Source organism: Lepisma saccharinum, chromosome 24 (genome assembly GCF_977018435.1).
Source record: "Lepisma saccharinum chromosome 24, izLepSacc3.1, whole genome shotgun sequence".
In the NCBI taxonomy this organism is placed as follows: Eukaryota; Metazoa; Arthropoda; class Insecta; order Zygentoma; family Lepismatidae; genus Lepisma; species Lepisma saccharinum.
The window spans coordinates 57,322,302-57,466,480 of record NC_139252.1 but is presented as its reverse complement, the minus strand read 5'-3'; the positions used below and the strand labels follow the sequence as shown (position 1 = coordinate 57,466,480).

At 36.5% G+C, this 144,179-nt stretch overlaps 4 protein-coding genes across 4 annotated transcripts in view; 2 read left to right on the top strand and 2 right to left on the bottom strand.

Annotated features, from left to right (window-relative positions):
* Positions 1 to 68,237: 68,237 nt before the first annotated feature.
* On the bottom strand, positions 68,238 to 89,625 carry drk (growth factor receptor-bound protein 2 drk). Its single transcript, XM_083111101.1, has 5 exons — positions 89,003 to 89,625; positions 79,978 to 80,075; positions 78,092 to 78,211; positions 73,791 to 73,956; positions 68,238 to 70,101 (listed from the first exon to the last, which is right to left on the bottom strand). Exons 1-5 carry the CDS (start codon positions 89,078 to 89,080, stop codon positions 69,928 to 69,930), a joined length of 636 nt encoding a protein of 211 aa, XP_082967227.1. The 5' UTR covers positions 89,081 to 89,625; the 3' UTR covers positions 68,238 to 69,927.
* A 9-nt stretch (positions 89,626 to 89,634) lies between these two features.
* On the top strand, positions 89,635 to 114,715 carry Ucp4A (Uncoupling protein 4A). Its single transcript, XM_083111100.1, has 8 exons — positions 89,635 to 89,747; positions 95,020 to 95,192; positions 101,094 to 101,176; positions 105,950 to 106,137; positions 108,203 to 108,325; positions 109,419 to 109,616; positions 111,934 to 112,026; positions 112,821 to 114,715. Exons 2-8 carry the CDS (start codon positions 95,087 to 95,089, stop codon positions 112,993 to 112,995), a joined length of 966 nt encoding a protein of 321 aa, XP_082967226.1. The 5' UTR covers positions 89,635 to 89,747; positions 95,020 to 95,086; the 3' UTR covers positions 112,996 to 114,715.
* A 13,983-nt stretch (positions 114,716 to 128,698) lies between these two features.
* LOC145978191 (protein GVQW3-like) lies at positions 128,699 to 129,160 on the bottom strand. Its single transcript, XM_083110632.1, has one exon. It carries the CDS (start codon positions 129,158 to 129,160, stop codon positions 128,699 to 128,701), a length of 462 nt encoding a protein of 153 aa, XP_082966758.1.
* A 3,463-nt stretch (positions 129,161 to 132,623) lies between these two features.
* The window catches only part of LOC145978190 (mitochondrial uncoupling protein 4-like), a 13,533-nt gene continuing 1,977 nt past the window's right edge, over positions 132,624 to 144,179 (top strand). The window contains exons 1-4 of the mRNA XM_083110630.1: positions 132,624 to 132,655; positions 133,651 to 133,853; positions 135,186 to 135,262; positions 140,926 to 141,113. Coding sequence (XP_082966756.1) covers positions 132,624 to 132,655; positions 133,651 to 133,853; positions 135,186 to 135,262; positions 140,926 to 141,113 — 500 coding nt within the window. The remainder of the gene's footprint in view (positions 132,656 to 133,650; positions 133,854 to 135,185; positions 135,263 to 140,925; positions 141,114 to 144,179) is intronic.

The window sequence follows — 144,179 nt, the reverse complement described above, 5'->3', positions numbered from 1 at the left end:
GGTGACAGAATTAACTTTTGCTAAACTGATAAAGTATCAGGGGGTGGGAAATGGTGACAGAATTAACTTTTGCTAGCCAAGTTAGGATGAAATTTCATTTCACATAGACGATGGTTCACCAAGTAAAATTTTAAGCAAAAAATACAGGCACGACCAGGACTCTATCAGAGCTACCGAAAGAAAGGTTCACCATGTATGTCAACCTCATCTATGATAAATGTCAGCACCTTAATTGTAAAGTACATTTCCTTCCTTTTGATGCACACAACAATCACCACCAGAGATCTTTCAGAAAAGCCATTCACAAATGTCTCGCTTCTCATGCCAGCAGCACAAAGACATCCAAGCAGATTTTCATCCGCACCCATAGGATGTCAGCCAAAGGGTTGCAGGAAGCTTTGAAATATATTTTGCTTGTGAATTATTGTATGTTTGAAAAGAAATTGAGAACACTTTCAAGCACAAATAGAAACATTTCGTATAATTGAAAGGAACAGTCTACATAATTTGTCCTTTCAAGTTCCAACAAATGAATAAAGGTAGCTTTGTTACAGAAACCATTGTCACCAGAAAATAAGAAGAAATGTACTTTTAAACCATTGTACCACTTCGAGAGTTAATGTTTTCCTTTTTAATCAACCAATTTTGATGCTTTACGAAATATATAATTGATTATTGCATGCAGAAAACACAAATAACAGATATTTGAACCCAAATTATGGCCAGCACAAGTAGAAACCTGCCATCTCCGAATACTTTTGCTGCTTTTTATTAGTAAAAAATGCTTGTATGCACACTAAAATAATGAAAAACATGGAACTTTCTATAAGCTCCAAACCTAAGGCCCACAACATAGTCGTGGAATGTCTTATTGGGTGCTATATTCACTGCCGGGAAGTCTTTGGGCTGTGCTCCTTCACAGTAAAGTAACACGTTAAGGTATCAAATGTACTTTACTTCACAAAAACATGTTTCCGAGAGCTAAAAACAACTGAAAATGTTCACAGCAAAACATTTCACAGGTACAGAGGGTTAAGGGTACCAAACATACTTCAAATGAAGGATGAAAATACCCAAACAAAATTTCTAGTTTAGCAAACACTTTTATTGTACGTAATAAACTTAGTAGAAAAGAATTTTTTTTGAAAAATTTACTGTTTTAGTTATGCACGTTTCTGCACTTTAGTTTATTTTTGTGGGTAGACAGGTATCAATTGTATTTATTTTATTTTGTTTCAATGAATGTGATGGTCACATAAAAAACCTTATGTATCAATAGCACTGTTGAAAATTTGATTGAATGGTTGCAGCAACAAACTTAATTTTAAAACCAGTTTTCATTTTTAAAACATCATCAGCTAAAGTGAACATGTTAACAGCTCAAGAACATTCTTGTGATAAACAAAGCAACTGAATAAATTCACATCATTCCACTTGAAATCCCAGAACAAAAGTGGAGCACATGCTGCATTAAGTAGATGCTCTAATTTTCTACATTACCGAAAACTATGTAAACTCACATTTATAACAGCCAGTCTCAGTGGCGGAGTGGTTAGCACAGCAAGCTACAATGCTAGGGTTGTCGGATTTGAATCCCAGTCAAGGCATTGGTGCTCTTTTTTGAAAATCCCTTCATCAATTTAATCTCATTACCATTCATCCTCACCTTTGCAATTAGCCAAAATTGACAGAAAAGCGAAGTAATATAAACCAAACCAATCAATCACATATATAACGAAAACGAGCACTATACTTATTAATGGTAGTGTCACAGCACCCTTGCTGACAAGACAATATCTATGCATGTTTGATTTGGAATGCCTGGTCTTTTAGTACAGTACACATTTCAACATCCCCCAGAATCCTACATATGAACATTTTCTTCTCCGTAAATTTGTCTTTGTACCTGAAAGTAATAGGGATAATCTAGTTTCAACTTCATGAGATCATTGTCTTTAGTTCAGCAAGATGATTTCACAGAGCAAATCTCATTCACAGTAAAGTTTCTCAAACTATGGGCACTTTATTCCATATACTCCCTTCCCACAGCATCAGCAAATACTATTAACCATTCCATCTAGTATTGCGCCCATGCAAGGACAATTTTTGTTTAGGAATAACAGACATGTAGACATTAGTAGTAAGACCTTTGACTGTGTTCATACTCTCTCATGGGTTACACCTTAGTTACAAACTTCAGGAGAAAGGAAGAACTTGGTCTCAGTAGCTTAAAAAAATAGCGAAACGGATGGTGAAACTACCAGTTGTTTGATACAGTGTTCATCCCTGATTTGTACTGAAATCACTTTGAACTTCCTGCTTGACCACAAAATATAACTACATTTATTTTCCAAGTTTGAGCACAAATACAGGTAGTTTGAGTGCAACCTGGCATATTAAAGCACTTTTGATCACTAAATTTTGGCCAGGTGCCTAACTTGAATAACGTAATTTTGAAGAAATACATCTCACTAGTCTTTTGTAGGTTTCGGAATGTTTACAAGAGACTGATATTTCATCGGTGATTTCGGTATCACTTGTCATGTTCAGCCTTCTTTTCTTCTGCACGGAAGCAACGAAGTCCATGATACTTATTGGAATGGTTAGTAGTGTTTACATATGAGGAAGCAGCCATGCATTGTCTTTTTCAATGCATGATAAATTATCCCTTTATTGTACACCAGGTTCAAGCATGAAGATGATTGCAGCAAGATGAGACCTCTCCAATACCAGCCATACACAAACACAAGCCATATGTTACTTCCCCATCCTCTTTCAATTGGAGTTCTGGGAATGCTTAATCTGAAACGCTGAAAGAAAAATGAAACGAATTAGAATGAAAAATATATACATAACTATCTGAAGTAATACACTAGACAACATGGTAATGATTCAGATTGTGTAATGAAATTTGCAAGTTGTACAGAAAGATAAGAAATACATTTAGAATACTGAAAGTAAATTTAGAGAAACTGGTAACAGTTTAGTATATCGGAGACACATTTCTTCAATTTTACAGAAGAAACTACTTACAATGTTTACAATGTTCGTCAAGGTATTTTCTTTCATCGTGGAATATATTTGGGCAAGAAATCATGTATTTTTTAAGAGAAATATCTCACCAACGCACAATTGCCATTGCTTTCATTTGCTTGCCCTACGACAACCGGATGCTGCGTACGTTTGATAATGTAAGCCCCTGTCAGTGTTTCCAATCCCTTTTTTTTAAATATGCTTGCCTAACCTAACCAAACCTAACCTTATAGGAAATGGTTCGTGGGGCTATCCGTCAGCTACCCGTGCATAATGTACAATTTGCACAAGTGACAAACATGACAGTTGGCTGCGGTGGCTCAGTCGGTAACGCGTCTGACTACCATGCTAAAGGTCCCGGGTTCGATCCCCGGCCGGTTCAAATCCGGGAACTTTTCTAACGATGGAAGCGGCCCCGGCGCCCACCCAGCGTCGAATAACATGGGTACCTGGGGGAAACCCTGGGGGTTAAAGGCAGTCAGGGGCGTGATGCTGATCACATCACCTCCACTCACGACCGGATCAAGAAAGTGTGGGGCGTTACCCCCACACCCCCTATACGCTTTCATGGCGTGGTGCTATGCACAAGGGAGCACTTTACCTTTTTTTGACAAACATGACAGTAGGTATTTTTGGTGAAGAAGGTTGGAAACACTGTATACCCACTACGGTAGTCAACCTCAGCCCGCCATATTGTGTGTTACGAAAGCGAAGAAATGAATCAAAAGAAGTACTCTGTATGTGAATTTTTTTTTTCTTTTCGTGTAAAAAGCATAATGGCACCTTGAACTATGTTCTGCAATACACAATTGGTAAGTACGAACCATTCGAAACAAAATATTCCATTTAAATGTGTCTCCAATATACTAAACTCTTACGGAGAAACTAATTTGTACATTTTAAATATGAAGAATGCATTAATTCATGAGGAATTGTTGTGAAAAGTAGCTTGTGCAGGCTATTCTGCCACAAATCACTGATGTATGAAAAATGTTCTATATTTGTGTAGCACATCAAGGAACATGTGGAAATGTTAAAGTATCCAAACCCACTTAAAATGTAAAATTAGTAATACTGTATGTGTATGCACATAGGAGTATAATTATAACGCTAAGGGCACCAACCCTAACCTACTGATGTAAGCCTACAGAAACATGTTGAAAAATCGATCTGCACATAAAAACGAGTTAAATAATAATGAAACATGTTCAACATGTGCTTATAGTGATGTACGGAATTCGATTCAAGTAGAAAATAATGTGTATCATTATAACAATGGAATTGGAAAATTGGAAAAACACAGTAACAATAATGAAAATCATTCTTAAATACAGGTGGAGATTCAAAGTACGTAATACAAGCTTTCACAGTAGAATAACAAAATTAGGCTAAAAATAAAGAAAAGTGGCTTAAAATAGAAAAGAAGCAAAATACAGACACACATAAGCACAAGTTGTATTTTTTTGTGGTTACTTTCTGCTTGGAGTATTTTTGTGTCGAGCAATAATAGAAATGAGGTCTGTGAGTAACACAACATCCAGACCTGAATAACTTTTGTGTACCAAACTAAACTTTTTCACCACTAGGCACCGTTTTATTAGATTGTGCGTCTTCGCACAATTTCGCATGTACGCAACAATTTAAATTAGATTAGATCGAAGACATCCTTGCTTATGAATGGTGCATACGGTTTTAATAAACTCATAACTGTATTTCCATTCAACAAATACAATAATTATTTTTATATTAAAAATAGAATGGATACTTGCCTTTACGCAGCAACAGAACTTCACTTATTCTTCATATCTTTGTCAACCGTGGAAGAGTTTTACTGCTATTTCCAGATGGCACAGCACGGTCATTAATTGTATGCAATGTCACCCACATTTTACACTTAACACATCCGTGCATTAAGATCATATGTGAAAAAGAGTATCGATACATCTCATTCTGTATTTCATTGCAGACGAAACAAAATTGTCCGCGATCAGCTGTGCATGACCGAGATGGAAAAAGTCGCAACGCCATTGGCTGATGGTACAGTAGCCTCTCTTGCCAGCCAACATTTCACTCGCATGCAACTCGAGACCCCGAATCCGTTAGCTGCTCAACTCGTTTAGTTTCAATAATTCGCTTTTCGGCTGGCGACCGACTTGGCTACCGAACGAGAAAACTCACTCGTGAGCTAGGTGTTGACTTTCAATAATAAGCTCCCAGATCCGGGACCACTTGCACTCCCCCACAGAGGTCAGCCGACAACAAACATGTTAGGTAGGCGCTAACCATTCGGATACGTGGGTATCGGTAAAGCAAACTGCATTTTTCCTGAGTAGTAATTTTCAATTGAATTTTTGAAATACCGTCTTCATATATATGATTAACTTTTTTTTTTTTTTTTCAAAAATTTTGCATTGCTTGATTTCCCTAATTTCCCCATCTCACGATCTCGTTACTGAAGGATCCTGGCTCGAGCCCTGCCCTTTGCATGAGTGTTTCTTTGCAACCGAGTGTTTCTTTGCAACCAATCTTCACCAGTTTAATTTAATCAACGTTCATTGTCATGGCAGAAATTAGGTAAAGCGATGGAAGAGAGAAGAAAATACAAATAATTTCCTCCCAGTGCATCTGCAGGGCACTGTGAAATCAGGAGCCTAGAATTATCTGTTTATGATTGTCCCTTACGACTTTCCAATCTCTTAGCTACTTATTCCGATTAAATCTATACAGCTAGAAAAAGTGATGGGTAACAAAACACACCTTTAAACAAACCTTTTTTCTACTTTCTTCAATGATATTCATTTGGCTTTTTGAGTTCTGGGATACATTTTTCATTTCTAATTTTTTCATTATTCACTGCAGGCAGAGTACAACACATAAGAACAAGAATGCACGCTTGTCACGAATTCCGGCCTGAATTGTTCTTTGTGAGGTCCGTTCATCACTTTAATCATATCATCACTCACCCTCATTTTCGCGATAACCACATGTGGCAGAAAAGCGAAGTAAAATAAACTAAACCAACAACAAGAATTAGAATGCACGTTCACTTGCCCAAATAAGTACATCCGTATTTATGATTGTTTAGCTTATCCATTTTTTTATTGGAGACCAATAGATTAGTATATTTAAGTAAAACACTACTTAAACGACAGCAAGAGAGAGCGTGAGCAAATATTTGTTAATTAATCATTATATATTCCATATTTAAAAAAAGCATAGCCTAACATTTTTGTCTGCACATAAGACGTTCCAAATGCATAAATAATAAAAGTACATTCCATATTATACATACATATTGTACAACGTGTAAAAAGTAGTGTAAATACAGAGAACAGAAGTACTGCAGAAAAATTTCCCCTTAGTTCTTTAGAGGATTTACAAAGAAATCGAAGGGAAACCAATCCCCTATCTGTCCTATAGGAGATAGACTGGAGGACCTGAAAGCACGGGCTTTCAACCATTGGAGCGGGGGCAACGGAGCAAGGGAGGTAGAGGCAGAAATCTTCCCTTTCCCTTCTAAAACCCGTTTCTACCTGGAACTGTGAGGCGGAGAAAGAGCGAGCTAGGCCGCTGAACGCACCGAGGGACGAGAAGCGCGTGGAAAAAAAGTGTTGCATATGAACTGTGGCTTCAACAAAACAATAAATATTTTGATTTGAAAATAATTAGGGATTTGAGATTGATTGATCTATCTCTGCTAGACTAGCTACTCCTCAGTGCACGTCACTGGGCCTATGTAATAGATGTAATATATGTAATAGAAGAAAAACACTAATGAAGGCACGCAAGTAAATAAAAGAAAATGGAAATCCAACAACTTCAAATTTTCTGCTTTTTTAAATTTTTCATAAAATTCCCTCTTTACCTACAATTGGACCTAGGTTTCCCTGTACCAAGATAAATTTCCCTTCACATAACAACACTGCCTCTGCCAAGCATCCTGAAGGCCTCATGTTTTTAAATAACCACTCTCCTACTTTCTTTTCGTCTCCCTTACCTACAATCTGGGAGGAAACCTGGTCATCAGAAGGGTGTGATGGAGACCAGTTTTTAAGTTTTTTTTTAAATAATTTACTTAAATTCTGGTTTAGAAGCTTGTTTTCGTAGCTTGCAGAATATATAATGAACAATAAACCATACTTTAAATGAAATACAATATGAAAAAAGTTGGTTTACTAGCTGTAAACGTGGTAATTGGAGAATGTGCCACTGTAATTTACATACACAGATATGGACATCCGAAAGGAGCCAAGGAAAATGACTGTCCACCTAAAAACTACATATTTCACACATAATTTCATTTCAGTCACGGTAATTCATGTTATTTATTACAAATTCATTGAAGAAACATGATAATTTCAGACTGAAATAGTGTTTTTTGAGGGGTAAAAATATTCCTGCCCACCCCCCTCGAAAAGATCCTGGAGATGTCCATGTACACAGAAGTAAGACAACTTTTAGTAAACTTTATTTATATAAAAAGGCTAGGCAATACCAAATTCAAAAAGTTACATATATTTTCAACCAGATATGGTGCATCATATACATAGCTTAAGCAGTTTTTAAATATCAGTAAAGTGCTCCCCTGTGCTATGCACCATGCCATGATGGCGTATAGGGGGTGTGAGGTTAGGTCCCCACAATTTCTTGATCACAGCCGATGGCGGGGGTGATGTGATCAGCACCATGCCCCTGGCTGCCTTTACCCCCCCCCCCACGACTTTTCTCTAGGTACCCACTTTATACGATGCTGGGTGGGCACCGGAGCTGCTTGAACAGCTGGAAAAATTCCTGGTTCTCCCCCGGCGGTGATCGAACCTGGGTCTCTCACATGGTAGTCAGACACCTTAATGACTGAGCTACCGCAACTACTCTTAAATATCAGTAAAGAAATTATATGGGTCATTCCTTGTCAGACCAATTTCAGAAAGTCTTGGATTTGGATGATGGTCCAGTTATGTATGGAAAGGTTCTATACAAATATTAGGTTTCTCTGAGAAATAGTTCTAAAGCTATAGCCTGTGGAAGAAGGTGGTGCACAACAAAAATTGTGACCCATATTTGACCAATAAGTATTGTAGCTAACTGCAAGGTTCAATAACTTTGGAACTATTGATCGATCACAGCTTGTTTAGCAAATGCAAAATCAAAATATGTGTTAAAAGGTCTTATATGCCATAACAGGCATATTTTGTGTGCATAAAGTTACAACTGTAATCCACCCAGGAACATGGTATTAATAGTAGCACTGATGTTGGCTGAATAGACACACATTAGATTATTTCAATATCTATCACATGTGGCTGAATCTACTAGAAATGGAAGAATCACTGGAAAATGTAGCACAAAAAGGGTGATATCCAAGCCAAGTTAGACACACTATCTAATCAGACTTCTCCTTAATGAGTGACATAATACTAACTTGTTATTGCAAGGCATTAGTGTACAGTAAAGGTTTATAAACATGTATTGGGATAGGTGATGTAAACAAAGTTTTAAAAATGTTGATTCGAAATCTCCTTCCTTGCCATGTGCCATGATCTCATAGGAAAATCATTTGTAAATGATGAAGCGTCGAAGGTGAACAAGAAAATGGATGCTCTGAACAACAGTGGTTCTCTAAATTTGTGAGCCCACAGCCCAGTAAATTCGTATTTTCAAAGTTGATGCTCCGATCCCAACAATTTTTCTCGCAAATATCATCCTATTTTTTTCAACTTTGTACATTAATTAATATGTACCCTTGAAATTTAACATTAATACATGAATTATGGAATATTCAAAGAGAGTATCAGGCCGTTTCCAAAAGATGCAAGACCATACTTCAAGCAAGTATACTTTGAGAATGATCTTGCAGTGTGGTCTTGAAGGTGTTGACTGGAAGTGTAAATCTTTCAAACTGCACTTCGACTGCAGTGCCAAATACGATCAGTAGATATAACCGAGAACACGTTGCTTTTCCACATTTTAAACACTTGTGTTTCACCACAGAAATCACATAGCAAATGTTCTTATACATACATTTCCACACATTTGAAGAACTGCAACAAACAACTTGCTGGCTTTCTACCTCTGCAATTTCAAAGAAATGAACAACAACTCCACTTGTCATGTGACCAAGCCTGTAACTTGGCGTGCTCTTTAAAATCTCTGTGTACGCCACTTGCGGCTCCACCTTGAATGACACACAATAGGTTATAAATGATGGTATTTTCCCTCAGGTTTTTTTATCACCCTGTCTCTGAACCGCCCATCCCAATTCTTCCATCAGGCATTAGTACACACTCCGAGCTACCCACATATAAAATTGGTGGGAAATTGAAGGGGGGGGGGGTATTGCACGAAATTTGCTATTGAAGTAAGTAATTTATTCTTCTAAAAATTACATGGAACTATACATAAAAATACATGGTTATTAATACATTCATCTGAAACCTTATTTGAATGAAAGCTTATACCATTTTTAACAAAAGAAAAGAATCTTGAAGTTTCTACGGCAAACCTGAGGAAAGATACTATCATTTATAACCTAATGCGTGTCATTCAAAGTGGATCCGCAAGTGGCGTACACGGAGTTTTTAGAAAGTGCGTTAACTTCTGAACCCCTTGACCAGTCTAAAAAATATTGTCGTTTTTTTAATCAGCATTAAAAATTGTATAAGTATACCGAATTTAGTCAAAATCGGGGATGGTGGGTGACATGACCTGGATGAATTGACATCCAATGACCCCGAAGCAAGTGTCACTTGTTACTTGGCCTGTACTAATTTCTCAGGGAACTTTCAGACCGAAGCAACAAGTGACATGTGTCAGTCACTTGGAAGCAGACTCTCAGTAAACCATTCAACCTTTTAAAACAAAGTGTGACAACGACCTAAACATGTCACTTGCATGTTGCTCGGACTACACTGTTTTCTCAATGGCATGCACGGTGAATGTTTTGCTTTATACTGAATGAGACTGTGTCGCTCGTCATCTGTGACTTCAGTCTGAAAGCTCCTTCAATGGCGCACATCATTTCACCTCGGTCTTGCTTGTGCATGCATGGTGGATGCTTGTTTACAGACTGAAGGGGCCCATGTCAGTTGTCATGGCCCCCCACTGTCATGTGTTGCTTTGGTCTGAATATTCTCTAAACTTAACAAGATTGTTAGCTACTTCATCAGACATTAAGATTTAATTTAGCCTGTAAATCACAGAGAACAAATTGCTAGTACTATTGTTGTAAAAAGGCCGGCTTTTTGATAGAAGTTTCCTTTTATAATCACAAATGGAGTGGAATAAATTATTGGTTGTTGCCTTGTAACAAGAAGGTTGAACCTCAGTGGTCAGAGTGCATCGGATCTCATTTCAATCTGTAGGTCCAGTCCAGAGTTCTAAAATAGGATTTTTTTGCTTGACATTTGCGACCAGTCTTATTTGCTTCTGCTTCAGTTTTAATGCCAGTGTTTTTCAACTGCTGGGCCGCAAAATTCCATTGCACCCAGGGATTGACAACAAATTTAAATCTAATTTTATATTTGACAGCAAGTCTATACATAATTGAACCATGATTATGCCAGAGTTGATATATAAATATTAATTAAGGGTGCATATTAATTTCCATATAAACTTTAAAGATCAGAAATGTATTTATCAGTGAAATTGTTGGGATCAGGGCATCGACTTGTAAGAAATAAATTTACTGGGCTGAGGTCTCACACATGTTTAGAATTTTGCAACAAGCAGCGAAAATACACCACTAGTTTCTCTGTGACCAGGGTTAGCAGCCATTTATCCAAATTATACATGATGTACTGGAAAGCCAGAATACAAATATACATATTTTACTGAACACAAAATTTAATGTAAAGAGATTTGATACTAGACTTTCTAAAGGTAGAGCAGTATTTTCTTTTTTGCTTCATGTACGTGTTCGTATAACAAATTCAAACATCGTAAATAGTATCTTACTGATCATACTATTAGGTTATATTAAAAAAAAACATACAAAACCACTCTAATTACATGAATATGTTTATACTACATAGATTTATTTAATAAGCCAACCAAAATATGAAGATAACACTCGGTAGGAACCGTTTCAACAATGTTTATGTCTAGCTACGAATTTCATATTGTAAATTGTATTTTATATTATGAAATGAGGGAGCTAAACGAAAACAATGAAACAGGAAAAATACTGCCAACTCCTGTATTTTCATTGATTTGACACAATTTTTTGTGAAAAAAAAAAAGCCGCAGAAAAAACCTCAGGTTTCTTTTTTCAAGAAAGCAATTTTTTCCCGACCATTTCCAATTCTAATTCTGCATGGATTTTTCTTTGTGCACGTGAAAATAGCAACTTTTGTGAATCAAAATTCCATTGAATTTATACATGTCTATAAATTCACTGAGGCACGTTTTTCACCGTTCAGCTTTATTTTTATCAAAGAAGGAAAAGAAAGCTGCGTGGAAAATAGAACAGAATTCTCTCAATCCGTTTACTTTGTTAATATCCTTTGCAGAACAATCTATCTGACAGATGGAAGATTATTGTAAGATAAAATATCTCGAAGTTGATGTTAAATTGAGTTTGAAATTTTTATACAATTAACAATTTTTCATAGATTAGTATATGCCGTAACATTTGTGATTTATGTTTGTAGATGCATTTCGAGTCTTAGTATGTTAAATGGCAAATGTAAACTCTGCACCATAAATTAAATATTTTTTGAAGTATGTAAACCATTTAATTGAATTAGAATTTTTGGATCCATTGTAATGACTAAGACCCTTTATATTGTTACTATATCTGTGTGTGGGTGGAGAGAGACGGTACTAATATGTAGGATTGAAATAGAGAGAACATCTATCTGCATGTACCCTTGAATTTTTGGAAAATTCGCCTTTAAAACTGGGAATTATACTTGAATATTACCATGGTCCTAAAGTTGCCATCCTGCAAGATCACTTAAACAAAAAAATCAAATGTATTTTTGTTTAGTATCACTTTTCTGTCACTTTTGTCTATTCATGATGATGAGAATGAGTGATAATATGGTGAAGAGTCAGTCATAAAGAACACCCATGTCCAGACTGGGATTCGAAACCTGGGACACCCGCTGCCACAGAGGCCAACTAAACAAATAATGAATACTATTTAGGAACAACACAGCAATATAATTATCCAAAGGCACCCAGAAAATTCAATAATGGTTCTTTGCAAACAATTTTTGTCGGACAACAAAGAACAAGGAAAAACATGTTATGGTGAATGATGCAATGGCTAAATGTAATGAAGACAACAGTATTGAGCCATGAGAGATAACACAGGTCAATACAAAAGAAGTAAAATAGAGGTTTGTGATAAGGGATGGAGTTCAATCCAAACTTAACAATTGTAATGTGGTACAAAGGTGCCCGCAGGATTTTTTCTCAGGGAGACTCAAAGTAAGATTTCATATCTTGACCCTCAGTTACAGAAGTTGTTACCTTTTCTTATTATTATTTTACAAATTATAAAATTGAAATTGAGTGAAAATACCTTGGTGCTGTTGACAAATTCTGACTTTAGTCCACTATTTAAATAGAATTTGGATTCGCCTTGTTTCCTTTCCATAAATATCTATCACTTTGATGATGAACAATTCTTTATCATTTTGAAATTTTTCATGATGCATTGATATCAAGCAGATAGCACTTAATCTGCTCTCCATCGTGGCACCAATGATCAATGTTTTTATGCATCAAAGGTTACTGTATAAAAGAAAAGTAATTCAAAATGACAGCATGTGAATTGCCAACTTGGGGAAATGATTTTCGACTTTTCGAGATCCCGAGAAATCAAGAAATGCCAAAGTATTGTGTTGGGAAATGGTTATTTCTTGGTATTTTTTCTGCTAAAAGTGTCTAAATTTTTTGAAATTAATGGTTTTTTATTCCAGAAGTGCAAAAACAATCACTTAAGAGGGAGGGGGATAGTGTGTAGAATTCAAGATTTTCACCGTGAGATCTCTTCGTGAAGATGGGGGAGGATTTTCTCTTTATCGTTAATCAAATAGACATGTGTGCCAATTGTTGCGAAAATAGTCGCATACTCACAGCCAATGACTCCAGCTCCTACAGTTCACAAATTTTGTAAGTTTCCCAAAACATGATTGGGGAGGGAAATCCTATCATACGGAACAGATAAAATTTGCCATTTCTGGACCAGTTTCGGGATGGGAAACTTGCAAAATTTGTGAACATGGTGAAAATCTTGAATTTTACACATGTTCTCATCACAAATTTTTATCCTTGGACACCCCTAGTTATGGCAGTCAAATGTTCTTTCCTTACTTTGTTCGACATGGCAGTAATTGCTATAACTTACAGTTTGCAAGTCACAAAAAAATATTACTCCCTCTGTCCCATAATTATTGTCCGGTACAACTTTGTTTGTTGTCTCATAATAATTGCCTGATATTCAAACTGTGACATTGATGTAGGCAGAAGAACATGAAACAAGGGAATGAGTCATACAACTTTACTACTCAAGGATCAGTACAAATTGTGCTTTCCATCTGCCTCTTCGTCTGTCATTTCTGTACTACCATTTTGGCATACCGGACTATAATTATGGGACAGAGGGAGTAGTATTTATCATAAAATGTCACCACTTCAATTACATGGTATTTTCTCATATCTTAGCTTTTAACAAGTCAGATTATTTTAATAGTTTAGTAAAACAACATTGCAATTATGCTATTTTAGTTATGGTAAGGGCTGGACCCCGTATAACGTGACAGGTGCAAAATAGCCTAGGTGCTGACGCACCCAAAATTTTAAGTTCAAATTCAAATAAATGTATCTCCAGAGTTTTTTACTCCTTAAACCACTCTATTCTTGTGAAAAAATTGTTGCGATTGCTATACAGAAATCTGAACAATTTGATTGAGTTGGTGTTTTAAGTCCACTTTATGCATATTAAGGCTAATTGGGACTGGACCTGCAGTTTAAAGTGGGATCCGAACCACTATGTGCCTCCACCTGGTATCTAACCTGGGACCCCTTGATTACAAGGTGACAATGCCATCGGGGAGGCCAGAAATCTGAACAAGAATTCATAAAAACAGTAGGATGGAGCCATGTTGGTATCGATAAGTATCTCTTGAATTTTCTCCACTGTTGCCAATGATCTTGAGTGACTAGACGAGCAGCCAAGAGAAACAACTCTTTAGTCAAGATATGTCATTTTCAAAGGTTCATTCACCTTTGGGTCAATCCATATGAACTCATACAACTTGGTTGCTTGACCATTTTTAAAAATGTTTATTTTTTTGTGTGGTGTGAGCCTCATATGTTGACAGTTCAGAACCACTGTTATTTTATTTTTACTATCACCGATTTGAAGATGGCGGGCTTTTTTTTATCATGGCGCCCGTCATTTTGTCCATTCGTAAGCATCAGCGGCAACTTTTTTATCTCAGCTCTGGTAAGTCCTACGACAATGAGACAAAATCTGTGATGTTAAGCACATTATAGGCTACAATTATATTTTCTAAATACTATTCCTTCATAATAAATTTTAAGGTCAAAATTGTGTATCTTAATCGCTCAAAATGACATTTTTGGACATTTTTTTTTAGGGGGAAGGCAGTTTGTTTGACACTTAAATTTTTTTGTGCCAGTACCTGTGTACCAATAGTGTGTGCCAAAATTATTTGAAGCTTGAGACTTTAATCCTTTTTTTTCTACAGGGTCATAAACATGTACTTTTTGCTAAAAAAAAATCCAAGTTCAGGGTTAAATATCTCTGGTGGGCAGTTGTTTAGAAATCTGAAATTTGTACACAATACAGTACTCCATGATAAGTAACTTCAGTAAAAATTTTGAGTTTGAGATTCAATTGGTTTAAAAGATACAAAACTCGTGAAAAATTCAATATTTTGCATTAAATATGGTATGCCTAATTTCATTTCTTATTAACATTTTGTGTTAAAATTCTGCAAACTGTAATTTGGAATGTCAATGAACAACATTACAATCCTGAAATGGCTCTGCAATAAAGTATATATACGAGGGTGTGCTGAAAAGTAAAGCTTCCTATGCTTTTCTCCTCTTTGTTACCTTGTAAATGCATTTTAAATTTTGAGCAACCATACATTGCACTTATAAGACTTTCCAGCTTCTCCATTGAAGGTTTCAAACTTCTATCGCCAGAGGGTGCTGAACTATTGCGAGGAAAATGGCAGCATGTAACCATGCAATGTTGGTGAAGCGCCTGAAGTAGCGTGCAGTGATCGAGTTTCTAACCGCAGAAAATGTGCTATAAATTGACATTCATCTGAGACTGAAGACATTTTATGGGGATGAATGTGTAGACATCAGTACTGAAAACCCCAACTGAAGAAATCTCAGCTATGTGAGAGAATGGAATGAAAGGCTGCGAACTGCAACTGATGGAGGTCATCGGAATCGTATTCAGCTGGTCTTTTTTAAGAGCATGATAAACTCAAGATCGCACAGTACTGATGTCTACACATTCATCCCCATAAAAGTCTTCAGTCTCAGATGAATGTCAATTTGTAGCACATTTTCACAACCTGAACTTGGATTTTTTTTAGCAAAAAGTACATGTTTATGACCCTGTAGAAAAAAAAGGATTAAAGTCTCAAGCTTCAAATAATTTTGGCACACACTATTGGTACACAGGTACTGGCACAAAAAAATTTAAGTGTCAAACAAACTGCCTTCCCCCTAAAAAAAAATGTCCAAAAATGTCATTTTGAGCGATTAAGATACACAATTTTGACCTTAAAATTTATTATGAAGGAATAGTATTTAGAAAATATAATTGTAGCCTATAATGTGCTTAACATCACAGATTTTGTCTCATTGTCGTAGGACTTACCAGAGCTGAGATAAAAAAGTTGCCGCTGATGCTTACGAATGGACAAAATGACGGGCGCCATGATAAAAAAATGCCCGCCATCTTCAAATCGGTGATAGTAAAAATAAAATAACAGTGGTTCTGAACTGTCAACATATGTGGCTCACACCACACAAAAAATAAACTTTTTTTAAAAATGGTCAAGCAACCAAGTTGTATGAATTCTAATGGATTGACCCCTTTGCGACTTGGGGGTCCAACACAGGAAGTTCCACATAGATTTTCGAGAAATGCTGTAACCTTCTGGAAAGCAGATGACAAGAACCAAGGCAGAACTGATGTGCTGCACCCAAATGTGACATCGAAGGCATGTAACTGCCTAATGGTCAATGCTATGTGGAAAAATGAAACAAATCATCCATTGCCAATTCTTGCTTGCAAGCTCTTGGGTAAGAACGTGGACATTTTCAAAACCACCATTATCATCATGCTGGGCCGATTCCAGAGTTCTTGGGAAAGGAATGAATGTCACTGTGTGGAGGGAGGGTTGTGGATTCCTACCCTTCCGTGTAAGTCTTTTGTGGGACTGCTGACTGATACCTACACTGCAACGGCTTGTTTTTGTTGCACATGACAGAAAAGAATGGGCAGCAGGGGCATAAACAGAGCTGGTCAAATTAGCATTATTATTTTTCCGTATTTGTATATATTTCTATGCCATTTTCCTCCCTCTTCAGGTTAACCCAAACAACAAGAATCTTGATTACATCAAATTGAAATAGGGACGCTCATAATAATCCACCAATTTTTCGGTGTAACTGCAACACTTTAAAAAGGCTTGCAAACTTTCAAAAACTTCTTCTTCTTTTTGCAACCTGTGGGTCTAGAAAGAAGTTCACATAAAATGTCACAAGACATTTTAAAGTGCTATAATGCTACATGAGAACAATTTAGGAGTTATTTAATGTGATGTCATGAATTGTCATAACTCAGTAACTAGACTTTCTTATTTTAAACTGCTGCAATTATATAATCACACAGCCCTCCATTTTGGGGGGAAAATTTGGATGATTTCAAATCAGTAGGCGATTCTGAAAGTATAATAGTATTTTGAGTGCAGATCACAGAAATGGCATCCATTTCTTTCCATCATGTCAGGATTTTTCAAAATTTCACAATTAAAATTCTCACATTCACCATTCCATTACAGTTATTACAGAATGCAATAAACTAAATTTAAACATGGGAAATTTCGGTTGTTTACAAACCAATAGGCGATTCTGGAAGTATTTTGAATGCTGATGAAGGATATGACAAATTTCTTCCCATCATGTCAGATTTTTCTCCATGTCATTAGGTTCAATTAAGCGCCACCGTATTATAACATTCTGTTTTCAACACCTTCCCAAACACTCAATGTGTAATGAGAAGAAAGTAACACATGCCAATAATGTTCTCTCTTTGGAACAGTTCTTCATGTTATGAATTGGGTATAATATCACATCTTTTTTATTTGGAGTTCTTCATCTTGTTTCATTTATACATATGTGTATACATATCTTTCTCTCTCTCTCTCTGTGTGTGTGTGAGAGAGAGAGAGAGAGAGAGAGAGAGAGAGATATGAAGGCATTGGGAGCATAAAAATTGAAATCTCCATTTGTTAAAGCATAGCTCTGAAGCTCATTGGTTGAATGCTCATTCACCCCAATTTCTACCGGATGCAGAGTCTAGTAATAAGAAATTTCCACTCGGCTCTGCACAGTCAGCAAGGCAATGGCCCTTACCAGCAATGATTGCACCTCCACTATAACTTTCCACCAGCATCAAGGGATACCTCAGGTGAATATCTTGAGGTGCAAAGTCCACCACATCTCAAAGGAATTCTGAAGTATAAAAATAAACCTGGAGATGGTAAATAGACACCATCGACGCTGATTGACAAGATCACATCATCACGAGGTCGCAACAAGCGTGCGGTACGATTGCAGCAGTCTGGACTACAGAGAGCCAGAAGCCAAGAAGCCAGTCCAAGTCCGGAGAAGTAGCGGTCCAGCGATAAGCCACCAAAACTCCTGCCGCCTCCTATCGCTGTCAACATCTAGGCCAGCAGTCTCCAGCATCTCCCGCCATCTCCAGTGCATCCATCTCTGCCCAACTGTTGCCAACGCCAATAGCTGAGGGCCAAATCATCACGCAAGTGGTGAGTATCATTCAACCGACTAAGGCTCCCAACATCCTTAGTCCACACCATTCAGGGTAGAGGTGGTCAAGCGTGACCCAAATTGAAATATTATGTTTATTTAATTGAGCTACGTCCCGGCGTGACTCGATCCCATAATTAACCAGATGTCACACTACAATATATATATATACATATGTGTGTGTGTGTGACACACACACTCACACTCTTCAGATTGACCCTGCAAAAAAATAGTCCAATCTCATTAAAGAACGTTACAGGAGGCAAAATATTTGTTGCTATTTTAATGTTTCAAAGGTATTATACTAAAATTCTGTGCAAAGAAGCTATTTAACAACACCTGGTACGAGTATTTTTTTGGTATACTCGATCTAAAATTTTGTGTCAAGACATTCTTCTGAGGACGACAACTACTTGGTGCGTACTGAAAGTCGTGATCAACTTTTTATTTCAGACGTAAATGTTCACGTAGAGCGATGCGCTGTATAAGACAGTTAGAACCATCTATTGTGACAACATACACTTGAAAGTGGGGTGATTGGCGCAGTACGTATGCGCATTAGCGAGTAGCGAATAATGGCTCCGTTTGACACGTCGTTTCTCCAGCGTGCAGTAATTGAATTTCTGTTGAAGGAAGGTGCATCGGCATCATATATCCACCGCCGATTGCAGGAAGTTTATGGTGATCAGTGTATGGCTGCCAGTAGCATCAGGCGATGGATAAAACATTTTAGAGGTGGAAACACAGACATCAGTAATCTCCCTCGCACAGGCCACCCGAGAACTGCCTCGAACAACAGGAACGTGGCTCGCATCCAGGAAATCATCCAGGGGAACAGGCGTGTTTCGGTTAGGGAACTTTCACACATTGTTGGAGTAGGGCACAGTGCTATCCAGGATATGATTGGTGTACTGGGTTACCGGAAAGTGTGTTGCAGATGGGTGCCAAGGGATTTGAATGCGGCACAAAAACGAAACAGAAAAGATGTTTGCACGGAACTTTTGGCACGGTACCGAGCAGAGGATGGAGGCGAGGGTTTCTTGAAGTGTTTGTTTACTGGAGACGAAACCATTTTCCACCTCTACGAGCCTGAGAGTAAACGTCAAAGCCTGGAGTGGCGACATCAAACATCACCAAGAAAGAAGAAACCGAGGACAATGTCATTAGCTGACAAAGTAATGGGAACTGTCTTCTGGGATTCGGAGGGTGTTCTTCTCGTGGACTTTCTCACTCCTGGGGAAACAATCAATGCATCTCACTATGTGCGCACTTTGAGAAAACTTCGTCGTGCTATTCGTGAAAAACGTCCTGGCAGGGATAGTGTTATCCTCCAACACGACAATGCCAAGCCGCACACAGCACAGCTAACGAGGGATGAAGTTGCCAGATTTGGGTAGGAACTCCTTCGACATCCTCCCTACAGTCTAGATCTGGCTCCTTCTGACTTTTACTTGTTTTCTTTTCTGAAAGAACACATGCGGGAAAACAGATATGACACCAACAAGGAAGTGGAACTTGCCGTTAGGAGAATACTCAGACGTGCCCGAACGGAGTTCTACAACAGAGGAATTTTCAAACTTCCAGAACGTTGGCAAAAATGTGTCGATTTAGATGGTGATTATGTTGAAGACTAATAAAGGTATGTACTTTAACAGGTATATATTAGATTATTTTTTGTACAGTTTACTTCCTTCTTGTAACATGTTGATCACGACTTTCAGTACGCACGATACCATCTTTCTTTAGATGACTCATGCACTGTTAAGTAGACTTCTGTCACAATATCTTCAACTTTCTAAACCCAATCCTTAGACTTATTTATGCACAACCATAATTCCTATTTTTCATATAAGGAAGGGGGAACACTAAAATTTTGTTGAAATTCAGTTGAAATAGCCATGCTTACGAAGGGTTTGTGGTTGCTGTGCATGAACAACATGAGTATGATGATAAAATACAGTTATGTGCCCAGTTTCTTCATTTACTGTGGCTTCAATTCTTGCTGGACAGTTTACACGTTCGATTGCTAGTTGACGAACATACCACTGTTTTATGCATCCATCCTGAAATGTTTTTTGTCCTGATCTGTTGAAATGGTTGGTTCTATTCAGTTCCTGTTTCCACTTCAAAAATTCTACAAGAATTGTACATGCTTGCAGTTGTAAGAAATGTAATCAGTGCATTAAAATCTCATGGTAATAGAAGAACCATCACATCAGATAATAAATACTTGTAGTACTGGAGTGTCAATAGAGATGGGAGACAGTGTCTATCTCAAACTTTTCATTAGTAAAAGCAAATAAAATATATATTGATTTCTTTAAATGCTGTATCTGGCAAAAGGATGAGTGTAGTGCAGTTCATAATCTGACAGTAAAAACAGAACACTAATCCAAAACAAACCTCGCCGGAGGCTGCAGCAGGAATGGGATGGATGATGTCTGGTTTCTACTTAGACAGGTTTCTATTTGCTATGCAGAAGTAAACTAGCTGATTGGAAGAATTTATTTAATTACTAGTCTCGACACCATCATTCTTGACCGATCCTCTATTGCTTGACCAGAAGTTTTGTGGAATGAACAAATGATGTGATTGATTATTCAGTTTGTGTCCTTGATTTCTTTGTTTTGAGCTTCCTCCATTGTTTGTGAATCCACTAGGTTTGGAAAACAATGTGTATCTTTTCTTGTTAGGCACAGTGCCAATCATTATTAACTTCAGTAGTAAACATGGTATCCCCAGCTAGCAAAATTTTCCCAAAGCATCCTTCAACAGTCCCATTGTCACCATGTCAAACCATAAGAGCATCTCCCACAGGGTGTTTATCACAATAACATCCAAAATTCTTGACTTTTTCATGACTTTACATTTTCTTGACCCCCCTTTTTTTTCTTAACATTTATTTAATTGTCCTCTAATTAGGTGTAGTAAAGAAAATATATATTTTTATTCAATGAAAAACCCCTACCACAAGGCCAGTTAAGATGAAAATTGAAGCTCTACTTTAAAAAGAGAATTAGACTTGCTTTAATTATTAATACATGTGGAACTTAATGCTTCAGACTTCATGCTGGATGGGGAATGGCCACATTACTTTAATAGTTTTACAAAACTTCACGCATACAAGAATGTAATTCTTGAGAAAAGAGTGAACAAATCTTTACCACAACTCAATAACAATTTATCAAATCCCAGTACAATGTATATTCACTATACTGTAAAAAAAATAGCAACAATTCTTGACCACAAGCATAATTTTGTGACTTTTTCTTGACTTTCTTGGCCTACCTGTTAAATGCTTCACTTCCTTGACATTCCTAACTGATAGACACCCTGCGAGTAATGGCTCCGTTTGACACGTCGTTTCTCCAGCGTGCAGTAATTGAATTTCTGTTGAAGGAAGGTGCATCGGCATCATATATCCACCGCCGATTGCAGGAAGTTTATGGTGATCAGTGTATGGCTGCCAGTAGCATCAGGCGATGGATAAAACATTTTAGAGGTGGAAACACAGACATCAGTAATCTCCCTCGCACAGGCCACCCGAGAACTGCCTCGAACAACAGGAACGTGGCTCGCGTCCAGGAAATCATCCAGGGGAACAGGCGTGTTTCGGTTAGGGAACTTTCACACATTGTTGGAGTAGGGCACAGTGCTATCCAGGATATGATTGGTGTACTGGGTTACCGGAAAGTGTGTTGCAGATGGGTGCCAAGGGATTTGAATGCGGCACAAAAACGAAACAGAAAAGATGTTTGCACGGAACTTTTGGCACGGTACCGAGCAGAGGATGGAGGCGAGGGTTTCTTGAAGTGTTTGTTTACTGGAGACGAAACCATTTTCCACCTCTACGAGCCTGAGAGTAAACGTCAAAGCCTGGAGTGGCGACATCAAACATCACCAAGAAAGAAGAAACCGAGGACAATGTCATTAGCTGACAAAGTAATGGGAACTGTCTTCTGGGATTCGGAGGGTGTTCTTCTCGTGGACTTTCTCACTCCTGGGGAAACAATCAATGCATCTCACTATGTGCGCACTTTGAGAAAACTTCGTCGTGCTATTCGTGAAAAACGTCCTGGCAGGGATAGTGTTATCCTCCAACACGACAATGCCAAGCCGCACACAGCACAGCTAACGAGGGATGAAGTTGCCAGATTTGGGTAGGAACTCCTTCGACATCCTCCCTACAGTCTAGATCTGGCTCCTTCTGACTTTTACTTGTTTTCTTTTCTGAAAGAACACATGCGGGAAAACAGATATGACACCAACAAGGAAGTGGAACTTGCCGTTAGGAGAATACTCAGACGTGCCCGAACGGAGTTCTACAACAGAGGAATTTTCAAACTTCCAGAACGTTGGCAAAAATGTGTCGATTTAGATGGTGATTATGTTGAAGACTAATAAAGGTATGTACTTTAACAGGTATATATTAGATTATTTTTTGTACAGTTTACTTCCTTCTTGTAACATGTTGATCACGACTTTCAGTACGCACGATACCATCTTTCTTTAGATGACTCATGCACTGTTAAGTAGACTTCTGTCACAATATCTTCAACTTTCTAAACCCAATCCTTAGACTTATTTATGCACAACCATAATTCCTATTTTTCATATAAGGAAGGGGGAACACTAAAATTTTGTTGATTCAGTTGAAATAGCCATGCTTACGAAGGGTTTGTGGTTGCTGTGCATGAACAACATGAGTATGATGATAAAATACAGTTATGTGCCCAGTTTCTTCATTTACTGTGGCTTCAATTCTTGCTGGACAGTTTACACGTTCGATTGCTAGTTGACGAACATACCACTGTTTTATGCATCCATCCTGAAATGTTTTTTGTCCTGATCTGTTGAAATGGTTGGTTCTATTCAGTTCCTGTTTCCACTTCAAAAATTCTACAAGAATTGTACATGCTTGCAGTTGTAAGAAATGTAATCAGTGCATTAAAATCTCATGGTAATAGAAGAACCATCACATCAGATAATAAATACTTGTAGTACTGGAGTGTCAATAGAGATGGGAGACAGTGTCTATCTCAAACTTTTCATTAGTAAAAGCAAATAAAATATATATTGATTTCTTTAAATGCTGTATCTGGCAAAAGGATGAGTGTAGTGCAGTTCATAATCTGACAGTAAAAACAGAACACTAATCCAAAACAAACCTCGCCGGAGGCTGCAGCAGGAATGGGATGGATGATGTCTGGTTTCTACTTAGACAGGTTTCTATTTGCTATGCAGAAGTAAACTAGCTGATTGGAAGAATTTATTTAATTACTAGTCTCGACACCATCATTCTTGACCGATCCTCTATTGCTTGACCAGAAGTTTTGTGGAATGAACAAATGATGTGATTGATTATTCAGTTTGTGTCCTTGATTTCTTTGTTTTGAGCTTCCTCCATTGTTTGTGAATCCACTAGGTTTGGAAAACAATGTGTATCTTTTCTTGTTAGGCACAGTGCCAATCATTATTAACTTCAGTAGTAAACATGGTATCCCCAGCTAGCAAAATTTTCCCAAAGCATCCTTCAACAGTCCCATTGTCACCATGTCAAACCATAAGAGCATCTCCCACAGGGTGTTTATCACAATAACATCCAAAATTCTTGACTTTTTCATGACTTTACATTTTCTTGACCCCCCTTTTTTTTCTTAACATTTATTTAATTGTCCTCTAATTAGGTGTAGTAAAGAAAATATATATTTTTATTCAATGAAAAACCCCTACCACAAGGCCAGTTAAGATGAAAATTGAAGCTCTACTTTAAAAAGAGAATTAGACTTGCTTTAATTATTAATACATGTGGAACTTAATGCTTCAGACTTCATGCTGGATGGGGAATGGCCACATTACTTTAATAGTTTTACAAAACTTCACGCATACAAGAATGTAATTCTTGAGAAAAGAGTGAACAAATCTTTACCACAACTCAATAACAATTTATCAAATCCCAGTACAATGTATATTCACTATACTGTAAAAAAAATAGCAACAATTCTTGACCACAAGCATAATTTTGTGACTTTTTCTTGACTTTCTTGGCCTACCTGTTAAATGCTTCACTTCCTTGACATTCCTAACTGATAGACACCCTGCCCCAGATAAAATTTTCAACTTCAGGTGCTAGTTTAATGCAAATATTACATCAAACTGCAAGTTACGCCTGCAGGCTTCGTTACCAACATTTTTTTCTGGCCTTCACTACATGCATATTTATCATATTGGCAGGGCCTCCCTGATGGTGTAGTGGTAACCATCTTGTAATCAAGGGGTCCCACGTTTGATACCCAGTGGAGGTACATACTGGTTCAAATTTCACATTAAACAGTAGATTCAGTCGCGATTAGCCTTACTGTGAATAAAGTGGGCTTAAACTCAAACTCTTAGTGGGTATTGTCGATGTTAGATACAAGCCTTTTGATCATATAAGCAAATATCAGGAAGTAGTTTGGCCCCAAGCAATATCATTAGCTCAGGAGCTTGACAGTCAACATGTTAAAGGATCCAACATTCAATTTGCAATGGAGATACATTACCCAGTGGTTCAGAACCAAAGAGGCCTAAAAACAAAAATTTGGAGACCTTGTATTATTCTGTAATACTGTTTACCATCAAATCGAACATGGCTTCATCACAAATATTTGTTTTAATTGTTTTTACTAATATGCATTTTAACTTAGTGGGTACATACACATGGTTTAAATTCATGTAGCAATAAAACTAATACATTGTGCGAGAGATTTGCATCCTTCAAGACTCTTATTCGTTTCTCAGACAGTGTATCCACATAAAGTTATTGTGTTAAAATTATAACATAGGTTCCCTTGAGTTTGTTCTGAAGAATAATCCACATTTTTGAGAGATCTTAGGGAGAATTCACACCATTTCGTCATTTCGAAGTGACACCAAACTGACAAGTGATGGGAGACACTTGTAACTTGATGATTTCACCAATCAAATGTGGCCTGCAACGGTGCTATGGCTTGGAAATCTCCCTCAGTCTCATCTTAATGGACTTTATCACAGTACACCCAATCTGATTAATTTATCATTGCACAACAACTATTCCCCACAGTACCAGACAGTGTTTGCTTCATCTCTACTTGTGGATATTTGCCTCCTGTTATTGAAGGCATTGTAATTTTTCAAGTGTAGGTGAATGTCTATAATCATATACAGGGGCATATCCAGAAATAGAATCTTAGGGGGGGGGGGTCCAGCCAGGGGTGCCCATTCCCAATGGCATGCCCCCCCCCCCACATCAAGTATTTAATGACGAAAGCGTATCTATTATTATTAATAATAAAATTTACTACATACGAAGTGAATAATGTTTTGCTTAAAATCATGTTTCACACACTAACAAATAGTGTTTAATAGAACGAAGAAGAAAAAACAGTTTCGCGGATAAAGTGAGTATTAGTTTCTCCGTATTTAAATAGAGTTTCTTACTGCCTGGTAGTGATGCAATATATTGTTTTTAGGAATTCACCACTGCATGTATTATTCTGACAGGAAAAAAACAACTTTACTTACTGTACCAAAACAGTTTCTCACGGTGGAGTTCGACATGGCTGAAGATAGGGCTACATTTACAGTATGACTGGCACAGTGTGCACACATTCCTTTTGGGTATTGTTGATTTATTCACGATTGAACACATCTGCCACTCACATCATAACCTTGTCCTGTGATTTTTTTCATGTCAAGACCAAGTTTGTGACATTGTTAAAAAAGAACTGATGTCAGATTTTCAGCTGACATATCACCACCCAGTGTGAAACTTGTAAACTTTTAGTGGATATTATTCTCAGAATCCACAAACCATGCACACAGAAAGAATTCTTCTATACCTGCTACATCGTGTCTCATTGGGAAGTATTATGAATCAACCATAGTATTTTCCAAATTTGGGGGGGATGGAGTTCCAGACCCCCTGGATATGTCCCTGATCACATACACACATGTATGCATGAAACAATATTAACTAATAATAAGCATGGTCATTTGAAATGTTGTGTGTTCATTTATAAGAAAGTGATTAAGGTGGAGGCACCGGGGCATGAGTTTACAATACCGGACCACTCTCCAATTTCTATAAAATTTCACCTACTTACTAATTTCGGTGTCCTGATGACGTAACTGTAGTTCATATTTGGCAGTCACTTGTTAATATTGTACATTTACGTCTAGAAATTGTAAAATAACCTTGCGATTTACCATGGTGATTGTCCCTACACAGCAATTTGGAACTATCTTTCTTTCGCATTTCATTAATGGTGTTCCTTTATGCACAACAATCTTGATGATGTAAGACGAGGAATGTCTACGAGGTTAGGTTAGGTTCCATTAGCATATATACAAAGAAAAATTAATATTTTAACTACGAGAACTATACCTTGTCTTGCCTGTTGATTTCTTCATGTTGGGAAAATGGCATCTTCCGTGGAGCTATTGTTCTTATGGTAGGGTTACGTTACTTACGTTAGGAAAACATAGTTTATTTAGTTTTTCCTCGATTTCCATACTTGACCGCCAATTATTACATGCAGATTCGTGTTTAGGAGTTCACAATTAGTGAGTAGGCGACATTTCATAGAAATTGGAGAGTGGTCCGGTATTGTAAACTCGTTCTGGCAACGGTTATGGTCACCTTAAGACATTTTTGTACTGTAGATGTAATTTTGTATCATAAAAAAATTGATATTGATTTTGGAAGATTTGAAATGTATAGTTTGAAGTTTTGTGAATCTTGTCATATGGTCATAATTCCCAAAAGATGAAAACATTTAAAATTTTTGATGACATGTTTCCCCACTTTTAGCCACTCTGTATCTAGTTATGGGCATCACTTTCTCCATCTCTAGATTCTCTAGATTTTAGAAATTTCTTTCATAGGGGAGCTACTTTATCTGTGCCTTCACTGCCCCTGTTGCAGCCTCCCGTTTAGATAGAAATCTGTGAATTTGACCTTGATGTCATAATCCACATTCCTTCCACATCTGCGTCAAAGGTCAACAGCTCACAGGTTTTGGGAAGGAAGGGCTGGAATACATGGTAGGCACTATGATTGAATATTGTGCATTCATTTTGTATGATGTATATATCTGTATCATCAAAATTATTTTAGTAGTCAAGTGTGTAGTAGAGGATGATGTCAGTAGCAGTCAATTAACACCTCAAGAAATGTTTTAGAAGATACATAGAAAAACTAGTTTTACAACACACACATTTAATACTGTTAAATTTTGTTAATTTTAAATAAATTTAAATTTTAACTGATTTTCATCTATTTTATATTTTTTTTCCTTGCTGTAGAGGATATTGCAATGATGAGATGAAATAGAATGGTCTCACTGCAGAACATGGGCTGCTTTTTTCCTCTAAATAGATGAACAAAATTTATATCCCCTGAAAGTACGTACCTTCTACATCCATTTTCCGGTGGTACTTTTCCGATTACTATTATATTATTGCGCATAAAAAAAGTTTTTCCTGCTACTAAAAGCAATGCATTTCTCCATTTGTTCGCGTCCATATTGTTTACACACAGTTGCTGTCATTTGTTTCGGGGTCTTCCTCTCTGCACAAGAGTTTTGCTACCTTGTCTTCCAATGTCAGACGAGGAATGCCTGCAAGGTTAGGTGAGGCATGTTAGGTTAGGTTCCATTAGCATAAATACAATGAAAAATTATTCTTTGGGCTAACAGAACTAACCCTAACTACCTAACAAAGTAGGCACTTTTTGCTTTCACTAGATTTGTGCAGAAATGTGTGCCACCATGTCACTTTCCTTCCAAGAGCACCCAACCTGGATACGAATTTCTACTTTCTTTCAAATAAAATTTGGTAAATGTCTGTTATATCGGAGACACATTTCTTCATTTTTACAGAAGAAACTACTTACGGAAATGAGTTTCTGTACCATTTGGAAAGTTCGTGGAGGTATTTTCTCACCGTAGAATGCTGCACAACAAGAAACAAGCACTTTTGATATAATAAACTTGCATTTTGTGCAAAGTGACAACATTATGCTGTTGTTTCCATTATGTACATGCAGATGGCGTGAGCGTCGAAAGTCACGCGGTCTCGCCAGTGTTTCCAAAGGTGCCTTTTTTTATGAGAATTTTTTTTAACTATGCTTACATAACCTAACCTTGCCGGAAATGGTCTGTGGGGCTATCGTGAATGGTTTTTGAGGCTATCCGTCAATGGTTCGTGGGGCTATCATGAATGATTTTTGGGGCTATCCGGCAATGGTTTGTGGGGCTATCCGTCAATGGTTTGGATGACATAATGAACACGAAAGTAGGCATTTTTCGGTTAAGAAGGTTGAAACACTGCATACCCACTCCAAATCGACAAAACACAAGCACGACGCGCGATGATCCACAGCTGTGCGTGGCATATTGTATGTTCCGCAACGGAAGAAAGGAACCAAAAGAATTACTCGTAATGTGAAAAATCGATGTTATTTTTGTGTGAAAAGCATAATGGCACCTTCAACTATGTTCCGCAATACATAATTGGTAAGTATGAACCATCCGAAACACAAAATATCCGATTTTAATGTGTCTCCGATATAACAGACATTTACTGAAAATTTTTATTCTGCACCTTCAAACTTACTTTACCCGATTACTAACTACAAAACATTACCAAAAAATTATGAACCGCGTTCCTCCTAAGCAGCCCATATTCTGCAGTCTTGCCCTAACAACACACACATTTAATCTCTATATTCCTTGATTTAATACTGTTAAATTTTGGAAAAAATGAACTTTCAGATCAATTCTAGCTATGGGTCTGGTATAGACTTTGAGATTTTGGTATTATTATAAAATAATGGAAACACCTATAAATCATATATTTCACATTTTTTTACATTGCTAACGTACTATTCTGCCTTGCGGAACATTTCCTAAGGTGAAATAATGAATTTCTAACGAAAATAATGTCTATTTCTTCAATTAACGAGTTCTTACTGTTGAAACTAAGATAACGGACGAAACAAAGTTGCCAAGTATCACACCCAATGAGTTTAATAGTTTCTTTATAAACAATCAAGAACATTTAAACAAAATTCCTGTGAACTATGAAGAAAATGTCAACAATGACCTTAATGGCTATCTTGGTAGGCAAAGTTTCCCACAATTTAATCATATAAATTTTAAGTGGATACAGATTAGTACGGATGAAATTTTAATTATTGTGTCAAAAATGAAAAACTCCTATAGTGAAGATTTTTTTGGTCTATCAACATTTATTATAAAGCATATAATTGACATAATAGCACTTCCAATTACATATCTTATTAATGGGACATTAAATGATGGTGTTTTTCCTGATAACCTAAAAATATCTATAACAGTCCCTATCCACAAAAAGGGTGACAGAGATAACCCTGGTAACTACCGACCTATATCCCTTGTTCCAGTGTTTTCTAAAATTATAGAGTACTGTGTAAAAAAGCAATTGACCCCTTATTTTGAACAGAATTCACTTATTAATGTAGCCCACTTTGGATTCAGATCGGGGCTATCTACTATTAATGCGATAGAGACGGTCGTAAATGAGATAATTAATGGTTTCGAGTCTGGCTCATATACATGTACTACTTTGATAGATTTAAGTAAGGCCTTTGATACAGTTGCGCATGAAATCTTGCTTAAAAAACTACAGTATTATGGAATAAAGGGTATTGAACTATCCCTTCTTAAGTCTTATCTCACTAATCGGCGACAGATAGTAAAATTTAATAATAAGAAATCTGATGAGCTAGACGTTTTGTCTGGTGTCCCCCAAGGATCAGTATTAGGTCCATTTTTGTTTTTAGTTTATATGAATGACCTACCTAATTGCCTACCGTATAAAACAGCTATCTATGCTGATGACACTACCTTTATTACAAATGATCATAGTATTCTTAACCTTAGTATCAAAAATAAAGAAATGTTAAATGCTTCCTCTTTATGGTTTAAAACAAATAGCTTGGTGTTAAATACGACAAAAACAGGAACTCACTTTTTCTACTTAAATAACCCACCATGCACCTTAAATAATCAGGATTATGTAAAATTGCTTGGCATATATTTAGATACAAAATTAAATTGGTCAATTCATACCCAGGAACTATGTAAGAAACTTGCCCGTGTCTTATATGTGAGGAAATGATGATCTCTGTGTACTACGCTCTTTTCTATTCACACTTACTGTATGGAAATTTACTATGGGGAAACTCTACAGGTGCAAAGGAAGTCTTTAAATGGCAAAAGAAGGCTATACGTTGTATTAAAGGAGTACAGGATATGGAATCATGTAGGGAATTCTTTAAGGAATACCGTATTATGACAGTGCCCTTTATAAATATTTATCATAGTTTAATGATATGATATGATATGATATGATTTATTTCATTCCTTTGACCATTGTACAGTGGTTGTTTTCCACACATGGTATGGAACATGTCAGCACATTACAGTTAATAATTATTTTCAAATAGGTACAAGTGTGAAGATATTATACATAACATTTAAAAAACATTGATTACATTATAATTGATTCTCCTTGTTCTTGCTGTTAGATGCAAGGTTTACAGTAATTTACATACATATAATAGATAAAATTCAATACATGCTTATACATGTCCTAGGAGTTCATTTAGGATGTTACAATTTGCAATTTATTGTTAGGTACTCTTTAACAGAATAAAAACAATGATCTAATAGGTATTTTTTTACATGCTTTTTATATGAGGTAGCTGATTGTATTATTTTTATGTCACTTGGAAGGTTATTGAAACAGTGAACAGCCATGTATTTAGGTCCTTTCTCAAATAATGTGGTGTTGTGTGATGGTATTGTGAGGTTGCTGCCATTCCTTGTATAATATTTATGTGAGGAGTTGTTACATTTGAAGGAATCTAAGTCAGTTTTTACATACATCAGCAGATGAAGTATATACAAGCATGGTGAGGGTAATATGCCTAAATTTTTAAACAGTCTTCTGCAGGGTGTATTTCTCTTAGCTCCTGCTATTATTCTGACAATTTTCTTTTGCAGCACAAAAATTTTATTACTATTAGTGGAATTTCCCCAGAAGATTATACCGTATGTTAATAAAGATTGAAACATGGTGTAATATAGTATTTTCAATGTTTCTAAGTTTGATATTGTTTTTAGTGTATTAATGGCAAATATAATTTTACCTAGTTTTGCGGAAAGGTGATCTATGTGTGGGTCCCATTTTAAGCTTTCATGAATCCATACTCCCAGGAATTTGACTGTTTTAACGTGATTTACTGTCATATTATCTAATGTAACATTTGGTTCATTTATCATTTTATTCCTTGTGTGATGGAAATTGACAGCCACAGTTTTGCTGCTGTTTAATACTAAATTATTGTCAGAAAACCATTTGCTGAGTTTGATTGTTACCTGTTTGATATTAGAGTTAAGGGTTTGTTCCTTACCACCGGTGATGGCTACACTTGTATCATCTGCATAAAGAGTAGTTTTTGCTGAATTTAAATTTATTGGCAAATCATTAATATATATTAAGAAGAGTAATGGTCCAATAATAGAACCTTGTGGAACTCCACTTGATATTGTGCAGGGTTTCGAGACAAAGCTAGATTGTACACCGTCATCCTTTCTGTGGATAATCTCGACTATTTGCATACGATTGCTAAGATAGGATGTGAGCCAATCGTGTGTGATGCCTCTTATGCCATAATGTTTTATTTTTTGTAATAGTTTTTCATGGGGTACTAGGTCGAAGGCTTTTGTTAAATCTAGAAAGAGTCCCGTGCATTGTCCCGTTTTGTCTAATGTTTCTCTTATATATTCCAAATATTGAAACACAGCAGATTCAGTTGATTTCCCTTTGCGGAAGCCATGCTGAGTATTTGAAATAAGTTGTTGTTTTTCTAAAAAAGATACAATTCGATTGTTCATGGTAGCTTCTAAAATTTTCGAGAATGGGGAGAGGAGAGATATTGGTCTGTAGTTGGTTAAGTTGTTTCTATCTCCTTTCTTGTATATTGGAATTACTTTTGCTTCCTTCAGCTTTTGTGGAAAAACTCCTGTGGTGAAGGACAAATTGATTATGTGACACAGTGGGATTACAATATATTCTTTGCATTGTTTGACAATATAAGTGGGGATTTCATCTACACTACACGACCAAGTAGGTCTGAGTTTCTGTACGATTTTTTCAACCTCCATAGTAGTTGCTGGATGCAAGTACATTGTTTTGGTGCACGTTCCTAGTTTCTTTAAGTTGTTTGTGTTGTGACTGGTACTAGTGTTGGGGGTGGAGTACATTTTCGCAACATTTGCATAGTATTCATTTAATAATGTTGCAACTTCGAGAGGTTCCTTTACAGTCTCAGAGTTATGTTGTAGTGCAATATTTTCTTTTCTTTTGCTGCCTCCATGTAGCTCTGTATTTACAATTTGCCACATTGTTTTAGATTTATTTTCGGAATTTATGATGGTATTCTCATTGTGCATTTGCTTAGCCTTTTTTATTATTTTCCTATAGATTGACTTGTACTTGTGGAAATATGTTTCAAATTCAGCTGTGGCATCTTCATCTTTTCTGATTCTGCTTAGATATCTCATTCTTTCACTAGATTTAATAATTCCAGGTGTTATCCAGTGGTTCTTTTGGGTTGCTGAAGTTCTAACTTGTTTCTTGGGAAAAGCTATTTCGAAATAATAAGTGAACGTTTTTAGAAATGACTTATATGCTTCATCTGTATCATTGGACTCATGAATATCACTCCACGTTTCTTTGCTTAGTAAATAAAGAAAATAATTAATATTTTGTTTGCTGAATGACCTTTTGCTTACAACTTGTGTTTCTTTTTTGGTACTGTGTTTTGGATTAGTCACTGTGGTTGGTGATAAAGAAAACATTTGAGCTTGATGGTCAGAGAAACCTGTGTCAAATACAGATGTCTCACAGTTACATAGGTGTTGGTTTATGAGTATTTGGTCAAGTGCACTTTCTGTGTATTTGGTGATTCTTGTGGGTTGCTTGACCATGTGTTCTAAATTATACATGTTAAGGAGTGTGTTTAAATTATTATTTATATTTTCTTTTAGAAAGTCTATATTTAGATCGCCAATAACTGCTACAAGTTTGTTACTCTGTTGGTAGTAATTTAGGATGATATCCAGGTGTTTTATGAATATTTTTAAGTCGCTGTCTGGGGTTCTATATACACATACAATAACCAGTTTATGTTTTGGTAATTCCATTACGCATGCTTCGAAATGTTTTTCTAAATTTAGATGCAAAAATTTTGTGCACTCATTTGCCTCTATGTCATTCTTTACATATATACATGACCCTCCCCTACTTATGGTTGACCTAGCATAACTACATATGAGATTATAACATGGGATATTTATATATTTGAGTTGTTCTTGCTTTAGCCAATGTTCTGTGAGGCATAGTGCATCCATTTTTTCTGAGAAATTTGATAGGTGGATTTCTAACATCATTTTCTTATCCATATTTAGGCCTTGAACATTTTGATGAAATATGTTCAAGGTTTCTGACTTTTTAGAGCTTACCATACCATCCAGTGAAGTAGGGTTTATTATACCAGGTACAGAATGGTCCACCTGACCTAAATCACATCTCAATTTTCTTAAGTGGTCAGGTGGAGTTATGGGTTTTCCTGTGTAGTTTTCCACTTCAACATAATAGGATTTGTTTTGGTATTAATGCATATCAAATATTCTTTAACTACCTCACATATTTTGTTTGATACCTTTTCTTTGCCTAGCTCATTTAGGTGCATACCATGTCTAGTGAAAGCATTTCTATCTAAGTTGCTTACATCTAAATTGTGAACGTTATGAAACATTTTGCATAAGAGTTTGATCTTCTTGTTTGTAACTTCTATGCTTTTATTGACACACGATTCCGGTATTAAGTCATGTCGAGTCGGTAAATTCACTACAATGACCTTACTACTTTTTAGGTTGGGTAGTGTGTTCTCAAGTGCATCTACCAGATCTTTACTTTCGTTGCAGGCCACATTATTTGCACCAGCGATTAGCACTACACAGTTGTTTTCATTGTCCTCGATTTCTACATTATTTAAAACCTCTTGAATTTTAGCACCCGGCTTGACAAGACCACTAACAGAAACTTCTCTAACATTATGTTTCACCTTTTCAGCCATCCCTCTTGCATGGCTATCACCATATATAAGTACTTGGGGTGGATTTCCTCGACTTTGCTTCGATGAAGTATTCTTAGTTGGCTTCTTTGTCTTAGGGTTCTTTGTTGTAGCACTTTTTGGGGTTGAGTCATCTGTACATAAGTCTTGTAGTATAGAGTATCTGTTTTTATTCATGAAAGATGTTAACTTGTTATTGGTACTTACGTTTTTTGTTTTCCTTATCACTTGCGTCCATGAGGTTGCATGGTCATTTTTACGTTCTTCACTTTTCTCTATGATTTCTAGCCTATTTTTCAGGATTTGGTTTTCATTTCTCAGTTCCTCTATGTCGCCTTGCAGTAAGTGCACAATATGGAGAAGGGTTGCACTTTCTTCATCATCTTCACTATTCACAATAGAATTCTGTCCATTCACGACACACTGCGGGCAGAACCACTCAGAGTTGGTATCTATCTCATCTTCATTAAACAAGTTTCCACATTTAAAATGAAGCCATTTGTCGCAAGAGTCACATAGAATACCATTTTTGACAATTTTCTTGCACTTTGAGCACTTATCATCAAGTTTCACCCGTATTTTGGTTGGAGCTATGAGAGATACGTTGTTTACGGTCGGCGCCATTTTTTTTTTTTTTTTTTTTTTTTTACATAAAGGAAAACCTCCCCAGTTTTAGGTTGCGATCTAACATACATGACTATAATACAAGGCACAATCTGAATATAAAAATGCCATACGCTAGACTATGCAAGACTCAACAAAATTTTAAACATAATGGAATGAGATTATTCAATTTGCTACCAGCTTCTATACGTAATTTAGAAAACAAGCAGTTTTCTAAACACATTAATAATATATTAGTACGATATTGTGTATATATAGTGTCACGGAATTTGAAGAACACTTCCAGCAGGGCCTGTAAAATGTAAATGTCTACTCATAATGCATCACAGAGCTGTAAAATGGGTTTTTGTACATGACTTGTATTGTAATCAAAATAGAGTACTATTTTCCAATTGCTTTCGCTGTAATAAAACATGTAGTTTAATTTGAAAACTGTATTGTTGAATGTGTAATATTTTAATATGTATTTTTAATTTTCTTTTCTTTTGTAATTTTTTATATTAGTATTTATATACTTATTATGACGAAGTCTATTGCAATCATGTTGTCTAATGACTAATAAAGTATTCTATTCTATTCTACTATGGTACGGTAAAACTGCCCTTGCCTTGGCTAGGGTTCGAAGCCCAGACTTTCGGCAACAAATCGTGAGTTTCATGAAATAACTTCCCTTCCAAAGAAACGAATTCACAAAATCTTTCTTACGTGAATAACTTCCTCCAAATTTCCAAGCACTTTATACTGGTGTCATTTCAAGCTGCAGCAATCCACTGACATGTAATATTCCCTTAATTTGTTGTACATTTATGAGCTCATTTGGCATGTGCATTCAATGGCTCTATATTTATTTGTAGGTTTTTGCACAAATTTCGCAGAGAAAAATTTCCAGAAGCAAATGCGACATCTTTGCCACAAAGTTTGTATTTGCGTTTCTTGTGCCCCTAATCCGCCCTAATCTGTGCTTGTGCCTTTCAGTCGCAATGTTGCTAACTAACAACTCTCATTTTTGTTTAAAGAAAACGGCATATTCGCATACGTCCGTAGCTTCTTTCTAAAGCTATTTATTTTTCTGGGTTGGCTACTCTGATTTTGTGAGGCCCCGGAATCTGGATTTCATTATCACTTCCGGTGCGGGTCCTAGGATATGTGGAAAGAGAAATTTCGCGGCCGGGCAATTCAAGCGCGTACTCGTGGCATTTCTTCTCGTTTTGTATACCGGATGAAATGGATCATATAAAAGCACTTGACGACGAGGAGAATAAGAGATATCAGGGCAAAGTAGAGGCTTTTGCATATCAATTGGATGAGCAACTAGGAAGTAATACGGCATTATCCCAAGATGAGATCCATTTGCTGATCGTCGTTTCATTGGCGATATTTGTAGCCTACATATTAAATAGAAAGTAATTTTTCCTACAGAGCGAGAGCGCTTAAATGCATACATTTATGTTTTAAGTGGAAAAAGTGCGAGATGTACGGACATATAAAAAACGGAAAAAGGGTATTCTTTTCTTCTTTCTTCAGTCAGGACGAGTCAGAGGGATGCGATAATGCACACTTGCTGGTTTCGTTCTCGTTTGAACGCAGAAATACAAAACGTTCATTGTTATTTTAAGTCAATTTTCTGCTATTTGTGTTAAACATGACGATGAAGATGAATAATAAACTGGAAAAATTAATGATGGGACAAACACAATGACACACCATTGCCTCACCATGGTGTTCAAACCTAGGACCTCTTCTCCATCAATGTTGATTTGATTGATTGAGTTGGTGTTTTAAGTCCACTTTGTGCACAGTAAGGCTAATCGGGACTGGACCTACAGTTTAAATTGGGATCCGAACCACTATATGCCTCCACCGGGAATCGAACCCGGAATCCCTTGATTACAAGGCGACGAGGATACCACTGCGCCATCGGGGAGGCACTCTATCTATCAATGTTGAAAAGATTTCCATTGCAAAAGACGAAAATTAATAATAGTACCCGCACGGTGGCTCAGTCGGTAACGCGTCTGACTACCATGCTCAAGGTCCCGGGTTCGATCCCCGGTGGGTTCAAATCCGGGAACTTTTCTAACGGTGAAAGCGGCCCCGGCGCCCACCCAGCGTCGAATAACATGGGTACCTGGGGGAAACCCTGTGGGGTAAAGGCGGTCAGGGGCGTGATGCTGATCACATCACCCCCACTCACGACCGGATCAAGAAAGTGTGGGGCGTTACCCCCACACCCCCTATACGCCTTCATGGCGTGGTGCTATGCACAGGGGAACACTTTACCTTTTTTACATAATTTTCTGGCTACACAAAAAAATATTTCCTCTGGTTGCACAAAAATTTATTTCCTCTGGTTACACACACAAAAAAATCTGGTTACACAAATATTTAATACAGTTCGTGTGTACTTCAAGAACTTAACGTGTAACCTATCTGTTACAAGTGTTGCAAGTGGTGCGGGACGCAAAATTTTTGGTTGGGAAGGAAACAGAACGGGGTATTTTTAAAGTCCTGACGTTCAAAACGGGAAAAATAATGTTATTTCCCGACTAAATTGGGAGATTATAGGAGCGGAAAATATTCAACATTACCCGATACTAAAAAAAAAAAATAATAATTATACACACAATTTCACCCTCGGGTGATGATTTACTTTGCATTTCTGGATTAAAAACTGCTAATTTCAATAAATTTCGGACATTTTGTACAAAAAAAAATGTAGGGAATAAACTACTTTTAAACTGCGCAGTCTACTCCTGCTAATGGTCTTCCAATTTTCACGCCTGACAGCTTGAATGCAATAATTTGGCGCCTAGATCTCGAGGAAATGGATGAAGAGAGATCCATGAAAGATTATTTAGCCCTGATCGTAGTTTACATCCTCCTTGTACACACTCGTTCGTTCCTTTCATACATGACACAATCTCAGCTCCCTTTAGCGGCATGTTGTGAGCCTACGAACCGGAAGTTGTTGTGCTACAAGTATGGCCTCCGCGCGAAGGCACTTCCTTCCGGTGGATAGCCCCTATAGGAAAACTGTCCGGTGGCAGTTTAGGGAATAAATTTCGAAAGGCAGGACTAGACATAGAATTGATCGAACAGTGTGGTAAAAATAGAGTCCGTGTGACTTTTCCAAATGCAAAAGCTGCAAATGCTTTCACACAAAACGAAATGTATCATAAGGATTTACAGGTTCGAGCTAGAATTCCTCAAGCTCTTGTACAGCGAGACGGTCTTATTTTCGGAGTTGGCATAGATATTAGTGTACAAGACATTATGGATGGAGTGCAATCGGCGATCCCAGTCATCAGTGCGAGGCGTATGCAGAAGAAAGTATGGAATAATACGGGTTCTTTCGATCTGAGAGACACAAAATTAATATGCCTAACCTTTCAGGGTAATGTCTTACCAGAAAGAATACTAGTAAACAGTGAAATTTTCGAGGTCCGGCCTAGAACGAGGTCTGTCTTACAATGTCAAAACTGTTTCCGTTATGCGCATCAAAGTAAGAACTGCCGTTCAAAAGCAATCTGCATGAACTGTGGAAAAGAAAAACATGGAGATTCCTGCACAGAAGTTCCTACTTGTGTCATATGTCGAGGTAATCATAGAGCTACATCCCAAGATTGTCCTCAACGACAAATAGAACAGCAAATACAGACGCGGATGGCGGAGGAAAACTTATCTTATTTTGAAGCTAAGGCAAAAATATTGGGGACATATAAACCACCTCTAACCAGAAGAGACATTTTAGCACCTCCATTAACTGCTAAACAATTTCCACCGCTCCCCTCTCACGCTGAGGTCATCCAATGTACAATGGCACGTCCATTAATATCTGTGACAACTAGAGAGTCCATAACTCCTAAAATAGTTACATCCTCGCAACCCTCAATGCAAAAACAGAAAAATCACACGAGTGTGAGCAAAGATGGGCTGCACTCACGTAGAAGTAATACATGGACACGAGAAATTCCAAAACCACCTAAAAAGCTATTTTATGAATCTTCATCACTTGACAGTTTATCTGAAGACGAGGAGAATACGCCCAATTGGACGAAATGCGCAACCCCAGTCTGGATCCAATCACATTGAGCAACATCCACATGAGCATAGATCATCAAATAGACAGATCATTTCAAATCCTCCGGCGGAAAATCTTCAGGCACTGTATAAATCGTTAATGCAACCTTTGCCAGAACTGTGGTCGGCACTAATAAATATATCAGAACTTAGAAGACAACAACCACTACTTAAACATATTCATGAGCTAACAGGGAATCTCTTGACTGTTTTACAAAACTTAATTTCATAAATCCAGGAATCAAAGGGGAAAAATTAATAGTATATTGTAGGGAATGGAATTTTTAATTCAGTGGAATATAAATAGTTTTTCCGCACGTAAAATCGAATTAAATAAACTAATTGAGGAATCCCATCCTTTAATTCTCTGTTTACAAGAGACTAAAGGAAAGCAATACGAGAATTACAATCTAAAATATTATAATACTATAGGTCCGCCATTTCAACACAATGAAAGAGGTGTGAGCATACACATTCATGAGAGTGTGGCCCACCAAACTCTTTTTTTATACCCAAAAAATAATATAGTAAACAGATATCATGTAGAAATCATAGCAGTGCGCATAAAAATACAAAAAATTTATTTGAGTATTATTAATTTTTACATACCTTCGAATTCGTTATCTCAAAAAATACAACTACAAGATTTTCAAGGTATTCTGGACAATATTCCAGGCCCTTATATTTGTGTAGGAGATTTTAACGGGCATCATCCAATGTGGGGCGGTTCACGATCAGATCATTTAGGCCAGATTTTAGTGGACTGGATAGAACATAATAATTTTATCATACTTAATGATGGTTCCATAACACATATTCCTCGATCCGGAAATAATCCTTCTGTGATAGATCTAACCATAGTGTCTGATGAAATTTTCCCCCAACTTACCTGGTTTGTGGATGAGGATATGCGTGGAAGTGATCACTTACCCATACATGTTCAAGGAAGTATGTGTAATGTACAGATCCCGCGAAATGCATCTCTCCTTAGACGCTGGAAAACTAACCTTATTGATTGGTCACTGTATTCCACAACAATTGACTCCTTGATATTATCAGAAAATTTACGATCTAATACTGATATCTCGTATTCACAAGTTATACAACTAATTACAAAAACTCTGGATATCGTAGGTATACGTTCAAAAGGGCAAGATACACATAGATTCCCACAATTATATTGGTGGACACCAGAATGCGAGACTGCTAAACAGAATCGTAAACGTGATGAGAAAATATTTGCTAGCAAACCCACAATTACCCACAAAATTGCCTGGAAGAGAAGTCAGGCTCTTGCTAAAAAAGCTTTCAAAAAAGCCAAAAAAATAGCCTGGGTAAATTATTGTAACTCTCTAGGAAATGCTGAACCTATAAAACTCGTCTGGAAAAAATTTAATTCCTTAAGACACCCGAAACTAAGCAGGAAACAGACAATTGATGTAACCTGGCAAAATGAATTTCTCTCCATGATTGCGCCTCCTTCAGTAAATATAGAATATCAACCTCCTCTGGTTCCACAACAAATTTTTACAAGAGAGTTTCCAGCTGTGACTGTCATAGAATTACATAATATACTACATAGAGTTAAAAATTCAGCACCAGGAATGGATGGAATTCCATACCAAGCTATAAAGAGCTTACCTAAAAGGGGATTTGATATTTTAGTCGCTATATACAATAATTGATTGATTGATTGATTGATTGATTTGGTGTTTTAAGTCCACTTTATGCACAGTAAGGCTAATCGGGACAGGACCTACAGTTTAAAGTGGGATCCGAACCACTATGTGCCTCCACCGAGTATCGAACCCGGGACCCCTTGATTACAAGGCGACGACGCTACCGCTGCGCCATCGGGAGGCCCTACTATATACAATAAAACATATACCGGGGGTAGTATACCTTCAGAATGGAAAGCACATGTAGTAATTCCTATATTAAAGTCGAATAAACCACCATCAAATGCCCGTTCCTACAGACCAATAGTTCTAATTTCAGTATTGGAAAAATTATTCGAACGCACGCTACAAAAACGTCTTATGTGGACTTTAGAAAAACAACAATTCTTTCCCCCTACGCAAATTGGTTTCAGATTACAACATAGTAGTCAAGATGCCATTGCAATTCTCAACGCTGTAATTCAAAATAACATTGTTATGAATTTCTATTGTTATAGTTTATTTATCGATGTGGAAAAAGCCTATGATGCTGTACCACTGATGCAACTTTGTCTATTACTAGAAAGAATAGATATATCTCCTATGATTCCCAGATTGATTTGGAATTTATATGCTGATCGAAAAATTTTTGTCTGGTTTCAAAATTCTATCCAGGGGCCTAGATTCACAACTACAGGAATTCCACAAGGAGCTCCACTCAGTCCTATATTATTTAATATATATACACAGTCTCTGCACAATGAACAATTGGAGGATTTTGAACTTATTCAGTATGCAGATGATTTCTGTTTTTACAGAATTACTCCACAAGCAACACAGGGATTAATAGACATGACACGTTTAATACATAAACTTCATGCATGGTTTTATGAAGTAGGTTTATCTTTCAACCTTAATAAATCTCAAGTTATGATTTTTAATTCCCGTAGCCAAAATGTATTTCCTAATAATATCAATCATATTTCTGACATCCCAGTGGTATCTACATGTAAATATTTAGGAATTCATTTCGATCGTAAAAATAATTGGAAACTGCATATAGATTATTTAATAAACAGAGGGAAATCTGTCCTAAACATTCTTCGTGGATTGGCAACTACTAAGTGGGGTAGTCAACCCACAATTATGTTACTATTTTACAGAAACTGCTTTCGCTCCTTATTTGAATATGCGTCTTTCAGTTACGGTGGTGCGTCCTCAAAACTATTACAAAAAATTGATGTACTACAACGCAAAGCATTACGAATTTGCTCTGGATTGATGAACTCTAGTCCAAACGTAAGTGTTTATATGGAAAATAGAGAAATGGCTCTATCTCATCGGCGCAAACAATTAACAAATAAATTTCTTTTTCAAACCTGGGAGAATCATAATCACCCATTTAATTTGCTATTTGAAACAAAAACAGTGGGCAATTATGAATGTTATAGATCCGATCAACCAGAAATTTTATTTTCTTCATTGTTATTGTATGGATCCTGACGCGTACCAAAATTCTTTCACATATCATTCACCTCCAGTATATAAATTAGATTTGCCTCTTTATGCTCAGGCTAACGTCCAATTTTTAGATCATGGTCAGCACGCTCTGTATAGAGAAATATGGTCAGATTTAATTTTCATTTATACTAATGGCTCCAAAAAATTTCAGGATGTAGGTTGTGCGTTTTATATTCCTGAAATGAATCAACACGAAATATTTAGGTTACCAGCAGACACTACAATTTTTACAGCAGAATGCTATGCTATTTACCGTGCATTAACTTATTCCATACAAAATAACTATAAAAAATACTCATTCTAACAGATGCGTTAAGTGTCTTACAGGCACTAACATCATCATATCCCCAACTATGTCGTCAATCTATTTTCATTATATTGATTATACAATTAACTCAACAAGCACAATCCAAAAATATTACTGTTCAGTTTACATATGTCAAGGCACATCACATTAACCAGAGTAATAATATGGCAGATATTTACGCTAAGAGAGCAAGGGATTTACCTCAAATAACTTTCATCAGACTCCCTTATACAGATCTATTACCTAGAGTTAAAATTAAAATAAAAAATCACTGGAAAATTTGGTGCAAGGAACAATTGACGATGGTAGGTCATACATATAGATGGCTGGCGGAATTTGATGCAAGTCAACCATGGTTCCACAGATGTCCTCTCCCAAGACAGGTTATAGTTTTTATTAATAGATTGCGAACTGGTCACGTACGTACACCAGCACATTTAGCGAAAATAGGTATTATACATCAACAAAATTGTACATGTGGTAAAGATAATCCAGATGCCCAACATTTATTTTTGGAATGTGATCAATTCTCTCACCAACGAAATATATTATATAAAAATCTGATAAGATTAAAAATTCCATTCCCTATATCTTTACTTTCTCTTTTATCTGATTTATCAATACCAATTATTTGGATTTTATATGGATACGCTCGAAAATGTCAAATCGAATTATAAACAGAACATAGAATGTAAAAGTGTAAAAATTGAAGATTGATTAGTGTCATCTGTTGTGTATTGTAAGGAAAAGTTGTGTAAGGGAAATCACATACCACAGACTACTGCTGTCCCATAGTACAAATACAGAAACATTGGCCAAAGTCGACAGTGTTTTGTCTGACAGGGTCAGAAGAAGAAGAAGAAGAACAACAACACGAAAGGCATGTTTACAATTGAAAAAGCTAAAATATTCTTCCATACGTGTATAGTAAACGTTGTAAAGTATGTATTTTATCAGCGCCGTTCTTCTCTACCTAAAACCATTTAATGCGATGCGATATTCCTCTCGGTTGGATAGTTATCGTATTTTAAAAGTGTGAAGTGATACGTTGTTTACATCTCGCGCGGCCGCCATTATGGGAACGAAAGACTATCGACAAGTACGGTATAAAAAGTATAGATCGACCACAAGGAAAAAAACCTTGGGATGAGAAGTCCCCGCGCAGCTTTCCCTTCTTCCCTCCACATCGGGCCATAAGAAAGCATGGTCCACTCTCCCCCTCCCCTACTCGCGGGGGTACGGTGCACAGGACTCGCGATCTGCGCAGGTTGTTTTGCTCGTGGTTCCACTATACCGTGTGAGGCGAAAACTAGCAAATGGGTAGCCAGTCCAGCGTCAACTAGAGCATTCCAACTAGAAATCTCGTTCCGTGTGATAGGGGCTTAACAAGTATTTTTTTCTGTTTTTCCTCTTTCTCGAATGCATGGAAATAAGTATTTAAATATGATTTATGTTCTTCGTGAATGAAAATGCATTAAATATATGGTAGGTTTATACAAATACAGCTGATGCACTAAAACAATAGCCTACATACTCTGTTCTACCTACACTGTGCCAGGGCCGGACTAGGACTGCCAAGAGAGCGGTGGCGCCAAATGTGCGAATATGAGAGGGAGCACCGTGATTTTGTCTGGTGTCCAGGTTGGCCAGTCCGACCTTGCACTGTGCCAACTAGTTTTTACCAGTTCTCAATTTACTAGAACATGTCCTATTCCTCCAAACCAGTCAGCCAGGCGGCCATGATTGCTACCTAGAAAGTTAGTTCAGCTCCAACTAGGGCATTCCTACTAGAAATCCAGTTCCTTGTGATAGGGGCTTTAGTTGGCACAACCATAATATACAATGTTCAACGTAAGTAAAGATTTATTTTATCAGTTTAGTTCACAAATCTTTGAGTACTCCCTATTTTCAGCGCGAATCAGCTCTATTCACATTTATGAAGTGTGTTTCATCAGGGAACGGATTTGTATACGAAAAGTGTTAGATATATAAATTTATATATTTAGTTATTTTATGGGCCTCCCCGATGGCGCAGTGGCAGCGTCGTTGCCTTGTAATCAAGGAGTCCTGGGTTCGATACCTTGTGGCGGCACATAGTGGTTCGGATCCCACTTTAAACTGTAGGTCCTGTCCTAATTAGCCTTACTGTGCATAAAGTGGAATTAAAACACTAACTCAATCACTTAGTTATTTTAATTAAAATGTGGAGTTTAATATAGACTTAATTGTGAAAATGGCAATTTTCAATAAGCAAGCGGCAAACCTGCTAAATGAAATGTATAAGGCTTATATAGCATTTATCTTAATGCAAATTCAGTTGCAAAATGTGCTTATCTTTCTTCTTTGTTGCTAAAACAATGGAATACCAAACCAGGCTTATGTGCACGGTGGCATTCATTATGTAAAGCAAAATTCAAACAAAAAATATGCTTTAGTTTTATTATCAAAACAATTCATTTACAAATCTGCTTTTATGTGCTAAAACGTTAATCTCCTCCTGTGATCCAAAGACAGATTTATTTTGAGTAAACTATGATTAATACCATATGATCTAATGTGAGCATATTTAAAATATGCAATGGATTTCACCGTGAGCTTCTTTATTGTAGACAAGAATGTTAGAATAACGGATGCAGTGTCCATTGTCAAGATTTATAATAAATATAGTACAGATGAATAAAGATTATAGGAAAACCTTTGGTATTTGGTTAATTGCGATGGTGAGGATGAGTAATGATATGATGAAATTGATGAACGGACACTCAGAAAGAACACTCATGCCCAGGGCAGGATTCGAACCCGGGACCTTTGGTGCCGTAGCCCACTGTGCCACTTCAGTGGTCCGATAAGAAGGGAACATGTAGTAATAACGTGGGTATGGGTCGGAAAATGTTTGAAAATATGGAAATTACGTGCAAAAATTAACTAAAATATGTAAGACGTAAAAATATGGAAATTTGTATTTCTGAGCTTACATACAATAATTCGCAAAAATAAAGCAAAATAATATTGATTTTCGCAATATACGAAGATATGTATTTGCATATAAAGCCGTTCCCTGGTTATTATAAAATTTTGCAACAGTTATTGAATTAAGTTCTGAAGCTTTCCTGGCAACGAACGATGAAAAGATTCTCTCGGAGTATCAACCAGGTGAGTTGTGGAAAAGATTCCAAGCTTTCGAAAGCTAACGTCACTCGGATTGAGAGAATCTTTTTGTCAGTTATTGAATTATTCACCTGCGAAAACGAGAAAACTCAAAACTGATGTAGTGTTATCCTTGGTACAATACAATACAATACATTTATTCATCGTTAGACATTGTACAATGCAATAGATGTCGTCAGTTATTGGTTACATATTTGTTATTGTATATATGTAAGTATATAATTACATATATAGAGAGGAATTACATGGAACTACAATATGTTATAGATACTAATATGAGAGTATATGCGCATATAAAGTAAGAGTACGCAGACATAAGACAATTATAATATTAGTGATGATGAAATAATATAAATATGGCAGTGGCAAAATACATAACAATAATACATAAAAGAGGAAATAAACAATACAATACATTCTAGAATATTAAATCATTTTTGGGATGGATTTCGAATTCTTCCACATTGTAGAAGACCTTATCTTTTAACCAGAGTTGAAGTACACTTTTAAATTTTTTAAGAGAGACACTGTGAGCAGCTTCTGGTAACATGTTGTATAGCTTAATTCCTAAATACTTTTAACTATTATGTGTTTTACTTAATCTGATTGATGGTGTGTCGAGCTTGTAACAGAATCTTGTATTGTGTCTGTGCACAGTGTATCTTGCGTTATAATTATGTACATTTTCTTTTGTATACACTAGACAGGTAAATATATATAAGCTTGGCACAGTCATTATTTTTATTTATTTATTTTATTTATTTATTCCTTGTTTTGGATGGCGAAGTTAAGGCACAAGCCTTTTCTTCCACTTAACCATCTCTACATTACATTTTATAAATTGATTTTTATAGCTCTTTTTAGTTCTTTAAAGAGATTTTTACAGGAAACATACTGATCAAAGACTCCTGAGATGCTTCGTAAAGCTTTTTTCTGCCAGATGAGTTTCCCCACAAGAGAATTCCATAAGTCAGAAGGCTATGAAAATATGCATAATATGATTGCAGCAGCAAATCCTTGCTAATGCATGTTCTAAGCTTTTTAAGTAGAAATATCACCCTGGCAAGTTTGGAACATAGGTGATTTGTTTGGGAAATTTGGAGTCTAAGTGTAAACCATGAAGTTTTACAGAAGTCCATTCATGGCCATTTCCTAATGTAAAAAATATTTTCTCTGTTTTATTTTCATTAATTGTAAGTTGATTTGTTTCAAACCAAAATGTGGACCTTTCCTCTATTTCCTTATCAAGCTTCTCAACTGTAAATTTGTCACTGCCCACTGTAAGGAATGTGGTATCATCTGCATATAAAACAGTCTTATGAGGAATAATATTAGGTAAGTCATTAATATAAATATTGAACAACAATGGGCCGAGGACAGAACCTTGTGGAACTCCATTTTTTATATTTAAGAATTCTGATTTTATGTTGTCCACAGTGACCATTTGTTGTCTATTTGACAAGTAGGATTTTATTAGAGCAAGTTCAGTTTCTTTGATGCCATAGAAGTGTAATTTTTTTATTAATATTTGATGGGAAACAGAGTCAAAGGCTTTACTCAGATCAATAAGTGTTGCACTTACAGAAAGTTTGGATTCAAATGCATCTAACACTGTGGAAACAATGGTTTCATTCACTTTCGCAGTGGATAGATGACCATATTGTGCACTTGTATATAAATTATATTTGTGAAATAGCTATCGAGTTGATTATATAAACAGTGTTCTATAATTTTGGAGACAATGGGAACAAGTGATATAGGACGGTAATTGTCGGGGCTCGATTTATCACCTTTTTTATACACGGGTATGACGACTGAGAGCTTGAGGCAGGAAGGAAAGTGCCCACAATACATCATCCAGTTTATGAGAATGCAAAGTGGGTACTGTAGAATATCAATGATTCTTTTTAAAACAAAGTCCGACATTCCATAAAAGTCTTCAGATTTTGAATTATTTAGTTTTTGTGCTGCTTTTAAAATATCAGCAGGTTGGGTCTCATGCCACCGGAAGTCAGTTAAAATGTTACCGATGTCTTGTGACATGAGATTATTATATTCATAATCAAATTGATTCATAGAATTGTGGTTTGTATCCAATTTGTTACCTACCCTGACAAAGAAATCATTAAATTCGCTTGGAGTAATCGGAACATTTTCTTTTCTTCTGGGTTTCCCTCTGCCTAATTCTGCCTTAATGACATTCCAAGCTGCTTTACATTTATTATTGCAGTTATTAATAAATTTATCATTTGCTGTGCATTTAGCTTTTCTAATTTCCGATCTGTAAATATTTCTTAATTTGAGATATCTGGTCTTATCTTCGTTACCATTTTTAAATCCATTATAATACATCATAAGCAAGATTTTTAATTTACTCAAGTGTGGATTATACCATTGACCTAAGTGCCTTTGTTCGCGTATAGCTTTAATTGGTTTCTCCTTTTTTTGGACTCTAGGACAGCAGTCGTTATATATATCGGAGATGGTACTGATAAATTTCTCAAATAATGCATCGACATTTGCACTTGAGAAAATTAAATGAATCCAATCAATGTCTTTTAATTTGTTTCTTAGTATATTCAGCCTGTTATCATTAATTAGCCTAACTGATTTAATTTGATTATGTATAGTATTCAGAGGTATATTATTGTTCAATTTTAACCATAAGCCTTTGTGGTCCGTTAAATAAAATGTATTGAATATCCCTATCTCATAGCAGTATTTATCTAGGTTTGTTAAAATGTTATCTAGACAAGAGTCTAGTCTTGTTGGCCTATTGTTTGCACAGTAATAGTTGAAGGATTTTAAAATATTTAGAAGATGTATTTGCTTAGTGGTACTGTTTCGAATGTCAAAATTGATGTCTCCAAGAATAATTATTTTATATTTGTTAAAGTTTTTGTCTAGGTACGAAATAATATTTTGCACACACTCGATAAAAAATTCTACATTACTTTCAGGTGCTCTGTACACTGAGATTACAATTGTTCTTAAATTTAGCAGTGACATAGCAGCCACTTCAAAACACAACCCAGTGTTCAAAGTAGATGGTGATGGTGATGGCGCCGACTAGCGTAGATGTGTGTGTATCTGCTCCTACAAATTTACGTATAAAGTGTGATGATAGATGTGCAAAATGTAAGAGGGTAGTAAGAAACGGCATTTTGTGTGATTCGTGTGATAAATGGCTGCATTTTAGATGTGGAAATGTGCCGAAAGATGAAGGAATTGAAGAAAATACTGAATGGTTTTGTCCCCAGTGCATCAAAGATGGCGGCCATACTATCTCCCCAAAGGACAATGTAGATCATGATGGTTCAACTCTTCTAGAAATTGTTAAAATACTTGAAAGTGATATTTTCGAACTAAAAAATTAAAATCAAATGCTGAGAAACAAACTAGAAATCATCGAAAAAAGAAACAAATGTAATGACTCCACCCACACATGGACACAAGTTGTGTAGCATGGCAGAAAATCGAGCAAAAGCAAGGAAACTGTAACTTTCATAAACAAGAATAGATTCAGCATCTTGCAAGAACTCCCAGTGGAAGACATGTGTACAGTGAAAGATACAGGCAATCTTTGAAAATATGCCTCAGCAGTGAATCCAAGGAAAATTGAGAAGAGAAATAGGCAAAAACCTAGTCATCTGCAAGTGCACATTTTTGCAGACAGTCACGGCAGAGGTCTAGCAGGTGTAATCAAGAAACAATTAGGTGAAATTCCAGTCGATGGTGTTATCAAGCCTGGAGCTAAAATACAAGAGATCGTAAGTGGCATAAAACCTGAAAATTTGGAAAAAAACTGTAGTTATCATGGCTGGTGAAAACAATGTGGCCTGCAACGAAGGACAGGATGTTGCAGAAACACTCGAAGAGAAACTGAATGATCTGGCCATGTCGAAAGTGATTGTTGTTCAAAGTAGAAATTCCTGGCTGGAAGGATGCTTGGTCGAATTTAGGGATAAGAATGGGATTTGATTATTGTTGTTTTAAGTTCATTTTGTGCACAGAAAAACTAATCGGGACTGCACCTGCAGTTTATTTAAAGTGGGATCTGAACCACTGTGCCTCCACCGGGTATCGAACCCAGGACCTCCTTGATTACAAGACGACGGAGTTACCACTACTCCATCGGGGAGGCAGGATCAAAATGGAGACAATGCAGCAGGTGGGAGAATGCTTACACAAATTATACTAGTTCGAGCATTGGTACTACCGAAATGTAATGCAGTGGCACTGGATGAAAGATGTTATCGTTGATATTTTAATATTTAACATTTCCTTTACCATGATAAAAATCTGTGCTCGACTATCAGTGAATAATATTTAACTTGTTTACTATTGTTCAGAAAGACAGACGGCAATCTGCAGGATTTTTCCAAAGAGGGGCAAGAAAAGTATTTTTTTTCCAGGGGGGGGAAACTAGGCATATTCCCCCTATAATAGTATTGCTAAAAATAAGGGAATGCTTATCTGGAAAGTTTATTACGTACTCTATAAGTAAGAAACAACAAATGAAATTGGAAAAAAATGCAGGATGTTATAAATAATTTCAGGTACACTGGATGTTAAATTAAATAATGAACTTGTAAATATTACATAATCTACATGTCAACATCAACATATATAATTTGTAATCCAGAGTGCCCACTAACTTGGAACTCGGGGATTCTCACTATAGTCACAGCGCAGCTGTCACTAGTATGAGTTGTTGCCCCTATATTTTTAAGAAGTATTTAATATTTTCTTTTTTAGCCTTTCCCAAATTTTTCATTTCATATTAAGGTAAGACTCTACTTTACGTCCTTTTCCTAAGGAATACGTGTCGTGGGCTACCACAAAAGTGGTTTCAATCTTACCTTACCAATAGAAAGCAAATTGTAGAAATCGCTCACACCACAGCAAAAGGATATGTAACACATCAACACTCCACCATGAAAAGTGTAACATGTGGGGTGCCTCAGGGAAGTATTCTTGGCCCTCTTTTGTTTCTTATGTACATAAATGATTTACCAAATGTTATACCTGAGGCAAATGCAATATTATATGCTGATGATACAAATATTATAGTAACAGACACTTCCAAAGATGCTCTGCAATCTAAGGCTAATAACGTATTAAACAAATTAGATGACTGGTTTTTAAATAATAATCTACTCCTCAACAGCAAAAAAACAAATTACGTTACATTTTCTACAACCCAAACCAGAAACCAAATAAGCCTCAATCTAATATCTGGGAATACACAACTAGAGCCTAGAAAAAATTCAAAATTTCTGGGTATCATTCTGGATGAACACCTTAGCTATATAGAACACATAAACACGCTACAATCAAAATTAAGTAGTGTGTGCTATGCCCTTCGAGAAATGGTAGACATCTCAAGCACCCAAACTGTAAAGTGCCTTTATATGGCAAACTTTGATGCTTTATTAAGATACGGGATTATGGTTTGGGGTAACAAGGGCCACTCCAATGTCCTTTTTATGCTTCAAAAAAGAGCTATAAGAATCATAGCTGGAGTAAAGAAAACTTATTCATGTAGAACTCTTTTCCGTAAACTTAATGTGTTAACTCTCCCCTGCATATACATTTATGAATGCTTAATTCATGTTAAGCAAAATATTTCCAACTTTGCCACAAATGAGGAAATACATGGCCTAAACACAAGAAATAAAGATAAACTTCACATAAAACACTGCCGCCTTAACTTATGTAAGAAAGGTCCCTTAAACTCTTCCATAGATATCTACAATAAACTACCACAAGATGTGAGGAAAGAACCAAAATTGATGATATTCAAGCACAAGATAAAATCAATGCTTCTGAAGCATGTTTTTTATTCTATAACTGAATACATGGAAGCAACTTTTACATAAGACAAATGTACATAATGTAGTATAATCACATATTATTATATTAAATTAAATGTCAAATGAAAGTGGATAATTAGTATCACCTAGAAGTAGGCTGTAATGTTCTATATCTTCTCATGTTATATTTTTTTGTGATTTTGATATAGGCCTAATACCAGAGTAAGACCCAATTTTTTACAATTTTGGCTATATATTTTGTATTTGTAAAATCTATTAATGTAGTATTGTATTGTAATGTAAGTATTGACATGTCCTATATTACCATGTACTGTGATTTGTACACACTGGTAGTCCTTGGTTGCAAATAAACTAAGCTAAACTAAACTATATCGTTGGAAAGCATATTGTATAAGGAATTCAACAACGTAAATCCCAAAGCGAGGAAAAATTACCTGGAGGAGGAAATCGATAAAAACCGATGTTGTCCGGATATGCATAATTGAACGTACTGAGGAAATTTTTCGATGATGAAGCACATATTTAGGGATGAAATGAGTGCTAATGGAACCTAACCTAACAGGCCTAACCTAACCTCGTAGGCATACCTCATCCCCCTGAACGGTTCATGGGGCTATCGTGAATGGTTCGTGGGGCTACCTGTGCATGGTTTTTGGAGTTAACGTGAATGGTTTGTGGGGCTACCCATGCATGGTTTTTGGGGCTAACGTGAATGGTTTGTGGGGCTATCGTGAATGGTTCGTGGGACTATCGTGAACAGAAAGTGTAAAAAGAAAAAGGTACTTACCCGAAGAGTGCTGTCTGCAAGCACACTTTTGAACGATGCACTAAATTATTACTGGGGATAAACATATTTTACACTATCTACAAGTTTTTGAAACCTGTTCTTCTTCGTGCACCATACACACGCACTGCAAACGCAAAGAAGCAATCACCACGCAGAACCCAAACGATTTGCTCATGCATTCACAATGCGGACACAAAGACGAGCCTGCAGTGTTGTTAACTCCCATCGGTTACCACCAAAAGGCAATAAGGACGTAGAGTCTAGCCAATATGGTAAATATTAATTCTATTTTAAAGAAAATGCTAGAATAATTGAAGAATCAAAATTTAGTTGGTGAAAGAAGAAAATGGTAAAATAAGTTTTTTTCTTCACTTTGCAGCCATCAAAATGATAATGCAGTAACAATTGTTTATTATTCTGTAATGCAATTCTAGGACTAGCCGAATTTTAACAGCACTATTCATCCATGTAATGGGACACGATTACGTTATATAGGGTGGCCCAAACAAAACTGTACCCAACATGAAGATGGTAATAATGTTTGGGTATAGTTTCGTGCTCATACCATGATCATAGTAGTGGCTCAGTGCCATAACCCTAACCATAGCAATTCGAAAAACCAGAAGTCTGGGAAATTATTATTATCCACTTGTCAGAATTAAAGACTGAATACACAATTTGCTTTTCCCTAAGCTGGCTTCGTGTGTGGATATATTCATATCCAGTACAAGCTTAATTCAATTGCAAAGCATGAAAATTGAAGAATTAAAAATCAGTAAGTTTATATAGTAGGGGAAGGTGGGGGAATGGCGGTCAGCGGGCAATGGCGTTCACCCCTCTGTAGTCGTTACGGATGGTGTTATTGAAGAGTAACCTGTGCTGACATCTAGAACCCAATACTACGAGGCACCAAACAAAAGGCGGCACGGCACATGTGGAGTTGACTTTTAAGAAGCAGGGTGCGAAAAACGAATTCGTCATATTTTCTTATAAAATTGGGAAGGAAAGAGTGCAAGGTAAGTAGACGGAACGTTTAAGCTAGAGTCTTGAAAATTTTACAGATATAATAATAGTATCTCCTGTTTATTTCTTAATTATTATAAAGTAAACATTTGAGGTTTTCATGAGACGAGAAACAAATAACATAATATGGCACCTATCGGGTAATGACGCTCACGCTGTTTGTGATGGGTACATGAAGGGTGCAAACACATTTCTCATAATAAGCGTCCCATGTGTGCATTTTTGTGCAATATTGTGCTCAATTTAATTTGTATCTGCGTATTAATAAATATAAGTACTTAAAGATATAGTTTCTGTAGAGTACAAAAATGGTATTGATTTACTATTAGGATGATTACTGAGTGCCATTACCCTACCAATAGGGCAATTGCGCTCACACGCACATTGTTACTTTTTAACGTTTACAGATATAACTATTAATGACAGGGAGCAAAGTGATACGCAGAGATGTACTACAAACATTGCTTTTTCAGGCCCACATTTTCTTTTTGTTTCACTGCGTACAGTTTTTGAGATTTTTAAAATCTCCCTTAGGTGGTCGCAATTCCCCCACTTTCCCCTAGTCTGGAAATGTTGGTGTGGCAAACTGGTATCAAGTAAAATATGGTTTATTTTAATTCATTCCTTTATCTCAGAAACAATTTGCAGCATGGAAATATATTCGTTTAATATTAATTTGAAAATATTTTAGGCAATAAATCATGCCTGTTTTAAATGCAAAGAGGCTTTATACATGTCAATCTTGCTTTGGAAACTATTCTCATTCCTATTTTGATTATTTTATCTCTCTTTTTTACATCTTGGATTAATCACAAATGAGAATAAACTGATGAAATGCTCATGGTATAAGCACAATGATACATCTATGATGGACCTGGGAATTCTAGCTGGGTAGCATGTTACCTGACCACTTTACCACATAGGATAAGTACTTTTTTTAAAAATGGCATCCATTGACATTCATTGCCGGTTGAGTAAAATATGCTTTTTTTTGTAGAATTGCAGCAACAACTGCAAGCCTTCTATGAGCTTGACAATGCTGTCATCTGTCTCTCAGAACCATAAAGAAATTAAGAAAAAAACCTCTCCATGTTTATATTTGCTTCAATCATGAAAAAAATATCTTGCCCCTTGAATTAAATAAAAAAAAACATTTTTTCTGTAGTGCATGTAGCATATCTCTGTTGTTGACATTTAAGGTAATTGAAATGCTTCATTGACATTGACCTTGTTTTTTTTAAATGGAATATGACAACATACTAATCAAAAGCTGTGTAGTAAAATGCACTTTTGTGTGAATCCATTATTTCAGTGTTTTATTACTAATTTTTAAGTACATTTATTTGTATTACCTATGAGGATAATTTCTACGTCAATTCTCAATTTACACATAATCAGTGCTCGAAAAATCCTCTTCATAGCTAGGCGCCAGGACACCACCTACTAGCAATTGTGCATACTATAAGAAGTTGAGCATCACAATATTCAAAACATCGCTAAATCAGAAAAATGGGGGTTGGGGGACAAAGAGTAAGGAATAGTTACCGATTCTATGGAATGTTCAGAACGTTGATAAAAATCATTTGCAAATTTACACTGCACTGCACTGCAATTTGAACTTAGAATCTTCAAAATTTTGTACATGCAAAATTAAAAAAACGGCAATATTTCAGCAAAATATCACAGTCGCCAGGTTGAAATTTTTAGTCACCATGGCGACCTGGCGACCGGGATTTTTCGATTCATATTATTGACATAGGAAAAAGACATGTCTTCTATTTGCCAACTTGTTGGTGGCCCTAGTTAAATAAAAGCTTATGGGTCATTATTTTTTTCTTTTGCTTTTTCTTTCCCAAGTATTGCTCATTCATTAGAATAATTATAATTTATTTGTTTGTATTTTATATTATATTCATTCCTGGAAAGATGGAAATTTGACAAGTGCATCACAATAAAAAGTAATACATATTTAGGTACAAAGAAAAATATCACAAAATGTATTCATAATTAAATTTTATTGTGGCCTTTCCAGTTAATTGTGAATAGGCTATACAGAGAAATCAACGCTCACCTTTAATGTGTTACAGCAAAATTAAGCAATGCATCAGAAAATATTAAATTGAAAACTTCAATTTAAGAAAGATGTACAATATTTTTAGCACACTCAGTATTATTCCAGCTAACAAAAAATTATAAGACAGGGGTATTAAATAGAGGTTATGTTCACCGCAGTGTCTTAAAACACACACATCCAAATTTTGAACGGAGGGAATAACTCAATTACATAAATATGCTTGGAAGAAATTATTTCATGAACAAAGAACAATATGTGTGTAATGTGACTAGTTTCAAACTCCATTCTTCTTTAAGTTGCTGTTAACCCTAGAAAGCTAACGCATCGTCTGGCAGACCACACATGTAAGGCTGTTTTCTTTTTTCTAGTCTTCCCCTCCCTATCCCGTATACCTTCAGAGAGACTGACAGGGAAGTATTGGTGCCCTTTGACAAACGTTCCTTCACTAAGTTTTTAACGGTTTTTAATTTTGCATCATCTGCCAGACGAAACATTCATGTCTACATGCACCAAAATTTCCATAACAGCTTCGTAAGATTTTGCTATCATCCTGAATGTGGAAATGCAAAAAACTAATGCAGATGCTCCACAACAGCAAGGAAGCTGACCCTCAAGCAAAAGGAAGATGAGCAGATTTTTCTGCCGTTGGTCCAAAGCTGTGTGTGGTGAACACCAGTCAAAGTGTTGTTTTGAGGGGGCACAAGACTTAATAAAAATGTATTTTGCATTCCTGCCATGCTATTCATGTATTTTGGAAGTAAAATAGAATATTTTTTGCAAAATTTAGGCTGCATTTTAATTCTCCAGCAGACGAATGGTTAGCTTTAACATTTGGCACAGAACACGTTAGCTTTCTAGGATTAAGATCCTTTTTGTGTGAGAATTTCCAGTGTAGTTCAGATTTGTTGGTGCTTTGTTGAATGCAAAGTAATGGACTCCCAATATAAAATATTCAGACAGCTGTCTTACATTATCACCCAAGATTGAACCCTGCAAATCTGGTACAATACAGAGTTTATTAATCTCTTTTTCACATTTCAGTAGCTAGGCGGAAGAAATGTAAAGAAGTTACACAAATAGTTGTGACAGTTTCAGCAATATATTTAGCTGTTCACTGTGTAGCTATACCAGATGTTGACGGTTACAGAAACTATTAGGGAGCCTTTCAAACCCAAGTTCAAAGCGACAATTCTTGCTCGAAAATGTACCTTCAGGAATAAGTTCAACCTTTCATACTGGAGTGCCAAGACAAGCTGCACATGCCGCTTGTGTCATTCAGACAGCAATTTTCAGTTCAGCGAACATTTCACCGGCCCAAAAGAAAAGTTAACACGTTAGTTGTTACTGATTTCTGCATTATAGTTGAAATATTACACTTGGGAAAATTTTCTAGTGTTACCAAGTACAAAATTTAATCTTCTGTGTCTGAAGATTAAGCATCCTTATCACTGGTTTAATTATTCTGAAGAATGTGACGATTGTGCAATGAGAGATTATAAACCAATTTTTGGACTGAAAAAACAGGGTGCGACAATTATACGGTGAAATACGATATGTACAATGTTTCAAAATTGAAATACGAGGAGCATTTCAAAAAACTGATTACATGCTTGGAGGACAAGGTCACTGTATTTCTTCATAATAATCTCCAGCCAAGACTTCTGGCAATTTTCTCATGCCGTCAGTGGATTGGTTTTTCATGTACCACTGAGGAACTGCACTAAGGCCTGTACTTGTCTTCTAGCGAATCCTCATAGAGGATCTTGTAGCTTCCAAAACAACTCACAAGCCCCGTCTAGTTTGCTACACTTTTTGACTCTCTTTGCACCGAAGCGTCTAGTTTGTCATTTCCAATGAAAAGCTACACAAAGGTAGTTCTCCATCCCTTCGGTACTGTGACAAAGGAAAATGACTTCGTAGTGGTAGGCAACAAAAAGAATCAATGTTGCTGGGTGTTGTTGGAACTTTCGCAGTCTTGACGAATCAGTATGGCGAACCACTTAACCAGTGCTGGATATTGAAGCACCTCATTACCACAAGCTTGCATAAGTTCTCTGTAACACTTAACAGTATTTCTTTCAAGTGAACTTGAATTTTGGTAAAGATAAAGTTCTCCGTGCATACAGGCACATTTAGGGGAATTCTGATGAAAGCAATTTGTTCTTTTTGCGAGAATATTGTTTTAGAGTGCAAAACTCATTAAGGCTACAGTCAGTGCAGTGCTGCCACCACACATCAATCTGTGGAACTATGACATGCTACATGTAGATGTGGAATAAAGCCAATATCTGAATCCATGATTAATTGATGCTACGAGTGCCAAACATGGACATATTGTTCAGTAATCACTTTTTTTTAATGGTCCTCGTATGATGTTCTTTGGGTTTTATTATTTTCTATTTGTGTGCCTATTAGCTGTAATTTGCCTTCAACCTCTTTGCATTATTCAAATGGCACTTGTCGCTTGAGTGTGAAACTTCCCTCAGCAAACATGTACACTATGAGTTCAGAAACTTTAAAATGTGCAGAGTTCTTTTCTTCTTAGGGGTGATTTATACAAGCAAAACTGTACTTTCTTTTTGAAGAGAATAGGAACCAATCCAATTTGACCAGTGCCCAAGCTCCGATTATGATATAGTAGAGATCACTAAAAGATATACAAAACAACAGAGAATAACAAATTAATGACAAAGTTTAATACATATGGTTACATGTGCAAAGTATAAGGAACACTTGAATAGCCTTTGCTGAAAATCCACTTTAACTCGTCATGTATGTATCTTCAAGAACAGTTTACGAAAAGCCTACAATGTATTCCTCAAAATTTTATAATGTCAATTATTAAAGAAAATATTGGGAAGACAACATGAATATTTTTACTAATATAAGTAGAAGGTACATATAAAATTCTACCCACTAATTCAAAGGAACAGTAGAAATGCTGGAGTAGAGAGAAATCGAAAAAGTGTAACGTAATTCAATTTTAAATTAAATAATTCTAATTCAATTAAATGGTATATACATTTAAAATATTTAATATAAGGTGCAGAATTTACATTTGCCATTTCAAGTGCTCAGACTAGAAATATGTATATCTACAAACACAAGTCTCAAATGTTATGGAATATACTAATCTATGAGCAATTGTTAATTGTATAAGAATTTCAAATCAGATTTACCTAATCAACTTCAAGATATCTTGTATTAATCTTCCACCTGTCAGATAGATTGTTCTGCAAAGAACACTACCAAAGCAAACGGATTGACAGAATTCTGTTTTATTTTCCACAAAGCTTTTTTCCTTCCACAGTAAAAGTAAAGGATAAATTGTGAAAAACTTGCCTCAAGGTAATTATAAATATGTACAAGGGTCGTTCAAGGAAAAAGTTTCCCTATGTTGCAAAAAAATGATTTCTTAAGTTACAGACAAAAATCAAGTTTCACCTAGTAGCATGGTCCTTTCTCGTGCCGCACATGCACAGTAGCCTGCACGAACATTGCATTGTGTGTAAATGTAGAGGAAAGACGAAAGAAGACATTGCTAGTTTCATTTCATTTATTGGGCTCGTACTTTCTCCAAAAAAAAAGGGAAACTTTTTCCTTGAATGACCCTCGTATAAAATCAATGAGATCGGAATTAATAAAGTTGCAATTTTTCACATCTACGGAGGAAAAATCTCACAGAATTCTTGAAGCCCCTTTAAAAGCAGACCAAAATACAAATTTTTAATCCTTGCTAGACTTCTAAGGCTCAGTTATCACAAACCTTTTCAGACTTATCGAGCAAACCCTTTGCATTGTAATTTTCTCTTTTCAACCTTCCATACTTTCTTCCTACAGAAGAAATAATAGAAACAAGCAATGGTGCACAGGATTAACAAAGTAAGTGAAACAAGATTTGAAAATTAAAGAATTGTTCAAGAAAAACTAATATTTACAAATCATGCCTGTTCATGCATGTCTTAAGTACAAGGCATGTTAGAACCAACAAAAGACATCATAATGTGTCAATCTGGACTTCAACTTGAATGAGAGATCATCAGGCAAGCAAATACTTAAATCCACCTAAGCAATGCCTTCCCTGCTATTTATCATTGTGTATAATTAATCTGTAATTAGTAATATATATTTGCATGACAGCTGTGGAGTTGTACCCATTTAATTTATTTCCGATTCCTGCTCGCAAACTCGTGAGGTAAGAAAGATGGACATTTTCAAAAGCAGCATTCTTACCGTGGTGGGTTGTGTCCGGACCAGATGAATGCGGAGTTCTTGGGAAAGACCGGTGAAGGCTGCTATGGAATTTGTTGCGCTTTATCTACATTCAAGGAGGGAGGGTTGTGGATTCAACAATTTCTTGTACAAGTCTCTTATGTGAGTGTTGGTATTGGTTGATACCGCAGCGGCTTGTTTTTATTGCAAATGACAAGAGAATGGTGGACAGCATAGCATAAAGAGGCATTGTATTAATAATTGTATTTGCATGCATTTTTAAGTCGATTTTTCCCTCTCCAGGTTAACCCAAACGACAAGAATGAATTAGTGTTTACATAAAAGTGAAGGAGAGACAAAATCCACCCATTTTTTTTCTTATCCCGTTGTTTTTTTTTTTTTTACCCAATTCAAGTGACTGTAATCCCTGAACATGGCTCTGAAATAAAGCTGGAGAATACTATTCTTCTGTTGTACTTTTACTTGCCAAAGTTTCCTATTTTACATCATTCCCTTAAAAACTTGACAATTTTAATGGAAAAGTTGTATTCTGATTAGCCTCACCCACACTATTTTTTTTTTTTTGCCATATGTATTTAACTGGGATACATGTGTGTGTATTATATACAGTGTATTTAAAAAAGAATAACCCTATTTCAAAACCTTATCTGTGCAACCACGCACCGCGAATGGATGAAACTTGCACTACTTGAACCGCCGTGGCCTAGACTTTTAAATACTGTTGCTAGATACCACTAGTAGCTAACCTTAGTCATTCGCAAGATGGCATCTATGCAACTGAAGGCGTTTGGTGTTCTCCAATTCAGCAAGACTGAATTTGTAATTACGGTGCAGGGTGTGTTTAAAGATTGATTCACCAAAGGCAATAAACATTCATCGTTGGGATCGACAATTTGAAGAAACAGGGTGTTTAGTAAGGGGAAGAGTCCAGGGTGTTCATGCACTTCAGAGGAAAATGTGCAACGAATTGAAGAGGCTTTTCAACGAAACCCACACAAGTCCACTTGTAATCGTAGCAGAGAAGTTGCAATACCTCATACGAGTATTTGGCATCTCTTAAAGGTGCCATTTGCTTATAATGCCGCACTAATTGTAACTGGTGCAAGCTCTTTGTATAGGATAGGTTACACAGAATGCCAAGACTTGTGGCCCTCAAGACCTCTAGGCATTACATCCTGAGACTTTTTCTTGTGAGGATACGTAAAACATGTTTTATTCCACCATTACCCGACTTGGATGGGCTCAAGGACAGAATCACAGTTGCACTCAATTCTGTGGAAGAAGACACGCTCAGACATGTTTGGAACAAATTCAGCTATCCTATTGATGTTATTATCCATGCAGCAGGTGGAGGACACACAGAACATTTATAACACGGTGAATGTAACTCTGGGGGTTACGTAATACTTTGTAATTTGTTGGATACATGTGACACATTTTCTTTATATAATTATTTAAAATTTGGTCATTCTTTTTGAGACACACTGTAGATAAATAGAAATAGATACCTAAAGAGCTGCTAAATTAAGTAATGAAATGTGAATTTCACCATGACATGCAGGAGCCTAGAGGCCCTTTCTATTTAAATGTTGCACTAAAAAAAAGAAGTGTCACGATTCCCTGCACATTGCCCACATGATAAATAGAAAGTATTGGATGGGTGAAAATTTTATGTAATTTGTACATGCAAGGAAATGATGAACTGGATGCATAAAATAATCCATCTTTTACTCGAGAGTTCAAACCCACAGCCCTTAGATTGCAATACTCTGTATTAACCACTAAACGGCATGGTGCATATGCTCTGCACACACATGTACATGCGTGCTGTATGTTATTGCGTATATTTGTTGCGTTCTGAAAATTTTAGACCAATCAGACCTATACTGAAATGACTAAAATGAGTCAATGATTCAGACTACAGAGACAAGATTTGTCAATTGTTGACATGATCCATCTTCTTTCAATTGAATGTAATACTGTAATTCATGCCATCTAGTTTTGTAAATTTTGAAGCAAAAGTCATTGCAGTCACCTGGTTGCATATATTAAGGATAGTTAATGAACTATTAATGTTCAAGAAATATTTAATTTTATATTGGATCAGTAGAATTATGGTATCAGTAAATTTTATATTACTTTATCAGCATCAGCAAAAACTTCATATCTGCCCATTCCTATCTTGGCTGTGGGTAAAATAATAATGTAGTTGCCAGGCCAAATTTTGTTCTCGCATGCAAGTTTCTCTGTGTTTTTTTCTCCAAGATAGAACGATATTTTGGCTCTTTTGTCTCCCAACTTTAAACAACTTTCAGTGAGTTAGGATTAGACCTTGTAATATAATGTAAAATGCAATTTTTTTCCCCCTCAGAAAGTGAAAAAATGGTTTTTGATTTTCAGTTCATACCAGTTCAGCACCCCCCCTTTTTTTGGACAAAATTCATTATTTTTAGAGGCAAACAATAGACCATATTGTTATTTTAACACTTTCTTACACTCTGGTTCCCATGCAGCTAAAAATGCCAATCTGTAGTGGTTTGTCCCCTTCCCTCATACACAACCACAGAGGCCTCCTCTGATGCATTTATGATCTTCATAAAAAGTTTGTGGATGCTTTGTCCGAGCCTTTAATTTTGCATCTAACACCTGTCTCTGTCGAGAGACCTTTTTCTGGCTTTAAAATGCCCCGAACAGACAAAAGGTGCACTTTTAGCATGGAAAATTTGAAAAGAAATTACTGTGCTGCTAATTATGGAAACCAAGTTGTATGTTAAAATGAAGTGATGGATTAAAAGTGTAGCTGAATTGATGTAATTTTTTTATTAACAATACATATATATATATATATATATATTTTTTTCAAGACATGAACATTAGTGCAAGAATAAAACTTCCTTTAATCTGGATATTTTATAACGACATTATGAAAAATGTAGGTTTGAGTTTAGGGTCTTATTTTACAAATTTTAAAAGCCTATTTTAGTCGTCTATAGTTTCATTGTTTTGAGTCTAATATTCTGAGGTCTAAACAATCTGGCATCATATAATACCATTATCTGGCTTATCTGCCACAAAGAAATAAAAATTATGAAATCATTACACTTTAAAATACCTATAACTTTAGTAATTTTCTCACGATTATAGAAGCTATTTCATATAGTAACATCTCTGAACAAAGTACATCAATGACATACTGGTAGGAAATAAAATCTCTTCAAACTTTTTGTTGCCCATTATTACAAAATTCACTGCTTTTGTGATAATCTGTTAACAATATACAGTGTTTGCTGCAACTCTGTGCTGTTCATGTCATTGGGTGTAATGTCACTTGGATGCTGGTGCCTTCGTATTTGCCTGCAGAAGCAAATTCAGAGTTTCGCTTGGTAGCCAGTGCAAGGTTGGATTGCCTATTTCATTTTCAGCATTTGAAGTAGGGCTGAGCAGATATCACTTTGAACCAATACTGATTCCCACTGATAATTGAAAATTGTAACTATTCAAAGCAGTTCACAATATCTATAATTTTTTAGATAAAAGTTTTCCATTGATACCACATCATAGCAATCTATCAGAGTTTGCTTCAACCTTTCGAAGCCAACCAGGATAAATTTAGACTGGTATGTGTATTGTGTGAAAGCTACATGGGATTTATATACAAATTTTTGTGTACAATTTCGATCTCAACTTTCATTATCGGGAGAAAAAATGTATAAATTTCACCTCCGCATATAGTTCTGTCATCAAAAATAATAATAATAATTTCACCCAAAATAATGTTAAAGTTATGCATCTTGCATGATTTCCACAATAATTAGACTTCACAAAAGCACCACGAGGCCTTTTTTCACACAATTCCCTGAATCTGCTCAAACATGTACACACACACACACTTACAAAACCAAGAAAACGCCATAGACATGCAATGGCGAGTGACCTTTTTGCATGCCCATAAAGACTTGTGTAGTTTGGTGCTGGTGTAAGTTGCTTTTTAGTTTTACCCACTCCTTACTGTGGTTATTGAGAGAAGTTTCTTTCTGGGAGGATCACTATTCACAGATAGACTAATTGCAACTGGATTTTTATTTTTATTATTTAGCATTGCTTCTCTGCCACTTTTTGGCTAATTGCGACAATGAAAATGACAAAGGGATACTCGCAAAGAACACTCATGTCAAAGTGGGATTCAAACCCCGTAGTGCTTGGTGCTAACCACTCCACCATGGTAACTGCAACTGGACTTCTCATTTCAAGAGCAACCAGAGTGGTACTCAAGCTTCGAATCCCTTGATTATAACAAGAAAGCATGCAACTGAGAGAGAAGAGTTCCTTCTTTTTTTTTAATTTAGTTGGACCTAACAAGCCACTTAATTGAAACTTTTATGGTCAAGTCAGTAGATGTATCCGACTGACATGCATTAGACTTATGTTCGATTCCTGGGATTTTGAGTGGGAATTTTTCCAGCAATACCTTCATATATTAGCTCTGGAGTTCACCTAGCATCTAATAAATGGGTACCTGGGGTGGTAAAGGCAGCCAGAGTGTGATGCTGATCACATCACCTCCACAAATGGCCTAGATTGCGAATGTGTGGACCCCTGCCTTCACGGCAAAATAAAATTTCCATGATCTATATAGAGAGAATAGTTATTTGAATTTTACACTATTATTTTTCATACATATATATATTTTTCAACCTCTTTTTAACAATACAGTACCAAATTATTTTGAAATTTGCAGCCTACCTTGTTTAGTCCAAAGCCTTATGTTGCATTATGACAATAACGGTTTAGCTCGATTATTTTAAATCTGGCATGTGCCACATGCTTGTAAAGTTAGTCTTACCTTCACTGGTATTAAATTCCACACTATAAACCAGGGATCGAATAGAAAAAAGTTTTGGCACGGTTGTCAGGTTTCCAGTTGCCAATAATCGGATAAAGGTAAAAAGGAATCTTTACTGCATGACTGTGACAAAGTTACAGCGACAGTCTTCCATTGAAGAACCCCATTTACCTTTTCCTGATTGTTCCAATTGGAAAACAGAATACTTTCAATGCTAGTGAAAGTGCAAGACTTTTATTACCGCTGAAGGTAAGATGACAACTGTTTAATTATTAACTGCTGTTGCCTGGTATTACTTGACAATGCAAGCAAGATCAGCAGAATTTAAAGATGTTTTTTATTGCAAATAATCTTCCTATATATGACAACGAAAGTAATTGATTTATAATTTTTATACTTGAATGTTTACAAAATCTTATGTTTAAGTACTGTCATTCAATCTTGGGGTCTCGGAAGACTGAAATTACTCCCTTGGAATAAAAAAAAAAGGTAATGGGTCAATCCATATGAAATCATACCAGCTGGTTGCTTGATCATTTTTAAAAAAGTTTATTTTTTGAGTGGTGTGAGCCTCATATATTGACAGTTCAGAACCACTCTTATTTTATTTTTACTATCACCGATTTGAAGATGGCGGGCATTTTTTTATCATGGCGCGCGTCATTTTCTCCATTCGTAAGCATCAGCGGCAACTTTTTTTTCTCAGCTCTGGTAAGTCCTACGACAATGAGACAAAATCTGTGATGTTAAGCACATTATAGGCTACAATTATATTTGTGTAATTTTCTAAATATTATTCCTTCATAATAAATTTTAAGGTTAAAATTGTGTATTTTAATCGCTCAAAATGACATTTTCGGGACTTTTTTTTGGGGGGGAAGGCAGTTTGTTTGATACTTGGATTTTTTTGTGCAAGTACCTGTGTACCAATAGAGTACGTCAAAATTATTTGAAGCTTGAGACTTTAATATTTTTTTTTCTACAGGGTCATAAACATGTACTTTTTGTTAAAAAAATCCAAGTTCAGGGTTAAATATCTCTGGTGGGCAGTTGTTTAAAAATCTGAAATTTGTACACAATACAGTACTTCAGTATAAGTAACTTCAGTAAAAATTTTGAGTTTGAGATTTAATTGGTTTAGGAGATACAAAACTCGTGAAAAATTCAACATTTTGCATTAAATATGGCATGGCTAATTTCATTTCTTATTAACATTTTGTGTTGAAATTCTGCAAACTGTAATTTGGAATGTCAATGAACAAATTACAATCCTGAAATGGCTCTGCAATAAAGTATATATACGAGGGCATGCTGAAAAGTAACGCTTCCTATGTTTTTATTTTCTTTGTTACCTTGTAAACGCATTTTGGATTTTGAGCAACCATACATTGCACTTATAAGACTTTCCAGCTTCTCCATTGCAGGTTTCAAACTTCTATCGCCAGGGGGTGCTGAACTATTGCGAGGAAAATGGCAGCATGTAACCATGCAATGTTGGTGAAGCGCCTGAAGTAGCGTGCCGTGATCGAGTTTCTAAACGCAGAAAATGTGCTACAAATTGACATTCATCTGAGACTGAGGGAATATTATGGGGATGAATGTGTTAGACATCAGTACTGTGCGATCTTGAGTTTATCATGCTCTTAAAGAAAACCTCAGCTGAACACGAATCCGATGACCTCCATCAGTTCTAGTTCCTGGCCTTTCACTCCATTCTCTCACATAGCTGAGATTTTTTCAGCTGTGGGTTTTCTTTAAGAGCATGATAAACTCAAGATCGCACAGTACTGATGTCTACACATTCATCCCCATAAAATGTCTTCAGTCTCAGATGAATGTCAATTTATAGCACATTTTCTGCGTTTAGAAACTCGATCACGGCACGCTACTTCAGGCGCTTCACCAACATTGCATGGTTACATGCTGCCATTTTCCTCGCAATAGTTCAGCACCCCCTGGCGATAGAAGTTTGAAACCTGCAATGGAGAAGCTGGAAAGTCTTATAAGTGCAATGTATGGTTGCTCAAAATCCAAAATGCGTTTACAAGGTAACAAAGAAAATAAAAACATAGGAAGCGTTACTTTTCAGCACGCCCTCGTATATATACTTTATTGCAGAGCCATTTCAGGATTGTAATTTGTTCATTGACATTCCAAATTACAGTTTGCAGAATTTCAACACAAAATGTTAATAAGAAATGAAATTAGCCATGCCATATTTAATGCAAAATGTTGAATTTTTCACGAGTTTTGTATCTCCTAAACCAATTAAATCTCAAACTCAAAATTTTTACTGAAGTTACTTATCCTGAAGTACTGTATTGTGTACAAATTTCAGATTTTTAAACAACTGCCCACCAGAGATATTTAACACTGAACTTGGATTTTTTTAACAAAAAGTACATGTTTATGACCCTGTAGAAAAAAAATATTAAAGTCTCAAGCTTCAAATAATTTTGACGTACTCTATTGGTACACAGGTACTTGCACAAAAAAATCCAAGTATCAAACAAACTGCCTTCCCCCCCAAAAAAAGTCCCGAAAATGTCATTTTGAGCGATTAAAATACACAATTTTAACCTTAAAATTTATTATGAAGGAATAATATTTAGAAAATTACACAGAAATATAATTGTAGCCTATAATGTGCTTAACATCACAGATTTTGTCTCATTGTCGTAGGACTTACCAGAGCTGAGAAAAAAAAGTTGCCGCTGATGCTTACGAATGGAGAAAATGACGCGCGCCATGATAAAAAAATGCCCGCCATCTTCAAATCGGTGATAGTAAAAATAAAATAAGAGTGGTTCTGAACTGTCAATATATGAGGCTCACACCACTCAAAAAATAAACTTTTTTAAAAATGGTCAAGCAACCAGCTGGTATGATTTCATATGGATTGACCCTAATTAATTGTGAGCTTTCATTTGCTACTGCCAAATACAAGAAAGTTATATTCGTGATAGCCATTTTTATTTCAGGTAATTTTATCTGTAAAATGTATCACTGTTCTCAGATATTACATTTACATTTGGGTTTCTTCAACAACAGCGACAAGACAAACTTGTCAAATAAGACCAATATAATACTCTTGCCTTGTAAGTACTCTATCCATTCGAAATTGCCTGTATAAGCCTCTTATAGATGTGTAATGTATAAGAACATGTTTAAATTATCTCTCATATATACAAGAATTATTACTCAAATATGCAGAAAAAATTAATAAGTTATAATTTAGAATGCTGGAACATGCAATATATTATTAATAATTAAGATACTCTTATTCTGTTAAACTAATATTATATGCAACTACAAAATCTGGAAGGATTATGGATGACATTACGCATTAAATTTTTGTATTCCATCTTTCTCATTGTACATACTTTCTCTGAAGCATTTAGATCATATATTTTGAAAAAAGAAAAGAAAAAAGCTTTATTTCTCTGTGTGCACACACATTAATGTAAGCCAGCCAACCCTCACTATCCATCACAATTGTGAATAGTACAGAACAAGTGTGGGTGGTGGAAGGGAAAGCACAAAAAATAATATAAATTTATCTTGCAAAGCCCTGATGGTGGTTTCTGAATTATTCTTTATCACGTGTCTATATGTTTATGTGAATGTTTCGCATAAAAAACTCCACATAAATCTAACAATAAATGCAATGTGCAACCCATTTATTACAATACAGACCATGTTCTTATTGTTATACTTATTTGAAATTTAATTATCAAGCAATGCACACAAGGGAGAGAGTGCGTGTGCATGTATATATATTTATGAACGCATTTGTATGTTAAAATGAGAGCAGTTTTATCTTTTTTCTTTAAACATCAATGCACAAACATAAAACAGTAACAACAGTACATATACATCACAAAATATGTTTCTGTGCAATAGCAAAGTGTTCTAAGATATCTACATCGGAAATATGCACAGCTACAAACTGCTAAATATCGGAATCACATGTATGATGTTGGCCATGACTTTTAAAACCAGGTATCTAATATTCACAAGTATTATAGTGTGACCAGCACACAGCTTACACAAAGCACAAGCAGTTCATAAGGTCACTAAAAAATCCATGCTATTTCCTAGAATCTTCAATCCGGACTTTTGGTGTTACCCCTTGTTACATCTTTCACATGAGTAATCCACTTGCAATATCTCTAAATTGGACCCATTAACTTTCATTTAAACATAATGAACTGTATTAAAAAAATATACACCACACAACTGACTCGTTTTATTCTCGTGTGCATTTTCAGTTGCTTTTTGCGAAATCTTAAATTGAATCTGAAAGAATGGGGCATGCGTCGGTACGTTGGTGAGCATTCCGTAGCACATTACGTACATCGCAATTAATGTCATAATTTCTTCTTATTACAGAAAGAGTTTCTTTTTCATGTTTGTCATAATGTTTATTTACAACAAATACCTCTGCTAGTAACTACACCCTAAATTCAAATTAAAGATCAATACAAAACAATGACGATTCCAAGTTCTCGTGTCAGATATCTGCACACCAATGACGACAGCGTGTCATTTGAAAGCAGCGATTTGTAAATAATAAACATGTTGTGTTATGTATAAATTCTGAAAAAACATTAATATATGAAGTTTCAATATAAATGAAACAAAAATCTGAATATAAACCTAAAACTCAAATTCACAAACAAAAACATTAAAACAAATTAAATTTACATTATTAATGACATTTTCCCAGGTAAAGTGTATAAATGGAATATTCCGAAGTCGTATGACCTTATATGTAGTAAATTAATATTATAAATGTGTGCAATTGTCACCGAACTGCAGTTTTTATTACAAAAGAAAGAATACTGACAAATATACAAACTGTTAGATTCTCTGTAGAAGAATTATAAAATAACAATTACAATAGTTTCATTTATGTATTACTTTTACGTGAAGTAGAAAAAATTCAGAGTATGCAATAGCCTGCAGTAACAGTTTAATGCTGGTCAGCAAATCAACAGTACAGCACAAAATTAAAAACAAAAGCAGCAGTTAGATTATATGCAAATTGTTATTAAAACATCACCTACATCACAATTAAGCATTTTAACTCAAAATGCTGCAATAAATGTACACCTATATAAAGAATACTAATACCTTGCACATACAAGCATTCACACATAGAAGAAATATACAGAGACATATCATTCAGACTCAACTCCTGATATTTGTACAAAAAGCAACTCTAAAGATCATACAAGGAAATAGTTATTCAATGCACCATCACTTTCTTATTAAAAAATACAATCTATGCGACTATCTCTCAGTATCCTTGTCTTACCAAAAGAATAGTAGCAGGGTAACCATGCCAACAGGCAATTCGATGTCCATATTGTTTTTATAATTGCACATATACATTTAAGCTCAGTTGAGAACCCCTGGCATCTGCACTTTCGTTAATATCTTTGTAAACACTTTTAAACTCTCGTACAAGAAGTCAGTTTACGAGTGGTATGGTGTGACGTACGTTGCGGGGAAAAGACCTTTTCGGGCACCAATCTCACCATGCCACCAATGCTGGTCGGTGCGATCGGTGACCGTTATGACATCTCCACGTTTGAATTCCAACTCACCTGGTTCCTGAGGTGTGAAATCATACAAGGCTTGGACCAGGCACTGAAAAAAATAAGGACAACAATCACCATGCTGCATTCTAAATAAAGGGTAGCTACTCTAGGACCATGATAAAATTCAAGTATGATTCCCAGTCTTTAAGGTGAACTTTCGATAAATTCAAGGCTACAAGCAGATGTTTTCTCAAATTCAACCTTACGTATTATCGCCTCTCACCACCCTCACACACAGTAGCGTACGCAGGATTTCGTCAAGGGCGGGGGGGGGGGAGGTATTTCTAAAACTTTCTCCAAATTCACATTACCTTTGATTTATTATACTTTAATTAAATAATAATAATCACAATTAATTAATAATACTTATAATTAATTAATTAGCTGAATTACTACTAATACCACTACTACTATTATGTAGTAGAGATATACATAAATATACCATTTATGAAAACAATAGAAAGAAATTACTTTCTAATCATTCAATTTTTATCAAATCCTGGGAGCATTTTTTTGTTTTTGTTTTTTGTCTGGTCAACGAGGTGAGACATTTTAAGGGTGAAGAAAATCCATAAAACAAGAAAATATGTTAAAATAAATTGAAATAATTAAAGTATGGAACTCATCCAAAAAGCTGCGGTGGTCTGGTTGGTAGAGCATCTGACAATCACGTGGAAGATCCGGATTCGATTCCCGAAATTGGTTGGAATTTTTCCGGCTTCTTCCCCGCATAAATGTCCCCGATAATTCACATCTGGATTGTCTCACTGTTCTTACCAACAAAACATTTTCCAATAGTTAAGCTTATTGTCGTTTGAATAATTGTCTAGTCAACAAGGTGAGACATTTTAAAGAGAGACATTCAAACGTGCTGCGGTAAATAATACAATGGGAAGGAAGACTGGTGACTATTCTTGTCCGCCTAGCCTTTGTCTATACATTAGCCTCTAACAATGAACCAAGAACTTTCTTTAGTTAATTATCATTGTTCACACAAAAAAAATACACGTTCGTTGAACACTGGCGTACGTAGAGGCATGGCCGATGGTTAGAGGCACATACTTTTGGTAAATAAAAAAGCAAAATTTCAGTATAAAAACAGAGTCAATTTCGGGTTCAAAAGCTGTAAATAAAATGAAATTTCGCTGTTATAGCGGTGAAAAAGCGGTATATAAAATTACATTTTGGTTTTAAAAATGTAAATATAATCCCAAAAACTGCAGTATTACACAAAATAAACATATCACTTCTAATAGCACATTAAATCATTACCAGAATATTAAGTTTATTCCTGTATAGAGGAGACGTCCATTTTTGTTTTTCAAATATTTACAGCAAAATTAATCAATTTTCCTTGAATTGCATAACACACAGGATACTTCAGACTTCAGAAAGTGTCGCGTCGGTATATAAACGGTAAATTTCGTGTTCAAGAGTCTATTTCGCATTTTGCAGTTCATTTCGCATCATTTCATGACAAAACAGGTTAGGAAAATGCACCTCACACCTTTCAGAAACCTTAAAAATTAACATTGCAATGTGTTATTTCAAATTTCGTTTTTTTTTTTTTTTTTTTTTTTTGTCAAAAACTAAATATGCATGCCTCTACCGATGATGCTACAGCCCCTACCAAAATTTTGAGAAAATCAGAATTTTCAAATAAAAATCCGTTAAGAACTTTAAAAAATCAAAATGTGTAAATACGAAACCTCTTTTAAAGTGAGTCCCGATTATCATTTTTGTCTTTGAATACAATTTTAATAGACTGAAAAGCTCCAAAAATACGAAATATTTTATTATGCTTCCTGCCCTCCAAAACGAAGCCATGTGTTATCCACATTTACTATTCCGGCCCCTCCCCCCCCAAAAAAAACTGCGTACGCCAGAGTATTGAACATTGTTGCAACTGAAATACAAAACATTTTATTTCTCTTTTAAATCATAGTTACCCTCATATTTCACTTTCAAGAACTTGTGCTTATTTTCAAGGCATCACTCTGAAAGATGTGTGTGCTTGGAATGCTGTGCTTTTCTCCATGGAAATAATAATTCAAATTATTATTAGTGGTAGTAGTAGTAGTAGTAGATGTAGTAATAGTAATAGTATTGTCCCAGATCTTTGACTGTGGTAAATTGGCCATTTAAATTTTTTTCCACAGCATTTTTCATATTATTTCACAAGCTCAAGGGGGGGGTTTAAACCTCGTAACCCCCCCCCCCTTGCGTACGCCACTGCTCACACATATATTAAAAATATACAGTAAAGGGTCTGGGTGATTCCAATGTAGGTTATCCAAAAATTCTAATTCAATACAATTAAACGGTATATATATATTTAAAATATGTAATTCAAGGGGCGGAGTTTATATTTGCCATTTCACATGCTCGGTCTCGAAATACATCTACAAACACAAGAAACAAATGATATGGGATATACTAATCTCCGAAAAATTGTTAATCGTATAAGAATTTCAAACTCAAATTTTTAATTAATCAACTTCAAGATATGATATCTTGTAATAATCTGACGTCTGTCATATAGATTGTTCTGGAAAGGATACACGCAAAATAAAAGAATCTAAAGAATTCTGTGTTATTTTCCATGCAGATTTCTTTCCCTTCCTAGATAGAAATAGAAGCTAAACTTTGAAAAACTTGCCTCGGGGCATTTATAAATACGTAATAATTCATTAGGATTAGAATTAGAAAAAGTTGCAATTTTTCATGTCTACGGAGAAAAATTCACACGGAATTCCTGGTGAGGAGTCATTCTGAAATAACATTTCCCTCATATTTTCAGAACAATGTTATAAAAGAATTGGAAAAATTAACCAAATGATTATACTTGATTTAGGATTATCAAAATACTACAATCTGACCAAATGCTATGAGGGTCAATCCATATCAACTGGTACAACTCTGGTTGCTTGATCATTTAAAAAACACACACACATATATTGTAGGGCTGAGCAGATACCGATACTTGAAAATTGTAATAATTAAAACTTGTTCTCAAAATTGATTAACATTAGTGTGCAAGCATACCACTCGAATATATGAATCAATTTACCAAGATTTTTGTTTTAAAATATTCAAGAATCACACCAGACTATTAAATTGCATGTTATGTTATCAAAAAATTCTTATTTCATACAAAACTTGTGCACAAATGAAACTTCGAATTTTACATAATTCTCAGGATAATGAGACTCCGTGTCTTGCAACATTTTTGCGGAGTCCGTGAAATATCAAAATGCCGGAATAGTATCGGTAAATAAATTCCAACCTATACTACTAGTACTGGCAGATACTGATACATTGGCAGTGAGCCTTATCTGTTGACAGCTCACAACTATTATTTTATCATCACAGTCATTGATTTCAAGATGACGATTTTGGCTGCACAAATTAGGTGTGCCACTCTGGCTTCCAAAATTTATCCAATATCAAATTAACATTTTTTTTTGTGACCAACAACACTGTTAATAAGGGGAAACAAGTTAACACTAGTGTTACTTGGTAAAGAGATTGTTGACAACTTTTGACAAATTGAACACAAAATTTAACTATAAATGGCCATGCCATGATAGCTGATGACATTTCCCATCCCTACGGTATATGCATAACTAAAATTGCAACAAAATTCATGTAAAATCTAGCATTATCATGCATACAATTTGTACTTAAAATTATCTGATTTCTAAATGACAAGATAAAGGTGGGCATGTAACTACTCACCTCTTCGGGTATCATATCTCTCAATTTCACGTCTTGAGACCGAGACACTGAAGCCGTGCGATGATATTCTACCAGCTCGTTCAGACTGTTAAATTTTACTACCCACAGAAAAAATTTACCCTGAGCATCTCTCAGAACTTTAAAATGCTGAACACCATCTGAGCACCTGCAACAAGATAAGGAGAGACACTATAAATATGAGCATCTGCAAACTGAACCATGACATGACTATAGAGCAACAAAAGATTAAATATATTATATTGATACAGTGACATTGACAATACTGTAAAATCTACAAAAATAGTACATATTTATTAGCTTTGACCTCAATACGTTTACAGCAATTTCGTGTACTTGTGTATGGATAAACTGACCATTATATTTTGATCCAAAACCAGCACGTCTTAAGAAAATCAGTTTAACCCCTCCTAAAAATTGGTAATCATAAAATTATATTATTAGTTAAAGAATGGATCACATAACTGAAACATTATAAACAAGCAAATAAAATGTAATTTTCCGTTATTACAAAGATAATATAATTTCAGTACGACTTCCATTTGATGTTGGGCCTATGCTCAACTCAAGTGGATGTAATATAATTTTCACCGCTTTTAGAAGGAAGTAAGTAATATCTTAATGTGGTTCACTTAAAATCTGTACCCATTTATCCGACAAATAACCCTTATTTTCTTTCCAGTTCTTTTCCGATAGAACATATTTGTTTCGTCCTCTGAACTAGAAAATACATTAAGATTCGCCAATTCATTAGGATTTGTATTTAGAGTTTGTCAAAGATGCAGGAATTTAAATTACTGTTGCAGACCCCCCTTGAAACTAAAAGTACGCTTCTTGACCATCCTTATTCACTGCTCTAGAAATAAGAGTAGGCCCACATAAAACAATAAAAGCCACGATGCGAGCTAACTTATAACAGTAAACTGCTGTCTACTTGAATCTTCTAGTAGATGACTTTGATGAAGCACTTGAAACAGATCCATCGACAATTTGTGTAGCATGAAATGACTCAAATTTTGATTTGGTTTTTAAGCTATCTTGTAGAATTTTATAAAACGAGACATATTGAGGATTTTTTAAAAATATGGATGGGACAACCAGGACACGTCTCTGAAATGGGAATGTCCCGGTCAAAACGGGTCGTATGGTCACCCTATGTATGAACATAGGCAGAGCTGCTAACAACACAATGGTGTTGACATGTGAATACTGGTGTTGGATTATCCACTCAAATTAACAGTGATACTTTTAATAACACTTTCAACAGAGAGATTTTTTAATTACAATTTTTTAAAATAATAAAAACACTTATTTTGTTTTAAACAAATAAAACATTTGCAACATAACGCCAAGAAGGCTTATTATCTAAGCCACTGCCCCTCCCACACCAAATACATATAACTTCACCCTGACTTATCTCTGCACTTCAAACCCTGAAGATGAGAGCTATGTTAGCTCTCGAAAGCTCAGAAGCCTATATGGAAATCACCTGGCTCATTGCCCGAGAAACCCTCTTCAATGGTTGATCTTTTAATCACCCAAGGAAAGACTGTGTTTCTAGCTATAAAGTAACTTCTTAAAATACATATTTAAGTTCCTTGTAAATCTCGCATGTAGGCTGTTGGAGGAGGTTCGACTATTCCACAGTTGCCATGTCCCACCCTATCTACATGGTAACTACTTTGTTTTCCGAGATATCACAATTTATTGTGAATGCAACAAAATAAATTGGCATTAACAACAATTTACATTAAGTGTGGAAGATAACTCTTTTATCCACATACCATTCAAATATAAAAGTGTTTTAAACATGCCAACCCTGGTTTTAACATGTGGTACCTCCAACGAACACATGGGATCTGTGTTTGAAATTTTTAACATGTAACTAGACATCAGGCAACAAGAGCATAGAGAAAGAAAACTTAATTTTTTGATCCACTGGCAACTCCCAAAGAAGCTCCAAATTATAAGACCCATTTTATACTTTTTAGGGTATTCAAACTGCAGAAGCAGGGTAGCTACGATTTTCTGATTATGAAATTCCATGACTTTTCCAGGTTTTCCAGACCAGAAATAAAATTTTTCCAGACATGTTTGTCGTCATGATTTTTGCTTTTGAACCTCATGTTTTCAATTAAATATGCAGGCACGTTAATTATTATGAATATGAATATACACAGTTATTAGCAGAAAATTTACCAAGTTGATTAATATAATGCTATTCAATGAAAAAATAAATAACTATTGTACTTCCCCATTTTCACTAAGTCATTACAATTAAGGTGGTGTAAAAAATCAATTAAAAAATGTGGCATATATCAAAGCTTTACAATGTAACCTGTATACAACCTCCATTAGCCTATATCAATACAAATGAGAAAAAACAGAAAATTAGGTAATGTACCTTTAGAAAATATGCAATAAGTTTAATGATTATATTTTTTTACTTTATTGAAAATAGTACATATTACGGAAATTCAGAAGTTGAATGGGGCCGGTGACCAACCATAAACCTAAAAAAAATATATACGCGGGCCATACTTTGGAATCAAATATCTCCATTATTTGAGTTTTCCACATGCTGGAACCAATTTTATATTACGGAAAACATCAAAATCTGTCTTTTAAAAGGTAACAGTTCTGAATGTTTTATGATTTTTTTAAAAAAAATTCCTAGCAGGAAGACTAATTATCATAGAATTTTGGCAATCATTGTGACACGAAATTTGAACCTTTTTTAAAATAATGAGCACTATTTGGATTCGAAAAAAGTTGTTTATGTTGAAGAAAAAAACTTCAAAGTGACCTTACTCAATCATACACGCTTCCCACGGACAATGTATTCTCTGGTTGACAAGCGACAGTAAGTATCGTAAACTAGTGGGAATGAATGTAGAAATAAATCGGAACCTTAGTAGAGTGTATTCAGGGTCTTTATTTTAATTCTAAGACAACCAAACCTGACCTTCCTAACCTAGCCACAAAAGCATATATTCACAAAATCTTAAGTAATCGATAAAACTCTGCAGTATGTGTTAAGAGACATAAATCGAAATCGAACCATGTAAAAGTTGCATTTGTAGCATGATGAAATCGTAATAAAACAAAAGGAACTTGGGCTCATTTTCACCACTTTTCAGCATAATTTCATTCTACATGCAAACAATACGTAAAATTACTATCGGCATGAAACCAACATGTCTAACCTAACAACGATGTGGGATACGTTTAATTCCTCTATTTCGCACCAGTTTTTAAAAAATAAATTCGTTCTACATGCACAAAACACGTGCATATTCAAATAATGACATCACTGATACTACATAAAATCACTAATTTCTCGGGTGTAACACATCTCTGCAATGTAAAAACTACGACAACGAGCAAATGAACTAGTTGATCAGGTTGGTTCTGAACGGGTCGCAAACAAAGGACTCAAATTCACAGAATGGGTTCACGGGGGGAACGAAGTAGTGAGTCCCTTTGTTTTTACTCGGCGTCCGTACCCGTCCAGTGTGACGTCAACCACAGCCAGTTACGTGTAATTCTGCTCTTCAAGCTTTATTGCAGATCCAAAACCAATGAACTGTCCGAACACCAACCTGCTCCGCTTCACGTATCAAAAGAGAACGGGTTACGAACAGGTGTGTTCTTGAAGAAAGAAAATTTCCTCACCACACACAAAGCTAAAGCAACATTTTCTCCACAAGAAATTATGAGGATGGCTGAGTAGCTTGTTCTCTAAGGAAAAATCTCACGCCTCTCCAAATTCCGGTCTTGAACAGGTTCACAAGAACGAGTTGCAAAATGAACGGATCCAAGAACCTAGATCCGAGAGTGAATAAATATAGAATTGAAATGCGAAGGAACCATAATTTTGTACGTAACAGACTAGAAGTCATAATGATGAGAGGAACAAGTTTCTGAACTGAATCTTTTGGGGGGACTGGAATCACAAGAACCGAATTCGGAAGTGGAAATGAACCGTTCGTTCATTTTGTAACTGGTTCTCCTGCAACTCCAAAATGCATGTAAATTCCAGAACATATGCAAAATTCCCTGACTTTTTCTGACCAACCAAATTCTCTGACTTTTCCCTGTTTTCCAGGTTTTCCAGTCGCGTAGCAACCCTGAGAAGGAAGTGCACACTCAACAAATCCTACTGCAAAAACTTTACTATTACAAAAATGGATCTTACTAATGAAAAATCTGTAATGATTCCACATAAACAATCAAAAGTGTTCCAATAATAAACTAAATATTTTGAAATGTTATCTACTTACTTCACAGATAATGAAAAATCACCAGGTGAACTTTCGCTAACTCGTATTAAAAATGCTCCTTCATGTTTATTCATTAATAACTTTTCAGCATCTGCTCGTGTTATTCTTCCATAGTACCAGCTGGAAAAGAAACATTTTTTACAAAATATAAAAACTAAATTAATTTATCTTGGTTTGCAAAAAATTCATGTAAAAAATTTACACAAAATGGCCCTTTGCTTTCCTATGTGATTTACAGATCGTTAAAGTGTAATTATTATTCACACAATCATGAACACTGCTCCGTAACAATATTCTGTAAGAAAGTCTATTAAAATTTTATAATTATCGCCATTTTAATGAGAAGCATAACATCTGAAATACAAAGACATTCTGAGACCACAAAATACACTTTTTTGGCACGTGAAGGACTGTATCACAGATCTACCACATTATGTAAAGTTTGATATTATGTTGAAAGTGAATTAAGAGAATATGAAATTTCTCTTCTTGAGGGTCACTTTCAACTTAATAATAATAACAATCCGTAGCTTAGCAGCCCTGGAAGGGCCATGACCTATCTCCGAACTGCAAGTCTCCCTCTCACAATCCTACCTAGATCTTCAATGGGTAATGGGGTGATTTGGGGCCAGCACGTCGAACCCCTAGCCGTTGTAGGAGATTTCCGAGACTGGGTTACACTACTCACTCGTAGCTCCCCAATTTCCTCACGATGGTGGGTTGCCACCGGCCCTATACACAGGCCGAGAAACCAGGCACATTTCAACCTATGCTGTCCCGCAGTCTGAGCCCAAAGCACAGCACCTTAGACTGCATGGCCACGGAGGATGACTCACTTTCAACTTAGCCACTTTAAACATTTCAAGCATTATCCAATTACATAATGTGTTATGTGCACTGCATAGGCTAGCGTTTGTGGTTTTTATTTCATATTTTTTCTGTCTATAATGCTAATCATTAACACAAGAACGAGTGAAAATTAGGTGAAAGAATAAACACATTAATATCCATGCCCTGGCCAGGACTCAAACCTAGGACAGGGTGTCTACCAGTCAAGAAAGTCATGAAAGACAAGAAAAAGTAAAGAAATCAACAAGTAGGTCCAGATGTCAATAAAAACTCATGAAATTATACTTGTGGTCAAGAATATTTGCTATCACAATGACTGATTCATTTAGTTTATTTTACTTCACTTTTCTGCCCCTTTGGCTTATCACGAAGATGAGGATGAATGGTGTTAGGATAATATGGATGAAGGGACAATCACAAACATCAGTCTTCATCTTAACTGGACTTTTGGTAGGGGTTTTTCATTAAATAAATATTTTCTTAATTACTATTTACAACTTTACCTAAGTAGGGATCGAATAAATAAAAGTTAAGAAAAATGAAAAAAAGGTCAAGATTTTTTTTTTATTATTTTGGTAGACACCCTGTAGTTTCAGTTGTGAAACTGTGTGTCACTGCATTTGAGGTACAAAGAATAATACACAAGAGAATGGCAAGAAGTATAATTTCCCTATAGTCTTTACATTTTTTTAAAAAAAATGCTGTCTGATGCTTTGGCATGCAAAATCCACATCTATTTTGTGGCACTGTTCTCTCTCTTGAGTGATTAGAACTTTATGCGAATTTGGAGAGAGAATTGAAAAATATACTAAGAAAAATAACAAAAAACTGAATAAAATGTTTTGGGTTCTTGACTCGTACTCAGTATTCAACAACACATTTTGCTTGCAGAAACTCAACAAATGAAACTAGGTGCATGCTTTTAAAAACTTGGAAGTATTTACATTGCATCTCTTAGCACTAATTGAAACATTGTGCTACTGAAAAAAAAGACAACAAAAGTATGTGATAAAATATTAAATAAAATTTCTACTTACTCGTGATTCTTCATTTCTATATAATTGCTAGGGATAAGACCTTCCTTTCCATCTAATTCTGCTCTATACCAATTCATATCATCTTCCATATTAAGAATCTGAAAAATAAAATCAAAGATCAAGTCATTTTGACACAAAAAAAATGCTAAAAACCTGCATGTTTTTCAGAACATGGAAGTGTGTTGTACATATCTATCCTGGAAACAAGGCAACATTATCACTAGGATGCAATAATATACAGGGTTATTATAAATGATGGACCCATTTTCAAAACATCATAGGTAGGGAAGTACAGATCCAAATTGAACAAGCTATATACCAATGGAAAGAGGAAGGTTCAAAGTTTCTGGCGGGCAGCGGCCGGCGGGCTGTGGTGGTTGTGGAAGCGGCCGGTAGAGTTCGCGAGAGGACCGTCTCTGTCAGTTGTGAGCGAGATGGCGACCTTGGAGCACAAGGTTTTCTGCGTGCTTGTTTGCCGTGCAGCCAATGGTGGCCACATTGAACATTTATAACAGTTGCTAACATTGTGGTAACAAACTTTGAACCTTCCTCTTTCCATTGGTATATAGCTTGTTCACTTTGGATTTGTACCTCAATAAATATGATGTTTTGAAAATGGGTCCATCATTTATAATAACCCTGTATTTATGACTTATGGACTTAAGACGCGAACTGTCATGGTCCCCCCTCCCCCCCCCAAAAAATATTGTTGACTACATAATTTTTTAAATTGTGCAAGTTCATATTTTGTCAATATATTCCAAATATGCATAGCAAATTTCAATCATTCACAGACCTCCCCAATTATATAGTTACTTTGTAATCAAGCTGTCCTGGGTTTGATCTCCCATGGAAGAACATTGGCAGTAAGTGTAGGTTTAGTCCACATTAGCCTATCTCAGTATAAAAGTTTACTTAAAAGAAAAAAATTCCCAATGATGTGCATGACAAACTATGGGTATTTTCCATGAAGAATGAAACTCTGCGAGAGTAAAATAGAAAATTTATAAATTATGCATAACTGAGAAACTAAAACTATGGATGTTTATAAAGAAATATACTTGTAATACTCTCTAGTTTATACTGTTAGTATAAAATAACCAGAAACGTGACATATTTACTAATTCTTGTCATGGCCGTAGGCCGGAAAAAGTTTCGAGGTGGGGTTTCCATGGGCTTCGCAAGAAATTTGAATAATAGAAATAATAACAATAACAATTATTAATTAATAATAATAATTAAAATTTCATAATAAATAACTCATTGATTCCAAACATATTATTATTATTGCTGTCCTATATCCTTGAGGAGACTTTTCTACTCTATCCATAAGAACTGTGAATATGCAGCACAACAGTTTTTTGTTGTTTTGTTGTTACGTTTCATGCAATGTTTACTGAAATGTAGCTATTATATTTTGTTATTAAATTTTAGATACCTCAAGAAAAATCTGAGAGAGAAATTTTAGTCATAAAGAGTATGTTGTTTGATCATTCACATAAAACTTAATGTTTGGAATTTTGAAAAGTGTGGATTAAATGGTAAATCATAACCTGGTGCCTGTAATGTAAACTTAATTTTTCGATCTAACGCAGTTTTTCTTTGGTTGTTCTGTTTGAATACTAACTGGACTTTATTTCAGTTATTAACAATAAAACTACCAAATGTTCTGCTATTTTGTAACTTGCAATAAACTATGTCAATTCAGGGGAAGGGGGGGTTCTATGGACCAGTTCGATCCCACTTTCCGACGCTCATATTGTTCCTATGCTTACCAAACAGCATTATTTAAAACCACTATGCACTATACAAGTATGTGTTTTATAGGACCGCTTATAGAGTAAATGTATGTACTACATCGACCGCTGGGTGAAGGATAGTGAATGTAACAAAGCTGGATATCCTAGGTTTGAACTCTTATCAAGGGGGATTTAAACCCTTATCAAACAGGGAATTTAAAAATTGGAATGGGAATTTTGGGACAATCGCTATGGAATTTTCAGTCTGATCCAGGTACAGCACTGGAAAGATGACAGCAGAAGTGAAAATGAGGGGGTCGCGGGTGGGCTGCGATTCTGAGAATTATACCAGTTTTGCTCAAATTTCAGTATTCAAAATGTTTGAAAATTCTAGCTCGATCATTTCATAATTCTCTCTCTGTTGCATTTTGTGAAACTGTGAATAATTTTTCGAAAATATGTTACAAATTTTAGTTCCTCAACTCCCATTAATCCAACATGCCAGAAGTTTCGTGGGGGGGGGGGGGGGGGTTGAACCCTAAAAAAAACCCTCCAAATACAGCCTGATTCTTGTATTCACTTCAAATGCAATTTTGAGTGATTTTCAAGTAATTTTATATTAAATTACTCTTTCCAGATAGTAGTATGCCTATCTGCTGAAAATACCCTAAAAAAATATACTCAACTGATTCCATGTCACCCAGGCTATGACACCTACCAATTCGGATTTTAATGAAACTTAAGTGTATTTGTCAATACTACCAAAGTATGAACATATAAAATTTTTCTTCTGTACACATCAGTTACTGAGTAACAGAAGCTCCAGTTTCAGTATTTTGCAAGGATTGGTAATTGCTAAGATTGTGGTAAGATTAAGCCTGTAGTGCTTAACAGAAAAAATGCAGATGAAGATTCTGATTATGAATAATGATCACTAATTAAATTAATTATCAAGAACAGGAATTCCCAACCTTTTTATGTTTACAGCACCCTTGAGAATTAGATTAAAAACTTGGGTACCATTGTTAGATTTTTTTTTTCAATTTTTAATCTTAAAATTGAAGTGGAATGTGTTATCAGGAGCAAGTTAAATTTATTGTCAAATAAATACTACTTCAGTACTAATGTTATTCATTTCTTGAAAGATATAACAAAAAGAACAAACACCCGAATAGAACACACTCTACAATGGAAATCACTCAAAAGTGTTTTGTTTTATTAGTGTGAGCACAAATGTTTGATATCTGGCTGACTTTCTAATAACATTTTCACTTTTTTTCGGATTTCATTTTCCCCTAAAATAGGAAATAGACCGATTCAGTGACACCCCAGTTGGGAATCACTGATCTAGAACAATCCTACTACATTTATTGTCGGGACGCGCTAGCAAGCGGCGTGGGACCACCCACTCTGGTAGCGACGCGCTGTTGCCGGATTGACCTACTTCAGGATTCTCGCGAGCCCACAGAAACATGAGGAAGGCTGAACTACTGCAGTTCCTTACGTTACACAAACCCCAGTTCCCCATATATCGAATAGACAAGCTTGCAGAAGAAGCGGGACATACGGTGGTCCGTCTCCCGCCTTATCATTGTATGTACAATGCAATCGAACTTATTTGGGCACAGGGCAAAGGGCTGGTAGCACAGAGGAACACTTTGCCACCTTTTACACCGTCTAAAATTTTGCAATTGACAGAACAGGCTATCGGGGATGTGACAGCAGATAGGTGGCGTTCGGCTATTGAACACGCAAGGAAGATTATTTCCGAAGCATGGGAAAAGGAGGGAGTTGAAGAGCAGCAAATGGAGGATTTTGTAATTTCACTTGGGCGGGAAGACAACAGTGACAGTAGTAGCTCAGATGAAGATGTTCCTTTACCAACCAACAATGAAGATGATCTTGGGATAGCGCCACTGAAATGGTAGCCAGTAAGCAAAAACAACTGATTCTTTAACTACTATTTCTGTTCTTTCATTCATTTTTTATGTTTTTACATACAGGTAGCTCAAAGCATTAATAACACATGTAGCAAATGTATCATTAATGTTAAGGAAATCAAGCAATTGCCAAGCATTTCGTTGTAATTTATTGAACTCTGTATTGCCAGAGCCTGTATTCTTATATAGCTCCCAAATTATCTCACTTCACACACCCACATGTGCCTCCCCGATGGCACAGTGGTAGGGTAAGTGTTGTCGCCTTGTAATCAATTAGTCCTGGGTATGATACCCTGTCGAGGCACATAGTGGTTCGGATCCCACTTCCAACTGTAGGTCCATTTCAGATTAGCCGCAGTGTGCAAAAAGTGGACTTTAAAACACCAACTCAATCAATCAATTCACACACAATTGATTTGTTCTTGATAAATTCTTCTCCGTAATACAGTAACTCAGTTCTGTAAAATTCTGTTTTGGAGGTGAATTTTTGTAGGTTCCTCAAAATATAATTTAAAAACGTGTTAACGAAACGAAGTTGTACGTAATTTTTTTATACGTAATTTGCCCTAATTTTCAAGAAATACATTGCATTTGTACGTTTTGAAGCTTCAACAATCGCGGCATGAAATCAAAGGAGAACGATTTGCCACAGTGTTGTTCATAACACAAGACGCATTTTCTTTTGTTGGTAATTGTGATACGATACAACATAAATAAAAAGATGCCGGCAGCTGATGCTTTCAATGTACCTTAATAAAAACACAACAAAGGTTCTTTCAGTGAAGGTTTTCGGTTGCTGTGTAGAGCAGGAAGATAAAATGTTTCATGCTTGCCAGAATGCCCGAGCTTGCCAACAGCTGACTAGCCTGTCCGTGTGTTTGTGCGAACGTGGCAACGTAGAAATCCCCCAGCAACATGGCAGCCAACGAGGAGACAGACTTTGGTCACGTTCTGCCGTTCTGATTGCACGCCGCTTCTTATCGCGTCCGTACTGTAGTTTACAAACAAGGAGATTCGAATCTCACAATCGGCCAAGATGACAACCTCCTCGCCAGCTGTTTTGTACCCTCGTGAGGCAACGGTCCGAGCTGCCCCAACCAAGTTGACACAAATGCAGAAGGTTGAAGAAGTCTCAGTGGGGAACAGCTACACTGGTCATAAGACACCAGCCAAGCCCGTTTTTGCCTGGTATCATGAAACTTTCACAGTTTTGACATAGTTGCCACCTTTAGAGATAAGTGGATAAATATGAGTGATTTGTAAGACCCATCGGGAAGTAATTCATGAGAAAGATAATATCTACTCTTCTGCCTACTTTTGGAAAAACGAATGTAGTATCTTTCCATTTTACATGAGTATTTAGATATAAGATAGATGAATCTAAAGGGCCATCCAGACTTTTTGTTATCGATTTGTTCCTTACGAAAAGATATATCCCTTCCTCTCACCTTCTCCTCCCTCATGCACACATGTATTGCAACTGAACATCGAATAGATCCTAGACATTTGTTGTAAAAGAAATTTTCGAAATGTCAAAGGAGACTCACATCACCAAAGGATTTTTGACTTCCATATTTTTAAAAAAATACGCAGAAAATCTATAATTATACATGTATGAATTTTACTTGGAGATAGAATTCAGTTAGTTGCATTGTATTTTGAAATTTTTAAATCCCCGATTTGATTTAGCAGATGCTACTCTAGTTTTAGCGCAAATCACATTGTAGTTGTTCATAACACTGGTGGTTGATGTGCCTTGTCGATTCCTATAGTGTATAAAACGTAGGATAATGAGTGAAAATGAAAGGATTACTCATTAGTACATACTCTGTTTTCCACGTTACCAAACAAGGATAAATTAAAAGTTTTTTTGGTAACACTTTCGTATAGCAGAAACGGATTTCTTACTTTTTACATAAGAAAGTACTGCGAAAATATCTCTCAGACACGTTATTGCTGCTGCCGCCATTTGCTTTCTGCACATGAGCACAATGTTCCCTGTGTTACATGACGTAACCCCCAGTAAGTGTTTCAAACCTCGTCGTGTTTTCACTATAACATGACATGTATCTAATTCTTTTAAACTATGCTGGCCTAACCTAACCTAACGGGAAATGGTTTGTGGGGCTAATGTCAATGGTTTGCGAGGTATTAGCATAATTTCAAATCCGGGCACGAAAGTAGGTATTTTTTCAGTGAACAAAGTTGCAACACTGCATAAATCGACAAAACACTCGCACAACGTGCAATGAACCAGTACGCTATTGCCATAATATGTGTTACAGAATCGAAATAACGAATAACAGTAAGCACTCGTAAATGTAAGAAATAGACATTATTTTCGTTAGAAATTCATTATTACACCTAAAGAAATGTTCCGCAATGCAGAATAGTATGTTAGCAATGTAAAAAAAAAAAAGCGAAATAAATGATTTATAGGTGTTTCACCTATACGAAAGTAGTACAGTTTCTTTTTTATCTTGGCCGGTGGCGCAACCACAAGGAGTGTGCGGGGAGCAATGCGAAGGGTTTTTTATTTTAGATTTCTTGATCATGTTGGCACTACCCATCACAGTAGCCACCACTGAATCCAACTGCACTGCTTTCGTTCTTTCACTGCCGCCCCCTTATTATTTAACACTGCAGTGGTTGCGTGGACCTCAATTCTCACATGGTACTGCAGTGTGACAACACTCTTGACCTTGGCTCCCAGTCTACCTTCCTAGGAGCTCTGTTCGTACAGCCGTTAATTGAAATTTATCCATTGTTGACTTGTTATTACAGCTCATATTTCAATGGAGTACAACAGTGATCCACAAAGTTTCTATAATCTGTTATAAATATATGAAGTGGGTGTGTCCACAATACTATTTTTGAATATTTGGGGGGGGGGGGGGATGACAAAAGTAAGATTCTAAAATGTGTGTTTTTGGTTAGGTTTCATCACATCCAAACGTAACACACTAGATTTAGAATTTCCTCCTGTAGTGTGTTGGGTGAAATAACTTATGTTTTTTTGTTAAGTGAACCAGAATACATCAAAAAGAACATTCTTGCAATAAAACCAGAGAAATTTTGACCAATAATAGGTAAAAATTATAATATTCTATCAGTCGCAACAGTGATCCACATGATCAATGATGGGAGTTTTTTTCATGCCACCACTGCAGTGTTAAGGGTTGGGGGCGACATTTTGGTGATTGGTGTTTACATGATCCTACTATGAGACAGGATTGTTATTTTTGATTCAATGCAATTAAGAATTATACCCAATTTCCGAATTTCCAGATTTATTTGCATTTCTCTCCCAAACAGAAGTTCTTACATGTTATTCTTCCAAAATGTGGGGGATGGAAGTAACATCATGTCGTTGAAGACTGGTCTTTTGTCGCTATTCCATGCAAATTTCAACCTACTTGCAAATTCAATGCCAGAGCCAGATTTCAATAGCATTGAAATATATATATATACAGCGGCAGCTTGAAGGGCAGAGCCACCGTGCCATGGCACTAACCTCAGAAGAAACGCATACCTTGCCAAAGTATTGTTAAAATTAATACATTTATAATTTACATACAAGGAGATTCGAATCTCGCAATCGGTCAAGCTGACGAACGCCCAAACTCCACACGGCATCACCAGCTGTTTCGTACCCTTGTGAGGCAACGGTCCGAGCCATCCAAGAGCTGGCCTGACCAAGTTAACACACGTGCAGAGGGTTCAAGAAGTCTCAGTGTGGAAGAAGGAGGGTAGCCATAAGACACCAGCCGAGCCGTTTTCACTTGGCATGATGAGGGACATAGCTGCCACCTTTACAGATAAATTGCTAAATATGACTGATTTGTAAGACCCGTTGGGAAGTAATTCATGAGAAAGGTACTAGCTACTTTTCTGCCTACTTTGAAAAAAGGAACGTAGTATTTATACAAAGTTAAATGAACATTTAGATATAAGATAGATGCGTCCGATGGATCATCCAGACTTTCATATTTCTTATAAAGTAAAAATCCTATGGTGATGCGAGTTTCCTTTGACACTTCTTTTACAACAAATGTCTAGGATAATTTCGAGGTCCAGTTGGAATATGTGTGCATTGAGGGACAATGATTTGTTTTTCCCCTTCTTCCTGTAATTGTTGTTTTAGGGAAACGTCCTGTAGTGTATAAAGATAAATTAGTGAGTGAAGATTAATTCGATTAGTGCATTGTTACTTATTTCACACACTGTTTTCCACGTTACTGTGCAACCACAAGGAAAGGGGGGGGGGCATTGCAGAGGTTTTTTTTTTCCCCTTCGATTTCTTGATCATGTTGGCACTACCCATTACAGTAGCCACCACTGTATGTGTCGAGGTGAAGCACAGTAGAGAATGGGTGTGAATGAAGAGAATTCAGGGTAGTCAATGGTATGTATGATCCTATCAGGAGTCCAATTTCTGTGCAAAATTGGGATTTATGATTTTTTGTAAACGTAATAGCCAATACTTATGTACATGTTCCCTACGTCTGTTGACAAGGTTTCAGCCTGTTCATGTTGTCAGCTGAACAATTATATGGCACTATTTCACTTAAGCCACCAAATACTGCACATGGCTCATATTGATGTCAATTCACATGAGAAACATGTCATCAGTCGTCTAATTATGAACCCACTAAAATTCCATCTGCAGTTTTCTCAATAAAAAGTTAATTTCTGGGGGTAAAAATTAACGCTGACTTTGGCCAGTTATTTATAGAATTTTCTGTCTGAAGTAAACTGATAATGTTAAGCATCGAAAAATATTTTAATGTTACAGGCGACCAAAGTTTGGCTTGCACTACTTTTAAAAACAAACTGTATATTAAGGTTAGGAAGGCATAAAATAAATATTTCTTATAATGGCAATTTTTCATATTATGCTATTAGCAATTTCTTAACTTTCATGGACGTGTGTGTCGGTAGGAAAGAATTTACGACATGCACTTCCCCCTTTCTTTAGTATCATGGACTACAGCCAACTAATAAATTCATTAAAGTGTATAAAAAGTAGTCTTGAAGATAGCCAAACAAATTTCTTCCTCCTCGCACACACAAATATGATGTTTGGTGCAGACGACGTAAAACTGTCAATTGTGTACTATTTTGATTGCCTGTAATGTGCTGTACTTCCCTAAAAGGAAAGCCCTGCTACGCCCAAGTACCATATTACAGTTGCGGGCTACGTAACACATATTCTATAAATTTTAACATTTGAAAAACAAAACATCCGTACGCTATTATCACAGGTAGTTCTTTATAAATGTAAGAACTAAAACTTTCCACGTAAGACTACCCGTTCCAGGTCCCAGGAGGTCACTTGACACTAACCTTTAGAATTTGACTTTTTCTGAAACTAAGTTCATCATCTGCTGTGGCATTGAAGTCATGTTTTGCGATGGCTTCCATGTTGAGACAGATCCTCTTTATCACGTAATTTGGATACTATCTTTTGTCAAGTAGGTTAATTCCTTGCACCAATTACACCATGAACTTGAAGATCCGTTGCAAAATTAACAAGGACCCACGGAAGGCACTTGCATTGATGCGAACAGTCATTCTATTTCATTATCATATAATAATGTTTTGAAACACTCGTTATTCTCTCCACTTGAACACCTATAACAAAATATTACACTTAAGAAGATACTTGTTGTTATCCTTTTGTTGAAAAACTTATCATGTCACACACTTCCTTAATCACACCTCTACTAACACAATTTCAGTAACTTTTCGGTCCATAACAGAAGACTATGTATTTTTCCGCATGTATGTAGAAAAAACTATGAATGGTTGAGCAAATTGGTACTATGTAAATAATATCACGCAGATATACCAATTAATATCTTGAAGATGATAAAATAGCAACTCCTCATACAAGAAGTTCAAAATCTACTTCAAACAGAAGTACTACTTCATCGTTGTATCATAGGTCTGCCTTCAGCGTAGGTGTTTTAAGTAATTCGACAAGACCGAAAGGCAAGGAAGTTATTCAGGTTTTAACACTCAAGAAAATGACAAGTGAGTTGCATGAAGCGACTATAGAAGGGTGTATGGTCTATTTATTGAATTTTAGGTAAGACTGAAAATGGATATTTAATCGTATCAGTAGAACTATAGGGCCAGTAATAATTTCACGACATGACATAACTGATGCTAAAACACCCAATCCGTGAACATGTTATTTATTAGCAGATATCTTCCCACAAGAGGTCATCGGGGGCACTTGCGATAGGTATTCTTACCTTATGTTTAGTCAATATTATTTAAGGTTAAATATGCGAATCATTGCGGAAGGAGAGTTCTGCAAGGTAGTGTATTGGTGAGCAATAACTGACAGAATCAGAATTAGGGGATTATCTTCATGAAGTGGAAATGTAATATTAGTTAATATGAAGCCCTAATATAGCTATTTGGTAAGGAAAGAAAATTTACAAATACACTCTTTTGAAATTGTTTCTTTACAATTCAATAACTAATATCATTAGGAACAAAATCTTACCCAAATTCTGTATAACCAATGACAATAATAAATTAAATGAAACTGAACGAGAAACATGCCATTTTTTGTACAACTTTTCTATTCATACACTTGATAATATAAAAGAAGAAAGTATATTCAGAGCAAATTGACTGACAGTTCTAATACTTTGATGCGTATCCTTTGGCTTTAATTACTGCTTGACACCTGTTCTTCATAGAATTAACCAGTTTCCGACATGTTTCAGAGCTTATTTTATTCCACTCTGCTTGCACAACTCTTGTTTGGACTCAACGCTTCTTTATGGACTCGCCTCTTCAAAATTGCCCATTAATGCTCAGTGGGATTTAAGGGTAACAGTTCGTTATATCGGAGATACATTAAAATCGGATATTTTGTTTTTCTCATGTTTCTTACGAATTGTGTATTGCGGAACATAGTTCAAGGTGCCATTATGCTTTTTACACGAAAATAACATCGATTTTCACATTACGAGTAATTCTTTTCGTTCTTTCCTTCCGTTGCGGAACATACAATATGGCACGCACAGCTGTGGATCATCATGTGTCGTGCTTGTGTTTTGTCGATTTGGGAGTGGGTATGCAGTGTTTCAACCTTCTTAACAGAAAAATACCTACTTTCGTGTTCATTATGTCATCACAAACCATTGACGGATAGCCCCAAAAATCATTCACGATAGCCTCAAAAAACATTCACGATAGCCCCCAAAAACTATTCACGATAGCCCCACAAACCATTGACGGATAGCCCCAAAAACCATTCACGATAGCCCCATGGACCATTTCTGGCAAGGTTAGGTAAGCATAGTTAAAAAAAAAAATCTCGTAAAAAAAAGGCATGTTTGGAAATACTGGCGGGACCGCGTGACTTTAGACACTCACACCATCTGCAGGTACATAGTGGAAACAATGGCGTAATGTTGTCGCTTTGCAAGTTTATTATATCAAAAGTGCTTATTTCTTATTGTGCAGCATTCTACGGTGAGGAAATACCTCCACGAACTTTCAAAATGCTACAGAAACTCATTTCCGATAGTAGTTTCTTCTGTAAAAATGAAGAAATGTGTCTCCGATATAACGAACTGTTACCGAAACTACTTACGGAAATTAGTTTGTCTGGTAAGAGTCTAGTTTACGTCCTTTTCATAAGGAATACGCGTCATATATCGTTGGAGAGGTTATTGTATAAGGAATTCAACAAAGTAAATCCCAAGGCGAGGAAAAATTTCCTGGAGGAGAAAATCGAGAAAATCCGATGTTGTCCGGATATGCGTGATTGAACGTACTGAGGACATTTTTCGATTATGAAGCACATATTTAGGGGTGAAATGAGTGCTAATGGAACCTAACCTAGCAGGCCTAACCTAACCTCGTAGGCATACCTCGTTCCTGTGAATGGTTAGTGACAGAAAGTGTAAAAAGAAAAACTAACTTACCCTATGGATGCCGGAGCGCTGGCTGTCTGCTAGCACGGTTTTGTAAACGGGCAAGAAGGATGTAAACTAGACTCTAGCCGTTTCTCTAAGGTTTCCAACGTTCATCGAGGTATTTTCTTTCATCGTGGAATCTATTTGACCAGGAAATCATGTATTTTTCAAGAGAAATATCTCACCGACGCACAAGTGCCATTGCTTTCGCTATGTGAACCGGATGCTGCATATGTTTGATGATGTAACCCCTTGTCAGTGTTTCCAACCCCTTTTTTTTTTAACTATGCTTGCCTAACCTAACCAAGCCTAACCTTATCGGAAATGGTTCATGGGGCTATCCGTCAGCTACCCATGCATAATGTAAAATTTGCACACATGACGAACACGATAGTAGGTATTTTGCGGTGAAGAAGGTTTGAAACACTGCATACCTACAATGCTAGTCAACTTCTGCCCGCCATATTGTGTGTTACGGAAGCGAAAAAAGGAATAACAAAAACTACTCTCTATGTGAAAAATTGTGTTTGTTTTCGTGTAAATGCATAATATCACTTTGAACTATGTTCCGCAATACACAATTGGTAAGTACGAACCATGCAAAACACAAAATATCCGATTTTAATGTGTCTTCGATATAACGAACTGTTACCGATTTAAGTCTGGACTTTGAGCTGGTGTTTGTAGTAGTTTGGGCACATTCCATATTTGCCAATTCATGTTAATTCGCGCCTTATGTTTACTGTCATTGTCTTGTTGGAATCTGTAGATATGTGGCATGTCCATTTTTTGGGCACTCTGCTTTACATTGTTCTTCAATATGTCCAAATAGACATATGCATCCATGATACCATCAATAAACTGGATGGTACCAACACCTTTGGACGACATACATCCCCAAATCATTAATGACCCACCACCGTGTTTAACTGTTGGAACTGGGTTAATGTGATCAATGTTGCTGGCAAGATGATGTCCGATCTAACTGTCCGACGTGCCTTGTGGAAGCATGGATATCATGGCAGAATACCACGAAAGAGCCAATATATAAATAAGGTGAATCGCAGGAATAGACTTTCATTCGCGAAAGAGCACATCCACAAGGACCAGGAATTTTGGGATAGTGTCATATGGTCAGACGAGTCCAAGATTAATATATACGGGTCTGATGGGATAACTAGGGTCTGGAGAAAATCAAATAAAGACAATGATCACATTAACACAGTTCCAACAGTTAAACACGGTGGTGGGTCATTAATGATTTGGGGCCAGATGTCGTCCAAAGGTGTTGTTACCATCCAGTTTATTGATGGTATCATGGATGCATATGTCTATTTGGGCATATTGAAGAACAATGTAAAGCAGAGTGCTTAAAAAATGGACATGCCGCCTATCTACAGATTCCAACATGACAATGACAGTAAGCATAAGGCGCGAGTTAACATGAATTGAATAATATGCAATGTGCCCAAACTACTACAAACACCAGCTCAAAATCCAGACTTAAATCCCATTGAGCATTTATGGACAATTTTGAAGAGGTGAGTCCATAAAGCAGGCGTCAAGTCAAAACAAGAGTTGAAAACTGTTGTGCTAGCCGAGTGGAATAAAATAAGCTCTGAAACATGTCGGAAACGGGTTAATTCCATGAAGAACAGGTGTCAAGCAGTAAAGCCAAAAGATATGCATCAAAGTGTTAGAACTGTCAGTCAATTTGCTCTGAATATACTTTTTTCTTTTATATTATTAAGTGTACGAATAGAAAAGTTGTTTAAAAAATGGCATGTTTCTCTTTCAGCTTCATTTAATTTATTATTGTCATTGGTCATACATAATTTGGGTAAGATTTTATGTTCCTAATGATATTAGTTATTGAATTGTAAAGAAACAATTTCAAAAGAGTGTATTTCCTTTCAGATATTAAAGCATTTTCTTTGAAAATCCGTGTGTACGAATAAGAATGTTACATACTGTAAATAAGGCCACTGTATTTTCTTCGGTAGGTTATTGATTGCCATTGGTTATGTATATGTATTTTTTTCTTTTCACCTGCGTTGTTTCGGACAACTACCCAATGTTGGTTTTCTCAACGAATTGAACAATCGTATTTTTGGGCAATCACCTGTTTCTTTAAATGTACGGTATAAATATACATTTCATAGAGCAATAAAATTTTCTGAGAATGCTAGTAGCATTACTTTTTCTATTGTATTTCAAACAAATGAGAATGTCACTCATTGAAACAAGATTTGCACTTCATACGCAAGATGCATTAATTCTATTATGAACCAGGTCATACATTGCAGCATGAGTTGCTTCTATTTAACATAGGAGTTCATTTTAATTCAGTGTGAAAACTTAGGAAATAATTGTCTTGTACTTACTATTTAAAAAAGAAAAGGACATGGCAACTTTTACTTTTTAAAGTGCAAAGAATAGCCACAACATGTACATCTATCCTTTTGACCAGTGATCGAAAAATCTTCTTCAGAGCTAGGCGCCAGGAAACCACCTACTAGCAATTGTGCATACTATAAGAAACTGAGCCAGCCACTGTGGCGGAGTAGTTAGCACATCGAGCTATGATGCCAGGGGTCCCAGGTTCGAATCCCGGCCTGGGTATGGATGTTTGTGAGTGTTCATTCATCATATCGTCACTCATCCCCAACTTCGCAAATTAGCCAAAAGTGGCAAAAAAAAAGCGAAGCAAAATAAAGTAAATCAATCAATCTATAAGAAGCTGAGCATCACTGTATTAAAAACATCGCTAAATCATGTGAGAAAGTGGGAAATGGGGGTTCGGAGACGAGGAGTAAGAAATTGTTACTGATTCTATGGAATGTTCACAACGTTGATAAAAAAAAAAAAATACTAATTTACGCTGTACTGCAATTTGAACTTAGAATTTTCAAAATTTCGTAAATGCAACCTTAAAAAACGGCAATATTACAGCAAGATCACAGTCGCCAGACTCACATTTTTAGTCGCCATGGCGACCTGTCGACCGGGATTTTTCAAGCCCTGCTTTTGACTATTGATTTTTTTTTAGTTCAGACTCGATCATTCATCAGGGCTGAGAAGGTTTCTGCCGAGATCTAGTAAAAAGGTAAAAACACGGATAACTGCAGTTAAAATTGAGGGAATTACTTCCATACTTTTGTCAATAGAATAGCCATCAATTTCCTGATTGTCTATAATCTTTGTATTGTCTTTTCATCTTTGTGATCCTCATTGGTGTGATTAGTCAAAAGAGGCAGAAAAGCAACAATAAATAACTAAAATATGAAACCTGATGGAATGTAAATTGATCTAGATTAATGTTAGAATGTTGAAGACTTATGAGGCAAAGGAATGAGCAATAGACATCACCACCTATGAGTAGCTACTGGCATTTATTCATTTATTTATTTTATTTTGCAGCAACAAAGGACATCCATCCAAGCTGTAGCTCAACATATTCTGTAGCTTCCATTGCTACATAGGAATCATGGTGCCTTCTGAACGTGAACACATTAAAAATGTGTACAATTATGCAGATTCATTTTTGTGTACATACGTAGTTTCTGTTATTGCTGCAAGTATAGCTGAAGTAGGTAAGTTATTTTATTGGCCATTGTTTATTTTCTATATTTCTTAGACACTTGTTATCTTTTATTTGGATAATCTGGTTGGTAACAGTTCTGATTGTTTTATGATGTTATTCAAATTCTCGGGAAGACTAATTACACTAGGGAACAAATGAAATATTTTTTTTTGCCTCCAGAGCGAAATGAGTTGCCTCTTATGGAAACAAGTGTGCTGAATTCAAAAATAACAAAAGAAATGCTCTAACACGCAAGATTTTATTTTTACAGGTAGATTTCAGTATACATGGAAATATGCGTAACAAATGTACAGAGCCATGAATTGCACATCATGTAAGTACATGTAAGTACATGTAAATGATATAAAGTATCACTTTATAAGGAAATTAGTAATCAACCACTAGTCAAAAGTAATTACCTTGCTACAGATAAGAAAATTTGAACAATACAAAAGCATACGTTTACTTGGCCGCGGTGGCTCAGTCGGTAACGCGTCTGACTACCATGCTAAAGGTCCCGGGTTCGATCCCCGGCCGGTTCAAATCCAGGAACTTTTCTAACGATGGAAGCAGCCCCGGCGCCCACCCAGCGTCGAATAACATGGGTACCTGGGGGAAACCCTGGGGGGTAAAGGCGGTCAGGGGCGTGATGCTGATCACATCACCCCCACTTACGACCGGATCAAGAAAGTGTGGGGCGTTACCCCCACACCCCCTATACGTCTTCATGGCGTGGTGCTATGCACAGGGGAGCACTTTACCTTTTTTTTTTACTTGAGAATAGGTAAAAAATTACTACCTTTCAATGAACGTCCCTTATATTCAGTGCTACTTTCTCGTTTCGTATTCCAACAATAATCCCCTATCATGGCTGGGTCCCATCGTCCTTGGTAACGACGTTCCATGTCAGAAATGTTCTGATGGAACCTTTCCCCCTGTTTATCACTTACATCACCTAAATTCTGTGGAAAATATTCAAGATGAGAATGTAGAAGATAAATTTTTAAAAACATTCGGCAACCCATTTCTTTGTAACACCTCAGTAGCTCTGAAACTAGAAATTCATAGTTCTCTTCTTTTTTGTTTCCCAGGAATCCATTCACCACCGCTTTGAAGAAACGCCACGCTGCCAGCTCGACGTCTTGGAGCTTTGATTAAAAAAAATTGTCTTGCAGGAGTTTTCTAATTTGTGGTCCCACAAAAAAAATTTCCTTCAATTTTGCTTGTTGTCTAGTTCGAGAAAAGGTCTTGGAGGTAACGAAATCCACTGCCATCTTTATTCAAGGCTTTCACCAAGTTCTTCATCAATCCTAATTTAATATGTGGTGGTGGTAGAAGACTCTTCTTTGGATCAACAAGCGCCACATATTTCAAATTTTTTTCTCCAATTTGGTATTCATCCCTCATTCCCCAATCTTTAACTTCAAAATGACGACTTGTGTCGCGACTGTCCCACAGGCAGAAAAAGCAGCAATGTTTCGTAAAGCTCCCTGTAATCCTGTGAGCAAGGCAATAACCTTGAGATCAGCACAGATTTCCCATTCATATTTATTATAATTTACAGCTGCTAACAAAGCAGACATTGTTTCGTATGTTTCCTTCGTATTTAGAGCATGGAATAAAGGAATTGATGGTAAAACATTGCCATTATTCAGCAATACAGCTTTCATACTTAATTTTGAGGAGTCTATGAACAGTCTCCAATCGGGTACTGAATGTCGAACACCGAACTCATTCATTAAGGAAATGATATCTACACAGAAACACATATTTTCTTTCATTGTGAAATACTTGGAAAACTGTTCGTGACGGTTTCGATAAATGGAAATTTTTGTGTCTTTCGCAAGGAGTTTATACTGCTGAAGCCTTGAACCAAGAATCTCTGCTTCCTTTTTTCCCAAATTTAAATCGCCTATAAGATCACTTAGCTCCTCCTGCATAATGAGATGCACACCATCATCTTGTTCGTCACAATGGTATTCTACGTCGATTGATGTTGACGGCTCGTCTGCGGTATCTTCATCTGGTGCTTGCACAACCTATGTGCGTGGGAGTTTTGGAACTGGCAGTTCCTCGCTGTGGTGTACCGGTCTCTTATATATAAATTTACATAACAACTTTTTTGAATTAAGTAATTCTTTCCCTTTCTTTTCCAGCTAAACATCTAGCCTTATTTTACAATGTTCGTATACCTTATACCTTATATTTTCATTTATTAAAAATTGACATTATGAAAAAGTTTTACGTGTAGGAGAATTTTGAGGATTAGTTTCGCTTACTACACTACAAAACACATTAGAAACAGTCATTACTTTCACGGGGGCAAAAATCATGTTCCCTAGTGTTATCGTAGAATTTTAGCAATCATTGTCACACGAAATTTGAACCTTCCTTAAAGTAATGAGCACTGTTTTGATTTCGAAAAAAACGTTATTTATCTTGAAAAAACAACTTAAAAATTACCTTGCGCAAGCATGCATGCTTCCTATGGACAATGTATTTTCCACTCAGAAGCGACTGTAAGTATCGTAGACTAGTGGGGATTAATGTATAAGTAAATCGGAACCTTAGTAGAATGCATTTAGGGACTTTATTTTAATGCTGAGAGAACCAAACCTGGCCTGCCTAACCTAACTACGAAAGCATATATTGAACAAAATGTTAAGTAATCGCCAAAACTCCGCAGTATGTGTTAACAGAAGTAAATCGAAATTAACCATGTTAAAATTGCATTCGTAGCATGATGAAATTGCAATAAAACAAAAGGAACTTGGGCCATCTGGTTTATTTGAACCAGAATTTCGTGTTCGAATTGCTTTAAAAGAATCTTTTCAGAATAACATGATCTCATATTATATGTATTCAGTAATACAGCGAAGGACAAGGGAAAGATTTTGGTGGGTTATTTTAATTTTTGATTGCATACATGTCATCACCTTGTAATCAAGAGGTCCCGGGTTCGATACACGTTGGAGTCACAACGAAAAACTGTTTTCTTATGCTCGTAATAACCGTAAACTACAGGAAAATAATTCTACAATGCAAGCAATGCATACATGCAAGAAAAACTATTATGTATAGATGAAACAAAAAGACAGAACTGCAATACCGTCTGTAGTTTTGGAGAAATGACATGTTATTACTTGTTGTCCCATGGATATTAACAAAGTATTTTTGCAGTAGGTTTTGTTTATTTACACTAAGTCCTAAACTAATTCTAAATTAGAATCATCTAAAATTTGAGGTAATGTGATGTACTAGTTTTCCATTCTTATCACTAGAACTTAGTGGTTGATGATAAGTCCTAAATATTTATAAAATCAATCTATACTGCTGGACAAAAAAAAACCGGACACTTTAATATTTGACATCTGAATTGCAATTACTTATGAATTACGCTCTCAGTTAAGTATTGAACAATTGAACATTCATTATTGAACATTTTCCATAGTATTTCCGTTTATTATTTATCTATTTATTTACTCGTATTTACTTATTTGGAACACCTAGTAGGCTCAAAATTAATATCATGCAATTTTGTTTTAATTTATTGATTTTCAATTCCTGTTGATGTTATTTTGTTTAATGTCTAGACAGGCATGAATTCTGGTTCATAGTAACAGACATTATTGACATTGTCATTGCTGGTGTTTTTCTTGCAAGTGTATTGTAAGTTTGCTAGCTTGAAAATGAGACGTGAAGAGGTAGTAAAAGCAGTAGCTCTTCGTGATGATGGTCATAGTGTGCGCTATATTGCTAGAGTCCTAAATAAAGCACAAAGTACTATCCATGAAGCTCTCAGACTATGATGCAACTGGTTCCTATGGTAGAAGACCGGTTTCTGGTCGGAAACGATGCACATCAGCACAGGAAGATCGTTTCATGCGTATCATAGTCTTAAATATTGTGGCACGGTGTTTGAGAGATGTTCATTGAGCTGTAGTTTCTTCACGAACAGTTCGTAGAAGACTGAATGAAAGTGGTTTATCATCTTGGAGGCCGGCTACAGGTCCCAGGTTGTTAGCACGTCACCGGAAGGGAAGACTGGAATTTGCTACACAACACTTACATTTGAATGTGGAGCAGTGGGAAAAGGTTTTATTCTCCGATGAGTCAAAATTCAAGCTACGTTCATCAGACGGGCGTGAACATGTATATAGAAGACCTAATGAGCATTATGCACAATGTTGTTTCGTTAAAATAACACCCTTTGGAGGTGGTGGTGTCATGGTCTGGGGAGGTATTTCTTTACAAGGATGTACAGAGTTGGTTCTTGTAGAGAATGTGGCAATGACAGCTCGCAGGTATATTTCAGAATGTTTGGCAGATCATGTAGTACCATATGCACCATTCATAGGCCCAGATTTTGTTTTTATGCATTACAATGTGCGTTCTCACATTGCGAATATTGTTACGGAGTACCTGGACGAAGTTGGGATTACGCGATTAGAATGGCCACCACAAAGTCCGGACCTAAATCCGACAGAGCACGTCGGGGATCAACTGAAACAACATATCAGAAACCGTGCAATAGTTCCAGAAACAATTGAAGAGCTAAGACGTGCTATTCAAGAAAAATGGGAGCAATTTAACCAAGAAGTGATTGCCAACCTTATTCGAAGTATGCCACGGCGGTTACAAGCTGTAATTGATGCCAGGGGAGGTAACACCCGCTATTAGACAGCTTATATACCCCACTAGTACCAGTTAACAATATTAAAAAAAATATTGCTAAGATTTATTTTTCTAATTTTTTTTTGGTAGTTTTCTGTAACTTTCGTTCATGTTCTAATTTAACTTATTAACAATAAATTTCAATTTGCTTTCTGTTGAATATATTCAGGTTTTCTTATTTCCAATAATTTCTTCAACATTTAGTTAGCCTTCGAATCAGAATTTATGCATTATCACAAAAAATGCAAGTGTCCGGTTTTTTTGTCCAGCAGTGTATAAGAAATACTTTAAATGTAAGGTTGGTTTTTCATAAATGACAAAATTGTCATGCATGTGATTCAACTTATGTTTAATTGTAAGTCTTCAATTCCTTCGTATTTTATCTGTATTATTATCTGCTACCTGGTCTAAGGAGACACTTGAATTCTCTCTTTTCATTTGAACTGAACTAAAACTAAACTTCGTGTTGCAACAGCATATGGTCAGCTACTGCAAAATCAGTGCATCGTGTCATATTGCCGCAGTTATCTGACTTTCAAGGGCCTCCCCAATGGCATAGTGGTAGTGTCATCACCGTGTAATCAAGAGGTCCCAGGTTCGATACACGGTGGAGGCACAAGTGTTCATAAAGTGGACTTAAAACGAACAAATAAATAACCTCTCTGGCTTTAAAGACTGAAATCTATTGTTGCTGCTTTCAAGTAGTTCCCCAATTGTCCTCGTGATGCTGGGTCGGCTCTGAAATTTTGGATCTTACACTGGGGATTGAACCTGGGACAAGAGCATGACCTCTAACCATTCAACTAAGCAGGAGCTAACTGTATTCCGATTCCAACTAAAGAAAAACAGCCTGCTATTATGTTTCACATAATCAGGGACACTGTGTGTGTGTGTGTGTGTGTGTGTCTCTCTCTCTCTCTCTCTCTCTCTCTCTCTCTCTCTCTCTCTCTCTCTCTCTCTCTCTCTCTCTCTCTCTCTCTCTCTCTCTCTCTCCCCCCCCCCTCTCCCTCCCTCCCTCCCCCCTCCCCAATGGAGAGAAAACGTGCTTTTTGTAACGGAAAATTCAAAATTTTATCTCGTTTCTTCCCCTTCCCATACGTTCTCTCCTTTTTCTCTTTTCAACATCCAAGCATTGCTTATCACATCATTCTGTAATGTGACTTTTATGTAAATCACAAGTTTTTTATTAGATATGTATTATCATCTTGAAATATGTTCCATTTTTCTGTTCTTGCAGTCACATACCCATTGGACCTCACAAAAACCCGCCTCCAAATTCAAGGAGAAAAAGCACAGTTAGATCCTAAAGTCCGTGGTAAAGTAAGTATACATTTGAATATTAGGAAGTTATTATATTAGTAATGGGGTATATGGAGTAGCGTGCCTACCAGTCATGAATGTCAAGAATGTTTGCTATTTTTACAGTATGGTGAATTTACATTGTTTACATTCACATCCAGGATGAAGTCTCAAGCATTAATTTTTACATTCATTAATAATTAAAGCAAGTCTAAGTCTCTTGTTAAAGTACAGCTTCAGTTTTCATCTTAATGGCCTTGTGGTAGTGGTTTTTTATTGAATAAAAATATATTTTTTTCTTAATTTCCAATTATACGTAAGTAGGGAGGCAACTAAATAAATGTTAACAAAAAGTCAAGAATTTTTTGTAGACACCCTGTGGAGGTTGAGTGTAAATAATGTTAAATGTTTTTCTTTTGTGTATGTTTTGGGGGGATACAAAGGTTAATTAAAGAAAGATAACTTTATAACAACAGAGGTGCTCTCGAGAAGATTAAAGTTGACTCTCTGTAAGACCTTGAAAGACGTAGCTGTGTGGTTCTGAAACATTGACTGCATCAAAAATGGAGTAACAGGTATTAGAGATAATTGTAAGGTAAATGTTGCATTGAGTGCTGAACCCTATGTGCAAAAATGATTGATCAAAACCATTTAATAACTGTACTAAATGCACGGCCATGAAATTAGGCAGCTGGGCAGAATTGCGCTGGTCCAACATATGGTAAAAGCAAAGCGAGAGTGGGACAAAAGTCGCTTATCCTGCACATTGTTTGGCAACGTCAACTGGGCTACATTGTGTAGTCCGACTCTCTCCAGGACACTTTTGAGTCCTATTCGATGCAGAGCTGGTGATTGTACAGGTCCCAGAAATGGAGTATCCTCTGCAATGAGATCTTTCATTCTCTTAAACCTCCAAACAAACAGGGTTGCACTCAGACATGGCAATAGCGCAAACTTCTGCCACCTGCCTAATTTCATGGCTCTGCGTTTAGTTGTATAATCAGGGTTGCTACACACGGGGAATTCCTTGAATTCCGGGAATTATGCATGACTTCTACTTGAATTTTTCTCCGTAGACGTGAAAAATTACAACTTTTTTAATCCAAATCCTATTCACATTTTATGCAAATAAAAATTATTTTCTTAAAATTTTCATGTTCGCTTCGCTCGCAATTCCTCCGTTTCTTACTCTTATCAAGTTTATAACCATAGCTAGGGGGCGGCGGGGGTCGGCCCTGGCCGCCGAACTATCTAAATGAAAAAATGTTGTAAAATCGATTGATTGATTTGTGCTTTTAAGTCCACTTTATGCACAGAAAGGCTAATAGGGACTGGACCAACACTTTAAAGTGGGATCCGAACTACTATGCCGTGTGTTGAAAAAATAATTGAAATCGTTTGTTCAAACACAAATGCTTTAGCACCAACTTCTACCCCCTTTTTTGCATAATTTATGAGGATAATAACATCTTTGATACTACTACTACTACTAATAATAACAACAATGTTGATCCCGGCTTGGGCATCGATGTTTGTGACTGTCCATTCATCAATTTCATCATATCACTCATCCTCATCTTCGCAAATTAGCCAAACGTGGCACAAGAAGCGAAGTAAAATAAAGCAAATCAATAATAATAATAATGTTATAATAATAACATAATAATGTTATAATAATAACATTATTATTAACACTATTATTATTAGTAGTAGTAGTATTAGTATGTTTATTCTGGCATTTTCTCAGACAAAAATTCGTGGTTGGGCCTCTGATTGTAAATAGAAACGCAGCACCTTAAATTAAATATTTTAATTATATTACATATACTGTTTAATTGAATTATAATTTTTGGGCGTTGGAATCACATAGACCCTTTATATTATTAAGATATTTGTGTGTGGATGTTGAGAGGCGGTAATACGTAAGGTTGAAATAGAGAAAACATCGGCTTGAATTTTTGGAAGGTTCGCCTTGAAAACCGGGAATTATACTTTCAATTTTATCATGGTCCTAGAGTAGCCACCCTGATAATGTACCACCGGTGATTGGAATTAAAGCAGGTAGATAAGTGGTAGTGAGCCTCTGAAGAGAGTACTTTTAATCCAGGTTGTACGAGAAACCAAGTACTACCAAGATTATGACGTGTAGTTGGTAGCTGTGCCTTGTATTGAGTTTTGTGCTGTTTATATTGACCCTACAGTACAAAAGTATTCTAATTTTGAAAAAGATACAAAAGGTGGATATTGTAATAACTTCAGACAGAAGGTTTCCCATTGACCTCGGTGCCATGGAATTTGATTTCTGAGTAAAGAAAAGTCAGCATTACATCATCACTGAACAATCATATAATCATCACTGTCGATTATATTGTAGTGCGGTTGGAAAGCAAGAAAAAATGAAAGAATATTTCACTTCCGGCAGAGAACGTGCCCTTTTGGGGGCGGATACTACATTAATTCCCAAACCTAAAACACCCCAGACCCCAAGTTTTTAAGGCCTCGTTTGTCTGTAATGGCATCTTCAAAATGGCGGTCATGACGAAGATTCTAAATCTGAAACCTTCTTAGTTTATTGCAGTTATTTATCATTCATGACATCTTATTTTCACCCAATTTGCAGTTTATAACTGTATTATGATAATAAGAAATTAAAAAGACCCACTTTATCAAATAATATTAGATATGGCGTCCAATATGGGCATGAAAAGTCAAAAAATAACCCTTTCAGCTATTTGATCATGTTTTGGATCAAACCTTATGTTTTGTATGTGCCAGAACTCAACGGTAGCATCCAAAATAGTGTAAGACTAAGCCCACGAAATAATAATAGTTTAATTTTTGACAATCTGTGTATATATACAGGGTGTTTCAAAAGTCTTGACACCATAGGACAACTGCGTTATTATAGTGCAGGAGACCTTAGAAAGAGCATTTCGCGGTCTAACAGCAGACGTCGCTCGCACACTATTGCTGATACTCTTGTGTCGTCTGCTCCTCAGCCGAACAAACAGGCCGAGGTAGCAAGAGGCAGAGGTCACTCACCCTTCCAGAAGGGTGAAGCAAGTTAGCTGTGACAACCAGGCTTGCTCATTCGCGGACCTGATTGGTTCTCGCAGACACACCCCCATATTGTCGTCCGCAGAGGTTAAGTACCCCAGTTGTCCAAAGTATCTCCAAAAATGGGACTAAAGATTGGCTATGGATATCGACTCCCTCCATGCATGCCACTGGCCGTTTCGTTGTGTGCCAGAGGCATCTGGAGGAGAAGCAGCGTGATGACAGAAGATAGCAACCCGTAACACATGAATTATTACATTTTTAATATATTTTTCTGCTGGTTTTTGGTCCACTCCACTGCTTCCTTCCTTTTGATGAACGGCACCAAATGTCTTTCCTTATTCATTGAGACACACAACTTACTCGATTGGTGAACCTAGGTCACCGAAGGTGAAGTCTGCGTGAACCGTTACCCTCTTAATCGTCATTATTGTTGGCATTTCCAGTTTCCGCCAACAGAAGATGATGTCTGAGCGAAAATATATTTTTGTGATGATCTACCCTGATTACAAGGGAAAAAATTAAGACCCCTTTCGTTTAGAAATTTTATCCTTTGTTCATATCACTATGCCCTCAATTACAGGTTTTGTAATTGTGTGCTTGTGCGTATGTGTGTGTGTGTTTCTGTACACACACACAAACACACACACTTCTTACTTTGTCTCTAATTTTGCGTCATCATTCTCAATTTACCGAGTACAGTACGATGTTGCGACAACGTAAATGCTTCCTTTAACAAAGGAATGTCAGTTCTCATTGAGACTCGTACAGCCTCAACGGTGCATGCTACGTTGAAAATTCAAGCACATTTCATTGAAAACCTCATATTTCCAACAACTTTCCCCTCTTTCCATTTTTCGCCATCGTCACTAATAACGCAGTTATTCTAAGGTGTCAAGACTTTTGAAACACCCTGTATATATACACACAGATTGTCAAAAATTAAACTATTATTATTTCATGGGCTTAGTCTGACACTATTTTAGATGCTACCGTTGAGTTCTGGCACATACAAAACATAAGGTTTGATCCAAAGCATGATCAAATAGCTGAAAGGGTTATTTTTAGACTTTTCGTGCCCATATTGGACGCCATATCTAATATTATTTGATAAAGTGGGTCTTTTTAATTTCTTATCATAATACAGTTAAACTGCAAATTGGGTGAAAATAAGATGTCATGAATGATAAATAACTGCAATAAACTAACAGGTTTCAGATTTAGAATCTTTGTCATGACCGCCATTTTGAAGATGCCATTACAGACAAAGGAGGACTTAAAAACTAAGCTTGGGGTCTGGAGTGTTTTAGGTTTGGGAATTAATGTAGTATCCGCCCCTAAAAGGTCATGTTCTTCGCTGGAAGTGAAATATTTTCCGGCATTCCGACCCCACTATTGGTACTTCTTCCATGTTCATCATCAGTAGTATGGGTCTGAAACATAAAATGTAATTATTACACTAAATTTTACACAAACAAATTAGCCAGTCAGTTTGTAAATACACAATGCACTAAAGATACTTCTCTTTATGACAGCTTAACATTAAAAAATAAACTAAGTGACTAGATAGTGACTTCTGAGACACCCTGTATATTGTAAACTCAAAATGTCACTACTGTCAAGTAGAATTTAGTATTCTAGAAGGACATAAGTCCCTGTTGTGTTCATAGAAGTGAATTTTCAACTTTCAACCATGTATGTGTGCAATGAATGTTTATGCCTCATTTTGCTTTGCAGTCACCTTACCGGGGTATGGTAAAAACAGGTTTAGGAATTGCTCAGGAAGAAGGTATTCTGAAATTGTGGCGGGGTGTTACCCCTGCTATATACAGGCATGTTATTTATTCAGGTATTCGAATAGTTACCTATGAAAGTATCAGGGATAAACTTTTGAAAAAAGGACCAAATGGCCAGTTCCCAATATGGTAAGTTGTTTTTTTTTAATTGTTTCTCATTAATTTCATTACAAGTTGTTGTTGTGAAGTCAGAATATCTTTGATGACTTGCTTGTTTAGAAACAAATTAGAATTAAGTTTCTGTCGCTGTTGTCTTGTATGCTGTGAACTGAATGATATTAAGAAAGTTTGTATTGGCCTGACCTCTCTGGTGGAATGGTTAGGACTAGGGAAGGGGCGTATTGGAAATTTGATATTGCGATATATATTGCCAATTATCATGATTATGCTGTATATTGCTGGCACGATATATATTGCTAAAATATCATGATGATATATCGCCGACACGATATATATATTGCCAAAATATTGTGACGATATATTGTCTAGTTCATATCGCCTAGACAATTTTCAATATTGCGATATGTTGTCTGGACCAAAGCACAGCATTCTATGGTGCCATAGGTTCCGGATTCAAATCCTAGCCTTGGTATGGTGTTCTTTGTGTGTCCCATGATCATGATTAGCCAAAAGTATCAGAAAAGCAATGTTAAAAAAAAAATCGAAATCAAAATATAAAAAATATTTGTATTGTGGCTGATGTAGCCACAGGCATTGCATAGCATTAATAATTATAGTTGTTATTGTAACTGTAGTAGTTGTATTGAGGCTAAATTGTGTAAAGTGGTCAACATGTTACGCTACTGATTTCACACAGGTGTATAAGATATTCAAGGAGGCCCCAGTAAATGTGCCTTCATGGCTTCCTATATGCATGGGGAACTTTACCTTACCTTACCCAGTAAAAGGAAACGTACAAAAGTAATTTTGAAGTAGTTTTAATTGCAAATACAATTAGAGTTGAACTGATAAAACATTAGACCAGTGCTGATACTCTTTTCCATACCGACGAATGCTTGAACATTGTGTTATTGACCGATACCAGTAGTGTATTAATTATTTGATCCATAACATGTAGCATGTAATTCTCGTATGATAACCATTATGCTGGTTTAGGCTGTTTAACATACGAGAGTATTACTTACGTGAAATTTCGATTTTCGCATTGCACAATTTAATAGTTAAATCCTATTAATTTTGAATATCCTCTGTCTTCATTCACTAAGGGTACGGTGTCTGGAGCGGAGATGGTATCACATCACTGTCACCCGGGAAGAAACAATGCATTGACATGATACCATCTCAGCTCCAGACACCATACCCTTAGTGAATGAAGACAGAGGATATTCAAAATTAATAGGATTTAACTATTAAATTGTGCATCGCAGAAATCAAAATTTCTAAATTTGACGTAAGTAATTTTAAACATGAATACGAGGGTAGTTTGAAAAGTAAGGTAAACAAAGCACAGATGGCAACACCATAATCGAAATCAATGCACAGTCGATAACTTTGATCCTTCAAACGAGCCCTTGCACAGTTTCAGCCCAGTGCGTTGTGAGGTTATTGTTTGATCACGCAAAGTAGGTGAACGTGCATGCGTTTTAGAAAATGATGGACAAAACCACCAGGAGATTGCACCAGTTTCTATAGTTAGAACTTAAGTTCTAATTGTTGGATCATCCACCCTATTAGCCCAATCTAGCTTCCTCTGATTTCCATTTGTTCCCTAACCTCAAAGATAGCTCGGAGGACAATGATTTTTTGATAACGATGAAGTGATTCATGCTGTGGACAGCTATTTTGAAGACCAGGAGAGATCATTTTATATACAATAATCTCACAATGCACCGGGCTGAAACTCGGCAAGTGCTCGTTTGAAGGACCAAACTTATCGACCGTGCATTGATTTCGATTATGGTGTTGCCATCTCTCATTCGTTTACCTTACTTTTCAAACTACCCTCGTATCTCATCTGAAAGTCTATTTGGAGTCAGATTGACATGTCTCCACTTCTAATCCTTAGCACATATCTCCAATTTACTGACTCTTTGTAAAAGCCAGACAAATTCCAAAGATTACATTATTTCCTCTCCCTTTTAATTTTTAAAAAATGAGTTACGTACGTCTGGTTCTCATACAATAGAATGTTCTCGTGATGCATTTCATAAGAATTTCATGTTTATTATGGCAGGAAGGCGGCACTTGGAGGAGTGACAGCAGGTGCTATTGCTCAGTTCATAGCCAGCCCCACTGATCTTGTAAAGGTGCAGATCCAGATGGAGGGAAGGCGGCGCTTGCAAGGGAAGCCTCCGAGGTGAGAATAGGTTGCAGGGGAAAGGAAATGAATTGGGTATGTTGTGTTTACACAGGAAAGTATTTACCTGCAGAAACACACATGCATATTCATGTGTGACCTTAGACTTAAGTTGTGTCCCTATATTTAGTGATAATTGCAGCACGGAGAGAAGTTATCCTTGTAATTAACAATCTTTTAATTATTTAGTTCTCATGTATCCCCACCATATTAATCATACCTCACTTCCATCTCAAAAGTTTTATACAGAATTATTCCTTCCCTGTATACTGCCTTTTTCTATGGCCTTGCTTACATAAAATATACAGGACCCTTAATGGAAAATACTTAAGCAATGATGATGTCAGAGGGTTGGATATGCTTTTTATTATCAATGTGTGTGTATATATCAGGGAAATAGCTAGGAATTTATCAGGGTGATGGGAAGGAATATCTCCAAAGAGATACAGTGGAACCTAGATTTTATATTTTTCAGGGGATCAAGCTGAAAAAAAGACCTTACCTTTTACTTCAATGCAGTCCGGTTGCTGAGGTGGAAGGATTAATTTTTAAAAGTGTTTGGTGCATAATTTTATTTAATTTTTCCTGTTTTATGCATCTAAAATAATTTGGTTACATATATGCATACACAGGATGTGAAAATATTGTTTTGGGAAGTGTTTTCAAATACTCCACTTGTGTGAATTTGATTCGCTGACCACATGTCATCCAATGAAAAGCCACTTGGTAGGCCTTGACCCTCAAACGGATGTTGCATGGAGTTCAGTGTAGTTTTTAGATGCATATATGATATTCTGAAACGTGGTTGGTGTTCCAAGAAAACTTTTTAGTAGGGACGGGACAGATTAAGGTCAGAACCATTCAGGTCTTCAGGGACCATTTGGAATTTTATATCTGATCGGTAGAATATCGGTTATCTGTATCAGCAAATTTTATATTGGTACTTTATCAGTATTGGCTAAAATTTCATATCGAGCCATCCCTACTTTTTAGACTTTTGAAATCTTGTTACACCAAAAAATGTTATGCTTTGGCCTAGCTAACCATACATTTCATAGGTGAGATATTGTGCCTATATTGAGCTTCTTTTCAGAGTGCATGGGATGTTGCATGCTTTCCAAAAGATCTTAGCTGAAGGAGGAGTACGAGGACTGTGGAAAGGCTCTATTCCCAATGTTCAGCGTGCAGCTCTAGTCAATTTGGGTGATTTGACCACATACGACTCTGCCAAGAGATTTATCCTCACCCATACTTCATTGCCAGATAATTCACTTACTCATATGTTGTCTAGGTAAGTGGGGATATTAATTCTTGAATATATGAGGGGTTCAGAGCGCAATTGGCATAACTCCATTCAAGATGGTTTTGAGACAAAGGCCCAGTAGTACGTTTAGCTGTTGGAACACAAACATATGGCATTGTTGTGCGTGTGAATATGCATTGAATTTTACAGATTTGAAGAAAGACTGTGTTATTTATGGGCTAAAGAACAATAAGTGTCATGGGGGGGGGGGAAGAAACATTTCCAACATATTCTTGTCTGAGTTTAACATAGGGGCAGAGGCAGGGGAGGAGGCTCGAAACATTTTCCCTTGTATAGAGAAAGCAGGGCAAGAAAATGGTTTTTTTGTCATTACGAAGAGAGCATTTTTGACTTAAACGTTTTTCCACATTTAGGAAGACCATCGGGCTTTAATAAAGACAGTTTAAACACTTTAATCCAAGAGGATCCACATCAGTCGACTCGAGAATTAGCAAATGTGATGAACTGTGACCATTCAACCATCGTGCGACATTTGCATTCCTTGGGTAAGGTTCAGGATACCGCACGCTTTAAATTAAGACATCCAAATCAGCGAGTAGGCCAGGAAGACAGCACCAAGTGCTGTGACACGATAATGCACACCCACACTCCAGTAACATGACAAAACATGCTATCCAGGAGCTTGGTTCGGTAGTTATTCTACATCCTCCTTACTCCCCCGATCTTGCACCCTCTGATTGCTAACTTTTCAGCTTTCAATCCACCAATCTTCAAGGAAGCTCCTTTGGTGACGAAAATGCTCTTCAAACTTGGCTTGACGATGCTTTTAACCCCGAATCAGCTGATTTCTTCAGGCGTTGAATTGAAAAACTGCCCCAGCGTTGGTTGACAGTCATAAACAATGAAAGAAAATATATTACTGATTAATTTATGTCTTGTTCATCTCAAAATAGTATCAAATAAAAATACTTTTGCCACAGTAAAAAAAAACTCTACGAACTTATGCATCAACCCAATACTTTTCTAGTACAGGAATGTTGATGCTTGAAACTTGTAAGTTATACATGTAACTCAATTTTTATAAAAAATAGGAGTTACGCTACTTTTGCTCTGAACCCCTCATACATAAATCAGACATGTTAGATTACTTAGAACTGCGAGAATAAAGAATGATGGGTTTGTATTACACACAATATCTATCTTAACTCATTCTGTGGAGGCACTTTGCTCAGTGTCTCAGATTTCTCTTTAAACAGCTGGTCCAGTCCTGCCAGCCTCAGTGGCAGAGTAGTGTGTGTAGCGAACAACAATGTCAACTGTCCCAGGTTTAAACCCTGGATGTACCATTGCATTTATCTCATCAGTTCATCATCTATCAAAGCTTTGGGAGGTATTTGACAATGTGACCAATTAGGGATGGGCATTCAAATGTGAATCCTGGATTTGATATCTGATTGTCCAACTCTGAATCGAATATCCAGTCTCCAACCCTGGATTAGATATGCAAATTCATTGGGATTTACAAATACCTGATTGTGGACTACCTAAAATTTCTTTAATATACTCTTAGATTCACTCATGAGATACTAGTAATTTTAAAACAAAATATTCGTGGCAACCACAGAATATACTGGGTGGCGCAAAAGTCAGTTTACCCATGCACAAATTTAAGTTTATATACAAAATTCAAGTATATATACAAGTAGATACACAAATTTCCAGTGTCAGTGGTTTTGTTCAAAGTGTCCTCCATTGTTTGCAATACATTGTGTGCAACAATTATTGATAATCGAGTCTTTCAGTGCATCCAAATCTGCCGGTGATGATGAGAATACCATATCCTTAACAATTCCCCACAAAGCAAAATTGCATGGTGTCAAATCACAAGAACATGCAGGCCAATCATTGGTGCCACGGCATCCTATCCACTCTTCAAATATGTTATCTAAAAAAAAAAACTAAAAAAAAAAACACTACAGCAAGCCAGAGACTCAACTGTCGACAAAAGAATAACGAGTGCACTGTTGCCAGTGTCACACGACAATTTACCAACCGTATATCTAAAAAATATTACTTAGCACAAGAAGCACGTACGCTATCGTAATACTATAATCAGTGTGCTTTTTGGGTAAACTGACTTTTTGCATCACCCTATATTTCTGCTATGCAGTTTTGCCACAAAACTAATGAAGATACAGTTCACATAAATTTCAAGGCGTACAGACTCCATAAAAACATGGTATGCTCGACGTTAGCTCTGAAATCTACTCATGTCAGTAATTAAATTCCGACTGATTCTAATCAGATCACCCCAGTTTGATACATGTATCCTTTATTTCCGTAGTGGTTGTGCTGGTTTGGTGGCAGCTACAATGGGTACCCCAGCTGATGTCGTGAAAACAAGAGTGATGAATCAGCCAACAGATAGCCAAGGAAGGTAAGAATTTATTTATTCATTTTAAATATTAAAATCCACAGCTAGCAAGAATGCAGTGTGTCACAAAATGTGTCTTGTAATATGAGTTGAACAGAATCCTGAGAATATCCTGTGTAGAGGAACAGTTGTCTATTCAGTGTGAATTCTCTGTCCTAACCTAGTCTTTGTTTTACCTTTCTGTTGTCCATTTGGTTCCAGCCTTTAGTGGATGGTGGCCTGAATCCCCTTCCCAAAGAATCACATTTAGAAGAGAACAAAAATTTAAATTTTACACAAAAATTACTGTTTCAATGTGCTCATTGCTTCGTTTTCTGTCATGTCCATTCACTTTTTCTTTTTCCTATCATGTTTTTAGGTTCATATACTCATCTTATGCATCATCCTCTTTCTTTATAATTATTCTGCCTTTCACCTAATACAATAATTTTTTTAATGTATAATTGGTGTACCTGTTGAAAATGCAGATTTGTAGCATTAAAATGTCAAGAATTAAGAAAAATGTTTTTATAAACAGAACCAAGTTGATAAAATGAATACTGTGGTAACATTGCCAACTGCAAACAATGCTAAATTTTCTTGTTAATATGTATCCTGGAGTCAATATGTACATTACATACCTCCCCCATATAGCTTCTTTTCCAATCCTTTCCTCTTCACTACAGGACATTCCTTTCCATGTGTTTGGTACCTTTGCTACCTATAATTCGAATAGTTCACAATTAAATCCTTCCCTTTCCCCTTGATGCAAATAGTTCATCTTTGAAATCTAACCCCCTTCTCTTTGAACGTTTCAGAGGTCTTCGATATAAATCCTCCCTTGATTGTTTGCTTAAGACTATTCGAAACGAGGGTGTGTTTGCTCTGTACAAGGGTTTCTTCCCCGTGTGGATTCGGATGGCACCTTGGTCTCTCACGTTTTGGTTATCGTTTGAGAAGATTCGCCATATGCTGGGAGCTACAGCATTTTAGCAGATATAGTTTTGTAGTATCTTTGTAAAAGATTATGAAAAACAAAAAAGGTGTTAATTTTGTACACATGTAGTTTTTCTTGTGATAGAGAGAGAGAGCAGAACATCAACGATGTTTGGGTATTATTTTTTTCCAAGTAGGAATAGTGTTGTTATTGTTGTTTATGTGTTTTGAGAAATAACACAAGTGTCAATGTTTAAAAAGCATTTGTTGTCTGAACGGTTGTATATTTTGTAATACAATATGAATTCACAGATATTTGGTATAGATGAATTATTGTTTTGATTTAAAGGGTTGATTGACAGGTTAACTTGCAGCTGCATATAGGGTAAACTAGTTTTTATACACAATGCATTTTGGCTGTTTGTATGCATTTTCTTGTACTGTGTGCTTGATAGTACAAAATTTATAAGTGTGAATCTAGTGTGTTCTTACAAAAGTAATCTTACACTTCTTTTTTTAATTTTGTAGTATAATTCAATTAGAAATGTTTACAAAGATATATTTCTGGATAATAACATGTTAGTTTTGAGGTGGGAAGACATTGTTGGAAAAATCGCTTCCTTTTCTTCATTACAATATTTTTGTTTACATGTTGAAAAGCTTTGATCAAGATCATTTAGCCAGATTTGGCTTATATTTTATCTTTGGAATATTAAAGATCAAGTGTGTCTAGCAAGTATAGATGAAGGTAGATCCATACAAGTTTTTCAGAGTCACAGTCTACAACATGGCTTCTTGCTGGATGATATTTTGTCAGCATGTGCCATCTGCATGCTATGTCACATTAATTGTACTCAAGATGCTTGTTCAACATTAACCCTATGGTCCTCCATGATAGCATAGTGGAAAGTCATGTAATAAAGGTTTCTTGGGTCCGATACCTCACACTGCCCAGTGGTTTGGATCCCACTTTAATTGTAGATCCAGTCCCGATTAGCCTTACTGTGCATGGACTTAAAATGCAAACTCGCTCGATCGACAGTAATCCAATGCAGATGAATGATGTTAACCCCATATTTGTTTGAGGGGAGAAGCTGGTTTTTAAAATAAAAATGATGTTGCTGAAGCTATCGTTCATGTTCCTTCCACGTTACACACTTCAATTCCATTCAGAGGACCACCCATCAGTGTTCAGTTGTCCTGAAGTAGGAAGTGATTTACCCGACAGGATCTTCTACTTGAGTCTACTTGTGTTCGAATTTCCATATTTATCAAGTTACAAGATGGTAATAAAACTTGAAAAGAAAGTAAATTGCACCAGGTTTGTTGCTGTCTTGCACGTAATGCACACCAAATCTGAATGAGGCTAAGTGAATATGTGTCCAATTGTTTATCTATGAAGAGTACAATTCAGCTCTCAAAATATCTTGCTTTCAAACCTTGTAGCTTCTGTCACAAATACTTCAGATGTATTGTAATTTGGACATAAGGAAGTGTGAGCCACGGTGATCTAGTCAGTAGGATGTCTGACTGCCATGTGGGAGACCTGGGTTTGTTTCCCGAAGTGGGTGACCTAAGGTCAGAATTCTTCCGGTCTTGTCCCCTGCATAAGGCAGCGTGAGGCTCACCCAGCCTCAAATCAATGGGTACCTGGGGCAACCCTGGGATTAAAGGCAGCCGGAGCATGGCACTGATTACATCACTTCCAAAATGGCCAAGATTGAGAATATGTGGGGGCCAGAAACGTGTCTAGTAATATGTTTGGGGGGGGGTCTGAACCAAGGGGGGTCTGAACCAAGTGTGTCAATTTAATAATAATAATATTTAAGCAAAATAATTATTACATTAAATTAATTAATATAGTACTAATTAAAATATTAAAATTAACTAATATTGTATTTTTATTACATGAATAGGTAAAAGGACGGTATAAGAATAATGATGTAACAGCACATATTCATTATATAGCTTACGTGTAGTTAAGGCAATGTACAAAGAAACTGCCCTGGCAAGGAAATTAATGTCAAGTAGATAATGCATTGAATATTTATGAAAAAAGGTTGTTGGATCCAGTTCACGAAAAGTAAAGTTCCGGGTGATATTTTATGAATGTTACTTTGTAAGTAGCAATAAATCTTGCATAAATTGACTTGACCACTGTCATTCAAAATAGTATGATTACAATATAATCCTTGCCTTCCAATAAGTTTTGCCAAAATAAATAACCCTCGAATATAGAACAGCAAATATTTATTATTTAATTTATATAATTATAAGTCTTTCGGGAGGGGGTCTGGACCCCCTGGATCCCCCCCTAATTACATCCTTGGTGGGGTCCTACCCCAACATCTTCCAAACATGCCTTCATGGCACGGTGCTATATGCACAGGGAACTTTACATTTTTACCTGTACCTTTGCATAAGGAAGTGCATATCCAAGATATGAATCATAATATGTACCATAGTGATTCTTTCCATCTGATTGAAATCCTGCAAAAAAAACCTTGAATATGTAACCTTATTGCAAGGGAGGTTAGGTGATCATTATAAGATTGAGATACTAAGAATCTTATACACATTTAGCAAACATCAGTAGTTTTTTCCTTTCAAATGAACAAATATTTCAATGCTTACCTAATGATGTTCGAATAAAATTTTGCATTTATCTGTAAAATTTACATTGCTTTGGTTAAACTTTATTGCAGGCCCGTAGCTAAACTTCATCTCCAGGGGGGGGGGGGGGGGGGTCCTTTGTAAACCAAGTCAATTTTTCAAAAGTTTAAGAATGTTAAATGAAGGTAAATTATGTGTGTCGAGGGGCATTAAATTACATAAAATTTAGAAACATAAAAAAAATACATTTTTCTATATCTTCTAAAACATTGCTTGAAGTGTTAATTGACTGCTACTGAAAGCATCCCTTACTGCACACTCCATACTACTTCTGATGATACAGATATTTATATCACACAAGAAAAATGCACAGTATTCAATCATAGTGCCTACAGTAGCCTACATACGACCCCCGGCAGAAGCAATGAGACACTCCTTTGTTCCCAAAACTTAGGATATGTTGACCTTTGAAGCAGATGACATGAAAGTCACAGATTTTTGTCTAAACGGGAGGTCGCAACGGGGGCACCGAAGGTACAGATAAAGAATGTAATATCTGCTGTTCATGTTATGTGAATTTATCCTTCACCAAAGTTGTGAGTAAAGTAATATGTGCTGTCTACATTTACACTCTTCACTGCAAACAAATTATAAAGTAAAAAATGTAAAGTGCTCCCCTGTGCATAGCACCATGCCATGAAGTTGTATAGGGGGTGTGGGTGTAACGCCCCACACTTTCTTGATCCGGTCGTGAGTGGGGGTGATGTGATCAGCATCACGCTCCTGACTGCCTTTACCCCCAGGGTAACAGGTACCCATGTTATTCGATGCTGGGTGGGCACCGGGGCCGCTTCCGTCATTAGAAAAGTTCCCGGATTTGAACCAGCTGGGGATCGAACCCAGGACCTTTAGCATGGTAGTCAGATGCGTTACCGACTGAGCCACCGCGGCCACTGCAAACAAATTATACAAAATAGTTTTACATAATGTCAAGGGGCTGACAGCAGTGTCAGGGGGGCTGAAGGCAGTTCGAAGGGGGGGGGGGGCTCAGCCCCCTGCCTGGCTACGGGCTTGCTTTGTTGTAATACTCACAAGCATCAATAATACAAATGGAAGAATGCAACACAAACCTTAACAAATGTCCTCGATATTTTCAACGTCACCTGACATTGTTACAAAAGATAACTAAAAGATTATAGCAGGAACTGTTGATAACAACCTGAAATGCCCGTGTTCTTAATGTGCATTTTGAATGTTGTAGCAAGAATAGCATATTTGTGGTGGATAAATTTCCCCCACAATGCTTGTAATAATCACCTTGTAGTTAAATAAATATGGGAGTTCGACTTCAAACTGCTTTCAACAATGTCGCATCCAAGTAGAATTCGTATTCAATGTAGAAAAGTCTGATCTACATACAGGGTACCTATATTTAAAATAGAATAATTGGTGAATACCGTTCACTGTCATAGAAGCAATTTTTGTTGTTTTTACAAACATTGTAGTGTACTGTGTGAATTTTGAAACATAAAATGCAAAGGAGCAACAGATTCAGTACTTGCACTAGCTCACCTGTTACATGTAGGAAGGTAAAGATGCATAAATACAGTGATGCACCAATTTGAAGTTCGTTAAACAGCATGCTTTGGTTTAGTAATTGTGTAATTATGGTGGTGTGTTCTATGTATAGATGATGTAGACAACAAAGGGCTTCTAATTACTTAATTATTATTTGGAGAGCTTATTTGCCATATGATGTGATTACTGATAAAACTCTATTCATACACTTAATCTGTGTTTTTGAACATTTAATAATGTCATTGTATTTGTTAGGTGTGATTTAGTGTTTTTATTATTATTTTATTATTCTGACGGCAGATAGTGTCAGATTGCTGGCAGTACTTGGTTCGATGTTAAGTAAGTTTCAGGTTGAATATAAAACACATTTGAAGTAGGTAGAGGCAGGAAACTGCGAAGGATGATGATGATGATGATTGTAGTAAATGAATTTAACAGTAGATCTCACTTATCCATACTTTATTCAGTCTGGAACTTTTCTTTAACTTCAGTTTCATTTTCTTGCTGATATTGTTTACTTCTAGAAATGTATATGATCCCATTGTTAAGTTATTCTTACAACTCTGATATCACAGTTGTAGAGATATTGTCTCATCATCAATGGGTTTCATAGTTCAAGTCCTGTCCAAGCTCTTTGTGTGTGTGAATAGAGTGGATACATATATGACTTAGTAATTTGCTGGCTTTTGTTTGTGTGATTATGTTGTTGGCAGACAAAACATGATTCCTTTTCGTGGGAAATTGCAGTTGCAAAGATATATCCATTATATTGATATGTTTTAGAATTGTGTAAGGAAAGCTTATCTCAAAAATTATTTTGATGGATGCAAGACAATTATAAATCCATTTACTTGGTTCTAGAATTGTGGGACACTGGTAACGTACAGTTCATACCAAAAGTCGGTTTGGTCAGTTTTAGAAAATGAGCTTGCAATTGCTAATTAGGCTACCTTCCTGACAGTTAACACTTAATGTCTTGCATTTGTTCAGAGGCCACAGACTCAACTATAATTAATAGAGCATATTTTGCTTTGGACAACAAGATGCAGTTTTTGACTGGTGAATTTACCACGCTGAAGAAGAGGGAAGCAATCTTTCAAAATGGGTGATGGGTAGAGTCACGTATTTATGGTGAATAAAAGATCAAGATTTCGGTACAGAAATTGGACATAGTTCAGGATCAAAAGCCGTATATAAAATGGCATATTGCGGTGTTAAAATGGCAAATAAAACCCTAAATTTGATTTAAAAACTACACTTATTACACAAAATTAACATTTCACTTTTAATAGTACATTTATATCGTTATCAGAATATTATGTTTATTCCTTTGTAATGAAGTCCAATTGTGCTTCTCGAATATTTACAGCAGAATTCATCAATTTTCCATGATTTGCATAACTCTCAGAATAATTCAGACTTCAAAGATGTTGCATCTGTAAATAAACCCAAAATTTCATGCTTAAGAGTTTATATCGAATTTTGCCGTTAATTTCACATTATTTTGTAACAAAATGCACCTCACACCTTTCAAAAACATGAAAAATAATCATTACAATGTCACATTTCGTGTTTTTGTCAAGAACTAAATCTCCATGCCCCTGCCGATAGGACCTAACTTGGCTGTTAAGCATGCCCTCTTGCCACGGAAAACTAAAAATTTGTCTGCTTATAACCTTTGCTTTCCTTATATTGTAAAATATTTTGTTTTAAATACAATATATATATATATTAAGAACAAAGTGATAAGGATATGCAGTCTCGTAAGAAAATCTTAATTCATACATCCAAGCGAAGAGGTTTGTCACAACCATTTATGAAGTGAAATTGCTTTCCCATCTTTAAGCATGGATGGTTCACATCAATTTAGCTGTTCTTTGCAAATTTATATTTCTCATTAATGACTATTTATGGTTTTGCTAGTATAAGTTGCAATGAATAACAAATACGTTGCATTTTTCAAGAAATTGCTAAATTTTTTATGTACTAAAAAAATCTTGAATCTAATTCTGGACAAAACCAATTTCCTTTTTTCACTTTCATGTTTTCATATTGTTCATGAGATGATTGACACTAGAAAAAAATGTACAAGAAAATTAGGTACACCTGGTTTGGTTCTTTAAAATGAGTAAAACCGTGGCATATTCTCCCATGTTGTCTGGTTTACCACCGGTTAACCAACTTTTTTCATATATGTAGAAATTGCCACTAAATTTGAAGTTGTCTGACTTCTGTTTGTATTTTACTTGCATACCTGCATGGGTGTTTTACAACCTCTGACAATAAAGTTCGGTGAATGATCCTGAATATCGAAAGTAGACAAATTCTTTTTAACCCAAAGGTCTATGGCTGCAGCAACACAAGCCTTCCATCTGTCCCTATCCTGAGCAAAATCAATCCAATTTTTTCCATCCTTATCGATTTCCTTTCGGTCCATCTCAACATTATCCCTCCATCTTCATCTTGGCATTCCTACTGATCTCTTACCATCAGGTTTCCAAACAAGAATCCTGTGAAATCTTCTTTCCTCTCCCATTCGTGCCAGACAGAAATTTACAGACAACATTCTTGCCTAAAGCAGCAATTTCTCAACTAAATTGTCTTAGACAGTAATTGGTGCATCATACAGCATTAACAGTAAACTTCATAATAAAAAAGGGTATGGTCCTGCTTTGAGAATCATGTGCCATCGTGTTGAATTGGAATGAATTGTCCCCATTGCAGCAAAAATCAAACAGGGAGCAATTGAAGCTGCCACAGGAAAAATTGTTATAATTTTATATATGTTTGTATTTAATGTTTAAAGTTGTTACATAATTTACATAGATTTTTCTTCTTGCTGTGAAGTTCAAAGTAATACACACACACTAGTTCACAATATGGTCACATGTATTCACTTGTATTTTGTATAATTTTTAAACATGAAAGTCTTCTGCACTGTATCAACAATGAAACAACTGTGTATTCACTGTAAAAGGTCACTATATATTACATTAGTCATAAGTAATTGCAGTATTAAGAAAGTGAACTACGATTGAACATACAGTTTACATAGTGTCAAATAGAAATTGTACTGAAGGAAAAGTATTAATTCATTATTAATATATATATATTGCTACATATAAAGATATATACTGTATATGTATATTTTTACTAACATAGTTTTTAATTTTTAACTTAAATTACATTTTATACATTTCTGGCATATACTACTTGAAACATTATGAAGTATTTACCCTAGTTTTTAAATTCTAAACCTTCCTGAAGTCGTATTAGAATTTTGAACTACTCAGGGGATTCACACCTGTGTTGTCAATTGAAGGATCCATGAGGAAAAAGAGGGAAATTGTTAATTATTTCCTATATACAAGGGTCGTTCAATGTTGACCGAGACATTTGTGAATAAAAAAAGTGGTAAATAGCTGGAGAACGATAAAACTGCCAGAGGATATACCTTCATCTTTCGTGAGTATTGCACGTTTGCCCCGATGTAGTTGGCGCATGCACAGTAGTGTCATCAAAAATGATGGCAAGTAGTGTGTGTGTGTGTGTGTGTAGCTGTGGAGCAGCAGTGTATGATCAGATTCCTTGTAAATGAGAACCTGAAGCCAGCCGAAATGTTGAGAAGGTTACAAGCAAAGTATGGGGAACAAATTATGTCATGGGCAAGAGTGTACAAAGAACTATAGTTGCTGAAGAATGAACCTCATGGACACATTTGTCCAACTGGGATGTTCAAGGTGTTCTTTATATGATTTTTTGGGGGGAAAGGGTCATGATTAATGCCCAGTTTTACTGCATGTTGATGAAGGTTGCCCGTACATAATCCCATTTGCAAGAAAAGACTGGGAATGGGTGTTGTGTGCAAATATTATTCTTCACCATGACAGTGCACGACCCCACATGGTCAACTTGACAGCAACAACTCTCTGAAAGGGTTTTGCTCCATGTACTTCCACTCCAGATAGCCCTCAGTGATTATCAGATTTGTTTGAGCCGCTTAAAATTCATATGAGAGGGAAGGAATTGAAGACAGATGAAGCGCTGACAAAAGATGTTCTGCTGCATCTACTGCAGCAGTAAACTTCCTTCTATGCCAAAAGACTCAGGGAACTGACACAATGATGGCAGTGGTGCCTGGATGATCAGAGGGATTCATTTGAAAAACTCGCAGTTTCCAATTTTTTCCTTGAAATAAGTGTCTGTCAATTCTGAACAACCCTTGCATATGCCCCATGACATGGTGCAAAGTGCACGACAAACTTTACTTTTTTTTTTTTTACTTTACCCCTTTCCCATGGATCCTACAATTATATTGAAGTCTTCCAGATGAGATTGTAACTACAATATATGTATGTTTTGCAGAGCTTAAATTTCCATTCCTGTTATCACATGAAACATCATCGTCAATGTCCATATTCCTAGACAAATAGCTCTCTACCTCAGTTTGTTTTAATAGAATTTCAATTTAAGTTCATAGTACAAACACAGTTGGAAGTCTCGTACACAAATAAATAATAATTCCACGTAACTTTAGGAAAAATAATTACTTAATTCGCCCATCAATTTCAGCGACTAGAGTCGTTTTCACGTTCAGAAGACACAATGGGCTCTTATGGGCAATGCTTTTCTTATGGGAAATACGAGCACGCTGTTGCGAAATTTCTGGATTTACAAATTTAGCTTAAATAGAATCCGTTCCTGCAGTTTTTCAGGAAATTTTGTAGAGAATACGATGGTGAACACAAAAAACTGGTAACTTGCTTACATAATTTTAAATAAATAAAAAACGCAAATTTTCTGTGAAAACACAATTTTTACATTGTTTTCATTCCTAACGTTGAAACATGCCGTAAAATTGAAGCATTCATTATTAAAAAAATTGATACTGTTTTTTAATTGTCATAGGTGATGGTGGTACTCAGAATTTATCAATACTTTAAAGCATATTTACATTAAAAAATATTCAAATAAAGTATGTGGAGATTTTTTATATTCGTGCAGTAGAAAATGTCGTCGCTGGCCATTTTTTGTTCTGTAATTCCAAGTAAAAACTTCCAGCGACAAAGTTGTGGAGAAAATAATGAAATTATTTTTTATAACCACTCAAAGGTTCCCAGAAATATTACTGCCATGCATGTGGAGTTTCTTTTTAACCCGAACCGCACGCGAAGTAAGGAGACGTTGCCTGGCCATCTTGAGCTGGCTCACCGCAGCATTCCGGCTAATCACCACCAAGTTTTCGAGTTGTCATTTTATTTCCATTCAGTAAAAATATGAACTTCATGCAGTTTGTTATAATAGAATTGAAATTACTTAAATTGAATAATTGACAATTATTTCCAATGCTGCTGTTGTGAGCAACATTAGTGCTGTCGCAAATACACGTTGTTTTTGTTTACATTACTGTCGACATTAATACTGAAATGAAGATCACCTTTCAGTTTCCAACGTACACATAAATTCATAGACACCATATTAACCTTTGAAAGGCTTTCCAACACGTGACAAAATATGGGGCTTCAAGATAGAAATATGACATGCCTTGCTTGAGTCATTCTCTTATTCTCAACGTCTTATCAGTTCATGTGGGCCATAACTCATTTGTTTGTTTGGGTTGCAACTTAATCTAACCCATGTGCCAGGTTCCCCTTACTTGAGTGAGAGATCTGCTTTGGTATGTTTAGACTTTTTCCCTCTCTCGAAAAAGTGTTTTCAGTTGTGTGATCGCTCAGTGATTTTTACTTTTTTAAGTGATTTCTGAAGTGTCATATTCGTGCATTACATTCGCGTGTGTAGTGATCGCAATGGATCATAGTAAAAAGGGTAACTGTAACGTTCACAGTATAATATTAATATTAATAATTACATATAATTATCATTATATATACAAAATATGTAACACATTCATTGTGAAGGAAGGTCATCATTTCCCGGCGACATGAGCTAGCGCTGTTTTGGCAACACTGTGCGGTTTCTCCATAAGCGCCGTTGTGTCTTCTGAACGTGAAAACGACTCTAGCTATTCCCATTCACAGACCTGATATAAAGTTCATAACAGCACAAGTATAACAAAGTGTATTGTAGCCATACTTGTGTTTCTTGATTTCAGGTTGGTTCACTAGACGTCACTTGTTATACTTGGACTAATTGTTTTTCGTGTATGTACGCATTGCTTGCATTGTAGAATTATTTCCTGTAGTTTACTGTTATTACAAGCATAAGAAAACAGTTTTTCATTGTGACGTTTCAGGAGAACACACACTCCCTTCATCAGACATTTATTTTCATTTTGACTAAAGATACAGTTATAACAATGGTTAGCAATATTTTAAACAAAAATAATCTGTTATATAATGGATGTTGTCAATGCAACTTAACTGTGAAAAGAAGCAGTCTGTTTTATTTTTATTTCAGATAAAAATACTTAAACTGTTATAAAATATATTAGAATGCCAATCAAAGGCGTTCTGTGAATGGTGATAGTGAGAATGGCCAAAATTGAAAAGTGAACAGAGCAATATTTGTGTAAAAAGAGAAGTTCAGTTCTTTGCTGAATCGAATGTCACAATTTCCAGTATTTAAAATACGTGCTACAACAAACATTCACAGCTAAACTAAAAGTGGCAACATTGCTTTGTATGGTAATGTACTTTCCAGTAAACAGTGTAAGACTTTCTATTGGTTTATGTAACCATTCAGAATACAGTCATGGTATCATTATTAATTTCTCACTTGCCTATTGCTACTTGCTTAGTACGATTAATATTAGTAACTAACCAATGTGAAATTTATCATTACCAGTATCCTAATTCTAATATCTGATATTATATGACAATATGTCTGCAAACTTGAATGGTGCACTCATGTTTTTAATTAATTTGTGTATAATTAGGTGACGAAGTGGGTTTTGGCTCAAGCCAAAGAAAGCACTGAGTACATGAATTATATCTATATTCTGTACAAGAACGACAAACAAGCACAATTGTACTTTCACTTACACACAGGCTGTTCATAGAAATAGAGGATTAATAATATTATTGTCAAATTTAGTGATATTAAAGGCTGTGTCCGAAAGCTGCAAGACCATACTTGAAGCGAGCATACTTCGAGAACATACTCGCAGTGCGATCTTGAAGCCTGAAAGCGGAAAGCTTTCGAACTGCACTTCGACTGCAGCGCCAACACAAGTGAGGAATGCAACAAAAGTTGCTTCGAAACTAAAATTATCAAACATCGACTGTATGTGCCACTCTTGTTTTCCGTTAACAACACACACATGACTCGGCGTGCAGTTTATATAACACAGCACGTTATTAATTATAGAAATATGAAAGAAATTTGCTCTTTCAAATTAATTTTCACACATTCCGCAACATGGTTTACGATCGCGGAAAAATAAATTGTTTTCTCACTTTTAAACACTTCTCACTATAGAAGAAAGAAACCACGCATATATGAATAAAACCAATAAATAAAATTACATAGTATTTTAAAAACTTGTTTACTTACATTTCCACACAATGGAAGAACTACAACTACCAGCTGATTGACTTCAGACGTCCATTTTTTTTAACAAATGAAAAGCAAGCACAGATCGCAAGTGTGCACCGCTCGTGTGCTGCGTCCTCTGGTCTTGTACACTCGTTTGCTTGGCGCTTTCGAACTGCACTAGGTGACGTCACTTCCGTCAAGACTGTACTTCAAGTATGTACTTTGTACCTTTTGGACACAGCCAAAGTACTGTTTCTTTCTCTCCAGTGAGTAACCAGTACATCGCTATTTATGTAACTCTAGTAAAGATTAATATTACCAACATCATAGTCAGGGTGTTTTGCTTCAAATGTTTGAAAAATCAGCATTCATTTTTTTTCCTTACTCCACGCAATCTTTTTTGGTAATTTCTGATAAGAGTGGTAAACATGAAACCAATACATGAATTAACATCTACATGATGTTCAGTTCCATATTTCCAAAATATGGCTTATGAAATGTAATTTTGTACAACAGTTGAAAATAGAATTATCAAACTAAGTATTTCATTATAAAAATCTCAAATATAGTTGGTGGTTCTCTGCATTTCCTAAATAATGTTATTTCTATAAGCATATCAGTACTTCATCTCTTTCCATTCCTTTTGCAATGTTGTAGTTTCAAAGTGACCTTGAACAGTGAGTACATAAGTTGCGCACTTCTTTGAAATGAGTATAAATGTATTAACTTATTTACAAACACTTTTAATGTGATACACATTATTATTTTGAAAAAAAAAATGTTGTTGAGTTACAAGTCAAATATTGTACATATATAATGAATATAAAATAAATTGTTACTTTACTTGTTGCGTTATACCTTCTTCCTTTCCTTTTGTTGCTAATTAGTTCCAAATAAAAATAATACCTAGGTAAACAATTGCATCATTATGATAATTAATTTACTACCAAAATAAAGAGCTGATATGCAAAATGGTTTGAGTGCTATTAAGATGCCCTTCAAAAACTGTAGATGCATATTCAGGAGAAGCTAAACTTAAGATGCAATATGGATAAGCATTCTGTTGTACCGCGGTGGCTCAGTCGGTAACGCGTCTGACTACCATGCTAAAGGTCCCGGGTTCGATCCCCGGCCGGTTCAAATCCGGGAACTTTTCTAACGGTGGAAGCGGCCCCGGTGCACACCCAGCGTCGAATAACATGGGTACCTGGGGGAAACCCTGGGGGGTAAAGGCGGTCAGGGGCGTGATGCTGATCACATCACCCCCACTCACGACCGGATCAAGAAAGTGTGGGGCGTTACCCCTATACGCCTTCGTGGCGTGGTGCTATGCACAGGGGAAGACTTTACCTTTTTATTCTGTTGTAACAAGATGTTCTTGGATTAGTGAGTTGTCGGGTTCCCTGAATCCAAATTCAATGAAGAAGCCTTCCCTCTTGGCCTCCTACCAGTACTGGCTGCTGCCTATTCGCTCACTTGCAAGTGCACACCCAAATAAATGTGCAAAATGTAATTGATTTGTATTATATTTATTCATTGAAAGCAGTTTCTTCAAAACCGCAAATGTTCCCAGGCCACGTTACCTTCCATTTACTTCCTTACGTCAGCTTTTCTATCTGAGTAACTCACGTCGGATGGGCAGCATGAACACAATTGGGAAGTGCACACAGCTGCACCTGGCTCCACATCGAAATGGCACTGTGTTCGACGGCGGGTAGAGGAAGCAGAAAGGCTTTTATGGCTTGGATCAAGGGCTTTCGGACTCGCTTCGCACAAAGAATTGTGACATAGTAGCAACAGACATGCGCTGTTCCCTCTTCGTCATGTAGTGTTGCAATCTTTCCACTCCTTGCTGTATGACGGAGTCGAACAACCTATGCATCATTGCAAATTGAGGGATTTTTTTCTTGGCAAGGGAAATTTTGATCGCATTGAAATCCGAATGAGGGGAAGGAAGGGAAAAGGGCGTGGCATGTAGTGACAAACATACTATTCAACCATGCAAGGCCAGATGCGATCAGTGGAATATGTTAGTTTTATAAAATGTCAGCGGTTTGAATTAAAAACATTCACATTGTCATAGGAATTGGTGCATTTAGATGCTCTGACTTGTATTTGGAAGTTCAATGAAAATTTCAAATAATCAGAGTTTAATCTTGTATTTTTGTCACAGAGTCAATCCAATTCTTTATTCAGTGCATACGAGAATCTGTAAATTGTACTATTATGTCACTGATTTGAGATAATTTTTGTAGAGGTGCTGGCAAGAACTAGTTGCATTTGATTAGGGTTTCGAGGATCCTCATTACAATGACTAAAGTGAATAAATACATTAAAAATGGTAATTAACTTAAGTGTACGATGAAATGTTTATGTGGCATTAAACTTGGGTTTCTGATGGGACATATTTACATTGAAGAAAGATAATATACATTATTAAAACACTGCAATTACACAATATTCTGGCAATATTATTATCCTTTACAAACCATAGCAGTTTATCGGTATAGCGTTGTGAGTGATTTTGTCAGGTCGTCGAATGCTGAATTTTCTACAGGTCACGAAAGAGACCAAACAACACATCTTCTCTCGTGACCGATTAAAAAAATCACTAGGGTATTTCGATTTTGTAATAAACCTTATTTTTTTTAAATTTTCATGAAATATAACTCTGCTATGGTCTCATCATCAGGGAAAGGTGCGTCATAACTTGGATTGCAAATGCGATTAGCAGATATGGGCAGGAATCATTAAGTGAGAATTACACTTCTTCTGGATGCGAGGCAAAGGTGCACACCCATAGACCCAAACCACGAGCCGCCACTGCCTCCTACTGTGTCTCTCAGGGTATGGAAATGTCTGGGAAATTGACTGTGTTTCTGGAAAAAAATTAACATTTTTGTTGTAGTACACTTTTTGAACAAAGAGAAAAAGACAATCAAGAAATTTTAGATTTGTTGTGGACAAACTGTACTCCAGTTTGGTATACTGTGTATTACTGATAGTTACAGTGGAAATTGCATATGAAATACTGCATCTGACTACCATGCTCAAGGTCCCAGGTTCGATCCCCGGCCGGTTCAAATCCGGGAACTTTTCTAACGGAAGCGGCCCGGCACCCACCCAGCATCGAATGACATGGGTACCTGGGGGAAACCCTGTGGGGTAAAGGTGGTCAGGGGCATGCTGCTGATCACATCACCCCCACTCATGACCGGATCAAGAAAGTGTGGGGTGTTACCCCACACCCCCTATATGCCTTACAGTGGAAATTGCATATGAAATACTGCATCTGACTACCATGCTCAAGATCCCGGGTTCAATCCCTGGCCGGTTCAAATCCGGGAACTTTTCTAAAGTTGGAAGCTGCCCCGGGTGATCTAAGGCATACACAGGGGAGCACTTGATTTTTATTTTTTTACCTTCTTTATAGGAAAAGGCTGTCTGTTTTGAACTACGAGGGGCGTATCATAAAGAATTACACTTTATTGTATTCGATACATACAGACATAGATACATTTAATCGACTATATGCACTTTCTCAACATAGTCCCCCTGGAGCTGTAGACACTTACGCCAGCGGTGTGGAAGTCGTTCGAGACCATTTTGAAACCAGTTCTTTGGAGTTGTGTGCACCCATCGCTGGACAGCCTCATGGAGTTCCTCACAATTGTTGAAATGGTGACCACGCAGGGGCTTCTTCATGGTGCCAAATCGGGAGAGTATGCTGGATGTGGTAACACCTTGAAACCCAGTCGGTCAATAGCAGCTGTTGTTTCACGACTGGTGTGCGCCGGGCATTGTCATGTTGGAGAAGCACACCTTTGCCCCATTTGCCTTGCCTCTTCTTTTGAATTGCACGATGCAACCGCATCAGTGTTGCCACATAGACTGCACTGTTAACGGTGGTTCCCATCGGTAGCCAATCAATGAGGATGATGCCATCACTATCCCAAAACACAATGGCCATTTGTTTCCCAGCCGTGGGCACTGTTTTGAATTTCTTGGGTGGGGGGCTACCCTTATGTTTCCACTGCATGGATTGGGATTTGGTTTCCGGTTCATGGTAATGCAGCTACACTTCATCACCTGTCACAAGCTTGCCCATGAAATCAGCTGGATTCTGGTCGTAAAGTTCCAAAAGCTCCCTGGAAATGTCTACGCGTTGTTGTTTGTGGCATGCGTTAAGACATTTCGGTACCCACCGAGCTGACACTTTACCCATTTTCAAGTCACTGTGCACAATGCGTTGCAGGGTTCGTCTGCTTAATCCCGTAATCCTCTCCAGTTCCGTAAACGTCTCACGCCTGTTCTCCAGTATGACATTTTCCACACGCGCGATGTTTGCGTCTGTTTTCACACTCACATGTCGCCCTGGACTCTTTCCCTTCTCCGTCGACGTTTGACCGTTTTTCCAGCCAGTTACCCAATTATACACCGTTTTCCGTGACACTGCATACTCGCCACACACAGCCACTAACCGTCTATGATACGTGCCGTTGTTTCCCCTTCCTTCCACAAAAACCAACTCGTCCATCGTTGACCACGTTCATCTTGTTCCATGTTGTCCGCAACAGCACTCGTGACGTTGTGCTTTGACGGCTGCACAGGCCACAGACTACGCACTGTCACACGGTGCTGCCACCTGGCGGTAGACAAGGTACCTGCGAAGTGCGTGGAATTACGCCATTTCATTTTGCATTAAAACAATAAAGTGTAATTCTTTATGATACGCCCCTCGTATTTTAATGTAGAAATCTACTCGAGTAAGTGGCTATTTGCAATTCCCAAGTATGATTCTAAGTCTGGTGTTTAGCTAAAATGTAGTGACCTTCTTACACATGAATTGCTCTAGTGACTTGTTGTGGAGAATTTTGGTTCTAGGTCTGAAACAGTAGGGGAATTGTATTTTTACAAAATTGTACACACCTCTGGCACTGGTTCTGGCGTCTGCCCCCACGGGCCATTATAATCCTCTATGGGACTTTGTTGTGTGTTGTTCATGTTTGTTTCTCATTGTCCCTTCATCTCTTTCATCTTATCACCGTTCATCATTATCATGGGAGTCCGGAAGGGGGGAGGGCATGCCCCCCCCCCTGGAAAATAAATGTGTACCTAAAAATTAGATATTTCACACACAATTTCATTTCAGTCACAGTAATGTATGTTAATTATTATAAATTCGTTGAAGGAACATGATAATTTCAAACAGAAATAGTGTTTTTTGAGGGGGTATCACTATTTTGGAGGAAAGTGTGCATCCTTTGCTCCCCCCCTGGAAAACAATTACCTTGCTTGCACCTCCCTGGAAAAAATCCTGCAGACGTCCATGATCCTCATCTTCGCAATTAGCCAAAAGTGGCAGAAAAACAAAGTCATATAACTAAATCAATCAATTGACATCTTGATGGAAGGCATGTTACCATGCCAATGGCAACTAGGTTGCAAACTCCTAAGAGATCAGGTGGCTGAATCGCCATCACCTTCTTATTGATATGAACAATTTTATTAACAGTTTCTAATTCAATTGTTCTGTATTTTACGCTGCACGTCATGCTTTCCAGGTAGCTTAACTAGCACAGAATATACACTCCTGATGCAGAGTATATACGAGGGTCACTATTTATATTTTGAGCCTTGGCAACACTGATTGAAGTTAGGCGCGATTTGACATTTGCACGGAATCGTCTGGCATTATTGACCATAACGTACTTCAAATGTTTTGTCAATAGCTTCATTTGTGTTGTTTATGTTGCCTTGGAGATTGCGCGACAACAATAAAATGGAATTAACTCGTGAACATTTTCGTGCGATGATTTTTTACGATTTTCGACGTGGATTATCAAGACAAGAGTGCATCGATCAACTTACTTCCACATTTGGCGATGAAGCCCCATCCTTTGCCACTGTGAAACGCTGGTATAACGAATTTAATCGTGGCCGCCATTCGCTCACCGACGAGATTCGCGAAGGTCGTCCAAAATCAGTTGTTCAAGAAAACATTGATGCTGTGCAAAACCTTATACTGCAAGATCGTCATGTGACATACTGTGAGATTGAGGCAACGTTAGGCATTAGTTCCAAAGCATATATAAAATATTACATGATCATTTAGCTGTGAGAAAGGTATGTTCTCGTTGGATCCCACACAATTTGACAAAAACTCAAAAAGACGCTCGCGTCAATTGGTGCAAACAAATGCTCAATAAATACAATCGTGGTGCTTCAAAAGACGTATATAAGATTGTAACAGGTGACGAATCATGGATATATGCATATGAGCCGAAACGTAAACAGCAGTCGACTGTATGGGTGTTTCAAGATGAACCCAATCCAACAAAAGTTGTTCGCGCTCGAAGCACATCGAAACAAATGGTCGCCTGTTTTTTCGGGAAAACTGGTCATGTGGCAACTGTGCCTTTAGAGGAACGTAGAACGGTCAACTCTGAATGGTACACAACAATTTGTTTGCCAGAGGTCTTCGGTGAAATACGGAAAACAAACAAACGCCGTCGGATCATTCTTCATCAAGACAATGCCAGCTGTCACACATCTCATCTAACAACCGACTTTATGAACAGTCAAAAAATCGAATTGATGGGTCATCTGCCGTACAGTCCTGATTTGGCTGGCACCCAATGACTTCTTCTTGTTCCTGAATGTCAAGAATAAATTGCATGGACAACGATTTTCGTCGGTGGAAGATGCCGTTGATACGTTCAAAAACCATATTATGGAGGTGTCTCAAGAAGATTGGAAAAACTGCTTTAACAAATGGTTCGAACAAATGCAAAAGTGTATTGACCATAAAGGAGAATACTTCGAAAAACAATAAAGCAGTTTTCAATGCCAAATTCCTGTTTTTTCATTGTTAGGCTCAGAATATAAATAGTGACCCTCGTACCAAAACACAGGAGTGAAGCAACTACAAGATGAATGAGAATTAAATCCTGGTTGTACAAAATTTACTTACTCTGTGCCTTGTTTGGTAGGTGTACTGCAAATGGTGCTCCTTTTTTATTCCAATTGTGATAAATGAAAAATGTTCAATCTGCCACCAGGCTTCAACCTTTTAACTGAGTATTTTTCATCTGCCAAGTAATAATCTCTCCAGAGCATATTGTATGGAATTTCTGTGAAGCTAGATAAAATTAGCTATTACCACATATATTTTACTACATTTAGTATTCATAAGGAGGTTGTTTATTTTTAATATCGCATTCTGAAGGAGCATCTCTTGTATGCTTGTAAGTCAGTCCCACAATTAGCTCAAATCCTTCATCACTCGGACAAGAACAGGAGCACATCATAGATACAGTGAGACTCAATGTTATCTGCTAACCATAACTAAGACAGCCATCCACTGCCCATCAGACAAACAGTGAGATGCAAAGACTAACTCTTGCTGTCCTCCATGGCAGAGTGGTTAGCACAGCGTGCTATGATGCCAGGTGTCCCAGGTTCGAATCCTAACCTGTGCATGGGTGTTCTTTGTAACTATCCCTTCATCATATCATCACTCATTCTCATCATCTCAATCAGTCAAAAGTGTCAGAAATACGAGTAAAATAAATCAAATCAATAATTCAAAGCAAAGACTGACTCAAAAGGCACAGTATGCATATCATACTTCTCTGGGTTATCGGGTAAGATAAGGAAGGCTTCTCAAAATTCCAAATTATGACGTCTTTCAGCAGTAAGAAGACATTAAGTTCATACTGTTAAACATAAAACCAGAAAACCCCATAGAACTGCATCATATTAATACCAGCTAGGTTACATAGAATCTGGATGCCCACTAGAGAGGAGAATAGATGAACACAAGCAAATAGGCCAAAAATAGCTGAACATGCATGGAGTGAATCATATAGAATTCAATGGAGCAATGTAACGATACTACACAAATAACCAAATTTGAAACTAGGTAAAATCTAAACAGCAGCCTTCATAGCAATGGCCTAAATCCCTGCAAGTCATCCCAGTGTAGAATCCAAGTAAAAATGGTCCCATCTCAAAAATTAGAAATAGTAGTGTAAGTGGAGCAAAAATTAGTACAGAATTTTGGGGGAAACTGGAGTAGTTGGTTAGCACACTGGCTTTGGAGTAAAAATCACAGGTCTCTCACGTTTAATCCCCAGCACTGAGAAGAAATTTGTCCCATCTGAAGATGAGAGAAGAGGTGCTCTCTCAAAATGTAATGTTAGACAATGGATAACGTCCAATTAAGATTGTGTGCTAAGAAGAGGAAAAATTGATATAATGCAAGAAAAACATGCATATGTACAGAAAGATTTGATTGAAAAAAATGGTACCTGACAAACTGGAAGATTGTACAGCAATTGACCGTCAGTTTAATCCTAAAATATTTTAAGCTTTGGCACTTTGCATTGTATTCGTACTAATAAACATGGCCATATATGGTATAACGAGTCCATGGCCTACTCATTGGTTTAATAAACATTTTGCATTAATTGACTCATCACGTCAACATTTAATGAAATCATTGTAATATTTAAATCATTGAAAATATAACTTATAGTCCAGAGGCGGTCTACAGACATAATGAAAAGTCATGTTCTTCATGTACAATAATTTTATTTTATTCATATCTTCAAAATGACTGTACCGGCATGCATTGTGTTAAAAAAAATCTACAATTGAAATAAGTTTCTTATTTTTTAAAAAAATAATAAAATTCACAGATATAATTTGAAAATGAAAATTTACATGTGTGCATAATGAAAAATAATGTTCTTATATATATAATTAGTGCACATCGATATGTACAGTGAAATATTTATAAATGTAAATTCAAACACAATAATAAGGTAATTATTATCCAGTTTACCATTAGTGAAAACACCCTTAATCAGTAGTTATCATTAATATTACAGGTACTTAAATTTTACTATCCTTGGACGAACACCTCCCATTATTTCCCTATAAATTGGTTGTTCCAAGTATCACTTTAGACTCCTTATTGGAAATTGTGAATTCATTTTAATGTATCACTTATTACTTTCACAGAAACGGTGACTACATTTGTGAGCTGTCAAGGGTTGTGTTTGTGTTAATTTTCTTCTGCTGCACAAATATCGTAGGGGATGATAAGGCACCGAAGGAACAGAACAATCAGTCAAAATCAGACGAAATCTCCAAGACAAGCATTGCAGACAGGTTCTGGTGTAGATATATCATTAGTGCAATGGCTGCTTGCATAGCTGAATTAGGTAAGTGTTTTGGTTACAATAAGGAAATTTTCATGAGCTTTTGGACCCAAGTGACACATTGCCGGCTGAATGCTGATTTGTTGCATATGCACTTTTTGTTGGAGATGATTTGATGTTATCATGTTCCATACATGTTAATGCATCATGTTCCGAAGCAACGCATCTGGTTGTCAGGTGGGGTGAATTATCAACAATAATAAAATATTTATTCAAATCTTGCACTGTATTCCAAATCCACATAAATCAAACTTGACTCAGCTCTGCTGAGAAGTTAGTGCAGATGGACATACGACAAAATAGTATTCAGCCAGCAATATGTCAGGCAACACAGGGGTTTCACACCAAAGTGGCAAGCAACAAGGACACTTTCAATCTGGGACAAATAAAGCACTCGCTGTGCAAGAGTGACCACAATGAAACAATGCACAATATTGAGCAAAAAGCAGCTTGTCATGTCGCTTTGATGTGAACAGTTGCATTTGATTCTAAGTTGTGTCCCTGGTTGCTTTAGTCTGAATACTCCCATTAGTTTACTGTGTGTAGCTTTGTGTGCAAGCAATAGAGTTAAATACATAAAGAGAAAAAGGAATAGTTATATTGAATGTGGACACATAGAAGATGTTAAATTTGATAAGTGACAGTTTAACAAACATTTCTCTAGTCTACAAAAATAATACATTAGTTGTTGCTTTATGCATTATAGTCAAACTATTACATGAGAAAATTTACTGCAGTGTTGCAAAGTACGTACAGTAGACTCACGATTATCCGAGCAAATTGGGACCGAGATTACCTCGGATACGGAAAAACTCTGATAATATGGAGAAAATGTGCTAATAGGTCGTAAATGATGAAACAACACTTAAAACTGTATAGTAATTATTTATTACTAGTACAACATAAATGAGAATATTACTTTTTCTGCTTATTATAGGCCTACACAGACTTAAACACCATAACAATCGGATACACCGACAATGTAACGAACATGTGCAGCGCGGACTGTGACTTGACTCCATAAGCAAACAGGGGGTTGTGTTATGAAGCGCGATGTTTTCCAACCACTCCCTTGGTTAATCGCGAGTCTGCTGTACTTACAAAATTTAATCATCTGTGTCACTATCCAATGGTTCCGTTACCTGACGTGCCTTGCATGGTAAAAGGTTAGAAACCAATTTTAACACTGAAAAAACAAGGTGCGACGGTTATGCAGGGAAATATGGTATTTAAGAATATAGAGTTTCTCGCGATCCTCAACATAATTTATGTCAACAACAAATTCAGCAAGTAGAAATAATATAAAGCATATTTATTATCTCTTCTGTATTTCAGCTACATTTCCACTGGACACTGTGAAGACTCACCTTCAAATTCAAGGAGAGAGAGTTTATCATGGGCCGGGCATCCAGGTGAGTAGATAGTCTAAGAGGAATGCCAGAAACTATGAATAAATTACATATTTGCTGTAATGCTACAATATCAGCAGAGTAAAGGTAAAAGATATCTCAGAGGAAGGTAGTGTAACATTTGATTCTGGAGCCATTCAAAATCCTTAATAAAAGCCCATATATTTCTTATGGGAAGAACGGAGTGGTTCAGTATAAGTAATGGCCTAAAATAGGGAAGTTCTCTTTCCCCACTGCTCTTCATAATTACAATGGATGCAATTAACGAAGAGGTGGGGAAGATGATAGGAGAGATATAATTGTTCACTGATGACTTTGTAATATGGAGGAACAGGGAAGAAGAAGTACAGAGACATCTTGATAGTTGGAATGAGGAAATCAGAAGAGCAGGAATAAAATTCAGTGCAGAAAAGAACGAGGTGCTAATAACAACAAGAAACAGAGCCAGAAATGAACCAAGAATAAAAATGGACACGGAAGAGTTGAGGGTAGTGGAGAGCTTCAAATATCTAGGAAGCATAATTGAGAGAAGTGGAAGAATAGATGAGGAGGTAAACAGAAGAGGACAAATGGGTGGTGGACTATATGAAAGCATTCGAAGGATAATATGGAACAGGGATGTACCTATGAAATGCAAGTAGGTAATATATAACACATACTATGTGCCAATAATTACGTACGGAGCAGAGACTTGGACAATGACAGAGAGAGACAAAAGAAAGATGCAGGCAGTGGAGATGAAATTTTAGGAGTATATTGGGGAAGACTATTAGGAATAGAATAAGGAATGAGGAGATCTGACAGACAGTGGGTGTGGTGAAGCTTCAGGACAGGATAGATCAGGCACAGATGAGATGGTTTGGACACACGAAGAGGATGGATGCAGAAAGACTACCAGTAAGAGCTTACCATGCACAAGGAGTGGGATTAAGGCCAAGGGGAAGACCAAGATGTCTGTAGAAAGAGCAGATAGTGTAGACTGTTAGGAGAAGAGGACAAGATTGGAACACAGTGGAAAGAGAGGAGTGGTGGAAGACCAGAAGAAAATGGAGAGGCTTGACCCAGCCAGAGGCAGGAAACGGCGAAGGATGATGATGATATCTCTTCTGAATACCTCAGCTTGAGTAATAATACATCAAGTGATACACATACTTTCTTCATCTCAATATGATTTAACCAGATGTTTAGTTCTACAAATTGAAGCAGCGAAGGTTTTTCCAGCGTATCTTTAGCCAGCAAAAGGTTATATGCATATCTTACACTTACAATATATGCACATTATAATGTTGTCAATGTTCCTGTGAGCACACTCGTTGACGTCTCTCACACTCACATAGAACATTTGGCAATGTAGCAGGTGCAATGTCATCGCAAGCAGCAACTATGTCTTCTCTCAGATGGTTAATATCACGGACTTTCAGTGCATGCAACATTCTCTTCAAATGTTTCTGAAGGTAAGAGTCCTCCTAAGATGTTAGATCTGAGGAATGTGCATGCCTTTTAATAGATCCCCGTCTGCCCATCAATCTACCTAGAAAATTACCATGAAGAAATTGGCATAATGTCCACATAGTGTGGTCACACTCTGTCCTGTTTCAAAACTCTGGAAAAGTGCCATATCCCGTAAGCAAGGATGAAAAACCTGTTCACTTAACAAATCCAAGAAGCCCTCACCATTTAAGGTTCCATTGTTGAATATGGACCAACCATTCCCGTTCTCCATACACTATACCACATCATTTGCTTACCAGCAACAACCATTCGACTGGGATCTACTGTAGATTATCAAATCACAGGTATTGCATATTCTTTTTATTAACTTCACCGTGAACATAAAAATTAGACTCGTCACTGAGGAATTTTTCATTCCAAAGGAAGTGTCACATAATTGTTTGAGATACTTTTCCCAACATTTGTCACGTAATTGTTTGAGATACTTTTCCCAACATTTGTCACGTAATTGTTTGAGATACTTTTCCCAATATTCTTCACTGTTCAACTATTTGGTGAATGTACCTGATTAAACTCATATGCAATGGTGCGTATGCTTCTTTCTCTCCCGAGATGTCAGCGTGGTCTCAATGAGTTCTTAACACGTTAGGAGCATTCTAATGCTTTGTTTTTAACACCTCGAAAAGGAGAAAATGGTTACAAGCATGCAGTAATAACTTTTTGCTGGTTAAATATATGTTGGAAAAACCTTCGTCACTTCATTTCTTGTGAAATTCTAGCCTGATTTGATATATCACATCACCCCCTTTGCTTTGAAATTTTTGCGTTGAATTCAATATGGCGGTCAACAATATGCCGGCCCTGCGCTTGACACACACGGCTAGGGATCTCCCCGTGCCTAACCTATTTCTTTCATGACCAATTATACCCAGGATAACTCCTTTACATCTTGTAGGGGTGCTAAGGGACATTTGACTCATCATAGTTCATGTAATGAGGCTTTTATCTGTCACATAGTTCCACATATTATTTTGTATCTTCTGATCCCATTACAGTCCCAGAATGATTTTTTGATATGTTTTAGAGTATGGAATGAGGAACAATATATATTTTTTTCACGATTTTTGGTGATGACATGTTTTGAGATATTCATGGTCAAAGGTCAAGGTCATGTGACAAAATTATATTTTTATACAATGGTAGGCATGTTATATATCACTGGAAAGCTTGTTCAATTCCCTGTACAATAAACTTTATTTGAGCTTCCTAGGCAAAATAGGGGCAGTGTTACAGCACATTTAGTGTAGCTAAGCGGCCTCAAAAAGGGCAATTTATGCTAACTCTGACCTAGAATAATTTAACAATTACAAGACGCACGAGACTCAAAATTTTCATAGTTACTAAGTTCCATGCATAGTTTCAACTCCCCAAATTTCATGAAAATCGGAGTTGGTCAGGTTGTGGGCTGTGTTGATTTCATATGGAATGACTCTTCAACCTATTTTTAATCAGCAAAAAGTGTTTTAATTGTGCTCAAGAGTAGATTGGTTTTAGTGAGTGTATTCCAGGTTTATGAGTGTATTTTTATTGATATTGTTACTTCTCAAAGTATTGACAGCAGTTCTGCTGGAAGTATTATGATTGCAACTTTACATTCTAGTTTCTATCCACAAGTTTTAAAACCTTAGTTTTTTTATGTAAGTTTTATTGTTATATTTATTTGTCATTTTACTGCTCTGTATATACGTATAAGCCAAGTCAAATAGAGTATGGCTCTGGAAAACTTAAAGAAACTCAGACCTTAGCATCATCATAATATCAGTGGGACTGGACCACCATATGTCCTTTCAATATTGTTGATTTCCATGGTGAAGTGGTTAATACAGCATCAGTGGGGTGGCGTGACTTTTTCAAAAGTGTTGCCGGCCATCAGACGTTATCATCTCCACCCTACCCCGCCCCCCCAAAAAACATGCATTTGATCTAGATTTTTATTCATTTCATTCTCTTTTTTTTGCAATCCGCTCAATGATTTAACCACAATCACTCCTAGAAAGAACTACCACTCATGAGAGAGTTACCGCGAAAATCCAGTGAATACTGCTCAAGTCTTGTCAACCATCTCTGTTTCTTTGCAAAGAGGTGGAAAGGGGAAGCAGAACCACACATTTCTCAGGTCAGTTTGACATTTGTGCGGTGAGCAGACGACAGAATTCCCGTCCTCCAGCGTTGGGAGGAAGTCCAGATGTACGTACTACTGTTGCCAACTTAGTTTTTTGGAGCAAGGTTTGTCCAAATCACGAATCAAATCAAGTACTTATCTTTTTGTCTATTACGTAAACGGTCTCAGTTGTACTTAAATCAGCTTTGGCTTAGCAGTCTACCTCTTGTTGCTTCAGTGAAATAGTATCCCTGCGGTGGGATTTAACTCTTCTCTGGAAATCCATTGTGACATGACAACACTTGCTGATCCAGTATGCCGGACCGGCAACTAGGCCCCTAAACAGGCATATGAATAACCCAGTAGCACACTTGCCTCCAAGTCTTTCCCTGTTCCCTTGCATTGGCACCCTTTCCTCTTGTTACCTCTTGAGGGTAGCGGAACAGCCTGCCTCTTCGCCTTTGTCAGCTGCAGAAAAAATGTCCTCTGCAATATACACTCGACTGTAATGCTGTCGGTTAACGTATTTAACAATGCTGTTATTTTATTGAAAATGCTTTTTAATTTCTTTACATTTTGCTGGTAACACCAGTTACATGCACACCACGCCTCTGCACAGCATGGACTGAGCATGGGTATTCTTTATGAGTGTCCCTTCATCAGTTTCATCATATCATCATTCATCCTCATCATCACGATTAGCCAAAAGTGGCAGAAGTAAAAAAATCAACCTTTCGATGTTGCCAATTCTTTGAAGGACATCCATGTCGAAAGAGCATTGGTGGTCAGTGGAGAATTCACTTTGATATGGAAAATTCAGAAGGGGCCACTGGAGAATGAGGTTTCTAAAGTACAAAAATGTAGCAACACTGTAAACCTAGCTCCTACCTTGTCTGTCCGTTGGGAGAAATAGCGGATGTACTACTGCTAATTTCTGATGTATTCCAGGAAAGAAAAACCTTCTTCAAATTTTTCCTGGATTTTAGTGTATATGGTGGGGTTCCTTATTGCCACAAATGAAAGTTGGTTTTGTGTTCAAAGAAGAAAAATAATTATTGATATAGTAGAAATACAGGGTGGTGCACGAAAAACCAGCCCAGGTCAGCAGCATATGCTACTGACTCAGGCCAGTTTTTCGTGCACCACCCTGTACAAGCAATGAAATGTGAAGAAATTATGAATGATACTTAAACTGTTTTGATACTGAAGAAAAGTATCTTAAATGCAAGTGAAGCATGTTAGTAAATAAGAATTTTCCAAGTTTAACGGAATAATGTATAGTTGACAAGTGTCTTTTGTTGTTGTTGTTGTTGTTGTTGTTGATAGCTCCTCCTCTAAATGAGCTATTGACTCACCATTAAAAACTTGGAGTAAAGTAGTGAGTTGAAAAGATAAAGAAACAACAAAGGATTTGTAACTCTTCTGACATATGGAGGACCAAAAAGATGTTACCACTGAAATGGATATGTCGAGGTTATAGTTAGTATATTTTTAGGTATTTATTTTCACTGTAATTTACATATGTGTATGTATGTATACGTGAAGGCTGCGGTGGCTCAGTCGGTAACGCATCTGACTACCATGCTAAAGGTCCCAGGTTCGATCCCCGGCCGGTTCAAATCCGGGAACTTTTCTAACGATGGAAGCGGCCCCAGCGCCCACCCAGCATCGAATAACATGGGTACCTGGGGGAAACCCTGGGGGGTAAAGGCAGTCAGGGGCATGATGCTGATCACATCACCCCACTCACGACCGGATCAAGAAAGTGTGGGGCATTACCCCCACACCCCCTATACGCCTTCATGGCATGGTGCTATGCACAGGGGAGCACTTTACCTTTTTTTTATGTATACGTGAATGGTACAAAGTGTATGTCAAGGATGCAGTGCAGTTCAGTTCAGTTCCGTTCAGTAAAAACATATAACTCATTCTCCCTTCAAATTGCCATATAAGTGATAACATCTTTTTATTGTTTTTACTTGACATTTCAACCATATAAAACAGTCATCATCATCATGCAATTTCACAGATTACAATTCTTTACTTCATGTAGGCACCGCAGAAAGGAATGAGAAGAATAACCCTGGAAATCATTCGAGATGAAGGTGTCTTTAGCTTATGGAATGGTGTGTCACCTGCCTTATACAGACATGTGATTTACTCGGGAATTCGAGTTACTTGTTATGAAGCTCTGAGAGACCAAGTATTGAAGAAAGATTCAAATGGTCAGCTTTCTATGTGGTAAGTTTTTGTAAGGGAGAAATTATTTTGTACATGTATATTCTCACATAGTCAGTCAGTGTAGTATTTGAAAATTTTTCAGCAGAGGATTCTAGTAACTTCTTTTGAAGCATTGGTATATTATATACAACAAAAAGATCCCTCTCAAGGGAAAGGTATGCAACCAGAGAGAGAAATTCCCCCTCATCCCCCTTCAATTACAACACTGGAACCTACATTTTACATTTTTCAGGGTACCCTAGTGGAAAAACATAAAGTGTAGGAAAGTCATACCAGGGAATATAAAATTATAAAATTGGAGTTCCACTGTATTTGTTTTGTTTTGGTATGATATGTATTTGGTTTTATTCATTATTTTTAATTACAGATTTTTTTCCAATATCAAATAACTACTAATACACAATTTACTGATACCGATATCCAATATATTCTATCGATCTCATGTAAGGTTGTAATCATCTCTTGAGGAACATGAATGGTTCACTAACCTCCTTAATTAATGTTTTGAACTGCAATAGCCTGAAAAACTCAATATGCTGACCAAGGCAGAAATTTATTTTATTATAAAACATAAACAAAACGTAACGTTTCAACCTTCTAGCAAGGCCTTCTTCAGACTCTGTACCAAGTACAAAAAAGTTTTTGTTTTTTTGTTTTATAATAAGATATGTTAGTTTATGTTTTATAATAAAATAAATTTCTGCCTTGGTCAGCATATTGAGTTTTTCATATCATGGAAACAGAGCTTAATGGTGTTGCAATAGCCTGTGAATACATAACACGTATTTTGATACGTCAATAATATTCTTGAATATTTTTATGGTTGGAGACAAATACCCACCTACCATTGCCTACCGGTGCCTACCGAACGACTGGCAGCCTCACACCCATCAAAGGTGGGCGATCATCCAATCAGTTACGGGGTGATGTGTGCTCAGCTCGATGAACCCTCAGTTGTCGTTGCAGGTTTTCTATGACCAGGTTATGCTATTCATTCATAGCTCCCCAATTCTCACGATGGTGGGTGGCCACTGGTCCCATAAACTGGCAGAAATCTCAGGAGAAAAGTTGTTACGCTTCCTCCCTGGAGACTCGAACCTGTGTGCGTCCTGTATAGCCTGCCACTGCCATGGTGCGGGACTTTCCACCAATTAGCACGGGTAATTATTGTTCAAACGAAACAACTCAAATTATTTTAACTCTGGTGTACCAGCTTTACATAGCTACAATAGTTTTGATAAAAACCGCTGGTTTTACAATAGTGACATTTTCTGCATGTGGACATCAATAATTTGCTTTTGTATCAGTATTGAAAATGGTTTCATTTCATTCAGTGAAACATCGTTCCTTAGTATTTTGTGCTCAATAAAAGCTGGAGTAATACCATGACGTTAGCAAATAAAGAGGCCAGGGGGAAAATCTGATTAGTCACATTTTACAGTTTTCACAAGAGAACAAATTCAAACTTTCAAGACCTGCTACTTTTTTCTTGTATACCATTTTTAACCTTTCACATTTGTCAGGACTCGCCAAGTTTTTTTGTCTGCACAGTTACGTGATACAAAACTAGACTGACGGAGCTGTTTAACTGTTTAGGTGCCACCATGACATACACAATTACAACACAAGAAATAAAACTAACTTACTAATACTTTTACACAATACAGTTCTATATGAAAAAGGACCTAAGTACTCAGAGACTCTCTTGCATAACAACCTTCCAAATCACATAAAAACCATTGAAACCTGCAAAGCTTTTAAGAAAGAACTGTACAAATACTTACTGGAACACAAACTGAGACAGTTGAAAGTACACGATAATAGAAGCAAAAAAGTCTCAGTAAACATGGGTCTGCAAACGAACCGTTTTCGAGATAATTGTGAATGTGTAGTTACAAGCCGCCACTGACTTCATTGTTTGTAAACATCATCCTAGTTGGTAAAATGCTAATAATGTGTGTGTGTGTGGTTAGAAGCCGTCACTGATTGCATTTTGTAAACACCGAGTGCTTTACTCCTTGCACGTTCCGAGGTTTGCTCTTTGTTTACAAAACAGAACATTTCCGAGAGGTGGCGTTGTAATCAAACAGAAAGGATACAATCAGTACACAGTCTAATCATACTGTGGGAGTCATGTCAGATGTGCTGTACTGCATAGTGAAAATGGAGCCTTACAGCAACGAACAGTACATTTTACCAACTAGGACGAAGATTATAAATAATGAAGTCAGTGGCATCTTGTAACCACACATTCGCAATTATCTCGAAAACGGCTCGTTTGCAGACCCATGTTTACTGAGACTTTTTTGCTTGTATTATCGTGTAATTTCAACTCTGTCAGTTTGCGCTATTACTTATGAAACACCCTGTATGTGTGTATATTTTTTCTTCACAACTTTTGCTAATTCAGATCTTATTAAAAATAAAATAGATATCTAAAACATAAACCGCATTATACTATACTCTCAATGTGTACCAGATTCTCCAAACATGATGTAGTTACTGGTATAAGGTAACATTTCCAATGCAGTGTTTCATTACATTATGTTGTACTCAATAATATTTTATTATATTCCACACGAACCATGCATTGTATTGGCATTGTATTATCGTATTATAATTTGACTATATATTTTGCTGTAACCATAAATTGTATTTCATTGTTATATTATACTGCATTGTTTATGATATTGTAAACAAACTAACATGTCTGATATCACTGCATGTATCTTATCTTATCTTTAATTAATTACATCAACGAGAGCAATCCTGCACCTTGGCTGTGTGGTCTAAGGTGCAAGCTTTAGCCTCCAGCTATGGGACATGTGCAGGTTTGAGTCTCCTGGGGCAAGCATAACAAAATTTCCTGAGTTTTCGACCTTTGTATGGGACCGGTGACCACCCACGATCGTGAGGAAATTGGGGAGCTACGAATGAGTAGTGTAAGCAGGTCATGGAAACATACAACAAAAACTGTGGGGTATACGGCGTACGCTTTTAGAAGGAACATGAGTTCAGCCAATACGCAGCCAGTGCTGTCGAACTGTTGCCAAACCAACTGCTAGC

Bases quoted from the DNA above. Each gene is read 5' to 3' on its own strand.
- drk (XM_083111101.1), bottom strand. From the start codon at position 89,080: ATGGAAGCCATCGCAAAACATGACTTCAATGCCACAGCAGATGATGAA. The intron at 80,076-89,002 runs GTTAGTGTCAAG...TTTATTTTTCAG, and splicing joins GAAAAAGTCAAATTCTAAAG to ATTCTTAATATGGAAGATGA. The intron at 73,957-78,091 runs GTAAGTAGATAA...ATCTTGTTGCAG, and splicing joins GATTTTTCATTATCTGTGAA to GTGCTCAGATGGTGTTCAGC.
- Ucp4A (XM_083111100.1), top strand. From the start codon at position 95,087: ATGGTGCCTTCTGAACGTGAACACATTAAAAATGTGTACAATTATGCA. The intron at 106,138-108,202 runs GTAAGTTGTTTT...TTATTATGGCAG, and splicing joins AATGGCCAGTTCCCAATATG to GAAGGCGGCACTTGGAGGAG. The intron at 109,617-111,933 runs GTAAGTGGGGAT...TTATTTCCGTAG, and splicing joins CTTACTCATATGTTGTCTAG to TGGTTGTGCTGGTTTGGTGG.
- LOC145978191 (XM_083110632.1), bottom strand. From the start codon at position 129,160: ATGGACGAGTTGGTTTTTGTGGAAGGAAGGGGAAACAACGGCACGTAT.